Source organism: Cricetulus griseus, assembly GCF_003668045.3.
Source record: "Cricetulus griseus strain 17A/GY chromosome 1 unlocalized genomic scaffold, alternate assembly CriGri-PICRH-1.0 chr1_0, whole genome shotgun sequence".
NCBI classification, from domain to species: domain Eukaryota; kingdom Metazoa; phylum Chordata; class Mammalia; order Rodentia; family Cricetidae; genus Cricetulus; species Cricetulus griseus.
The window spans coordinates 53,275,862-53,420,040 of record NW_023276806.1 but is presented as its reverse complement, the minus strand read 5'-3'; the positions used below and the strand labels follow the sequence as shown (position 1 = coordinate 53,420,040).

The following is a 144,179-nucleotide window of genomic DNA, read 5'->3' as shown; positions in this document are numbered from 1 at the left end:
ATCCTCTTTCTTCCTAAGCCATTTGTCTGGACACACCCATCCCCCCCATACCTTTTAAGAGTTCTACAATCAGAGCCTTTCCCTTCTCATGCTTCAGGGAAGCTAACCAATCAAGACGCTGGAGAGAATGGGCCCTAACAAAAAGGAGGAGGAGCTTATGAAGAAGGACCAGAAGGGAAGGGTTCCAGGAGGCATCTCATCAGCTCGCCCTTGGCACAAGTAGAGAGAAGGCAGAGGGTGTGGGCCCTGCCTGTCCTGAGCAGTATGACCAAGTCCCCCTACCTGTCCCCACAGCGGATGCTCACTCTTCCCACTGCCTTTTCAGTTGGCCCTCATGTACCCTGCCTACCCCCTTGCTCTCTTCTGCTCCCCCTTTCCTTCTCTCTACCCATGTAGTCCTTCTGAACAGGTCTGTTTGGCTGCATCCTTCTTGGGAGATTAAGTCACAGACAGAGAAGCCATATTCTAAAGTCAGAATTGCCCAAACTATGATCTAGGGTCAGCAGTCCCTACAGTTGCTAATGTAACTGATGCGTTTGGACAGAGTTCTGTGGACAGATCATCGGTTATCAAATTCCACAGAGACTTCAAACTCAAAATTGGACATGCAACAACTGTCACCTCACCTTACCGTCCTAAGGTCCAATTGACTCTGAACTTGAGCCTCTACTCCACTGGCCCAATGGGAAGCCCAACCTCAACCTTCTCCCCATCCCACCCTCACCTCTCCTCACCTCTTCAGAGCTGTTGGCAGTATTCTGAGGTATGGCCCAGAGTGGGACCCTCAGGGCCCAAGACAGAGTAGCTTCAGCCATGAACCCTTGTCCCAGGCCTACCTGGCCATGTGAAGGTGAATGGTTCTACCCACCTTGTCAAGTTCAACTCTAGGCCAGCTATAGGGAACTTGGCTGGGCCTAGAACCTGAGTTCTGAGAGACTGGCTTCTTCATTTGTCTTGTTGATCCTAATGGTTTGCTAGGACCCTGTCTGGTGCCAGAGGCTCCCAGCCTCTGTCCCTTTTCATCTTGGGGGATTTTCAGCCCCTCTCTGCTTCTGTCCCATTCTACCAGGCGATGCACTAGACTTTTTCTTTCATGTTAGGATTTGACAAAATTTCTCATAGCCAAAGGCAGAAAGTGATAATTTGATCTTACAAAAGAAATCTCCTCTCTGCCAAGAGTTCACTAAAGGCTAAGTACTTTCTCCAGAAAAAAAAGGCAGTGGTGGGGGGAGGCTACAGTGAGAACAAATCAGAAAATAATGCTCAGTAAAGTCACTATCATTCAAGAAGAAAATAGACACCTCTTAGAGAACTTGGGTACTGTGGATTCCCAGGAGGTGGACGGAAAGTAGATCTCTGTGCACATCCACCCAGCATCCAAAGGATCCAGAAGTTCTGCATTAGAGCATGGCTGCTAATGGTCCCTGCTGTGGTCTTTGCCTCCGTGCATGGACGGGTCTGGGAAGCTACCTAGTCGGTGCATGAAAGGGCAGAGAGACCTGTAAAGTGACATCAAGGACACATATTGAGATGGGGCAGGGACACTTAGCACAACACAGCTGCTGCTGCTGTCCCCACCACTCTCTAAGCTGGCTAAGGAAGGAGCCTGGAAAGTGTGGTGGGCATGTTCTTGGTTTCTTTGTGGTATTAGATTAACAGCAGTAAGAAGAGGATCGTTTTCAACATGAAGTCCTCTTCCAGAGCACAGCTGGTGTTGTGCCCTGCCCCTGTGTTGCTTCAGGAGCAGAGTGATTCAACAGTAATGACACATTAACTATAAGCATGTGTACAGATACAATTTTCAATTTGGAACTGAGATACTTTGTACAGAATCGAGGCTACAATGGCTTTTCCCTCTTAATCTTCATTGACCTTTGCTGGGGGGCACCATGCAAGATTGCTTTCAACAGCCTGGTGACAGAGACAAGCTCTAGTGGACATAAGATGCTGCAAGACAAGAGTGAGGCCTCAGAATCATCAAATCATAGTCCCAGGGATCTAAGCCCAGAGCCTGTTTAAGGAATGGTACTGCAACCCCAAGAGGGACAGGAACTCAGGGAGGAATCTTTGGAGCCTGGAGGACCCAGACTGCAGACTACCACTGGAGTGTTTTCCTTACACGAGACACTCTCTCAGCACCAGCTGTGTCCTAGTCTGGCTCTCTGTAGTCAGGCTTTCCTTTGGGCTGCCAGTTCACAAATAATGACACAGAGACTTAATAATAATTATGAAAGACTGTCCTACATTGTCTTGGCAAAGTTTGACAGTTGCTTTCTTTTGTGTCCTCCTTGTCCAATTTGGACAGCAGACGGTCAGCAGTAGAGGCAAAAGCAATTTCTTGCCCAGTGGATAGCTTTGCCTCAATGAAAGCAAACTCCACATGGAGGTTCTTCGATGCCCATCATCTTTGTTTTTTTGAAGTAATTTGGTGCTGCAGGAGCAGACCTATCTCACCGTCATGAAAAGCCTTATGTTACTAAAACATTTTAAATGCCGTAATCTGTAGGTATGTCTCTGAAGTGCCTGAAGACTACCTATCTATCTAAAATATGTTTAACCTTGAAAACATACCTAACATAACTGCAAGTTTGATTGTTACATACGGCTAACCACTAATCTGAATTTCTTAATTATCCTAAACCATTTGTAATAATAGCTTTCAAGGACTAGAACTTCATATTATACTTTTAAATGAGCTTCATAGGTACAATACCTTAAACAAAAGTAGATATATATATATATATATATATATATATATATATAGTTACAACAAAAATAACCTTTTTTGTATCAATATACAAAAATACCTTAAACAAGAATAGAAACATATATACAGTATGCAGTATGTTATAACAAAAATAATCTTAAATTTGTATATACAAAAATCAAAGTTAATGTAAAATATTTGAGCTAGTAGTTGCTGTTTAGTCTAAAAGTAGATTCAGTTATCTACCTTTTAATCCTATCATTCCCATAGTCCCCCTATTTTCTTTTCAGAAAGAGAGTCCTGAATTTAACCTCCCTTGTTTAGTTTCCTCCCTTACCATGATCAATAACAACTTGCAATTAATGCCCTCAAACAATAACAAATATCCATAACCCACCAAATGACCCAAAACCACCTACCCCATCTCTTGGGAATATGGGCATCATGTTCTTAAAATTACTTCCTCTTGTCTGGGGTGGGCAATGGCATCTTTAGGGGACCCTGAAGAAATTGGGATGATTGTCAAGTCCTGGGAGAGTTAGCTGTATCATTTGTTGTCCAGTCTCTGTGTAATGGGAAAGTGCAGGGCTGGAGTAGTCTGTGAGGCTGGACCATCTCAGTTAGCAGTTTTGAAGTTGTCCTGGATGTAGATTTTTGAAGAAACTACAATGGAGGCATTCTGAGAGGCTAGATCACCTGGGCACTTGTCTTCATTAGTGTCTGGTTTTTTTTTTTTTTGATAGCATGCACACTTCTAAAGGTAGCATACATATCTGCATTAACACATGTATGAAATATGTGGTATGCACAAATCAGCTAAAGATGATTTTCTCTTCTATATTTGAGAAGGTAAAAGGTATTTGTCAACTTCACAAGTCTGTTTGGACTGCAAAACCCTTCACACAGTGTAAACAAATGTCTGCAACAGATCACTGAAATCTGTGCAGAAGGAGTTGCTAGAACCCAGAGTGCTTCTCCTGGGTTGGGCTACACTGAGTCTGTAAGAATCTAGGTTGTAGACCAGAAGGGGTCACAGTGAAACAACTTGCTGCTTTCACAGGGCAATGGACCTGCACAGGCACATTGTTTTAGTTTGTCTTTTATTTAAACTTCATGACCAAAAGTAACTTGAGGAGGAAAGGGTTTTTTTGTTTTGTTTTGTTTTTCTGGTTGGTTTTTTTTTTGTTTTTTTGTTTTTTTGTTTTGGCTGGCGTTAGCATCCTGGTCATTGTCCTTCATGAAGGGAAGTCAGGGCAGGAACTCAAGGCAAGAACCTAGAGGCAGGAACTGAGGCAGAAGCCATGGAACAACTCTGCTTATGGCTTGCTCCCCATGGCTTTCTCAGTTTGCTTTCTTATACACCCCAGGACCACCTTTCCAGGGATAGCAGCCCTCATAATGCATTGGTTCATTTCCATATCAGTCAGCCAATAAGAAAATGCTGACATATTTGCCCACAGGCTAATCTAATGGAGGCATTTTCTCAACTGTGGTTCCTCCTTCTCCGACAATTCTAGTTGGTCTCTTGTTGACAAAAATCAAACAAACAAAAAACAAAACTAACCCCTGTAACTTCCTCCCTCTTCAGCTACTCTGCCAACCCCTTTTCCCTGTGCCTTTCAGAGAGATCCTGCCTCCAATCATTCATTCGTAGAGCTGGAGTGTGTACTCATGATCATTTATTTAATACAAGACCCTAGGGAAACTGAAGCCCAGAGAGACCAGCCTAAGGGGCTGTATAGCTGGGGAGTTGCTGACCTGAAATTAGAACCCAGGACTCTTCCCCTTTCCTCCCTAGCTCACCATCTGATGGAGAACCAGCATACCCTATGCAGAGTTCCTTCTAGAGAAGTGGTTCCCAACCTTCCTAATGCTGTGGCCCTTTTAATACAGTACCTCATGTGGTGGTGACCCCCAACCATAAAATTACTTGCTTGTTACTTCATAGCTGTAATTTTGTCACTGTTATGAATCAATGTAAATATTTGATATGTACAGGATATGATATCTGATATTCAACCCCCATGAAAAGGTCATTTGACCACAAAGGGGTTGAGAACCACTGTCCCAGAGGGACCCATGAGCTTCAGTATCCCCTGAAAGACAGTTTGGAATTCAGGTATGGAGTCCCAGATGGTTTGTATCAGAATGGAGGATAGGAGGGTAGGGCACTCATAAAACCACTTCTTACACACCATTGCCTTTGGTAACCTGTGGGGCCCATGTCATCATCAGTTGTATGTGAGTATTGTATATAATTTGCTACTAATAATACAGTGCCCGATTGAAAAAATTATTTACTTCTTGAATAGAGCAGCTACAATAGCCTGGCTCATACATTTGCATAACAATCACCTACCTTAGGGTCTAGGCCCTGCTCCAAATGATATGACAGACTTCTAAGATCCCCCATGGAAGGCCTCGCCCTCCCTGGGGAGCAGAAAGGAGTTGGGATGGAGGGTGGGAGGGTTAGAGGAGGAGGGGAGGGAGAGGGAACTGAGATTGACATGTAAAGAAGCTTGTTTCTAATAAAATAAAAATTAAAACAAAAAACAAACAAACAAACAAGCAACAAAAAAACCCACCACCAACAAAAAAAAAAAAAAAAACAATCACCTCCTTTGATCAGCCCAGAAAGTCTTGGAGTTCCCACTAGCTCTTGGGAACAGCCTGAGCATGAGAGCTTGCAATCTTTTGCTTTTAGCACTGTGTTTGAGACAGGGCCCGTGTAGCTGAGGTAGCCTCGAACTCTTACTGCTGCTTCCTGAATTCTGGGGCTTGTTTACTTTTAAAACTTTATTTTTACTTCTATCCATGTGTGTATGTGTTTGCCACTGTATGTGTATGCCACATGTGTGTGGGTGCCTGTGGAGGCCAGAAGAGGGCACCAGATCCCAGTGGAGCTGGAGTGGCTGTGATGTGGGTGTTGGGAACCAAACTCAGGTGCTGTGGAAGAGCAGCAAACTTTCCTAACTGATGAGCCACCTCGCCTGCCTCCTGACATTTTTATCATGCTTTGTTTTTGATTCGTTCACAAAAGTGATTTAACAGTGACCTGACCAGAGCCTTTAAATGTGCCAGCCTGGGAGCCAGGCAAAGCTGGTTTGGGTTCATGCTGTACACAAGATTTACTCAGAGATTGGTTCCTCTCAGTTTTATTTTCCTCAGGTGTGAATTGGGAACACAAAGTCCTCCCCCTTCTGGTTGCTATGGAGACTAGATCACTCTGAAGAGTATATAAGAGTATTGATGGGGACAGGCAGTGCTCCCCACAGACTGACACAGGGGCATTTGGGCCTTGCTGCCTGACTCTTTATTGTGTCTGGCAAGGAAGGACAGCCTACCCATGGGTAAGGCTCAGAAAAGGAAATGTCAGAAGTGACATTATTCCCAGCCACAGTGGCCCTCTGCTACCTTTGGCTTCCCTCAGTGGTGACTTATGGCTGAGGCTAGGCCCATCTATTCCATGTCCCTCTTCCATCACCAAAGTTTCTACCTAGCTCTGAGTTGACTACAGTGAGAACACTGTCAGGGCAGGGCCTGGTATGAATGAAAGGAAGCCACAGCCTTAGCCCATGAGCCCCTTCTGCGGTGAGAAGACAGGGATGCTGAGCTTGGTCATTGGTGGGTCACTCCTTCACTGCAGTCCTACCTCCCCTCTCTACTGCATTGATTTCCTTTCTGGGCTAGAGAGCAGGAATCGAGCAACTGCAGCAACATGTTGGGCACCCAGTGGGCTGGCAAATTTGATTCTCACACAAATCTTCCCATCTCCTCTGTGCTCCCATCCTCCTCGACCTGCCTATCTAAGCTACTCAATAGGCGTTCTGCCATTTCAGTGTCCTGATAGGCAAATTCTCACTCGCAAGAAACCAATTTTCTTATTCACTGCACACTGGCCTCATTAAGTCCTGCAGTACATGTGACATCTCAGGAGGTGACACGCCCCAGGCTCAGGGACTTTCCTTGTGTGTCAATTTCTCATAAATAATTGTAGAAGCCCAATGGGAGCTACTGTCCTTGTTAATCCACTCCCTTACACCACTGCACAATAAGGAACCAGATCCCAAACAAGCCAAGAAACAGAAATAATGAGGGCTCCCAATATCAGATCGATATTCCTCAGGACACTGGAGCAGAGAGTTGACAATGGCCTTGTGGTAGACCAAGAGGCTGAAGAATGGCTTGGTCTGTGGGAGTCCCCAGCTTTGGCTTCTGATTGCAAATTACAGAGAGAAGTTTTTAAATGTGTTCCCTAGCTCTCTCTCTCTCTTGTGACATGGTGCTGTGGCTCTCACCCATCAGCAAAGGAGCTCATTAGCAGTTTGGAGGCTCACATCAAGGGCAGCTCTTGTTGTCATTTGTAGGAATCAGGTTGTCTCTAATGGTCCATTCCTCCTGGGGGTGAAGACACAGACAATTTTTAAAGTGTCAGTTTATCTGGAAATGAGTAGAAAGCCTGTGGGATGATTAAAACTACCTTGGTAGTAGGAGTAGCATGCAATAGATTTATAGAGTGTTGGGTTGTTCATCCGTCATAGCAAATCTATTGTTTAATCTCTTGCATATTCACAGAGCCATAAAGAGAGGCAACTCAGAAACACTTGGTAATGGACTCCAGCCTTGTAGCTGACTTGGGCCAAGACACAGAGGCCAACCTTCCTTTAGTGTAAAAAGGTTCTAGCTGAGGACGGCAATGAGGTACTATCTTCCCTCCCTTCCTTTCTTCTTTTCCTTCTGTGTGTGTGTGGGGGGGGGTAGGGGTCGTGTTCATGTGCAGGCTGGAGGACAGACTACAGCATCCTTCCTCAGGTGTCAATCATTCAACTTTTTCTTGGAAAAGGGTCTCTCGTTGACCTGAAACTCACCAAGTGGAATAGGTTGACTGGCCAAGGAACCCCAGGGATCTGCCTATCTCTGCCTTCCCAGTAGTAGAATTACAAGCATGTGCCACCATACATAGCTTTAAATAAATAGATAATATTTACATATGTTATATAATACTTTTATCAATTGTTTGAGGGTGTCATTGTATTTTGATCATGTACCTCACTACTTCCTGATCCATCCCCTACCTCCTCACTTCCAGTGGGTAAAGGCACTTGCCACCAAGTCTAAGGATCCGATTCTGTTCCCAGGACCCACATGGTGAAAGGAGAAAAATGACTATCATAAACTGTTCTTTGGCCTCCACACACATGCTCTGGAGTGTGCAGCCCCCATAAACAAACAAGTGTAATAAAATATACATTTCAAAGGCTTTAAGTAAATAAAACCTCCATGCCAAAGTCATGATGAAACCAGAATCTCTCCCCCAGGGTCCTTGGCACCTGTAACTTGTATCTACTCTTGAGGATGCCAGTACCAGGCCAGGACTAAGCAATACTGACCTGCCTAGACAAGTTATGCCTGCTTTCTAGGGATGCAGTAACAAATTATCACTCAGTTGCTAAACACCTCAGATTCATTCTCTTAACAGTTCTGGGCGTCAGAAGTTCAAATCCACCTCCCCAATTCAATCTCACTGAAATCAAGGTGTGAGCTGGGCTGGCAGCATCTGTCCTCTTTCTGCTTCCCTCTGGTGGTACAGGTTATTGATCCTGGTCCTCCCTCCAGCCTAATGAAGTCTTTTCCACTCGGCATCCCTGGAACATCCCTGACTTTTTTCTGATTTGCTAGGGCCCTGGTCATCACAACTCACTCTCTTCACTTTCCAGCTGAAGATCACTGATGGGCAATGGGGTCCAGCATTTGCAGGCATTCCAGGATTAGGCCTGGGATGGTTTGGGGGGGGTCATCATTTTGGCTTCCATGCAGACCACTGAAACAAGGCAAAGTAATGTAATTTGGTTCTGCCTTGCTGGAGAGCTGCCCAAATGACGGGCTTAGGGATTCTAGGCCAACCAAGGCTATGTATTGAAATATTGCTAAAAAATAAAAGCAAAAGCAAAAAAGACTTGACCTTGAAAAGACATGGGGAGGGTCAGGAAGAAAGGTGTCCTTGAGTACAGTGTGCTGTGCTGGAAGTGATGCTCATTGGCTTGAGAAGGTAGCTTAGCAAATTCCCAAGAGTGTTACTCAGGACAACATTGGTGAATTTAAATCAGCCCCTGGAGGAGTGTGGTGTGTGTGTGTGTGTGTGTGTGTGTGTGGTGTGTGTGTGTGTGTGTGTGGTGTGTGTGTGTGTGTGTGTGTGTGTGTGTGTGTGTGTGTGTGTGTGATATAACGTATAAATATGTGTATATGTAATACATAATTTGGAAATGTGATAGATCGGTTTGGTAGGTTTTGCTGTTTTGCTTTTAGATTTTCTAGACAGTGAAAGTTATCCACTTCCCAGCACACCACTGCCAAGATGCCCAGAGCTGAGTCTTGAAGAAGCAGGCAGGCACAGTGAAGTGGTGTGTTCACCTTTGAAGGCTGTCTGCTTTCACCAAATACAGTGTAGGTCCCTTCTGGGCATGTCTGGAAATCAGGCTTCTCAAATACTCCTGTTCACATAGTGAACATAGTTTGAATGTAATTGGTCCCCATAATCTCATAGGGGGTGGCACTATTGGGAGGTGTGGCCTTGTTGGAGGAAGTATGTCACTGTGGAGGTGGGCTTTGAGGTTTCTTATGCTCAGGATACTGCACAGTGTGACAATCAACTTCCTGTTGCCTGAGAGATGTAGGACTCTCAGCTCCTCCAGCACCATGCCTCCATGCTCCCTGCCACATTGATAATGGAGTGCTGTGTCTCTTAACAGCAATGGAAGCTGAACTACAGCACATAGTTACTCAATTCCAGGTGAGGAGCTAGGGGTGGGTTTCCGATTAGAACCCAGAGTTGATCCGGCATAGGGGCCGAGAGTCCACTTAGAAACACCCTTGGTGCTCTTCCAAGACCACACTCTGAGAAGCAAGACTCTAGAGCATCAATGTCTAAGATCATGAAATAACACATGTGGTCAATACATGAAGCAATTAGTTAGAGTCTGTCTTTACCAAATCTTGTTTAATCAAAGATTCCATTGATTGCTATCATTTTGTATACATAGGGAAGAATTTTTCATCATACACACACAAAAAAAAAAAAAAACTAGGTGAGATGTGTAGGGGACACTGTAACCACACCTGCTAGGGGCTGGCTACAGGTGTGCCTGACCACGTCTGCGAGGGCATGGTCAGGGTGATGTAGGGAAGGTTTAAGAGTGAGGAGCTCACATGTGGAAGCCCCTTCTTCGGTTTCATTTTTGGCTTATTGTACTTACTCCTGCCCTGCTGGCTGGCTAGGTCACTCTGTAAGTAATGCTTCCCCCTAATAAATACCCTTATATTTTTACCTAACTCTGTATTGGTAATTCCCACATTATCTGGTGTCAGAAGTGGGATCTGATATGTGATATATATATATATATATATATATCACATATCAGATATATATATATATATATATATATATATTTCTTCTGTTTCTGATTGTTTCCTGTAATTATATAACAGTGAAGTTAATTCTGTATTATCAAGAACGAATTCTGCAGTCTCAATGTGTAACAGGACTCTCTCTGCATATTGAGAATCAGTAACTATATTAAGAGGCTCTGTAAAATCCATGAGTACCATGATAATTACATATAATTTTGCCTTCTGTACAGATGTATATGGACTTTGAATTACTTTACTTACCTCTCCTGATTTATAACCTGCCTTACCTGATTTGTTGGCATCAGTGTAGAAGGTAAGAACTCCAGAAATGGGAGTTTGTCTTACAATATGTGGAAGAATCCAGACTGTCTTTTTTATGGATTTAATTGTCAGTTCTGGGATAATTGTTGCTAATCATTCCCAAAAAGTGAGTAAGAGCTATTTGCCAATATTCATTATCCTTCCACAAAGAGGAAATTTCCTCATTAGTTAAAGGTACTACAATTTCTGCTGGATCTTTCCCAGTCAGTTGACGGAGTCTTAATTTGCCCTTTAGAATCAAATCAGAAATCTTTTCTATATATGTCTTTAACTTTTTATTCTATTTATGTGGCAGAAATATCCACTCCAATATGGTGTCTTCCCTCTGCATCAGAATCCCAAAGGGTATTCTCTGGATGGCAAGATAACCAGAATACAGTCTAAATCAAGGTTTATCCGATCTACATGCACATTCAATAATCTGTTTTCTACCCATTGTAATTCTTTTTCTGCCTCAGCAGATAATATTCATGGACTGTTTAGGTCCTTATCACCTTTAAGGGCCATTTTTAAATGCTTTAAGTCATGTCCTTCTGCCCCAATAATCATTTGTAATTGAGAAATTTCCCCTAATAATTTCTGAAGAGAATTAAGAGTTTGATAATGATCTCTCCTAATCTGTACCTTCTGTGGCCTGATTCTTTGTAAGTCTATCTTGTAACCTAAATAGTTAATAGAATCTCTTCTTTGTATCTTTTCTGGTGCAATTAGCAACCCCCAATGAGGCAGAACTCCCTTCACCATTTCAAACATACGTTCCAGAGTTTCCTTATTAGTATCTGATAAAAGAAAGTCATCCATGTAATGATAAACAAGAGATTGTGAAAATTTCTTACGAATTATTTCCAAAGGTTGCTGTACAAAGTGCTGACACAAAGTAGGACTATTTAGCATTCCTTGTGGCAAAACCCTCCACTGATATCTCCTAACTGGTTGTGAATTATTAAGAGCTGATACAGTAAATTGCAAATTTTTCTCTATCATTTTCTTGTAATGGTATTGTGAAAAAACAGTCTTTCAGATCGATGACTATGATCAGCCATCCCTTAGGAATCAAGGAAGGCAGCGACATTCCAGGCTGCAGAGAGCCCATTGGTTGAATTACTTTATTTATGGCTCTCAGGTCTGTCAGTATTCTCCACTAACCTGACTTCTTTTTGATAACAAATACAGGAGAATTCCAGATGCACCTTAATTTCAGAGCTATTAGACTATGAAAATGGTTGTGTTTGATGTGGTAAAATACAGAATTTTCATTTTTTAATTTAAAATTACAGAAAGTTATATTTACCAATATTTATGACATGAACTGACAAGAGCTCATCAGAGCCCTTGGTATAGTGGTTTGAAAGAAAATGGTCTCTAAAGAGAGTGGCACTATTAGAAGGTATGGCCTTGTTGGAGGGAGTGTGTCACTATGGAGGTGGACTTTGAGGTTTCATATATGTTCAAACCACACCCAGTGAGAGAGACCAATTCTTGCTTCCTGCATATCAAGATGTCGGACTCTCAGCTCCAGCACCATGTCTGCCTTTATTCTGGACAATAATGGGCTAAATCTCTGAAAATGTAAGCCACCCCAACTATGTTTTTCCTTTATAAGAGTTGCCATGGTTGCCAGGTGGTGGGTGGCGCACGCCTTTAATCCCAGCACTAGGGAGGCAGAAGCAGGCAGATCTTCTGGTCTACCAAGCAAGTGCCAGGACTGTTACACAGAGAAACCCCATTTCAAAAACAAAACAACAACAACAAAAGATTGCCATGGTCATGGTGTCTCTTCACAGCACTAGAAACTCTAACTAAGACACTTGGTCTCTTGTTGGCTGGTTCTGAGGCCTGCGGGATCCAGGCAGATTCAACAGTAGGAGTCCAACACAAACAATGGTTGATTTGCTATCCTTTCTTATCAGTAGAGTATTTTTATATTCCTATAAGTTTTTACATTTCATTTTCAGAGATTAGATATTCTAACTCTAAATCAATATTCTCCTCATAAAATAGACAAATGGCTTTAAAGAGATCATCGTAGTTTGAAGTCAATCCTAATACTCAGAAGCCTGAAAGAGCATCCATAAAGAGAGAGAACTAATACTCCTACTTCTACTATAAGCACTGCATCTGCTGAGCTAGACAGTGAACCACACACTGATGTTCTAATCAGAGCTGACAAGAAACTTGCAAAAAGAAAAAAAGAATCAGAAACTTTTTGAAATGTGAGTTTATATTTACTTTTATTAAGGATGTTACCTTAAAAACTTTGTGGCATAGGAATTAATTGTGTAGCACATATTTGCAATAAATACATATCCAAACCTTAGGAGGAGTAGGTCTGCCCATTGAAGTAACCCAGGTGTCCATGTTGATGGAACTACAACTGCAATTATAAAGACCAGAGTTTGGATCTCAGCACCCATGTAATATGTGAGTGTCCAGCACACACACTAGCTTCAAGGGACCGGGGAGTCTCAGATACAGGAGGATCACTGGGACTTGCTGTCCCAGGCTAGCCAAGAAAACATGAAAATATCCCCAGGTTTAGGGAGACTCTGCCTCAAAGAAATAGGTAGAGAATAAGAGAGGAGGATACCCAGGTCCTTCTTTTGGCCTCCAAGAACACCCATGGGTGCATGCTCCCCCACTCCCCAACACACACACACACACACACACACACACACACACACACACACACACACACACAGAAGAACATACATACAACCACACACACAAATAAATATTTTTTTTTTAATTCCAGAGAAAATCATCAGCCTGAAGAGAATCCAGAGCTACAGGGAATATTTTCCACTTAAGTTTTAAAAAATATTTATTTTATTTTAAATTACATGTGTATGTGTGGGTATGTACACAGGAGTGCAGGTGCCCCCAGAGGCCAGACAAGGACATCAGATCCCATGGAGCTGGAGTTACAGGTAAACTCTGGTCCTCAGGAAGAGCAACAAGTGCTCTTAATGGCTGAGCCATCCCTCCAGGCCTAGGTATTCTCATTTTTTAAGAAAAACGGCAGTGCTGTAATAAGCACTGTGGGAGAAATGCCTTCCTGGCGACTTCATAGGATGTGTCCGAACTGAGTCTTGCATGAAGCAAACTTCATTCACATTTAACAGTGAATACACGAGTGGGAAACAAAAGGCCATGTTTAATTAGGATGTAATTATTCATCCATGGTGGGCTCCCAGCACTATGTCCTGTTTTCATTAGAGGAACATCATCTCATCATTAGCACCCCAAGCTGTGTCCTAATTTTGCCTGCCTGAGGGCTGGTAGTTTTTGCAAGGAGCAGCAGCTGCAAGAAACCATTGCCCAAGGAAGAGAGGCTGATGGGTGAAGAGAAGTGGGTTCATGAGTGTTTGCTGGGAAGCTATGGGGTGGAGGTCTGGAGCACAGAGAACAAGGGCGTCTGAAGTATTACATTGCACTGGGAATGTGGCCAGTTTGCCTATTAAATTAGTGTCAAAGCTGGAATTAAAAAAATACTTTTTTTTTCTAATCTAATACAAAACTTTTCCATTACTCAGCAGATTCCTCCTGAGGAGTCTTGTCAGAAGCCCCCAAGGCTGAGTAAGTACCTCAGCCCTGTGCATGTCATGTCCTCATTCCTGCCGCAATGCTGTTGTACGATAGCAAAATTATGTGAATGTAACTGCTTACCTGTTCTCTTCCCACCCAACCGTGACGTCCCTGAGAATGAGACTGTGGCTTACTCAGAGCAGTGGCCCTGGCCTATGAGGAACATGGCTCATATGTAGCTTGATTAGAAGGACTTGCTTCAGTTCCTCTACTGAAAACTCTGTGAAATGTCCAGCACAGCTTGGAGCCAGGCTAGAAAGCTTTTACTTAGAGCAGAGTTGGGATTTTTTGTTTTTGTTTTCTGTTTTTTTCCTTTTGTTTTTTGTTTGTTTGTTTTGAAACAAGGTTTCTCTGTAGCTTTGGTAGCTGCCCTGGAACTCAATCAATATACCAGGCTGGACTTAAACTCAGAGATACACCTGTCTCTGCCTCCCGAGTGCTGGGATTAGAGGCGTGTGTCACTACCCCCTGCTCCTTTTTTTTTTTATTTAAAAAGTTTCTTTTCATTTTACATACTAGCCCAAGTTCCCTTCTCTCCTCAACACCTCCTCCCATCCCCCACATCCACTCCTCAGAAGGAGTAAGGTCCCCACTGGGGGGTCAACAAAGTCTGGTATACCAAGTTGAGGCAGGAGCTAGCCTCTCCCCACTGCATCCCAGGCTGAGCAAGGCATCCCACCATAGGGAATGAGCTCCAAAAAGCAGTTCATGTACGCAGGACAAGTCCTGGTCCCATTGCCAGCACCACCACCCCCAACAGATCAAGCCACATAACTGTCACCCACATTCAGAGGGTCTAGTTTGGTTCCATGAAGGATCCCCAGCTGTCAGTCCAGAGTCCATGAGCTCCCACTAGCTTGGGTCAGCTGTCTCTGTGGTTTCCCCATCATGATCTTGACACCCCCCCCCCCCGCCCTTGTCCATATGATCCCTCCTCCCTCTCCTCAACTAAACTCCAGGAGTTCAGCCTAGTGCTTGGCTGTGGATCTCTGAATCAGAGCAGAGGTTTTAAAATGAAGTTGGTCACCCTTGTTGGGGAGGGTGCAGGCTTGATGTGGGATTCTTAATTAAACATATAAATCTGACAAGATCCACAACTTTGATCACTTTTATAGACTGACTCACAGGGCTGGCAAGATGGCTCAGTGGATTAAAGGCTTTTACTGCCAAGACTGATGAACTGAACTTGATTCTTAGGACATATTGTTGAAAAGAGAGAACCAACTCTCAAAGGTTGTCCTCTGACACATGCATGCACACACACTGGAGTACTCACAAATAAATAAACAAATAAACATAATTGAAATGTATATATTTTAAAATGATCCACAAAAGAACATACACACACACACACACACACACCTCCTGCATTGTGCAATGCCTGGCCTTTGTTCTTAAGAAGAAGGGATAGGAGCCAGCTCTGGCTTTGCTTTTTTTGCAGGGTATCAACAGTGTCTACCAGAGCTTTGTGGTGGATGGACAGCTGCTTTTCATCCCTCAGCCTCTATTGTGCCCACCCTGCTCAGTTTCCCAAGGACAATGGGATCAAAAGTATATCTGAATGTGAGTCCCAACGTGGGAGCCTAACTAACCATTTTGGATTAGGAAGGAAGTGGTAGGCAACAGAGACACCCTCCGGCAGCAATGCCACAGAAGAGCAGTTTGAGACATTGAACCCAAAGGAACCTGGCTTTGTGGTGCCACAAGAATTGTTCTGAGTGGGAGGCTGTGGAGGGGTGACCCAAGATCAATAGGTGAATGTTACCAAGGAAGAACCGTACCCATTATGCTGCAGAAGACAGAATGATTTGTTAGAGGGGCCAGGTTCCCTGTCATAGACAGCTCTAGTGAAGGCTGAGTGAGCAAACCCCCGGGAAGTAGCCAGGGGGATGATTCTAAGAACCCGAGTTTTCTTTTCAGCGTCTGATTCTCAAGTAGTTCGGTTCATTTTGAAAGGCATTTCATTTCCTTTGATTTGGCTCCTACAAGGCCCTGCTTTCACCAGCCTCACCCATACTTTCTGAGCTTTTGCCCTAGAGTTGAAGTCAAGAGCTTGTGCAAGCGAGCTCTAAACAAACTGATGAGATTCTGAGCAAAATCTCCCCGGATAATGCAGTGGAATATATTCTTCTAAAATATGAAACAGATAAGCAAAATAGCTTTTATTCCCTCTCTTGAACATCCCAGAAGCACCACTCTTGAAGACTGAGCTGTCAGAGTCAAAGGCTCTGAAATTAATGCAGCGCAATTTTCTGCCATTTGTGATAGATTTCTGGCCTTTTTATGCATATGAACGTCTCAGGCACGAGCAGAGGCGAAACTCAAGGGGGAGGGAGGTTATTTCCACAGATTTCCTCCAGCCATTCCCTATTGTCTTCATCTGATCACAGCTTTTTGTTTTGCACTGAATAACAATAAAATTAAAAAATGAGGACAAGTGGGAAAGAAAACCAATGATGCAATTTTAATGTTCCGCCAACAACGCAAACAGAATTAAAAATGTCCTTTGATTGTAGACAAAGGAAGAGGGATTTGGTTAAGGGCAAAAGAAAAAAAAAGATATATATATATATATATATATATATATATATATATATATATATATCGTTTTGTGTGTTGGGAGTGCTGTAACTTTTCTGGCCACACAAAAAGATCTTCTAGAACATTCTTTCCAGTGCCAATACATCCTTAGGATCGATGCACATTACAGTTCAGGTTCTTATTTCTTGGAGGTTTGCACAGTTTGTCCTTCTGACTTGGATGCCAGTCCTGTAAGTCTTTCTTGACACTGTTTTGTTTTAATTGTATTTCCTTCCTTCCTTCCTTCCATCCCTCCCTCCCTGGAGTGTGTGTGTGTGTTTGTGTGTGTGTCCAAGCATGTAAACACATGCATTGGCATGTAGCATGTATCAGAAGACAACTTACATGAGTCAGTTCTTTCTTTTCATGGTGTGGGAGATTAAAATTAGGTTGTTGGGCTTAGCAGCAAACACCTTTACCTGCTGCTAAGCCATTTCACCAGCCCTGGCCCCTGATTTTGAACTTGCCATTGTGATTCCTTTCCCCAAGACCATCTCATCCAGACTGCCTGACCTCCATAGCTAGACACTGAGGATAACATTCATTTTCCATGTTCTTTCTCATTATCCAATAGTGTCTTGTGCATTCTGTTGCTTCCTCAATTGGAATAACATCCATAAAATCAGATCTATATTTGCCTGGTTCCTAGATCATTCCCAGCACCAGGAATCACAACTCACACACCTGTCCTATTGGTACCTGGCTGCACTTTTTCACTTCCAGTTTTCACCTGCTCTATTGTAATTCCTGGACTCCTTCCCTTCGAGGCACAGGATCAGATTGTGCCAGCCAGTTCTTTGACTTTGTGACACTATCTCCTGTCCTCCTCAACATCCTTCCCCATTCATGTTACCCCATCACCTCCTACTTGTTATGATACTTAGTGATCTTTGTTGTCATAGCAACAGCTTGTTGACCTCACTGCTCCAATCCCTGTTCTGCCTCTTCCTCCTTCTTCTCCTTTGCCTTTTCCTCTTCCTCTAACCCTACCCCTCACTACCTGAGATGTCATTGCATACTTAATCAGGACTGCCACATTATCCAGCTACCACCCCTGCACCCTCCGTGCTCTGCCCTCCTTCCCTCCACACCCGGTTTAGACTCCCACATCCATCCCTATAATCGTTCTTTGCGTCATTATAATCAACTACTTTGCCCCCGCCTCACTCTTAATGTTTGCCTGGCAAAATTCTAGTCCTGATTAAATCCAACTCACTGTCTGCTCCTCACCTGCAATCATGACTGGGAAAAATACACACCCATATTGATGTCTTTCATTTAAATTCATGGTCATGAGCCTCGGGGGAGCCCTCCATGCTGTGGGAAGTGCTCCTTTGCTCGCCTAGTTAATTGGCTCTTCCTCTCTCCAGAACTGTGGCAGACCTTTTCCTCTCTCCTCAGCCTCCTTTTCTGTCATCCTCTCTCACTCTCAACTGATGACCTTGTGTATTCTTTCACTGAGTCAAGGGAGCTTTCCACCACGTCCATCAATCTGCCTGCCCACTGAGTCTGCACACTGCACTGCCCTCCTCTTGCAAGAAGTGAAGAGTCCACACCTCCACCAAAGGCCAAACTCTCTGCTTGAAGTACGTCTCTCCCTCCCCTACTCAAAGTCATTGCTCCTGCACTGATTTTCTTCTGCTGTGTCACTTTCCGAGCTTTGTGGGATCATGCTTATCAGTGTGGAAAACATGCTATAATATTTCCCATCTTAAAATAAGGTCACCCCTTGACCCCCCCACAATCCACTCCATCAGCTGACTTCTCTGTGCCCCCCACAACAAAGCTCCTTTGAAAGTGTAATTGCAGTTGCTATCTCTGCAGCCTCACCTACTGCTGCTCTCTCTTGCATACTCTTTAGTCCTGTGTTCCCTCCTCCATGGGTGGAACCATTGTCCCCTCTGCCAAATTCAGAGTCCAGATCTTAGGACTCCCATTCTGGACCTTTCACCTACCTTTGGCATGGGTCATCCTTCTTTAGTTATTGTCCCTCTCCTCTCTTAAGATGTCCCCATCTTCTATTCTGCCATTTTCCAACTACGCTTGTGGCTCCTCCTCTCCAGTGTAACTACAGACCCAGAGCCCAGTCTTGGGTCATCTCTCCATGCTCCCTCACTCTTTTCCTGTGAAAAACACCATTAACTGGTAGCCTATAAACAGCAGACCCCCACCTCATGGTTCTGAAACATGGGAAGTCCAAGATGGTGGTACCACAGGCTTAGTCTCTAGTAAGGATTAGGTTCTCATAGAATGTGCTTCCCAGCTGGGTTATCACATGGTAAAGGGACTGGCTGTTCTCCGGGGCCTCATTTATAAAAGCTTTGATTCCATTTTTGAGAGTGCAATCCTCATGAATTCATCATTTCTCCTGGATCCCTGCCTCTCCGCCAAGCCAGCACCTTGGAGTTTATGATTCCAGGATATATAGACTATAACACCTTGGATGGACTTATTTAGTCTCATAGCTTTAAAGATCATTTCCTAGGTCAGATGTGGTAGCAATACCTGTGTTCCCAACACTCAGGAATTTGAGGCAGGAAGATGGTGAGTTCAAGTCGAGCCAGGGCTACATAGCAGGACCCCATCTCATAAAATAAAAACAAAACAGTCTTCCCCCTGAAAAGATGATCTCTCAGATTGCTGTCACCAGCCTTGACCTCTATCCTGTACTCCAGATGTAAATACCCATCCCCTTCCTGAAATCTCTGCATGGATAATAGGAATCTCAAACATCACACATGCAAACTGAACACACAGAATCCACCAAAACCACTCTCTCCCAGGAACTATCGTTGGCATTTCAGCCTCCTTTACTCAGATCAAAAAGCTGTGAGTCATTATTGACCTCTCTCACCCACATCCAGTCCATTGGCAGCTTTTCCAATTCCACCTTTAAAATGCCGACAGGCCTCATTCAGCCCATGTTTAGGCAGTCATGTTGGTCAGACTTTATAGGTTAGACATGCCAAATAAGTGGGCCAAAGACCACAAGGCCTCAACCCTACAAAAATAGCTATAGACAACCATGGCATGACTAAAGCAGAAGAAATAGTCTTCCCCGGGCAGGGAGCACATCAATAGTCATCCCTGAAAACATACATATAAGTACCATTGTATTTAGGTGCATATCTGTATACATATGTGCTTGTACCAACTTAATGAAAAAAGAGGCTGTAAATGTGAAAGAGAACAAGAAGGGGTGTGTGGAAGGGTTTGCAGGGAGGAAAGGGAAGGTGAAATGGTGTAACTATGTTATAGTCTCAAAAACAAAAGAAGCAATAAAAAGTTACAGGCAGTCATGACTTAAGATGGCTTCACTGATGATTCCTCGGTGGTACAAAAGCATTATGCACCTTTAGTAAAAACTGTCCTTCAACTTTTGAATTTTGATCGTTTCTCAGAAAATAACACTGGACTGCAGTATCAAGCCACCTCTCTCAGTTAATAACCATGACATCATGCTGGGGAAACTGCCCATATTCTATTGCATGCTGTGTTGCACAGCTCTGTGTAGTAGACTATGTGTGTTTAAATCATGAAGCTTGGAGGCGGTGGCATGCACCTTTAATCCCGGCACTCAGCAGGCAGAGGCAGACAGGTCTCTGTGAGCTGGAGGCCAGTCTGATCTACAGAGTGAGATCCAGGACAGCCAAGGCTACACAGCACAGTTAAACCCTGTCTTGAAAATGAAAAACAAACCTAAAATTGTTTTTGAACTCATATTTTCAATTCACTGTGATGTCTTTGGATTACAGCCGCGCTGTAAGTCATTTTGTCATCTGCATAGTATTCTATTTTGTTGTTGCTATGACAGAATTCCTGAGAAAACAACTTAGAGGAGTGATGTATTTTGGCTCATGGTTTCAGAGATTTAGTTCCATGTTCAGCTGGCTCCATTGGCTTCTGTTAGGATATTGAGAGCACCTGTGGCTGTCACTACACAGGCCAACCTTTGTAGCCTTTGTAGAACTAACTCTTTAAGTCGTGCTTTATCCAGAGGACTGGTGCTCTGAGAAGCATTAAAACCTTAGTAAACATATTACTTAGCCCCTCTCATTTCCAGCCAAGATTATTTATATAGACAGAAGGGGTATGGAGATAAAGGCGATCTGTTACTTCAGGCTCCCCTTTGTCCCTCTGGCTAGGAGACTGGCCACTATTCTGAGATCTGAGATGTCTATGCTTCTCTCGTTATCCTCCTTTGCACTCTGATCTCATTCTGTGGGTGTTTGGGCTCAAACACTTCTCAAAACACTCCATCTGGTTAGTTTTGGCTGATAATGACCTTGTACTCCTCCAGGCATCCAGTCCAGAGAATGGGGTTAACTCAGATACAAAGCACTGTGTGGTAAGTGGGAAGGGTAGAAGTAAAATGTACACACAGATTCCTTTTTACAATGTAGAATACAAATGTGTCTTTATAATCATCTTAGTTACTTTTATATTGCTGTAATAAAACACCTTGACCAAAGAAACTTCTAGAAGAAAGAGGTTATTAAGGGCTTACAGTTTCAGATGGTCCATGACCATCATGGCAGGGAGCACGGCAGCAGGCAGGCAGCCATGGCACTGGAGCAGGAGCTGAGAGCTCACATCTTAATCCACAAGCATGAGGCAGAGAGGATGGGATGGCATGGGCTCTTGGAGTCTCAAAGCCCATCCCCAAGTGATATACTTCCTCCAACAAGGCAATAGTTTCTACTCTTTTCCAAACAGTCCCACCAAGTGTTCAAACGTATAAGTCTGTGGGGGCCATTCTCATGCAAATGACCACAATAATACAGAATATAAAATGGTTCCTCTCGGTTCCCTATCTTCCCCCCCACACTTCAGTAGTGACTCTTAACTCCAAGAGCTACAGGTTATGAAAGACATGCTCACCTGAAAGACTTGCTCATTGGCATAGATTCTTACAGTAGTGGATCTCTCCAGCACAAAGGCACATATCAGAATATTCCACATGCCACAGAAAGCAGTTATGACTTGGTGCCAGAATCAAAAGTAAGAGCCAAGATTAGAAGACACTCAGTGAGTCAGGTACCCATGGATAAAATCATTTCTTGCCAGGCTATGGTGGTGCATGCCTTTAATCCTAGTACTTGGGAGGCAGAGGCAGGCAGACCTCTGTGAGTTCGAGGCCAGCCTGATCTATAGAGCAAGTACCAGGACAGCCAGGACTGTTATATAGAGAAACCTTGTCTTGGAAAACAAAATAAAGCAAAACAAAACATCATTTCTCTATAGCTCCTCAGCTTTGGTTACTTTAAAAATGGTTGTAATAAATCAACTCCATTTTTGCTATTGGCTTTGAAACATGGTCTCCCTACGAAGCCCAGGCTGGCCTTGAACTCATAACCTCCCTGCTTCATTCTTGCAAGTGCCCAGCATGACTTTGTTTTATTCTGGCCTCACTGTTTCAAGCAGAGGACTATATTTTAGTCTTATATCCATGCACTGAACTTGGGCTAGGAATTTTAATAACCTTTAATCAGCATACTTGTATCATCTTTAATTTACCTCCTTTTCAAGCTTTGTGTGATTGCTTGGATGTTTTCCACCATGCATAAGCCTTCTGGGTTTGTCCACATCTTTCCTTTTGTGTTTTGGAATATTATAGTCATTTTATCTAAGGAGAAAACTTTATTTTACCATATAATAGCCTTCCTTATTAGAAAATTCCCTTTTCTATTCAACTTTCCTTACCAAAAACTGTATCCTCAGACAAGCCTTCTCTATGTATCTTTTTATTCCCATGTACCTCACCGTTTTCTCTGCACTGTATGTCTTTCCATAATATCATGAGAACAACATAAGAGACAAATTCACCTGCTTTTATTAAAAGAGAGTTGAATCCAAATTACATTTTTTTGAGATCGTACATCAAATTAACATAATCTGTCCACACATCATTAAACCATACTTTTCTTGTTTGTTGTAGACCCTAGGCAGACTTTACTTGAATTTTTAGACTCTTTTACATTTTCTTCTCTTATCTCACAAAAGTCTGAAAGTGAAAGAATACTATATTCCAGCAAGAACTGGCCAAGATGGCAGACTGGACAGAAAGCTACTTTGTGTAAGAAAACAGGCCAAACAGAGAGAAAATACACAGAAAATCTTCCTGTGTTAACTCTGTAATTACAGTTTGGGATACAAAAGACATTTGCTCCCCTGATGACTTGGGAGAAACACAAATGATGTGAGATAATGCTTGTGTACACTGCAAAGATAATGAATGCTCTAGTCACTCATATTGGTTTAATAAAATGCTGATTGACCAGTAGCCAGGCAGGAAGTATAGGCGGGGCTACCAGACTAGGAGAATTCTGGGAAGAAGTTTCCAGCTAGATGCAGAGGAAGCAAGATGAGAATGCCTTACTGAGAAAAGATACCAAGCCACATGGCTAAACAAAGATAAGAATTATGGATTAATTTATGTTGTAAGAGTTTGTTACTGAGCAATAAGCCTAACAGTTTATAATTAATATAAGCCTCTGTGTGTTTGTTTGGGACTGAACATCTGCAAGATGGGGCAGGAGAGAAATTTCCGTCTACATACAAACAGCTACTTTTTAAAAATAGAGGTATAAGCATAGTCGAACCAATTTATCAGGACATGCCCCCAAGAGTCTGTTTCCAGAAATGAAGCTGTGTCAGCCATTCTAAAAGTCAGAACTCTGAAGTAAGCCAGACAATATTGCAAAATGGAACGGAATGGACAGAACATGTCCCATGACCTGGGAATGTAAACAGTACAGAATATGCTTTGAAATCAAAGGCCAAACAAACCTTAACCCAGGCACTGAATCAGAAAGCTCATTGTCTCAGTTTGTGAAGTGAAACTGACATAGTCTGTGTGCCGGGGACCTGGGAAAGAGGAAGCTCCACAGTGGAGTCACTTGTGGCTACTTAAGAAGATTCCAGCCCAGAACTCTGGCGTCCCAAGTTCAGGCATCTATGGTGATGCCTCATTGACTCGGTGGCTTTTTGAGTGGTCTACAGTGTCTCTGGAGTTGCCTGAGTTTTCCAGAGCTTGTGCTGCCTGTGACCCTACTGGCCAGTGAGCAGTGCCAGGAGCTGAGTCTCTGATTGCACTTTATTCAGCAAGCTGGCCACCTAAGTAAGGCAGTGGGTTAATGTCTTAAACATACTGCCTACATCTCAGCTTCAGCCAGCAGATTATTTCAAGGTGGAGGGGTGGGGACCAGAAGCAGCTGACCCTTTCAGAGCTCAGTTCTGGCCCTCTGCTCAGGTGGTCAGCCTCATTTCTGAAGCTTGTGACATCAGTGCTTTTCTTGTTATCCTTGCCCTCTGCCTCACTCTGTGGATGTCTAGGCTCAGCTACTTCTTCCAATGACTAATCTAGATTGTGTCTGCTAGTATCCAACTTGTACTCTTCCAGGGGCAACTGGTTTGGCCAGCTGGTGGTGAGAGAGTTAAATCTGAACAACAGTTAGTGCATATGTGCTATGGTAGTAACAACATGCCTGAGCATATCCCTTTATAGCACACGGAGTAGATATAATACAGAATATAAAAGTGCCCAGCCATCTTTTCTGTCCCAAACCAATAAGGCAGAACAAGTTGGTATCAGAAGTTTGTGTAGAGGAAACTATTCACATCATGGCAGCCAGGATGAAGAGAGAGGGTATCCAGAAGGGAGAGAGGGAGGGGGGAAGAGAGAGAGAGAATGAGAGACCACCCTGTAACGAGATATACCACGCCCAAGGACATAGCTCCTAGTGACCTCCAAAAGTTTCTGTCACCTTCTAATAATGCCATCAGGTTATGAGTTCATCAATAGATGAATCCACTCATCAATGGGGTAAGGTTAAACCCATGAGCATAGCCATGCATATAAATAAAATATATAAATAAACTATAACCTACCACCTCTACCCCTCTAATCTGGGTTCAAGACACCACCATCTCTCTCTGGCACTATAATACCCTTCTCAGTGATGTCCCTACCGCCACCCTTGTCCTATACTGTATGCACCACACAAGCAGAAGGACATTTTGGGATGGATCAGAGATGAGACAGGGTGGCATGGAGCTGAGGTTGGCCTTGAACTCCTGATCTTTCCAATTCTACTTCTCAAGAGCTAGGATTAAAGACTTCTGCCACCTTGTTAAAAATGTAAAACAGCTCATGAACATCTTGTCTAAATCCAGATCCTTCCATCACTCAGACTCACCGAGGTCGGCAAAACTTCACGGTGGCTCTGTCCCCTAGAGCTTGCTGCTTTCTGCAGTGGTGGAAGTTTCTCCCTCTTTGCTGGCCAGTGTGCCACCACAGTCAGCTGCTAACACTTCTGAGAAGGCTACAGCAACCAAGGAACTAAATTTGAATTAAAACACATTTTTACACCTCCTTATTGTGGGTGTGAGCAAGAGTTCTCTCTCTCCTCCATGTAACTGACATTTCTCTCCTGACTGCCAGTTCCCAAATAACCACTCAGAGGTTTGATATTAGTTACAAACCATTTGGCCTATTAGCTTGGTCTTATTGTTAGCTAGCTCTTATAACTTAAATTAACCCATTTCTGTTCATCTGTGTATCATCATGAGGCCCGTGGCTTATTATCTCACATCTTACTTCCCCTGAGATTGCTGGCATCTCCCAGACTCTGCCTCCTTTTTCCCTGTATCTTTGTTTGGATTTCCCTCCTGGCTCTATTCTGCCTGACTATTGACCAAATCAGCTTCTTTATTAACCAATGGTAACAAAACATATTCACAGCATGTAGAAAGACATTCCATATCATTTCCCCCTTTCTGTCTAACCAAAAAGGAAGGTTTTAATGCTAACACAGTAAAATCACATATAAAAAAACAGTTATCAAGCAATAATTACAGTTACAATATTTAGTTTATTTGTATTTGGCAAAATTAAAGAAAATTCTCTATCATTTATCCTATCTTTGTGAGTCTAAAATTTCATATCTAATTTGTTTTTTATCATAATTAAGGATAACTATAATTTTAATTATCTAATCTTCGGCTTCATCAAGGACTCCAGAAGTATACAGTATTACCTGAGTAAACAGGAAGTTGATTGCAAGCAGCTTCTAAAACTCTAGAAATGACAGAGACATCTGGCTGCCTGAACAGTCATCCAAAGTTCTTTGTAGCATTGGGGCATCCATCTTCAGTCTATAGGCCTGGAGTATCTGGCAGACTTTTCAGTGAAGCAGCAAATTTGAAGGACTCTCATGCCTATACTGACACAGTTCCTCAGTCACTTTTATCTGTGTCCTGCAGAATATCTGGAAGTTTCTTTTATAAAACAGGAACCCTGAAGGACCATCCTGCCTTATTTTGGCAAAGTTTAGGGGTGACTTTTCTGTGGATCCTGTCTGCCCAGTTTATACAGCATATAGTCAAGAAGTCCAGGCAAGAGCAGTTTCTTGCTCAAATGGCTAGCCTTGCCACATTGAAGGCAAACTCCATAATGAATTTCTTCAATGCCCATCATCCTCTTGAAGTAATTGGTGTTGTCAGGAGCAGATGAATCCTGCTGTGGAGAAAAGTCTAAGTTCTTAAAAACATTTTTTAATTTAAATTAAAAGCAATCTTATTTTACATACAAACCAATCTCAGTTCCCTCTCCATTCTGTCCTCCCATGCCCCATCTTAAAACATTTTAAATGCCATATTCTGTAGGTCTTTGAAGTGTTTGAAGATGACCTACCCATCTGAAATATGTCTCTGTATATCCAGAAAATCTAACTAACATGATTATAAGTTTGACAATTATAGATGACTATTAATTTGCATTTCCTAACTATACATTACATTTTTAAATAAGCTGCATAAACATAATACCTTAAACAAGAGTAGAAATATACATATAGTATAACAAAACTGACCTTAAATTTGTATCAATATACAAAAAAATCCTTTAAACAAGAATAAAAACATATATACAGTATAACAAAATTAACTTTAAATTTGTATCACCATACCAAAATCCATGCCAATGCAAAATATTTGAGATTAATAGTTGTCTTTTTATCCTATACCTAAATATAACAACCAACCATAACCCACCAAATAACCAAAGACCACCCATACCCCCCAACTCTTGGGAATGTAGATGTCATTTCTCTAAACTGCTTCCTGCTGTCTGTGGATGGAATATCTTTAAGGTTCCTGATAAAATTTGAGTTAATGGCCAAGTCCTGGGATGACCAGCTAGAACCTTTGTTGATAGATATCACCTGTCAAGGTTCAGGAGGTCTCTCTTGATCAAAGCTGGTTCATCTTAACATGGAACAAATCCACAGCCTCTTGATTCCTGTGGAAACAAAAGCAAAAACACTTCTCCAAAGCAATGCGTCTTTTAAGTTCCATTTTACAAATACATTTTTTTTTGCTTCTATTTTAAAGTTAAGGTATTTTAAAAACATTTAAGTTGGTATATTTTGTTAGTCTCTCTTTCAATCCCATATCTTGTCAGGCACCAAAAATTCAAAATCAACACAAAACAAACAGGATCCAAAGTCTCTTTATATTTCCCACCTTGCATGACCTTTTTCTTTTATATTATTTTATTCACTCTTTAAAGACTTTATTTTATTTTTTAAAACTATTTCTTTCTATAACTGTCTATACCCATTTTTTCTTCTTTCTTAAACCGATGCACATTGTAAAACACACTAGATCTTGCTTTTTTTTTTTTTTTTTTTTTTTTGGTTTTCCGAGACAGGGTTTCTCTGGTAGCTTTGGAGCCTATCCTGGCACTCGCTCTGGAGACCAGGCTGGCCTCGAACTCACAGAGATCCGCCTGCTTCTGCCTCCCGAGTGCTGGGATTAAAGGCGTGTGCCACCAACGCCCTTTCCTGTCCCCAGGTTTGACAGGAAAGATACTGTGTATCTTTTAGCCTTTTTTGTCTGTATGAGCAAAAGCTAAATCTGCCACACAGCACGGGGCTGATTGGACTCTCTGTATTGAGGCCTGTGTGACACTACATAAGGCCACCACTCCTCTTAGCTCATGGCAGCTGGTGGCTGGCTCCATCTTGCAGGCAGCTGTTGGGAGATGTGTCTCTGAGCCTCTGCTGGCATGAGACTAGGAAGGGCAGTCTGGCTCTTTTTATGTGTGTTCAGAACCTTTTTTAAAATAAAACCTTTTCAGGCTCTATGGAAATTCGAGAGCCTCACATTGGTATGCCATTTGTAATTAGACATTTCTCATCTGCCCACCAGTTCCCAAATAACCACTGAGAGGCTTACTGTTAATTTCAGGCTGTTTGGCCTATTAGCTCAGGCTTATTATTAACTAGCTCTTATAACTTAAATTAACCCATTTCTATTCATCTGTGTATCACCATGAGGCCAGTGGCTTATTACCTCACATCTTGCTTCCCCTGTGGCTGCTGGCATCTCCCAGACTCTGCCTCCTTTTTCTCTGTATCATTTCTTGCATTTCCCTCCTGGCTCTATTCTGCCTAGCTATTGGCCAAATCAGCTTCTTTATTAACCAATGGTAATAAAACATATTCACAGTATACAGAAAGACATCACCTTCCACCACCTAGGTGCTGGGGGTTAAACTTAGGTCCCCAGGTTTGACAGGAACAACCTTTACCCACTGAGTCATTTCCCCACACTTTTTAAAAAGACCTTTAAACTTTATTTTATGTTTGTTTGTACCTGATGATATGTATGTTCACCACATATTTTCAGGTACCCAAGGAGACCAGAAGAGAGCATCAAGTCTCCTAGAAATGGAGTTACAGGTAGGGTGGTTGTAAGCCACACAATGTGGGTAGTGAGAATTGAACCCAGGTCCTCTGCAAGAACAGCCAGTGCTCTTAACTGCTGCGCCATCTCTCCAGCCTCTTGAATTTTAAAAAAGTATTACATTTCATTCCATTCTAATTAGTTTAAATTTAAATAGCAACATGCGTTTGTTTATACTGGACAGTTCAGACTACTTCCCTGGCTTTTCGTTAATCCATGCATGCACGGAGTCAGCTCCCTGGCCTCACTTTTCTTTCTTTCATTTGGCTCCAGGCACACTGACCTTCTTGATGTTCCTTGAACATTCAAGCACATTGTGCCCATTGTACTTGTTTTTTTCACTGTCTGGAATTTCTTGTCCTGGTTACCATATGTCTAACTCTCTCATTTTGTTCTGGTCAAATGTCATTTCTTCATAAATGGTTCCTGAGCATTCTTCCCACAAAGGCATCACCTGTGGCTCTCCATCTTTGCTCTGGAGCCTAATTTTTCATCCTGACATTTGTGATTGCCTGGCACTGGCTCGTCTTCCCTCTCATCTCTTAGCTTCTAAGCTTCTGAGGGCTGGGAGTCTGGATTTGCTCACTACAGTGTATCTTATGCTTAGTGTGGATTTGGTTGTTAACTGAATGTGTTCATTAGAGAACAGGCCTTTGCTGAGAGTAAGCACCTAAGCAGTGTTGTATTGAAAAGAGGCAGACAGCCATCAGAAGTTCACAAGCACTGACTTAGTATCAGTGTTGGGGTCATCTGTGATGTGAAGGGACTTGCACAAAGGCCTAAGGACCAGTGCCAGGGGTTTGGGCAGAGTGTGGGTGAGCTGAGTGTGGTGAGAGTCAGGGTGTGAGTGTGGCGAGAGCCATTCAGGGTGTGGCCTACAGAGGTCAATCAGGAGAGCAGGAAGTGAAGAACAAGAAGACTTCCAGAGAACAATCCATGTGGGGAATGATTTGGCTGAGAAGATTTGGGCACAACGCCCAGGCCAGGGCCTTGAGGGAGGACATGGAGACCACAGGCAGACAGGAAGCATCCTCTCCCATCAGCTGTAAGGACTCCTGAAGCTGAGTCACAGCTGCTCACAACAGACCATCTGGTCTAAGACAAACTTCTCAGGATCCTTCTCCAGGGCCCACTCTAGTACTGCTGGCCTGTTGACAGTGATGCTCTCCTAACTGGGTGGTGTTTGTCTAATGTTTCTTTCTCTTGTCCACATCCGCTCTGCACCCTGTCTCAATTAATTAAAATCTTTTGTGATGAGGATCAGGGAGACCCTTTGGGCTTTGCCTCTACGCTGTGCTCTCCTTTTCAGCTTCACCTGTAAAAATGCAGATATTTGATCTCTCTTTGGTCTCTTCATCGGTTTCTGCCTTAGAATCTGGAGATGTGACTCTCTTGGGGGGACCTTGACACTCTCTCTCTCTCTCTCTCTCTCTCTCTCTCTCTCTCTCTCACACACACACACACACACACACACACACACACACACACGAGAGAGAGAGAGAGAGAGAGAGAGAGAGAGAGAGAGAGAGAGAGAGAGATCTGTGCAGGTGTCCATGGGTATGCTTGTAGAGACCAGAACAAGATGTTCATGTCATCTCCCTCTGTTGTGCTTTACCTTATTATTTTTAGATAAGGCCTCTCAGTAAACCAGAAACTCATCATTTTAGTCTGGCTGCCCAAAGAACTCTAGGTATCCACGTGGCTCCAAACCCCCCCACCACCTTTACCACTACCCAATGCCGAGGTTACAGGCACACAGCCATGACTGGCTTCTTATGTGGGTACTATGAATTCAAACTTGGGTCCTTATGCTTGCAGAGTAATCACTGTTATTCATGAGGCCATCTCCACAATCTCAAAATGCCACCATTTCTAAAGCCTTCCTGGCTCCTGCAGACTTGAGCTCCTTTCTCTATCCTAGTCTTTGTATATGCTTGATAACAGGCTCAAGACACCAGACTGTCACAGTACCAGACAGCAAGTTCCTGTATCTTCTAGCCTCTTCCTTATCTGTCTCCTCACTTTCAGCTCAGAATAAGGATCCAAGAAGCCTACGAATGAAACAAATGGCTACGTCTTGTGAGACAGGGCAACATATACTCTTGGGCAGAGTCCTAAGTCAAGTTTTATAATGATCATAAGAGACATAGCTTAAAGGCTGTTATTCTTCATGTTCTTATCTTTACCCCTCCACTAATGAGTTGACTGGCCATATTCAGATGTCTAGATAATTCTACTGAGAACCATCAGCTTTGGATGAAAAAAGATAGGCACTCTACTTAAAACCCTTGCACTGGAGTAGAGATAATAGCTCAGTGGGTAAAAATACTTGTTCTGCAAGTGTGGGGGCCAGAGTTCAAATCCTCAACATCCATGTAAATAGGTGAGCATGACTATGGATGCCTGTTACCCCAACATTGTAGGACAAAGACAGGAGGATCTCAGGAGCTTTCTGGCCACCCAGCCTAGCCAAAATAGCCTAGCCATTTCAGTGAGAGGCCCTCTGTGAAGGCCATAGGGCAGAGAACAAGAGAGGAAGACATTAATGTTCTACTCTGGCTTTTATACACACATGTATATGGCACACTATGTGCTTTGGTTCAAAATATGTCAACTACTATAGACAACTGAATAATGATTATATATTATATATAAGAGAATTATTTTGTTAGTTTTGGGGAGATGATGACTGTACGTATTTGCAAAGTCATACATGTACACATACATGTATATATCAGAAGTGTACACAGACAAATTGACAGGTATGCTAATATAATGTCTGGAATTTGCCTGAAGACTTGAAAATAAAGAGATCAGGTGTAAGATGAACAAGGTTAGAATAACAATATGTTTTGAAGGTAGGTGATAGGCATGTGGGATTTTTGAGTGTCTGAAAACATTTATCAAGAATAACTCAATTACTTGTTCTCTACCCTCATGAAGCTGCGAGGGTCACCCTCCATCCCGTGCCCTGTGCTCTTTCTATGTACCAGCGCAGTAAGGACCCATAGGTCTGTTAGTGAGATGGCTTCATTAAGAACCCTCAGATTCCACCTAAAAAAAAAAAAAAAAGAGCCAATGTCAGTAAGCTTAAAAGGATGATTCTGTAAAGGTCAAAGGGATTAGGAGAGTCAAGAGGGGGTCTGCCCCTGGACTAGGGCATGACCTTCATCACAGTAAGAGGATTTCCTGGCCACAGACATAGCCATGTGAACCACAAGGATAAAAGCAGGAGCTTGGGGCTCTGGGTTTTGCTGGCTGTGAGCGGAATTTGCCCCCCTCCAGGGCCTCACACCAGAGCCCAGGCCACACAGCAGTGGGAGTAATTAAGCCAGGAAAGGTCATCGATCCATAATTCATGTCTAAAGGGCTCAATTTAATCATCAGCTGCCTCTCCACTTCTCTACTAATGTCCACCCCAGTGTGGAAGCAAAAGAACCACCTGAAGGCTGAATCCTCCCCTTAGAGCAGATATGGGCAGTTTCTGCTGTCAGTCTTTGCTATTCAAATGTGGGTAAGGTGTTCCCCCTAACAGAGGAATTTATCAAGGTCACACTCTTGAATTTGAGGTCATTCAATAGACCATAATCAAATCCAAGTGATAATCACTTTGCTGTCATTTATTGAGCACTTAATGTATGCCAGATCCTCTCCAGGAATTATCCCAATTCAGGTAATTGGTCATATACTCTTTATTTTACAGCTCAGGAAATGGAGGTTCAGATGGGTTATAGACACTGAATTAATCAAACAGACAGGATTTAGATCCGTCTCCAACCAGCTCCAAGGCCTATGCTCTTAAACTCTCGGGGTTTTGCCAACTAGACTTGTCTTGGACTTAATATGAGAGCCATCCAATGACAAGTGAGCTTCTTGTGGTCTTCTTTTAAGTTTTTATCAGAGAAGTCAGAGTGGCTTGCCCAACTCTTCTGAAAACTGGCAGAAGCTGGAAGCAAGTGAGGATTTCTGCCTCACCCAGAATCCTCTGCTGTCACTCATGTTGGGACCACATAGCACAGCATCACATCAGCACCCCCTGAAAGCAATTCTGAATTTTCACTGGTGTTTGTGGTAATTGCCTCCTGGGAACTGACTTGCTTTCTGTTGACCCAACACTACCTGTTCCTCAAGTCTGGGTCTGCAGCTGGGGCATTGGCTCTTGCCTCTGGTCCCCAGAAGCCGTTAGCATTTATCTTCCTTATGTAGCACAAGCCACTACTTGGCAGTTGCTGGAGAGCTTGTGGCAAACTCCAGGGTCCCTCTTCCTGTTGTTGAGTTGGAACTTTGAGGACTCAGCCTCAATGCCACCCTACAGGCTCATCCTCACTAGGGCCTGGGCCCAGGAAAGGTCTGTGTATGTGGTAGCTGGTATCTCTGGTCAGAAACATCCAGAAGTTATGGCTATGGTAGTGTTCTGGAACTTCTCTAACTTGCTGTGGCATGCTGAGAAAGGTCAAGGAAGTGAATTCTGGTCCGTCCATGCTTGAAAGGAGGGGTGAAGATTGAGGAAAGAAATAGAGAAGAAACAGAAGATAGATTACAATGAATTCTATGATCAGCCCCAAGTTTATTACTCAAAGTTCTTATATACTACTGTAAGACCTCCGGAAAGCTTCCAGGATCAGGCTTCCAGGATCTTAGCCCAGGACCGAGGCCACCCCAATCACCAGGCTGAGTTGAAAGCTTGATGCAAACTGCATGAGGCTTTATTGTTTAATGAGGTAACCCCATGTTAGCTCAGGTCTTTCATCCATCCACCATGGCGGATGGCTACAAAAGGCAGCTCGAAGCGTCTACATAGAGATCTTATTGGGCAGTGTAAGGCGAGTGTCTAGGGGTACGCACAGGCTCAGGATTGGTGTGCCTCCAGGCTTGGAGGACTTGCCCTGTGTTGATTGGTCAACTGGTGGTTATGGCCCATAGGCCCTCCCAGGGTGGTTGCTATGTTCTGCTCATCATTGCTGTGCGCTTGTCTGTAAAGCACACCCAGAGCCATAAAGCATACCACCACCAGCTAACTTCTGATTGGTTCCCTGCCACGAGGCAGGCACCTAACCTCTAGTGACCAAGGCAAGGTCAGTAAAGCATGTGTCTGGCTGTTATAGCTGCCGAAATGGGGAGCTGGTCCCTTCACTACAATCAAAAGGGGGGAAGGCAAAAGACTTCCTTACCATGATACAAGGAACAAACAAACATAATTACCTCCTCAATACCCAAAACATCATGTAACCACACCCTAAACCAAACATCCTGTAGCCACACCTTAGGCCAAATATCCTGTTGTCTAGGCAAGACAAACAGAAGTCACGTAGGCCAAACATAACTTGAAGGAGTAAGGATAGGTTTGAACTCTCTGACCTTAAGTCAAGATGAAACAGAGCCACTTCTGTGGGCCTCCACAGGAATGGAGGGTCTTGTAGAAATGTTTTCTTGGCTAAGGAACTGTCCTAAAAAGTTTGATGAAACCCAAGAAAAGCATTGCCCAAGCACCATTCACAACCCAAAGGCAGGGTGCTGGTATGTAAGAGCCTCCCAGGCCAGCCTTTTCCTCCCCAACTCAGTTACAATCACAGTGGCTTCCGGGGAAAACAGACACTTTTCTTTGTGGTACTTTTTGGCTCTAGCATTTTAGTCAGATGAATAATGAAAGGCCCCAGCCATTCTCCCTCACCGCCCCAGGTGAACACAGCTGTGAGGAAAATAATTGTTTTTTTGGCAATTTTTGTGCACAAGAATGATAAAGAATTAGATAGAGGCACACAGGCCATCCAATCCACCTCCTGCTGGGGTGGCAGGCTCTCAGACTCTCTGTGGTCTCCCCGGCTCTGGAGCTGTGGTTTGCAACCACCCCCATGCCTGCTGCTCTCTCTGCAAGGGTTCTTGGAATTCTGGCCCTAGTTCCAACCTTCTCTCCTGAGATCCCCTCATGGAGCCATTTCCTCCTTTCTGATCCTTCTACTGTTCCTATGGGGCTAAGGTGGGCTCCACCCACCACCTGACTTCCTGCTTACCAGAGCAGCACACCCTGAGGAAGCACCCTCAGAGACAGATTATCTCAGAGGTCTTTTGCTTGTTTGTTTGTTTTGGTTTTTCGAGACAGGGTTTCTCTGTGTAGTTTTGGAGCCTATCCTGGCACTCGCTCTGGAGACCAAGCTGGTCTCAAACTCAGAGATCTGCCTGCCTCTGCCTCCCGAGTGCTGGGATTAAAGGAGTGTGACACCAACACCTGGCTTTATCTCACAGTTTTTAACTTTGCCCCATTCCACTCTCCTGGGGATGCTAAAGTTTCCAAAAAGCTGTATAGCCACCCCTGAGGAGAACTTGAGAGTATCTTTCAGGTGTGTTCAAGAGTGTGACTGAAAAATATTGTGTATTTCTTAGGGCAAATAATGACTCAGAAAGAAACAAAATATATCCCCATCAAGCTTAGATGCTTTTCTTTTTTTTATCATTTTTTTATTTGAATTAGAAACAAGATTGATTTACATGACAATCCCAGTTCCCTTCTCCCTCCCTTCCTCCCCTACCACCCCCCCAACTAAAACCCTACCTATCACATACCCTTTCTTCTATTCTTCCCCTGACTCAACCTTTCTGCTCCATCATGACCTCTGCATCCTTCCTCTTCTTCCCTTCTCATTCTCGTAGCTCCCTCCCCCCTCTTCCCATGCTCTCAATTTGCTCAGGGGATCGTGACCCTTTCCCCTTCTCCAGGGGACAATGTTTGTCTCTTTTAGGGTCCTCCTTGTTTACTAGTTTCTCTGGCAGTGTAGATTGTAGGCTAGTTTTACTCTATGTCTAAAATCCACATATGAGTGAGTACATAAAAGGTTTTGTTTGTTGTTTGTTTGTTTCTTTCTTTTTTGGCTTTTTCAAGACAGGGTTTCTCTGTGGCTTTGGAGTCTGTCCTGAAACTATCTCTTGTAGACCAGGCTGGTCTCGAACTCACAGAGATCCGCCTGCCTCTGCCTCCCAAGTGCTGGGACGTGTGCTACCAATGCCCTGCTTTAGATGCTTTTCTTATAAACAAACACAGCATCACCTCCCACAGCACAGCTACCTGGCCTCGACTCTGTCTCCTCCACGCTGAGGCAGAGCTCCTGTTGCCCAGACACTCGCAGGATCTCTTGAGTGGTGGCTCATTACTGAGGCCCCTTAAAATACCGCCATGCTCATGCCCAAGGCTGCATGCTCTTCCTCCACACCTGCATCCTCTACCTCTCTCCCAGCCCCACAAGTGCTTTGTCAATTTGGGAACATTGAGTGTCAAACGTAGTTGGTAACAGCTCCCTCCTATGTGTGTCCCTCCAAGCTTCCTCTCACCACCTCACCCCCAGGTCTGGGAAGAAAGAGGCTGAGAAGAATGAATGTGAAGAGAGGCAGAAGTGGGGGATGAGGGTGGGAAGGAAATTTTGCATTCCTCATTAGCAGCGCTAATTGCACACTAATGACTTTGTGTTATTATCAGAAATTTATCCTGGCAAACAGTCAGCTGCCCCAGCAGACACGTACTTGCCTCACAGCGATGGCTTGACACTCAAGAGAATGAGCAATTTCATCTCTAAAAGAAATTTCTTGAGCCCTGAATTCTGATGTATGGTACAGAGAGGTTCAGAACAGGTGCCTCCAACTTCCTGTGGGGATATTACTCTGAGGCAGAAGGCCAGGTTGGGGCCTCCCCCACAGCTGAGTGTGCCTCAGCACCAAATATCTGAGGGCCTGGGGTTCCCTCTCTCACTTGGTCCTGGGAAGGAAGTCTGTTGCCTTCTCTTTCCCAGAGCTTTGGCTTGGAACCTTGAAGCCTAGAATGTTCTCCCGTTTCTTCTAGCTCAAGTCACCTGGCAAAACAAGTAAGATCAAACAACTGAAGAGAGCTCAAAATAATTCCCTTCCAAGAAGCCTGCCTGATTTGGCCTGGGAAGACCCTTTGGGAATACCCCCCACTCATGCCCTCACCCTGCAGTGTAGGATGTAGACCTGATATGAGCCACTAAGAGTTTGAAGACAGTGAGACAGGTAAATCTTGGTTTAAGATGCATAAAGGCTAGGAAGTGTCAATAGTACAACTTGTTAAATGCCATGCCAAAGGAACACCTGAGTCAGCTCCACAAGTCTGCTGTCTGTATGCCAACTCATGGGAACCTCTCAGTACTGATGAAAGGGGAGAGACCTCCATCATCTCCACTCCATTATTGAGAAAACAATGACACAGAGAGGTTTACCAACTGGCCCATAGTTGCACCAATATCATGTCATTCATTCATCACAAAGTTCCAGCACTTAGAGCAACTAAAGAAGCATAGAAGCAGGCAAGGTGAGTAGCAGGGTAGGGAGGGGGAGACACAGAATTGCTCCTTTGAGACCACAGCTCACGCAGCCTGTAGAGGACACCAGAGAATATGGAGAAGCAGATAGACAGAGGGACAGAGAGATGGAAGCCAGGTCTAGAGGGGCTTTGTCTGCCTTACTGGGGAGAGCCAAAGTTGTCATGAAGGGCCAAGAAAATTTGAGGAATTTTGAGAATGAGGGTGGCATAATCATAAGATATCTTATAGCATCTGCATTGATCCAGAGGAGAATGCTGAATGCCTGGTCTAGTAGTAGTGTGAAGGTAGTGAGGATGCTTTGGAGAATCAGAACAGGGCAAGGCTTCAAGGCATTTGGAGACTAAGAAAGCCCAGTGACTGACTGTGTGCACGTGGACAAGGGAGAGGGAGACTTCGGGTGGACTCAGTTAAGACTCCAGTTCAGTTATTGTCTTTCTTTAAGTTGGAAGAGCAGGTCTACAAAATAAAATATAATTACCAGCTTGGAAATGTTGGATGGGAGAGACCTAGGGACAAGTTGTTCAGACCTGGGAGTTTAAAATGCATACATAGAAACAAGAAGAGGGAGTCAGAGACACAGAATGAGAGGTCCTTGGGGTGTGAACTCTGGAGTGAGGTTGTCCGAGTTCCAGTTTTGTCACTTGGCACCTGGAAGCTTTGGCTAATTGGGCTGTGTGAGGATTAAGGAAGCAATATAGAGCCTAGAAAGTCTTAAGAGCTCAGTGACTGTGGAAGTTCAGTATGTATGTATGTGTGTGTGTATGTATGTATGTATGTATGTATGTATGTATGTATGTATGTGTGCATATGTGTGTGTCTGCATGTATATGTTACATTACATTTTACTCACTTTATGTACACATGCATGTGTATGTATTAGCTAAGTGTGCCACAGTGGTCACATAGAGGTCAGAGGACAACTTGCAGGAGTCAGTTAACTCCTTCTACCACATAGGTTTTGTGAATCAATCTCAGACTGTTAGGCTTCTCAGTAAGAATCTTGACCTGCTGAGCCATCTCACCAGCCTACAGTGCTACTATTGATAATAGTATCATTGCTGGGCACCGTATATGCCTGTAAGTTCAGCCCTTGGGAAATGGAGGCAGGAGGATCAGAAGTTCAAGATCATTCTCAGCTACATATCCTGTTGACGGCTAGCCTAGGCCAAACAAACAAAAAATAGTATTTGAACATTTAAAGTTGAAGAGGAGAGTAGGCCACTTGGAGAAAGTATACAGGGACACAGAAGGAGAGCTGAACCCTGGAGAAAATGGAAAGGTTCAGAGTAGAGAACTCAAAAGGAAGGAAATTTAGAGAGAACCATGCTACAGAAGTTTCCCAGTTAATATAGACAGGAGTATTTGTACAACATAGAGGTCAATGCCACTCTTTCTTAAATTAATGTCACTCTCTCCCCAGCAACCCAGGATAGCTGCCTGGAGCAGAGCTCAGAGATCTGCATATGGTGTGGTGTATTTGAAGGTTGCCATGTACAAGAATCTGAGCCATGTCTTCACCTTCTGCAACTGGGTCTCAGTGAAAACCTTGGTGAGTGCTGAGAGAGGGCACACATGAATGAAGACACAGGCTTGAGCTCCGGTTCTGCCTCTACTTTGGCTGTGAATCCAGGGTCTGTCTGTCTGTCTATCTGCCTGTCTGTCTGTCTCTGTCTCTGTCTCTGTCTCTGTCTGTCTGTCTCTCTCTCTCCCTCCCTCCCTCCTTCCTAAAGGGGGGGGTAGTGGTGGGGTGGGACTCACCAGTAAAATGAGATTAAGTAATATACCTTGCTTTTAGGGGTACCCACAGAAGCTAATACCTGAGACTGTTGTATCAAACGCCTCTCACTTTACAAATGAGGTGTTAGTATAGGAAAGAGGTGAAGCTCAGCCAGTCACTACACTCCAGCAAACAGCAGAAACATAGATGCCGCCTGGGCTCTTGGATAGGGAAAGAATTTTATCCTACAATATAGAGAGAAACTATAATTTGGTAAGCAGCTTTGTACTTTCCAGGGGCCCTGGCCCTTTCATTCCATGGGAGATTTCAAGCCCTTGATTTGCTGTCTGAATTCTATCAGAATCAAGGATTAAGACATCTTTTGGCAGACCTTTTCTAACATGTCACTTTAATTACTTTTGACATTTTATTTGGTTTTCTTTCATTAGTGGAACAGCCAGAGTCTTGAGATTACAAACTCTGGAGGCTCCTCAGGGAGAATTCCTAACACTGAGGTTGTGGCTAGGTCCTTTCCTGGAAGCTGGACTCTGAGCACAGGCCACATCCCAGGTGTAGCAGAGACTCTCCAAGCTGCCCTCTGGAGACTCCCCAGCTCTGCAAGTTTTGAGGAGCTGACTAGCCCAGGTTCTGACTCTGTGTTTTGTCAATGACATTGACTTTCCTCCAAGCCAGCAATTGGTTCCCAGAGGCAGTTGGAATGGCTAAGTTCAGAGAGCTGAGATCTTTACAAAGATACACAGGATTAAATCTTCCAGTCCTCTATAATTAATTTCTAAATACCTTTTATATATAAGAAAATCTATTTTAAGCTATCATAACCTTTTAAAGGAAAATATAAAAATTTCACAAGCCTACCAACCTTCTTTCAATATGAAGGAGGAAGAGGTACTACTCTGTGGATAGAGGGTCTGAGAGCCACTTTTCTGTTGCCAGGGCTGAATCAGATAAGTTCCCACTTGACTGTTTTCAGGAACTAGCCTAGCAAATGAGTACAGGTCAGCCTCTGAACACTATACCTCCTGGATGACCCTCTCTGATCTCTGAAAACACCTCAGAGAGCAGAGGATATGGGAGGTAGAGAGAACAGAGGGGACCCTCAAAGCTGGGTCAGAGAGCCCCTGTTGCTCCTGGGTACTTGACAAAGCAGTGAGCTCCTTTGTGTCTAGTTCCCTGTATCTGTCCCTGCATGTCAGACTACCCAGCTATGAGCATTAGATCAGATGCTGCCTTTGCATCTGCTGGGGACTGGAAGGGCTGGGGAGGGGAGGGAGGCTGGGGAGAGGGCTCCCTATTTAGAAATTGCACAGAGATGGAAGGATGATATGACACATCGGTTCATGTCAAAGGAGCTCACTCTTCCCGCCTACAGCATTAGCGATTTCTTACCAAGGTTCAAATTTAAAAAAAATGTGGTCCTCATTTATTTTGTTTGTAGCATAATTCAACAAGACACCACTGCTCTGCATAGGGTGGGTGGTCACTCCAAGGGCAGAGGATGGGGATGGGAGTGGGGAATGTGCACTTTGGCTATCTAGGGAGAGGATGACAAGGGCATGGGAGTGGGAGACCTTTGGTTTCTGTTTCAGATCTCTCATTCTGCCTCACATCCCCTTTCTAGCCCCATTCTGTACTTCTGAGCAGCCTGGTCTGGGGACCACAGATTCAGACAGTTCTGGCCAAAGCTATAAAAGAGCCACTGGGGCCGGGATGGGGGAGCTAAAGGTGAGCTGGGCACTTGGAAAGTGGTCCTCTGCTTCTAGCCTTGAAGAGCCCTGCTTCACAAGGACACTGAAATCCAGACAGTGGCTGTGACTGTTCCAGGCTTCCTACTACCCTGTCTGATGTCCCTGATTGGCACTTGGCCATATTTTCCAAGCTCCCCCCTCTCTTCCCCACGTTTAACCCTGCACGCAGCATAGTCTTTCTCTGCAGGGTTGAATGATCTACAATTCCACTTCATTCCACCTTTTCCTCCCTGGCATTTGGGTGACACCCTGGGAGTCTGGATTTGTTTCTTCGTGTGAGAATGTGTTTGGAGATTGGGGGAAGGGTTTGAGAGACACAGGGGGAAGTTTTCTTCTGTTTTGATACTGGCTATTCACCACAGTGGCATCAGAAGTCGATGGCGAGGCAGGAAGAGAACAGCTAGGGCGAAGCTTGTAGTAGTGTAAGAAAAAGTAATTTTAGTGCCACTTTGTAAATGTGTACCTTCATAGGTGTCTGAATAGGTTTCTCCATGTCTCTTACACCCACAGTCTCTGTGCCCATCTCCTTTATCAGTGTCTCTCGCTTTAGTGGAGTTATTCTGGCACTAGGAGCCTGGAGCACGGCCCTTTCCTGCAGTCCTGTCAGGGCAGAACCTCTTTTGCTCTGTTAGGTTGAGAAATGCCAGAGATGCAGAGCTGCCTGCCGAGTGTGGAGGCTGGATCCGGGAACAATGAGAAATTATCTGTTAATTCTCAGCTCCTGCCACCTGCTCTGCTCCGAATAGGCTCCTTTGCCTTTAGTTTAGAGGCAGATTCCTCCACTCAGTGTAAGCAAAATATTGATTTCCCTGAATTACAGACCTGGGCCCTTAGAAAGGTGGTCCTGTGTTTTTGTTTTTGTTTTAATTTTCTGCCAAGGCAAAACAAGGCTCTTTGTTCTGTGAATGCCCCCAGGAACTCGAAAGGGGGAGGGAGAAATTGCCGCGGAGTGAGAGTTGCCATAAACACAGGCAGAGAGCAGTTCTCCGATTGTGTTTTACATAAACACAAAACCCCCGCTTGGGAAGCTGCTAATGAGCCGGTAGCCTGGGGCCTCGGAACTCCGATCTCTCCTGGGGGCTGAGGTTTGCATTGGCTGTGGTGGGGAGGATGATGGGGAGTCTTGGGTTCCTCAGGTGAGTTGGAAGGCAAGTGGAGAGGCAGAAGCTTACCTGTTGTTGGAACAGCAACCCATCACCACCGGCTGGAAGGTGGTCCAGATTGCACAGGGTTCAAGGATCAAGCCTCCTCAGTTCCTCCTGCCTGAAATCCTCCATCTCTTTATGGCAGACTCCAGGGACCCGGGTGGAAGCTGAGAACCGGCTATAATTAATTGCCCCTCCCCGTTGTTCCCTAATACATTGCGCACAGGCTGGTTGTACCAATAGAACCTTCAGCACCACGGACAGGGCCTCAGCGTTTTCCTTGCTACACCCGGCCCTTCCTGACTGGGGTTTGCAATTGTAACGGACCTGTGATGAGGCTGGTGCAGAAGGTGCACGATGGGGATCGCCTGGAGTTGGCGCTCCGAATCTCCTCCCTCCGGAACCTGAGTCACAGCCTAAGCCACTTCCAATTAGCGTGTTAATTCGGAGGAAAGACCCTCCTCCCCGACCACTCTCCGTTGCACACTAGCCCCGTAGTTGAAGGTGCAGGAGGAGCTCCAGCTAAAGTTTCTTTCCAAGATGCCACCTCGGGAAGGTGACACATTGGTGATAGGTGAAGGACAGGAATCCACCGTGATAGAACCTTACCGGGCTCGGTCCCCTGGCAGTTAGCAATGGCTCGCAGATTTCCAGGGTTAAGTGAAGCATCCCAACCATCCTGATTCTGAGTCTCACTTCACGGTTCCCGAGGGGAGCTCCTTTTACAGTCTAGCCTTCTATTTAGTTTTCTGTCTTTCTGGCCCTTTTTATGTATGCTTCATAGACAAATATATTATTTCTGGTGGCTTTGGTCTGATGCGTGGAGGTGGGTCTGGTGGGAACCGAACCCCTTCCTGAAATGCTCCCCATTTCTATTCACCAGAAACTTTCTCCTCCCGTTGCCATGGAGAGAGACGGCCGCTGCCTCCGTCTCCATAGCAACGTGCCGGTGCCTCGGACCACAAGACTGTGGGGCTCAGAAAGTCTTTGCAGTTCCCCTCGCTCCGCAGTCTTGGGGTCTTTTATCTCCCAAGCTGAGACTTGGCAAGTCTGGCTAACTTCTCCTATCAACAACCTTGGCAGGGTTCTCCCGCCGTACAGTCTGGCCATCCCTTTTTATGTTGTGTTATTGCGATGCCCACTTGTGTGACATGTGGCAATTTCCCCAACGTTTTCACAAGTACTACCTTTATTCCCAGGGAACTCATGAAGTACCAGTAATCATTACACCTCTTTTACGAAAAGGAAAACTGAGTCCCGGAAAGGCCCAAGGTCACCTCCGCGGTGCTTGCTCGGCTGGCCTTGAATCCTGCACTGTGTGGGACAGCGGGGTTGGAACCTTCCCGGACTCGGGCAGGTCCCTGCGTGTGGAGGGGGCGGTCGAGAGGCGCCAGACTTGCCAGCTGCCGCGGGATGCCACGTGAGGGGCGGGGACCCTGCAGGGAAGTGATTAAAAGCAGAGCCGAACCGCAGGGGGCCGCTGCGGGGAGGGTCTTCTTGGGGCCGCCTTGCCCCGCCCCAGTCCGGCCGTGGTGTGGGGTGCGAGCCACTGCTCCTCAGACCTGAGTGTACGGGGCATGAGCGGGGTTTGGGGGGCCGGAGGGCCTCGGTGCCAGGCGGCGCTCGCGGTCCTGGCCTCTCTGTGCCGGGCCCGGCCGCCCCCTCTCGGGCTGGACGTGGAGACTTGTCGGAGCTTCGAGCTGCAGCCCCCGGAGCAGAGTCCGAGCGCGGCTGACTCAGGTACCAGGAGACCCAGAGCCCCCTCCATTCCTGGATTTTCACACCGGTGGCCTCCCCTTCCCAAGGCACCGGCCCAAGAGCCCCAGAACCTCAGAAGTCTAGCTTGGGGTACCGGCCTGGGCCAGTCCGATGGCTCGCCGCCCACAGCAAGAGATCCGAAGGGGACCCCGGAGAAGAACCCCTTCTCCCCATCACTAATGCGAGAGCTCCGAGATGCGGCACCCATGCGTCCTCAGTTTCCCTTGTGTCTCTAGGCTCATCCTAGGGCCGATCGGCCAGAGCCGTGGAGAGGGAGACATCCTGGGTGCGGAGGAAAGCCCGAGTCCTCCGGGGGTTCCAAAGTCCAGGGCCCCTCAGTGACTGGGTGAAGGCGGGTCGAGCCCCTAGGCTTGGGAAAAACTTGCGTCTGCAGCTGGCACGCGGTCTTTGTGTCCAGGTCTCTCAGCAGCGAGTGGCTGTCTGCGTCTCGCCGGGGGGCTGGGGCGGGGTGGCGTGGCGTACTCCCCACCCCCCGGCACCCCTATAACTCGCTCTCTCGGTCTCTGACTCACTTGGACTCCGGGCGGGTGCGCAACTGAGCCGGTGCCTCTCGCCGACTTTGCCAGGCGGGAACCTCCTGCCCGGGAGGTGCGGACCTTGCGCCGGACGCAGCCCCGGCAGCCGCCGAGTCTAGGCGGCAGCCTGAGCCAAGTCCAGCTCACCGGAGCTGGTGAGTCCCGAGCCCGAGCCCACTGGGGAGGGTCCCGCGTGCAGCCGCGACGTCTCGCGGGAGTCGCGACAACAGGGGTGGCGTGTCGCGCCCTGGCGGCGGGAGCCGCGGGAGTGTCCGCGGCGTGGCAGCCGACCGGCCCGGGTATGTACCTGCTGCACCAGTCTTTGCCGCCAAGCAGCTCTCCCGCTGCAGCGGGATCCTTTGTCCCGCAATTAGGAGGGTCCAGGACAGAGCGAGTATGGGTCGTGTACCTTCCGAGCAAAGGGCCCGGGGCAGCGCGAGGCCCGGAGTGAATGCGGCGTGGGGGTGGGGAAATCCTGCAGAGACTGAGGCGCTGGAGTTCCTTGGGGCTCCGCAGACTCACTGAACCTTGTTCTCGACCGAGACCCGGACTCGGACCCTAGTGGCTCTGGGCCTAGGCTTAAGTGGGAGGTCGCTTCGTGGTTCCATATGGCTGGCGCCGGAAAGAGGAGAGGGGAATGCTAGAGGCAAGAAGATGGTCTCCACTTGTCTCCAGGGACAAGTGGCCAGGGACCACAGGAGAGGTTCTGGGAGCAGGTGCAGGCTGGGTAAGCTCCCCAGTGACCTCAGACTCCAGACCCCTGTTTCCATTTGAGGTTAAAGGTCAAAGATAGATGTAGACTCTAGGTTAGGAATAGAGCCTTCAAGGGAGGGGTAGAGAGGCCGGGGAAGACTGTGTGTACCCTCTAGGAGGCTGCTTGAAATCCAGCCTTGTGTGAGTGGAGCCCACCTCACATCTGTGAGTCATTAGGGGTGCTGCTTTTCTCTCTGGCCTTCTCTGGCACTATTTAATCAATGAGTTGATGACTGCAGCAGAAAAGACCAAGACTTAAGGAACTTTTGCAAGTAGGACCGTGATTAAAGTTGGCTCTCCCTCTTTGGTATTCTCAGAACAGATTAGACTGTCATTGGACACCGTTTCTCTGGTGACATCTCCTTCTCCCCCCCACCCCCCAACTCCATACACTTCCAAGACAAAAATTTCCTCAAGTCAGTCTCTTCCTATCTCCCTCCTTTCCTTTAGCTCCCTCCCATCTTTTCCTCAAGCGCTCCATCTGCAGTGGAGTCTTCCCTCTGGGCTTGATACCTCAGAGAATGGAGGGCCAGAACACATCCACAGAGTTCTGCACTACTACTTGTCCACCGCAAAGATGCTGGGGGTGGGGGTTGTTGTGTGTACCTTTGGGGGAGACACTGGTATTGATGCTGGGGGCATTGGAGGTTGTTGTGTGTACATATTGGGAGAGACACTGATATTCTGATTCCCAAAAGATTCCTTGAATCTGAATTTCCAAGCTGAGATGAGTGAAGCCTGGGCAAGAGACAGGGTACCACATGAATCAGTACCCTGGCCTAATGTGAATTTGAGTTGTATAAACTGCCCTGACCCCAAGGAGCCTTAACTTGATTAATGTGTCTGTCACAAGCCCCAAGAAATCCTGAGGCCAAGTTAGGACAAGAGATGCAGGCAGACAGGGAGCTGGATCACACCACGAGAAAGTGGCTCAGCTGGCTCCAGGACCTTGGGGATTTAGGTGAGCAGTAGGTCTACAGAGATGCAGTGTTCAGGCCAGGGTGCCAGACCTTCCAGGTCCCAGCCTTCACTTTGTTCTCTATCTAGGATCTGATTCTCCAACCAAAGCAATGCTAGATTTTTCCCCAGTTTTATGGGGAAAAAAATGCAAGTGGGCAGAGTATGCTCGGCTTCCTTCCCCATCTTACCTTTTCCCCTGCCTTCTGCCAGTTCTGAAGTGTCTAACTCCCAGGATTCCCTGAGCTTCACCAGTTGAGACTCAGAGTCCACTGCCATTTGCACAGACCTTCCCATAGGCCAGGGTCTGGGCAAGGAATTGCATCAGAAATCTCGATGAATCAGACCCTGACTTGGAAAGATCTATACTGAAACTTCTCAACTAAAAGCAAACTCCCCACTTTCTCTAAAAACCCTAAGGATCACCAGTCTGCTTTCTTTCTTAATATACTCCTTATATGCCCCCTACACTCAAATAGTCACCAGCAGGCCTTTCCTTTGGTCATTTTCCTTAAAGAGGTGAATGAACTTTATACATAGCCCAGTTACAGAGGGAAAAGTGTGCAGCAGAAATCTAAGAGTGTTCTAGAATATGCAGGAACCTGAAAGCTGGCCTAAGCTGTCTGGTGCTGCAGGCTAGCAGCCAGGAGCGGTTGTTCCCAGCCTACCTATGGCCCTAGATGGATGTGATGTTTGTTAGCTTTACTAATGACTCTGGGGATGTTCTGTGATCCACCTACCTTTGAAGTTGGCTTTTGCAGCCCAGAGAATGTTTTTTCCTGTGTGTGCTGGCAAATGAAATGCACATTTCTCTAAAACAGAGTCCTGTTTCTTCATCTGAAGAACCAGGCACTCCCTGGCTCCTTCTAGATGCAAGAAAGAAATACTATATTTTACATTTGTGGAAGAAGCACACCACCCTAAACAACTGGTGGAATGGTTTTCCAATCCTAGTCTGCTTCATGCCTGAACTATTTTTCTCTCTTGATGTTTTGAGACAGGACCCTAACCTTAACCTTAACCCTAACCCTCTTAGGAAATTCGGTCAGAGCTGAGGCAGCCAGACATCTAGTCCAGATCCTGCAGGCTTAAATGACATCTTATCCCTCAACTCTCTGGGGCACTGAACTCCTCCTTCTCCATGACATCCACACAGATCTTTCCTCTCACTAGTTGCAAATATAAATTGGGGCAGAGAACAGAAAGGACAGACAGACTGTCTGACTGTTCCTCCCCTCCACCATACCAACTTCTAGTTCTCCATTCAAGGGGACCATGGATAGAAAGGTACTGTGACCATCTGGAATAATAATAATAACAATAATAACTGAATTAGTGCCAAAGCTCTCCTCACCATAGCATTCTACATTAGCCTCCAATTTATCTCTGAATCCTCTAATGACGGTGGAAGCAGGCACCCAGTCATAAAGCTTGGTGCGGTCATAATTAGCCCAGCATTGTCTCTCCTCATCACAGTTTTTTCAGGAGCATTAATTCCTTCTCTGTTTGGACTCTGCTAATTATCCCCATCGGTAGCTCAGCCCAGCTCTCTAAAGGAGAAAAGGAAGCAATGGCCCTCTGCTCCCACTCCCCTGACTCTGAATTTAATTACACTCACTTCTCCTAATAAATTCACAAGCCACGGCAGGGCTTATTATTAATGGACCATGTCTGTTAGCCCCAGTAAGGACCAGCCACTGTTTTCTCAATGCACACACACACACACACACACACACACACACACACACACACACACACACACATATTCCTTGGGGATATCACTGGATGAGACTTTTCAGGAGCCACTGGTTATTTGTCTGGTAGTTCATGGTAACTTGAGGACATGCTCTTCTCGGAGAAGAAGAAAAATCAGTGTGGAGGCTAGTTACAATCCAAGACTGCAGGGATCTGTCCAGATTTAGAAGATCAGACCAAAGAATAGAGAACACCCTCACCTTCTCCAGGTTCCAGGTAAGAAATGCCTCCCTGACTTGGCTGTGCAGCTTAGAGTCTGCAGTGCTTCAGCCCCTCTCCAGTCCCCGGGGATGCCTGGTTCAAGAGCCTGGGCTTTGCTATCAGAAAGCCCTACATTTAAATCCCTGCTCTTCTGCTTAACACACTGCATCCCTTGAGCAAATGACTAGTTATCATCTCTATACTTTGTTTATCTGTGAGAAGTGAATATGAATTTCTTCAGGAGGCTGTAAAGATTAAATGAGATGATATAAAACGCACAATGCCTGCTGCATAGAAATGAACAGCAAATAATATCATTAATATTAATATGAATGGTTCTGCCTGGAGTCTCTTCCCTCCATGGACTAGATGCTGTTCCTCCCATGTTATTGGACTTCTGTATCCCTTCTTCTCTGGTTTCTGACCTGTGGTTTACCTATGTCTCTATAAGGATGTGAAGAAAAGCACAGCTGGGCACCTGTATTTTTGAGGGGCCAGTAACAACTCCAGTCCCTGGGCCAGGCTTCTCTAGTCCTGGGGTGAGCTGGGAACCGGTCCTTTCTCTAGTTTGTCTTTTCAATTACAATCTGTTAGCAAGAAAGCCTGTGATGGTTGCAAAATGGACTTTCCTGACACAGAAACACATTAGAAAAAATGGGAACAATAGCAAGCGATAAGAGTGGCTGATGAATCCCAACACTACAGATGCAGGGAAGAGGAGGGGGCAGCTGGTCTGTCTTTAGAGAATGAAGTGTCACCAGGGAAGATAAGCAGGCCCTGAGATGCTAATTAATACCTTAGCATCTCTGGATGAGGAAGGAGCCCATGAGCCATTGCCTTACCAGATAATCTCACTTAAGGTGACCAAGCAGGTCCTACCCTAACAACCTTCAAGAGGATCTTAATTTCTCAGGAGGGAAGAGGGGCCTGAGGCTACTCTGCCACTTTGCCCCCTGATCTGGGGTCTCCATTCTCTGCCCCAGAGGCCTAGCTGTACGTAGCAAACAATTATACTTAACCACAAAAAAAAAAAAAAAAAAAAAAAGAAAGAAAGAAAGGAAGAAAGCCCAGTCCTGGGGGATAATAGCAGCTTATGTTTGGGGAACATTCTCTGCATATTAGGGCTGTGCTTATTAGATTTTCTTAATGATCCGGTGAGGCAGGAATAACCATAGAAAGCAATGTGGGCAGGTAGTCATGGCCGAATGGTTAAGGTGATGGACTTGAGAGCAGTGTGCATGGCAATGTACTTTTCAGTCATCGGCACCGGTGCTCCCCTCCCCCTCCTGAGATACCTGCCCTGTTTCTGAGTACCTTGTGAAGTCCAGGTCCCCAACTAGGGTTAAAGCCACATGCCTTTGTTCCAGACAATATTCTTGGGATTATGTCTCCAAAGCATAAATAGATCTACTCTGTTTTGCCCTCCCAGGGGGTGGCTAGATGCTCTCAGATGCCTGAAAGCAGGTGCCATAGCTTGCATTTGTAGTATCTGCCCCCAAACTACAAATCCGAGCATGTTTCCAAAAGTTGGCCTATTGTAAGGGGGTGGAACCTTCCAGAGATGAGGCCTAGTGGGAAGTCTTGTAGCAGACCCTCACAGGGATCTCAGGACCCCAGCCCCTCCCCCATTCTCTTCCTCTCTCTCGCTGCTTGGTCATGATATAAGAGATCTTGTTTTACCCATCCATCCACCATGATGCACATCGTGGGCCAAACAATGGGACTGGCCGATCATAGACTAAAGCCTCTAAAACTGTGAGCAAAAAATGATCCTTTTCTTGTCATAAGTTGGTTATCTCAGGTGTTTGTTATGACAGAGACTAACACACTAGGGGATGAAGGCTGGCTGAGTTCAAGACCACCCAGAGTTATTTTAAGTCCTCTCCAATTACCACCTCCTCTTGTCTGATTCTGCTTTCTTTCTTTCTTTCTTTCTTTCTTTCTTTCTTTCTTTCTTTCTTTCTTCCTTCCTTCCTTCCTTCCTTCCTCCTTTCTTTCTTTCCTCCCTCCCTCTCCCTCTCTCCCTCTCTCTCTTCCCCTCTCTCTCTCCCTCCCTCCCTCCCTCCCTCCCTCTTTCTCTCTTTGGTTTTTTGAGACAGGATTTCCCTGTGTATTCCTGGCTGTCCTGAAACTCAATATGTAGACAAGGCTGGCCTTGAACCCACAAAGTGCTGGTATCAAAGGCATGCGCCACCACCGCCTGGCCTGCTCTTGCTTTCTTACTTACCACTGCATGTCTCCTGTATGGATGAATTCTTTCAGTGTTCAGAACCTAGTTCTCCTTGTATTGCCTGCTTGTGAGATGCCAGCGTCCAGGCTCTTCTAGTCCTGGGAGAAAATTCTCCTGGCATGGGGTGGCTCTCTTGTTCTTTCATAATCAGTATTGAGTGCTAGGGACTGATTCCCAGTAATCCATATCCACTGTCTTCTCTAAGCATAGAGCCAAGGGAACAGCAGCTGGAGGTCACATGGAGGAGCAATTGAAATAGCAACTACAGAAGGAAAAAAAAAAAAAAAGAAGAAGAATCCCTTGGTCCCTCCCCCCCACCTTTATTTCATTTATGAATTCCATTTTTTTTGTCAAGCTGAATATTTAAATGCACTCTGTGCTCTCTGGATTCCCCCCTCACCTCCTCCCTTCTCATTAAAATTCTAATTATTACCAGAGCAAGTAAAATGTATGATCAAAGGAAAGCATGGCCCTAGAAATACCTTTTGTTTTAAAGTGAACACTACAGAAAATGGGCCCAGAGCAGCTGTAATAAAGAATAGATGTGAAGGGTACAGAGATGTCCAGATACTTACAATAAGACTTACATATCAATAGTAGCTTTCCAGACACACCCAGAAGAGCAGCCTCCCAGCCACTTAGATCATAAATGTACAACAGGAAAAGATTTAGGTACTTCCAATGTGTGTTTACCTGTCTCTAAATTATATTCATGCTCTACCAAAGTAATATTGCTTAGCCATGTGGAGACTAGGCCCACCTTACTGACTGTATGACCTGGGCAATCTGTTAATTCCCTGGGTGTTACTAGATGCAAAGGGAAGACAATCATTTTACCTGTTTCATAAGAGAGGATCACATGATTGGATATATAAAAACTGCTTTAGTATTAAACATAATGATGTTGAAGAAATTGACTAAATCCATACTGTCAATCCATATGTAACTTTTTGACTACTTATACAACATAATAAATATTATAATACTTTGGAATTTTTTTTCTTTTGGGGAACATGGATGTCTCATTGGAGACTTGGTAGTCTCTAGAGCAATGGCTCTCAACCTTCCTAATGCCACGACCCTTTAATAAAGTTCCTCATGTTGTGCTGACCCCCAACCATAAAATTATTTTTGTTGCTACTTAATAACTGCAATTTTGCAACTGTTGTGAATCATAGTGTAAATATCTGTGCTTTCTGATGGTCTTAGGCGACTCTGAGAAAGGGTTATTTGACTCCAAAGGGGTCATGACCCACTGGTTGAGAACTGCTGCTCTAGGGGACAGGCTAGTGGTAGCTCTTGGCCAGAGAAGGGCTCTGAAGTGCCCGTGCTGGGCTGAGTGGGGGCAGAGGTAGTGGTAAAAGTCAGATAATCTCCTCTTCACCCCATTTCATGGAGGCACTTGGCTGCTGATCCTGGCAAGGACTGGACAGGGAGCTAGAAGGAGTGGTGGCTCCTTGAGAACATAGCTAAAATTCTTGCCTTCTCAGGATGTAGGGTAGCTTTCCTTAAGGACTGGATACGGTAAAAGAACCTGGAGGGACCTAGGCATTTTGCCAAGCCTAGCTCAGCATCTGGCAGTCTGGCATAGTTGAACTTAAATGAGAAAGAATTGTAATTCATTCATGTATGCCTGAGTATATACTGGTTCATGAATGAAAACACACTATGCCGGAACCTATAGGAGGAGTCTAGAATTTAAGCTGGGACAAACAAGTCATAGAAATGGAAAGAATAGGATAGTGGACACCTGGGCCCTGGCAAAAGTTCTATGTCTGACTAACTTGTGGCCTCTTGTAAGCCCCTCCTGAGGGCTACTGTTGCCATCTTTAAAAGGACAGCCTCACCTTGGTACTTGTTGACTAATTGCAAACAGTAAGTCTTAAGATATGTAAGACAGTTAGCAACCAGTCCAGAGGTCTGCAGGGACTAGCCAGATGAAAGACAGCAGAGGGTTGAGCTGATGGGACTCATCCATGCATAGGGACATCCACCAGTGTCACCAATCTTCCCAGGGACAGTTAGCAAGCCATTGGCCTCTTCCAGAAAAAAAAAGTCAGACATCTGGGGGTAATGACAGTTATGGAATTTCATCACTTCTCACACAGTATTATCCAAACCAAGCTCCTCTACTGGCTCATCCACAAGTGATCACATGACAGCCCTGCCAGGCAAACCTCTGGCTCAGAGCTTTCTGACTTCTGCATGGGGCTCAAAGATTCATCTTCTCATCTTCATACTGACTTCGCATATGAGGAAGCATTCTGCACAGCTCTCTTGAGATGATTGGCACCACTAGGTCTGCACGGGAACAGGTTAGGGCTTTAAGTGCCTGCTTCCAACCCAGTTTGCCACACTTTTCACAAATACTAGCTTTACAACAAAGCTTCCAAAGAACCACAGAATGGAAGAAGACAGTGATGGGAGTTATTTGTATTTTGTACTTAACTTTGACCTATATAGACCCTGGTAATCAGATTCCAACTTAATACAAGTGCCCAGTTAGCCTACAGCATGCAGAAAACTCTAGGAAAAGAGAAGCTAACACACCTGCCCTTAGGGAAATGGGGCTGGGCTCCTCTCCCTGGGAGAGAGCTGGGTGTTTATTGAATTCCTTGTTCCAGGATCGAACAAGGATACAGCCTGGACAAAGAAGGTAGCATGAGGTAGTCAGTATCTGCCCCCTACCTCATAGACCGTGTATGGGTTGTGTGCAAAAATTTACCATTTGGGGCAGGAGATAAAGTTCAGTGAGAAATTACTTGCATAACAAGGGCAAGGCTCTGGGTTTCATCCCCAGTACCAAAATACAATGAGTGAAAAAGAAAAACAAGACACTTACAAGTCTGGCCACAGTAACTGCTCTAATAGAAATTCAAGCAGCGTACAAATATGAACGCTTCAGGAATTTGCACATTTGCTTAGATTCCCATTTAAATCACTGTCCCCACCCTGGGCACGAGCCAAGAGCAGTAGGGCAAGCAGCCAGTGCTCCCCAAGCTGGTAAAAGGTGGGGGCAGGGTGATACTGAAGCAATCAGACTGTGGCAAACAGCAGGCTGCAGCTAGTTGACAAAATGGACCATCAGTGGTCAACCCCCAAACCATCTCCTCTTCCCATGACTTGGCAGCTTTGCTCATAACCATTCTTCTCTCTTCTTCCGTCTTTGTCCCTTCTGTGTGTGCCTTCTTCCAATGCCTCACCTGCTTATCCCCACCTCTGTCTGTCTCTGTCCTACCCTGCCTGCCTCATGCTGAGGGCAGGCACCTCTGTCAGCCTCCTCGCCGTGGTAGTTATTGTGTGTGGCGTGGCCCTGGTGGCAGTTTTTCTCTTTCTCTTTTGGAAGCTGTGCTGGATGCCCAGGAGGAACAAGGAGGCCTCCAGCCCTTCTTCTGCTAACCCTGCTTCAGAGACCCTCCCAAGTCCCAGCTCCAGAGGCAACATGGCAGATAAGCTGAAGGACCCCAGTGCCCTGGGCTTCCTGGAGGCAGCTGTGAAGATCAGCCACACTTCTCCAGATATCCCAGCCGAGGTGCAGATGTCGGTCAAAGAGCACATCATGCGTCACACAAGGCTGCAGCGACAGACCACAGAACCTGCGTCATCCACCAGGTGAAGGGTTCACCCTCACTTCCTAACCCCCATGCACCCACACTTTCTGGTACAGTGCATCAAAGAGATTCTAAGAATCAGGGTCCAGAAATAGCAGCATGTTTCCTTTGAGGACCAGAGTAGATGGTGTGATCCATGGTGGCAATCAAGAGGGGAGGTGGCATCAGAGTAGGTATGGTGAAAGGGGACCCTTCCAGGTGGTTGTGCATGTGAGGACATGGAAGACTGGACTAGAGACTGGATTGAGAGTTTTGAGGAAAGGAAAGACTTCAGACAGGGGAGAGTATAGGCAAAGGTCGAGAGACATGCAAGTTCATGACACATTGAGGGCTAGGTCGGTGAAGCCCAGCAGTTTCAGACTGGCATGCGTTGGAGGTAAAGCAATAACTACAGACCGCATTGGAGGTAAAGCAAGAGAGTCCAGGATTTTTAAGAACAAGAATTTCTTTAAAATCCTTTTGAGTTCCCCACATGGCAGCAGTTGCATAACCTGGCATCATCTAATTCAAAAGCCTACCAGCAACAAACATGATGGCTGCCTCCTTACTCTAACTAAATCCAGAAACGTCTCTAAAAGATGTGGATAGGCACTGTGATTATTCAAAATTTGAGAATCGTTTTTATTCCTGGATCCCTGCAATGTTCCTTCAGGCTCAGAGACACTGATCAAAGGGAAAGAGACATGGTCTTCAGACCAGAAGCCAGGCATGAAGATGCTAAAGTCCCCCAGGCCAAATTTGCCATATGGCCTTGGGCATACAGCTCACTTTAAGCCTCATTTTCCTAAACTATAAAATAGGGCAAATTATTCTGCTAAGTTTGTAAGGAACCAAAGAAAGAAGCCATGTGATAATGCTGAGAGCTAACACATGTTGCTAATCACATGCCTGGCCCTGTTCTAAGCACTTTGCAGGCATCTGTTTTACTCTCACGCAACTCTACACAGTTGTTACTTTTGTTGTCTTTATTTTTGTAGTGCAGAGAATTTATTAACTTGCCCAAAGTAGCAGGACCAATATTAACCTGTAGCCTATCTCTAAAACCTGTGACTTTATCTATTTGGCTGTCTGCTGGATGCTAAATCTTAAATAAGTGGTCATGATGATGGCAACAGTGGTGATGATGACGATTATAAAGATGCAGGCAATGGGAAGGATAGTCCTCCTCGTACAGAGGTCCACGCTCTAATGGAGAAAGTAGCCATGCCTACCAGGAAAGAAACCTAGAAAGCAGATGTCAGAAAAGCAGGAACGATGATTAAAACAATGGCTAACATTTATTGAGCTTGCGGGCACCATTCCAACTACTTTACATATATTAAGACACACAATGCCTCCAACCGCTTTGTGCACAAAATGTATGAAGAGGAAACGTGGGGTCATGAAAGGGAAGGAAGGGGGTCCCACAAGAGGGAGGCTAAGCCACCAGGGTCCTTCCCAAGCCCTGACACACTTTTTTTTTGCGTCCTGTCCTCTACCAGGCACACGTCCTTCAAGCGCCACTTGCCACGGCAGATGCATGTCTCCAGCGTAGACTATGGCAATGAGCTGCCACCAGCGGCGGAGCAGCCCACCAGCATTGGCCGCATCAAGCCTGAGCTCTATAAGCAGAAGTCAGTGGATGGGGATGATGCCAAGACTGAGGCCGCCAAGAGCTGTGGGAAGATCAACTTCAGCCTCCGCTATGACTACGAGAGCGAGACCCTGATTGTGCGCATCCTGAAAGCCTTTGACCTGCCTGCCAAGGACTTTTGTGGAAGTTCTGACCCTTATGTCAAGATCTACCTCTTGCCTGACCGCAAGTGCAAGCTGCAGACCAGGGTCCACCGCAAGACCCTGAACCCCACCTTTGATGAGAACTTCCACTTCCCTGTGCCCTATGAGGAGCTGGCTGACCGCAAGCTGCATCTCAGTGTCTTTGACTTTGACCGCTTCTCCCGCCATGACATGATCGGGGAGGTCATCCTGGACAATCTCTTTGAGGCCTCTGACCTGTCCCGGGAGACCTCCATTTGGAAGGACATCCAGTACGCCACCAGTGTGAGTACAGCCCTGTTCCCTTGGCTGCCTGGCCATTAGCAGTTCTGAGTTGGGTGGGAAATGTCCCCAGATATTGGTCCCTCTAGAGATACACAGGAAACTATGGAAACTTCCTAGTGGCCCAATTCATTGTAGGGAAGTCCTTGAACTCTGCCTAGATGGGGGAAGGAAGGAAAGGAGGAAGCAAGGAAGGAAGGAAGGAAGGAAGGAAGGGGATTTATGTCTTTTGATTTTGATTATATGATATGGATGTTTCTCTCTATTTGCTAAACCTTAAATTTGTTATCTATAAAATCATGTTATATAATCTTTTAAACTGAAGGCAAATCCATACTGAACTAGTCACTAGGTGTAGTAATCATTGATGTATTTTGGAAGCTTGGAATCAGTGATCAAGCTAGGCTGTGCCAATCACTATGAACCAGGTCATGCTGAAGTAAGAAACAATCCTTGGAATTTGTGGCTTAAGACAACTAAAGTTTATTTCTTGTTTGTGCTGCATATGCTTCACAGCTTGCCTGTGGGTTCTACTGGACCTTGTTACCAAAGGGCCCAAGCCAATAGAGGTCCTGTGTCAATGTGTACTCCAACAGTTAGACATCAGGATGATGAGGCTATGGCAAAGCATGTAATATTCCTTAATGCTTCCAGGCAAAAATGACATATGTCACTTCCACTCATATTTTATTAGCCAAAACAAGACACGTGGCAGTTTTCAATGTGCAAGAGGCAAGAGCAAAGCAATCCTACTATGTCCAGAAGGAAGGCTGCCCCTGCTTAGGAATAGCAGGTACCACAGTCCCTCATCCTGGGCATGGTCCCCTCATTAGTCTGGGAGATGCAGAAAGCTAGCCTAAGAGAATGGACGAGCTCACACACAAGGTCTGATTCCTGGCCTGTGCACAATCACCTGAAAATGGCCAGGGAAGGTTTCAAAGAGCCAATGTTTAATTTTTTAATGTTTGTTTATTTATTTGCTTGTTTGTTTTTAGATTTAGAAATCGAACTGTGTGTGTGCATGTGTCTATGCAAAAGAATGTTTGTGCATGTTTAAGCCTACAGAGGCTTGAAGAAGGGCACCGTATCCCATGGAGCTGGAGTTCAAGGTAGTTGTGAGCTGCCCGATGCTGGTGCTGGGAACCTGTCTCAGGTCCTTTGCAAGAGCAGTGCACACTCAACCACTGCACTATCTTTTCTGCCCCCTCAGGTTGGGTTTTTAAGATAAGTGGAGGGTCAGCCTGGTACAGGGCCTAGTGAGGACGACCCAGAGCCTGTGTTAACACGGGCGGTATGAGATGGTGAGGTTGTTTGAAGCACCCTGAAGTTGTAGCTAGGCTCTACCCCTCTGCACCCACCTGTGTGGATGAAAGTCTGCAAGGGCATTTAACCAACCTCTAATTGACTTGCAGTGCTGGCTGCTGGAATGTCTCCCTGGATTTTTATTGAATCGTTCCTTAGCAGAGGTGACCATACATATATAAACCCTACCTTTAGACAGTCCGTACGTGACATCATTATGTAGAAGAGTTTTTGGGGAAACCAGCCCCACACTGGTTGATGAAGAATGTGATATGTTCAGAGAGAAAGTTGATGGACTCTACTTTTGCCTTAAGAAGGAACTCTGGGGTATTCCAGTCTCATTGTTGGATATAATAATGTCCCAGTGCTGTCCCCAGCTTTATTTTCTTGAAATGTTCCATTCCCAGGAACAGCATGAGCAGCCAGCCTGGCTAACTGACAAACTGGGGCTGGGGTGGGGGACAGCACACCAGAGCGGGCCCAGGAGCTTTACAGCATAAATCACTCTGAAGTTGACATCTGGCGCATTTCTTCCCTGTGCTCCCCTACAGCGGGGCTTCCTGCCCAGTTCTCTTAGTGAGGCTGTGGCCCAGGATGGGGAGCTCTGCTGGCCAGGGGCTGTGGCTTATTCTGTCCTCCGAGGTGCCTCCTTTATCCCTGAACAGAACTCCCATCTTCCTGTCTGGTACAGAAGAGCAAGCCTCATCCTGGAACAGGCGGTCTATGAAAGGCAAGCACATCCCTTGCCTGTATGTAACTTTCCATTTCCCCTGGAATGTAGCTGTTCCCCACCCTGGTCCCATTGCCACTTCCTCTGTTCAGGTTAAGAAGAAGGTGGGGCCTCCTTAGTCAGTGTGAGTAGAGCCTTCTCCATCTCTTTTTCCTAAGAGAACTATGAGGGGCCCAGGTGAATGTGGGGCTGGGGTAGAAGGCAACCCTTTTGACTTAAAATCTAACCAAAGAGATAGGTGATTTATACTCAGCAGCTGTAGGCCAGAAAATACTGTTTACTGATCACAATCTCCAAAGCCATGAGAGAGAAAGACAGCGGGGAAGATCTCCAAATGAAAGGAATTGAACTCCACGGGGGAGGATGGATACATAGAAATAATCCACCAGGCCCAAAACAGTGGGTATACTCTAGGTGAGGGGTAGAGGGGGGCCAGCCTGAGCATTTCCAGGTCTGCAGAGCTGGGCACCACACTCTTGAACTTGCCTGCAGTCTCTCTGAGCCGGGCTTCCTCTTCAGGTGAGTACCATGGAGACCCTGCAGCCCAAAGCCTCACCATCCGCCATGGGCCTGGAGAATGGGCTCAAACCCCACAGACAAGAACTCAGGCAAAGGCAGGAGAACTGCTACAAACAGGCTGGTGTTTTTTTTGTTTGTTTTGTTTTGTTTTGTTTTTTACCTGTGTCATGATGTTGGCTGTGAAAATTTAATTATTTGGGGACCAGGGAGACTCAAGTCACCATCACAGGGAATGACTGAGCACTCTGAGTATATAAAATCTAGTAGTCCCTGCAGTGTGTGTGTTGGGAGAGGATGCGGGGAGGGCAGATGAGTGCAGCCAACAACTTGTTTCTCCCCTGTGCTTGGTTTTGTCCTCAGAGCTGTACTTCACACCACAGAGCTTGGAATGACAGTTTTCCTGCTACAGCCTGATTGGTCCCTAAGTAAAGCCCAATAGCCCTGCCTTGGTTTACAGGAACTCTGTCTTACTTTGCTTTCTATTGCTGTGATAAAATACTGACCAAAAGCAACTCTGGGAAATAAGTGTTTATTTCAGCTTACAGTCCACAGTCAAGGGAAGCCGAGGCAGGAACTTGGAGGCAGGAACTGAAGCAGAGGCCATGGAGGAGTGCTGCTTACTGGCTTGTCTCTCATGGTTTGTTCAGTTTATACAACCCAGAACCACTTGCCCGGTGGTGGCACCACCCACAGTGGGCTGGGCCCTCCCACATCCACCATTAGTCAAGAAAATGCCCCACAGATACACCTCTAGGCCAATCTGATGGAGACAATTACTTAATTGAGGTTTCCTCATGACTAGTTTGTGTCAGATTGACAAGAACTAACCACCACAGACAGTTACACAGGTCTGTCTACTACCTCTCTGCCAGTCCAAACCACCTTCCAACACCTCCCTGGAGCTCTCCTCCATGTGATCTTCTAGTGTCACAGCAGCCACCCCTCCCATGTATTTCTGTGTCCCCAAGGTACATCTCTCATCATGTCTTTATTGGAAAGTCTCCCAATGGAGGATTCAGGAGCAGCTGTGTCTACAGTTGACTTTTTGCTTGTATAAATTAGGTTAACCTAGGAAAGTTTCTTGGAGGAGAAGTTCCAGTTATTTTTTTATAGTAGGCACCAAACTTGGGAAGGGACATCCTGTGCATTTGCTCAGAGTTCAAGTACACAGCTTGTTCTAGTGAGACTAACTAGCAAGGCAGTCTGAACTGGAACAGAGAGCAAGTGACTCACAAGTCGGGTGGAGAGAGAGGCACCGTGAGCATGGAGGATTAGAAGGATGCTCCGTGAGCTTGCTCTGCCATGGATGCTATTCCAGCAGCTCCTCGAACACATCAGTCTAGTCTTAGCACGTGGAACCAGGCTGGTCCACTGGCCCAGGGCTCAAGTTAGTTTGAAGTAATAAAACATGATGATTGTCTACACTGAGCTTGAGGCTAGTGAGAGGGAGGTTAACATCTGGATAGTCTAACTATGTTGATTGCAAACTGAAGTCCCAGGGCACCCTGGCTTCCAGCTATACATAGCACTGGACTGTGGGAGGGGGAGAAACAGGAAGATAGGATATTCTAGGGCAGTTGCAGCCCTCAAGTCTTCCAGTGGTTTACAGGCCTAGCCTTGGGAAAGAAAGCAAGGGAGTTCATGGCATCTATTCCAGTCAGAGGCATAGCTCTCTTTGCTGCAGCCCTCACTCCTACTGGCGTGAAGAAGGCCCCTGCCAGTCTCCTGGACAATCCTAGGGGGTTGCCTCTGTCTCTCCAACCAGAGCTCCATTGACTAAACTCATCCCCCTCCCCTCTCCTACCCTAGTCTCATTATTTCTATATAAAGCTGTAGATTTATCCTTATAATAGAGCCACTGTCACCGGGTTTGCTAACATCTCTGTAGTCTTGAAGTTATTGTTACAGAGGCCTCAAAGCCCAGTGCATGCAACTATCTGTGTCAGTCACTGTCCCTGCTGTAATTGGAGCCATAAATATGTTGTATTGAGTGGTCCTGACTTATTTGAACATCTTTCTGATTTCCTACATCTCTGCCAGATGTGTGTGTGTGTGTGTGTGTGTGTGTGTGTGTGTGTGTGTGTGTGTGTGTATGATTGGGGGAGGGAGAGAGAGAGGATTGTTTGGTGGGTGATGGTAATTCTGGGGAGCCTGCACTTTGTGTGCAGGCTGGAAAGCATGTCTTAGGTGGTAGAAAAGCTTCCAGCACAGTAAGGAGTGGGGGCATGCAGCAAGAGCTTCCTCCTTCCTGGTGCCAAATAAATTTGTGTTGCATTCTAGCTTCTGAGACCTTGGGCATATTTAGGCTATGACTCAATTTCACCATCAACAGACTGCAGGCAATTTGTCTTTTCTGTTCTGTAATGGTAGCATAATTCCTGAGCTACCTCGGGCAGCACTGGCCCAGAGCAGCCTGCTTGAACCCTGTTCTTACGTGCCTTTCCTACTGGCTCAGCCTGTGAGCCACTTTTCTCCCATTCCCAGGCCTTATTGTCCACTTCAGTGCAGGTCACCTGTCAGGCTGGTAGTTAAACATTATTAGAACACCCCCACACACACACACATTTATCCAAGACAAACATGTTCTAAGGCTTCCCTATGGATGTCCCTAGTACCAATCTCTCTATACATTGTGATAAAGTTAAATTTATGAATTATACACAGTAACATATTGATAATAGATAATTATAAAACAGAACAATAATAACAATATACCACAATAAAATAGTAACACTATTTTTTGTGTATTAGGCCATTATTATGTAAAATTAGGGTTGCTTAGTAGACTCAAGCCCCATTATACTACGCTGATCTAGTCCATAACCAAGACAGTTACTAAGACCAATTACTAATGGGTAAGTGATGTATACAATGCAGATACACTAGACAAAGGGATAAGCAAGGCAGAGATAGATATTGTAGTGTTTTGTAGTGCTACTTAGAAAGGCATTCAATTTAAAACATGAATTGTTTATTTCTGGAATTTCCTATTTAATATTTTAGGTTTGTGGTTGACTGTGAGTAACTGAAACCACAGAAAGGGACATCACAGATAAGCAAGGAGTATTGTATCCTTGTTATTTCTTGGCTCAACCATATGTTTTTGTGTGACCTTAAAAAGGTGACTTGGCCAGGCGGTGGTGACACACACCTTTAATCTAAGCACTCTGAAGGCAGAGGCAGGCAGATCTCTGTGAGTTCGAGACCAGCCTGGTCTACAAGAGCTAGTTCCAGGACAGCCTCCAAAGCCACAGAGAAACCCTGTCTTGAAAACCACCTCCCCCCAAAAAATAAAGTAAAAAAGTGACTTGCTCTCTGAGCACAGTTCAAGAAAGTTTGCCAAAATTCAGAGATTTTTTTTTTCAGCTTTTCAGTCTCTCCCATAGAAAGATTCCTGGCTTTCATGGACATAGACCTGTGTGTACCTGCATGGTCTCCACAGAAGAAACCTAGAACCTGTGGTAATCGGATACTGGGCCCACTTTCCAGACATCCCTCCTTCTCCTTTAATTTTCCCTATGTCCTCCCCCAGAGCCTGGGCACTAACTAGCCTGGCTTTCTTCCTCCTTCTTTCTCTCAAGAGGCACAGGCTTCCACTGCCCTTGCTCAGCTCCCTTCCACTTGCACTCAGCAGATTCCCCCAGTCCTGAGGAAAAGAAGCTTACACTCACTGCCTTTGCTCCTGAGGTGCCAAGAGCACACTCTTACTCATCATCACCCAATGATGGCCCTCTAAATGTGAATACAGAAATGAAGGTTCAGTGTTAAGTGAGCCAGCTAATTTCACCCAGAAACAAAATTGTAAAACTTAGATTTGGATCTAGGTCTTCAGTCTTCAGTGTTTTAGATCACTTCTTGGTGCAGAAACCAGACACTGAAATTGTGGGCTCATCAAGGGATTTGGATGTTGTGTTTGGATATTTCCCTATGGTCTGGTTAGATTGCTTCATTTGTCTCAAAATCAGATTATTTGAGGGACAGTTTTTGTGCATTTGCATTCTTTCTTTTACCTTTTTTCCAGTATCCTTCCCATAGACACTAGCTTTGGTAATCATTCCTCTCTCACTTAAATATTTACTGAGTGCTAACTATATGATAGTCAGCTGCTTCTTTGAGTGCTTCTTGGCTACTATGAGAAAGATTGCAAAGAAAGACGCTCATCTCAGTGCCCAGGTGTAAAGGAACAGTAGAGCATGCCTTGTGTGACCGCATATACCCATACACAGAGTGCATGCTTGGCTAGAGACTAATTCACAGTACTTGACAACACAGCTATGCAAAGCTGTGCCCTACTGCAGACAGTACAGAGATGAGGAACAATCACTCAAGATCAGTCTAGAAAACTTTCTAGAAAAGGAAGTTTGAGGCCACTATGATGGCTGTGAAGACCAGGACCCAGACTAGATAAATGAGGTGGTCAGAAATAGGGAGGATGTTTCTCTGACTTCTTTGGATTGGAAGAAAGATCTAGTGAGAACATCTCTACATACATTTTGGTTCCCATTCCCCGTGTAATAACCACTTGCAGTGTGATTACCAGGCACCAGGCACAGGATAGGAGGCCTTCAGCTCCAGTCCTTTCCTTACATCAGGCCCCATGGTCTCATGGAAGGGACAAGAAGACCCTTCTGTAGTCTTGGGGACACATAGATCCTTCTTGGCTCAGCACATCAAGGGAGACTGGCCTCCAGGAATGAAAGCCCTCCACTTGCATCCTCAATGCATGCCCATGTTCTAAAGTCAAGAGAGACCCAAGAGTATCCCAAAGGGTTTCTCAAGTACAGAACAAGAATCTGATCATTGATCTGCTGTGACTCATCAAATCACCCTGAGATGAAGCCTCCCAAAGGCTGGCTGGCCAGCAGCTGACTGTCTCATTCAGAATGTCTATCTTGGACCCCAGGTTCCCAGGTTCAACATGACTGGAGTCATAAGAGAGAAGCCCCAGGAGTCTGTTTCCAGCAGCAGGTTTTCCTGCTCCTTCCTGAAGCAGACCTGGGTCCTACAACACCTGGGCACCAAAGGGACAGGCATAGCCCTTGCTCTCAGAGCTGGCACTCAAACAGAAATTGCAGGAAAAGCAAAATGTGACCAAAGGAGCACAGTGACTTAAATTAAAAGGAAAAGGGAAAAGAGGTGATAGGTGAGGCTAGCAGAAAGGGATGAGAATCTAGAACAAGAACAGAGCTTTAGAGAATACCACAGGAACTAGGTCATGGTAGGGATGGAAGATGTGGCTAGTTTCTGGACAATTTTGTTGCTATGTATCTGGTTGGTTTTGTTCTTTGAAATAGGCTCATATTCTGGAGCCATTACTGACCTGGAACTCCCTGTGTAACATAGGCTAGCCTTGAATTTGTGGGCCATCCTACAGGCATGTTCCATCATGTCTGACATCTGGGCATATGTTGAAAGGAGAAGCAATAATATCTTCTGGCAGATTGGATGTTAGAGCCTAAGATGTAGGAGAAAGAGAAGAATTGAGGTTTTCAGCCTAAACAATCCAGGATGGACCTCACCGTTCACTAAGTGGAGAAATCATAGGATAGGAAGGGTGATCAGAGCTCAGGCTTAGACACACTGTAGTTGAGATACTTTTTGGACATCTATGTGGAGATGTTAGTAGGAAATTGGGTAGAGTCTAGCATTCTGGAGTAAGGTCATGGTTGAAGAAATAAATATAGGTGTCAGTGTGTCCACAGAACTAAAGTCTTGAGGCTGCTTGAGATCCCAGTAGAGATAGGTCCAGATGGAGAAGAGGACCCAAGACTGGGCCCTGGGAATGATGTGGGAACCATGGAGAGACACCAGCCAAGAGGCTAGGAAGCTAGCAGTAGAGCCATGGGAGCAGGGCTGGAGAGGTCCAGTGTCTTAGAAAACCAGGAAGTCCTTCCAGAAGAAAAGAGAGGCTCCACTGTGTCAGCTGCTGTGACTGATGGAAGGGAAGGCAGAGTGAGGCTTGATCATGTTGCCCAGCATCAAGGAGGTCAACACAAGCCAGGACAAAGACCATCTTGGTGGAGCCTGATTGGGGAAGGTCATTCGTGGGAGATAGGGCAAGGTATGCTATTGTAGGAGAGCTTCCTAAAGGGCATGACCTTTGATGTGAGATATAAAGACCTGAGAAGGTTGGTTTTGCAGTGTGCCCACAAGGCCATCCCACATATGAGAAAAGCATGGGTGTAGGCAAGTCTAGGACCAAAGCATCCTTGAGTCTTCAGCACCTCTCAAGCCAAGGAAATCTATTCCCCAGGATTCTGCAGCAAGGCCTTGGTGTCTCTAGACTCTGTCTTAAACCCCCAAGTGTCTGAATTCTTTCATGCAGGACTGAAGGAGAAAAGGAGAGCTTGCCAGAGGGGGCCTTCAGGTCAAGTCATGGGCACATTGAAACTCCAGAGGGTACAAAAGGAACAGAGTGGCCCTGCATGATCCATGAAGACCTCTCCCTAAGGCAAATCCCACACCCAGAACATCCTGAATAATTCACAAGGCTGGTCAGCCCTGCTCTGCCCGAATTTTGAGCAGTCCCCAGTGAGTCTTATCTGCAACCTCCCTAACAGTTACCTGAGTCAAAAGCCACAGGGCCACCAGGGGCTACAAGACTGCCTTGTTTATTGGCAGCCCAGTGAGAGCTGCTGGCTGTCTGATTGCCTTTGGTGGATGCTCATTTACCCCAGTTCTCCCTCTGGGTTACCCCATTATCCTCATTAGTCACTGGATGCACTGTTCTCTTCAGTCACCCTCTCAGGGTACCCTCTCCCTGGGGCCAGTGGGCGGAGGTGTCCACCCTCATTGGATTCTTTCCATCCTGGCCAGCCAGACCCTCCCATATTGGGAGTATTACATATCTCACAGTTGGCCAGGCCTTGTCTTTCCTGAGACTGCCTTAGGGACCAAGATTCCTTAAGTAAAGGACTAGTGACAATGTGCCAAAGGCCCAGAAAGGGGGAGAGAGAGAGGTGTTGACAAGGACTGCATCCCATACTCAGTCTCCCCTAGGATCCTGATTGTGAGAGCAGCGGGTGAGTCACATAAGCTTTCCCTTCTGCAGTGGTAATGTGTGTGCCCAACTATTCCACACCCTTCACCTGGGCCGCTTGGGACCAGGAGCCTTTCTTGGGTACCTGGGGTTAGAGGTTTCCTATGTGGTGCTATAAAACAAAGCTAATTGATCCAGACAGGGCAGTGACCTTGGCCTTAAGTGTAGTTGCTAAATAGCCACTCTACTGGCCGTAGGTGTTCTTATTTCTAAACTTGTCCTTTTGCAATAGGCCCTCTTATAGCTTTAGAGGAAATAGCCTTATAACTGCCCGAGGCTCAGAACAGCAGAGACAGTTCTGCTCTTCCTGTGACAAGTCCCTTAGCATCCACAAGCCCTGCTGCCTGCTGGAGCTTGCCTGCTGCAGAGCCCAGCTCCCACCGACCACAGCACAATCCAGGTTTACCCACCCCGCTGCTCTCGAATCTTGCTACAGCATAGAGCTGACTGGGTAAGCCCATGCTGCCCTGTACCCAGCCCTATGTGCCCCTCATTAGTATGCTGTGTCTCTCAATGGTATAAATAGCTAATTTTTGCCTTACACAAGAATGAATGGGAAATCATTAGGCAACTAGCTCCTGCAACAAGCCTAAATTCTGCTCCTCCAACACAGGCAGTCTTTCTCCACCAATCTTCTACCTTGTTGAAAGAACATATATGCACTTGTCTGCTTCTTCTGTCACCTGATAACACACAGTGACATTTTCCCTGGAGGGCTATTGTTAGGCCCCCTGGACACTGTCACAGCATTGAACTCCAGGATTTATTTGTGGGGAAGGGACTGTCTTGTGTCCCCTAGATCAGCAGAGAGAACACTCTTGAGGCAAAAGAGTGACCAGAATAGCAACAGACTTGAAGCATTGGGGCCATTCAGAGGCAGACTTCTTACTTTCTCATGGACCACAGTGTTCTGACTCCATGTTCTCATTCTTGGTCTTAAAAAATGTCAAGGCTGGAACAGTTCTCAACGATGATCTAGCCCAACTTGTGCCTGCCACAGACAAGGAAGTTAAGACCTTGATAGTCACACAACCTGCCCGGGTGACTAATGGTCATAAGCTAATAGTCAGGAGACATCCCCAATCTGTGTCATTTCTACCACCTGCCCTGACTCTAGCTCCTCAGAGTGAATTCTCATCCCCTACATGTTTTTCTAACACTCCACTTTTGTCTCGAGGCCTCCATCCTCTCACTGCCTATACAGTGAGCTCCCAAAGGGCATAGAACAAGGCAATATCAGCAGGTAAAGCAAGAGGGGAAGAGAAGCCATTCATCGATGTACCTTGATCCTGAGCCATCACCTCCCCCACTCAAAACATCCCCTTGTGCATAATAAATATTCATACCTTGAAGGAGAAGATGGCACATGAGCCGCAGGGTCTAGGTCAGGCTGACCCAGTTACTTGCATATTTTTACGGTGTTTGAGTGTCAGCAACAATATGGAAAAATGTGCTATATACAACCGCCAGCCCCCATGCAACTGCTAAGTCCCCCAAACGTCATGCCTGCCTACCCTCATTCATTTTCCTCTCATGTCTGAGTTAACATCTACTTTGTTAATGAATTGTTTATGAATATTTCATTTCTTCCTTTCTAGACAAAGGAAGGTCTTGAGGGTCTCTCCAGGGATACACCAACATAGGATGGAGAGATTTCCATGGAGTTCACTTGGGATGAGGGTCAGTTGTTGGGACTAGAGGACTAGACACAATGTTAAGGCCTTCAGCCTTCTCTGGCCAACACAGACTAGCTTTTCCCTTAGTTTTCATGGCCTGAGAGATACTAGCTTTCCTCAGAGGACTTTAGTATCTGTCATTTTAGAGTTCTGTCCCACTGATATTCTGAACTTGAAATAGCCTGGACATTACCAGTAGGTGACTTTGGGAGTGGTTTCTAAGAGTTATTGTATATTATCAACTCAAAGCATTTGGGTGGTAGGTGTAGAGTGAGCTTGTGGAAAGCAAGAGGACAAAATCAGATGACCAACAATGTGTAGAAACATGATTGCTGGTTTATCAATGACCACTGGGGCTCCTCAGCCTTCTGTGTGTGAGATGCTAAATGTCAGGGATTACATTACGTATAATCCCCAACACCTGCAGAGTAGACACCAGTATTATCCCCCAGTTTCCATGTATGGGGACTTGGGCAGCACCCTCAGGGTTATAGGGTGACCTTACTTTGATCTGCCTCTCTGCAGCTGGCTGGGAGAGGCTTCTGCCTGGGATGGTAGCCTATATGTTCACAGTTCCTCTGGTTCCCATTGCCTGACTCTTCTGGAATGTCAACATTTTCTCCTCTCTGAAGACTCTCCCTTCAGTGACCCAATAAGGGTATACAAGCCCAACTCCACATACCCATGCCACACAAGATAAGAGGCAGCATCGCCTGGAGAGGTACAGTGATAGGGACAGTGACTGCCTGCCATGCCTCCTGTCCAGGATCTTCTCATAGAGTGACCACTCCCACCACCATATTCTCCCCCGCTTCCCCAGTTCCAGGCCTCAAGATCAAGTACAGAAACACACAAGACCGCTCTTTAAACTACCCAGAGTAACCGAGTTTTCTCTGACTCTGCCCAGGCTTGGTTCACGCCTTACCTTCCCATATCCATCCAAAACCCAGGGGCATGACATGAGCCTTACTACCTACTGCCTTACCCCTGCTCTCTCCATCCTCCCCAGGAGACCTCTGTGCTTTCAAATAACATTTATTTTCTCTCCTTACCTAACATTGCTGTAGCTTGGGGAGGGGGCATTTGCCTGCACGTGGCAGGAGGGGCTCCTGTTGGGAAGATGTGTTCAACTGTACCAGAGACTGGAGGTGGGGGTAGCCACTCCCCACCTCAGCCCATCCAGTGCTACTGGTGGCTGGCTGGGAGTCAGCTAGTGAGCCTGAGCGGGTTAGGAAGAGACCTAATGAGGTCTTTTCTGGGAAGTAGATTGGCTATGAGGACATTGCAGATGAATGTGGAGGAAAGAGAGGGTGCCGATCCCCAGAAATAGGCAGAGAGTTACCAGGGAGAAGCCAGGGAAGGACCTTTCTTTGGCATCCATGGCCTGGGGACTGTCGAGCCTTGTCAGTTGATATCCTGTGCTTACTTTCTTTTGGTCACTCTAGCACTCAGAGCTCCGTTTTAGACCACCAGGGCACTGGAGAAACCCAAGGAAGTGCTGGGGTCTACACCTAGGCAGTTGAAAACCAGAACATGTATTGGTAGCCAGAATCAAAGCGAAACCTGAAAGGAGACCCTGGGGTGGACAAGGATCGCTGCTCTAGCCGCTAGCACTCTGGCAGGCCTCCTCTTCGAGCCCTCTCTGTACTTTGGAAGGTCCTGTGTCTTCCTGGAACAACGGAGGCTGCCTGTGTGGAGAGAAGTTGGCTTTGCCCCACCTGCAGCAGACTGGCCCAGGCCCCCATCCTCCTGGAGCCTTTGGTTGACTCATCTTAGTGACACACTGGGCTCTTACAGCTTCAGAGGAAAGAAACAGCTCTGTGGTGTGTCATGGCAATGTGAGGCACAGTTCTCTTTTGGAGAAGCTGGGGACAGGGCTGGCTTTGTGACTAGAGGCACCGGATTGGAAATGCTGCCCCGCACCAGCAGCAGTGGTCTCCAGCTGAGTCACTCCCCAGGGGCCCTCTGAGGAGAGCCGTATTAGAAAGCACCCTAGCCCAGTCCAGCCTGGATCAACACATCCAGTCAGCTGCTGAGAGGTGACTGGCAATCAGAAAGGTGTAGGGAAGGATGCAGAGCAGCCAGCATGGTGCCCAGAGGCCACTGTGGATTGGAGCATTTTGCAGCCAGCAAGCTGAGGTGGGACAGGCTGGGTGGGCATCCTGTAGGTGGAGGTTAGGGTTCTGGGTGGCTTTTAAGGAGAAATTGTGAAGGCAAAACTTTCTTCAAGTTTGTGGTGCTTTGGAGGTAGGGAGAGTTACACATGCGTACACACACACACACACACACACACACACACACACACACACCACCTCACATCTGCATCACACTGGGGAAGCAATGAAAGAGTCTTACTCCCAGTCTAGCCCATTTCATTCTCTCCTCCCAGGGGACCCCAGCCACCCTGGAGAGGGGTGCTTTGGTTCTTGTAATGAAGTACATTTGGGAGAAGAGAATTTCTCGGGGACCTTATGTGCTGGGAAGTGGGCATCTTCTTTTTTGGGGGAGGGGCATCTTCTTAATAGGTTATAAGCATCACGCTACATCCACTTTCAAGTTGTGTATCACAGGTGCTGTCAAAGGAAGATAAAGATTACCCTTCCCCATCTCAGCTCCTCCCCTGGGATGCTGATGAGGGAAGCCAAAGTTAGTCTGGATTCTTGAGGTCTGGGAAGGATTTTGGTGAGAGAGTAGAGTCAGTGGCAGACACCCAAGAACCTTTGGTGAGTGTGATTTGGAGCCTGCTGTGGTGGGATCAAGCTGCCCTTGCTTGTGTGGCCTCCAGCGAATAACATTGTCTATTCCCTCAGTAGTCAGATGTGGAAAAGTGGCCACTGCCACCAGCCTGAAATCAGGGCAGGAGAAAACCCAGTGAAGGAGAGGGGTTTCTCAGGTTATGACCACTGCTTATCGCTCCTGAATCTAACAATATCTAATATGTTTATAACATACCTAATATGTTTATAAAGAACTTCCCAAATGCATTACCTCATTTCACCTTCTCAGTACAGGAAGAAATCCATTTTATAGATGAGAAGAACTGGGGAAGTCCCTGGAGCCACATAGCTATAAAGCGATGGAGCAGAGAATCGAAATTGAGGTCACTTTCTCATTTATGCATTTATTCATTCATAAAGTCTTCCTCAATAGCCCACTATATAACTCAGATTGACACGAAACTTGCAATGATCCTCCTGCCTCGGCCCCTCAAGTGCTATGACTGTGGGTACAAGCCACCATACCTGGCTGAATCAGTTTAGGTTCTCTAATCTGTTTGTGTCTTCCTTAGGCTCAAGTGAATGGTTACATACTTATTTTAGATATTTTGGAAAGAACAACAGAAAGAAGAAAAGGAAAGAAGGAAAGAGAGAGGAAAAGAAGCAGGGAGGAAGGAGAAGGTAGACAATGTTTTCACAAACTCCCCTGTTGCTAAACAGTTGTGAGTGCAATAGAGTCGGGAAGATGTTCCAGCATGCTCTGGACCTGTGAGGCTGATGTATCTGCTAGGTGAGGCCTAGAAGTGTCTAGAGTTAGGTAATCCTCAAAAAATGCTGGAAAGGGGAGAGGGCTAGAAAGATGTCTCTGCAGCTAAGGGCATTTACTGCCCCTCCAGAGAACTGGAGTTTGGTTCCCAGCACCCGTAACAGACAGCCCACAGCTGCCTGTAACTACACTCCTGGGCTCCATCAGCACCTGCTACACATGGTACACACACACACACACACACACACACGCACGCACGCACGCACGCTAGCGTAATTAAAAAATTCTGGAGGGAAGGGCCGGTGTGAAGACTCAGACGTGGGGCAGTGAGGTCAGGCTGGTAGCCACCATAGGCCATGGCTACTGCTGCCTGTAATTGGAGTCTTGAGTTGTTAGGCCATCTGCCTCCTCTTACCAGGTGATAGGGCTGAAGCCCTCCCAAATTCTATCTGGAGGGCCTCCTACAACCTGAAAAGGAACTATCTCCAGCCAGCTAGCTTCCTGGTGGGCGGAGCTTCAGCTGAACCCTACCTGGGGATGGGTAGTTTGAGTCTTGCACCTTGCAACTCTGTATCTTCTCAGTGACACAGCCCTGGGATCCAAACAGCCAGCGCTGTCCCTCTTTCCCAGGCTGTGATGCAGACAATCCAGGAACAGGAACTACATCTTGCTATCAGTAGCAACAAGCTAATAATAGGACAACCTTATGTTTCTAGCACACTGCTGAATTTACAACGCTTTTTTACCTTATTGTTTCATTCAGTCCTTAGCAAATTTCTGTACAAGGCATTATCCCAGTTCTGCAGATAGAGACAATTAAGCTGAGAGAGACTGAGTTGTCTGAGCTCACAGGGCAATAAGAACTTATATTTATTTTGTTGTCACCTTGTAGCTGGCACCGGAGACAATAGCAAGATTAAAAATGTGCTTAAAAACCTCGTACAACAGTAGCAAAAGGATAAGTGAAAGAATGTCAGATGGAATCCTGCAGGGCCTCAGACAACAGGCACACCCTTCCTCTAAACACTGCTGAGCTGGAGGCCTCACATTTGACGTGGAGCATCTGGCAGCAAATGTGGAGAGGAAAACACAGGCACAGAATTCAGCATCCATTAAGTAAAATAAACCAGATGCTAGGAAAAGTAGTCCTAGAACCAGAGGCAATCAGAAAAACAACACATCAGCATGGGGTCAGTTCAGAGCTTAGGTTTTGAACTCTGAAACTTTATTCATCTAGTTAAGATGCAGTTTCTTCATCTGTAAAGTGGGAGTAATAATAGCCCCAAACTGAAATTAACAAAGTTCCAGTCCAGCTAGAAAGCCACACAGTGAAACTCTCTCAGTAGACCAAAAAGAAACAAAAACAAGAGTTTAATTTGCTAAGCGTGTGGTAGCACACATCTGTAATCTGAGGGATAGCGAGGCTAAGGCAAAAGCATGGCAAAGCCAAGGCTAGCCTTATCTATGCAGTAGTTCCATACTAGCCAGAACTGCACAGAGAGACCCAGCTCAAAAAACAAAACAGACAAACAAAACAAAACAAAACAAAAAACATTTATTTGTCACAACAAATTTATGAGCTGGGTTTGAAAAAAATTTCAAATTTATTATCATCATCATTATTAATTACTACTATTATTTATGTATATATGGTGTATGTGTGTGTGTGGACGTACATGTGTCGTGCACATGTGTGGAGGCCAGAGGGACAACTTTGTAGGGTTGGTCTATACTTCTGAAAGCTTGATGCGTTTCTGGAGCTCACACCTAGGTTGTCAGGCTTGTGTGGCAAGGACTTTACCCACTCAGCCAGCTCATCAGCCCAAAACCAGCTCACTTGTGCTGGTTTTGAAAGTTGGTATAGACCAAGCCGGCCTTGATCTTGATCCCCCATCCTCAGCATCCTCTATGCCAAGATTAAAGGGTCCCTGGACACCATGTACCCCAAAAATGAGATTATTGTAAAGAGAAAAAAATTTAAAATAAGTCCATGGAGTTGGTAGAAATTTCAGAAGCAATGGGCCTTGGATGCTACCTGTAATGAATGTGATCCTCGGGGAAAACCTTACAGAGAACCAGGCTGGTTTGGCATAAGGAACTTGGGTCAGGCTGCTGGACTGGAGCTGTGGGTTAAGCAGGCTAGTTGAGTTAGCATCTGTTTGCCTTTATGGAAGCTGTGGTAGGAAGATTCTTCGTAAAGTCATGCTGGGAGTTGCAGGAGAGAACCCAACCAGGCTCTTTACGACCCGCACAGAGCAAACTTCAGGTAAACGCTGCCTACAAGCAAATGTCTTCTGTGTCTGAGGCAGACAGGCTATGGAATCCAAGCCACTCAACTTCCCCCTGCCATACCCATCAGGCTCATTTCTTTCTTTCTTTCTTTCTTTCTTTTTTTTTTTTTTTTGGTTTTTCAAGATAGTTTCTCTGTGTAGCTTTGGAGCCTATCCTGGCACTCACTCTGGAGACCAGGCTGGCCTCGAACTCAGAAAGATACACCTGCCTCTGCCTCCCAAGTGCTAGGATTAAAGGCATGCGCCACCAACACCTGGCCAGGCTCATTTCTTTTAATGTTCTCTGAAGCCCTGAACTCTGGCCTTGCATTGACATATGTGAGATGGAACTAGAAAATAAGCAAGGAGATTTCAGCATGGGAATTCCATCCAGCATCAGATCAGCTGGGCTGTCCGACCCTTCAAAGCTTTCTCCTGATGTATAATCTGGGAAGGAAACTAATCTCCAGGAACCTGGCATGCCACAGACAAGTCTTTACTCCAAATCTACAATCTTGGAAGAACCAGGCTTGCAATGCAGTCTTTAGAGGGGCCAGCGAGACAGATCCAGTTTGTCACCCTCTTCTTAGGGACAAAGAAGGCTGAAATAGAGCAAATTCAGGGGCATGGGGATGGCAGTGGTCATGGATTTATAGGATCCACCCCAGGTCTGGGAACATGTGATTCTCCGTTGCTGGGCTTCAAAGAAAGGGACTTGGGTCTGGTTGGAACCAATTAATTCCACCTCTGGTTGGGCCCTTGCATCCTAGAGGAAGAGTTGCCTCAGCTGAGGCTGACACTGACAGGAGATGGCTGGGTGGGGTGTGAGAGGAGAGGCAGATGTGGGTGGGGGAGGCAGGAAGAGGTGAGAGAGGAAATGCTGGCTGTGTGGGAGGCCAGGAAATGCTGGGCCTGACTTAGGAGAGGAGCTGGAGAGAAAACCAGGATGAGAGCCCCAGGAATAGCCGGCTGGAGGGCCAGGGCTGTGATCTGCAGAATGGTCTGCCTTGATGCCAGATGGGTATTCCATGCTTCTTCAGGGCGGAGGAACTTCTTCTGAGAGGCCGAAGATGTGAAATCTGCAGAGGAACTCAGGCACCCCCAGCTATAGCTCTGAGGCCTCCCCTGCCACAGCTCTCAGGTATCTCCACCTGTAACTCTGGTGCTAGGAAAGTCTGAGCCTTGCAAAGTCTCCATGGCTGCTTCTCTCCCCACCCCCAGAGGCATTTTCCTCCTAGCTTGAGCCTCAGCCCTCACCACTCTGCCACTGCATTCAGTGCCTGGAAAGGAGGAAATAACCATTAGTGTCGCCTGCTCACCAGTGGGTGCCATTAACTGGCTCTGGCAGAACATGCGGCCTATAATTTTTGGAGGCGTTACAATAATGGAGCTAATTTGGCATTTCATCATGTCCTCCCGGGCAGGCTCACAGAAGGGGGAAGGGAGGCCTGGGGCCTGCTTCAGAACAAGCTCAGTGGAGAGCCTTGTCCTTCCTCTGGTATTTTCAGGGTCCGGGGGCCTTTCCCTCCGTATCTGTCCTCCTCTGCTGCTACCCTGCTTGCCTTCTGATGATGGGCTGTCAGAAAACAGCTTAGAGGCTTCGGGAGCCAGGCTTAGCCAACAGTTTCACATCAGGTCAAAGTGGTTGAGGTCTAAATCTTGATAGAATGTCTGAAGAGTCACATACAACATACCATGTTGAAGGTCTCAAAAGCACCCATCCCATGGGAGTCGAGGTCAAATGGCCCAGTGTTGTTTTACAGCTGAAAGCAAAAACTCAGGGAGGATTGGTGACTTGCCATGCATCATTTTTTCTGGCTAGCACTGAGCTATGATTTGAACCCAGCACCCCTACCCCTCATCCCCGGTCTCTCAGTTTAATGTTTCCCTTAAGTTCATCCATTGCTGGGGCACTGGAGCTAGAAGCCTGCCCTACAAGTCTCATATGGTCTGATGGGTGAAGCCTGAAAAACACACACACACACACACACACACACACACACACACACACACACACACACACAGCATCCCTGGGGCTCTAAAGCTAGCTATAGCCTTAGGAACCTAGGCCAAAAGATGGCCCCCTTCCCATATTCCACCTGGGAACTACCCAAAGCAGCTGCTCCTTCCTCTCCCATGTGCAGACTCAGACTTGTATAAGCGCATACCTGAGACCTTAGCCCATGGGGCAAGCAGATGGGACAGCCACCAGAAGTGACAGCCACCACCTGAACCAACACACCAGGAGAGTAGGAAGTTTACAAACCACACTTGCTGCAAAGGAAAGGTGGTTTGTCTACGAGCAGCTGGTCAGGCCCTCCCTGTGGCTCTCCCATGCCTCAGCATCAGGGCCCTGAACACCTGCCCACCTGTCATACCTCAAGTTTGACAACACCGCCCATGGCCCCAGGTCAGAGAGTCCAGAGGAGTGACTTTTAAGTTATACTACTGGGAAGCAGAACCCCAAACCTCTATCAGGTTGTTTGTAATAGCTCCTAGGTAGTGGACTCTCCATCCCTCCCCTTTGATTAAATAAAAGGCCAAGACACCAGCCCCTCACCAAACCCCGTCATGAGCTCATTGTTTATATTTATTATGAGTGTGGGTGAAAGTCGATCAAGTGCTGGAAAATTTAAAAACCAAGCAAACAGGATTTTGGAGAAAAGTAGATGGAATAAAGATTGATACAGGACCCCAGAGTGGTGGTGCATGCCTATAATCCCAGCCCTTGGGAAGTGGAGCAAGAGGATCAGGAATTTAAGGTCATCCTCTGCTACCTTGTGAATTCAAGGCAGCTGAGCTACAAGAGACGCTGTCTCAGAAACAAAAGGGCAAGAAATGGACACGGGCTTTAAAACGCAATGGCATAATTAGGATGAAACAATAGATGGTAACTAGGAGAAAGGGCATAAGCAGCTCCAGAACCACTGGTGGGGTCATCAAGGTGATGACCTCCTGAACTCCATGGTATCAAACTTCTGGAAAAGGTGGGAACCGGTCTTTCCAGCTGAGACTGGAGGAGTTGGCTGATTACCTGCCCCTTGCTGCCTAGTGACATGTGACTAGTGTCGTCTTGTTGTGGGCTATAGAGATCACACTGTAAGGGGATGAACTGTAAGAGTTTGACATCTTCAGCTCTCCCAAGAAGCCTGAAGGGATGGCAGACCAGGTCCTTTTCTCTCCTCAAGACCTAAGAAAGACAACCAGAAAGCAAAGTCCAGCTTTGTGAGAGATGAAGAGGCTACACTTGACTGCTCAGAACTTCTTCACTGATGGTATCTTTGCCAACAACCCAGCTGGAAAGGTCTGTGTAGACTGTTCCAGGTCCTTCCATACAGCTACTACATGCAGGTAGGAACTCTGACTCAGGGGTTCTGCCTGCTACTAGAAGCTTACTTCTGCCTTCCTTGAAAATGAGACATTGACCACAGGAACAGTTTAGCATCTAAGAAAATAAAGGCATCCCAGATGTTTTTCATGGGAAATGACAGGCTGCATGCCACACTAGCTGTTCAAGTGACTAGGAGGTAAGTAAGTCCTCTTACAGTCTGTGACACAGGGTGACACTGTGCATTGTCTTCTTGTAAAGAAGAAGCAGGAGGAGGACAAATGTTCTAAAAAAAAAAAAAAAAACAAATCTAGTGCTTCTTGCTTCCAGAACAACAAAACAACAACAACAACAACAAAAAAAAATCACCTCCCTGGTCTTTAGCATCCCTTGGTCTTCAGTGACCAGGGACAGAAGGTGGGCTGGAACCTGGGCAATCCTAAAGGAGGCTGGCAGGGGTAAAGAGCCAGGCCTTCAGAGTTAACATCTGAGACCAAATCAAAATGGACCACTCAGGCCTTAGCAAGGTATTTAACTCCTCTGAGTTCCAAGACAAGGTGCCCGTGAGAGTGGGCTCCTCTGAGTGAAATGAACTGAATACATATTAATTTCTCAGCATGGTCCCTAGTTGATGCTCCACAGCTATGAATTCTCTTTCTTGACTTTGACTTTTATCATTAGAAAAAAACTGGTGAAAAAGAAACAGAAAAGACTTCCAAATGCTGTCTAGAATGTCCTTACTTGAGTTGGTTTCTCCAACTCAGTGGTTCTCAACCTGTGCGCTGAGACCCCTCTGTGAATGAGTGACCCTTTCACAGGGTTTACCTAAGACCATTGGGAAACACAGATACTTACAATATGATTTATAACACTAGCAAAATTACAGTTATGAAGTGGCAATGGAAATAATTTTGTGGTTGTGGGTCACCACACACAAGGAATTGTATTAAAGAATCACAGTGTTAGGAAGGTTAAGAACCACTGCTCCACCTAGAACAGACTTCTGGGACCTGCCCACTGGTCAGAGGTGACTCTGATAAGCTCCAAGTGCTGCTGCTGTTGTCCATCAAAGAAATGCACCTGGGGATTATCTTAATAATTAAACCATGATTAAACATCATTACTGTTAAACCCCTTGAATTTGGGCAAGCCATTTTCTTGCTAAAAGTGAACTCTGCAGCGTACCTCATGGTGTACAGGCAGAGGCCCAGGCTAATGTAGAACAAGCTGCCCCCCATGGACTGGGGCCATTGAGGCTTCCATCATCAGAACCCTGTAAGCCCAACAAAGGAGAGGTCACTTCGGATCATCAGTTCTGCTCTGCCTTGCTATCTCGTGACTTTGGTTACATTGGACCATGTTCTGTGCTACAGTGATCCCAACAGGGTCTTCCAAGGGCAGCTTCAGAAGCCTGTCCCTCCCTTTCTCTATAAACTGAGGCAATGTTCATCAATAATTTGAGCACATAGACCCTACTTTCAGAGATTCTGATTCAGAGATCTTAGAACCCACTCAGGAAATAATCCCCCACCTCTTAAAAAGACTGTTTTATTTAGTGTGTGTGTGTGTGTGTGTGTGTGTGTGAGAGAGAGAGAGAGAGAGAGAGAGAGAGAGAGAGAGAGAGAGAGAGAGACATGGGCATGTCATAGAGTGTGTATGGAGACCAGAGGACAACTTTCTGGATTTGCACCTCTTTCCTTCTACCTTTACTTGGGTCCCAGGGATCAAACTCAGGTTATCAGGCTTATACAGCAAGCTCCTTTACCTACTGAACCACTTTGCCAGCCCTAAGGTCCCACCTCTTGAAGTGACCTTCATAGAGAAGTCATGCCCCTGCTGAGAAACACCTACAAGGCTCTTCCCTGAGGCTTTCTGTTATCAGCACTGCTGGGGAGACAAGGGCCAAGGTGAAACAAATGGCTGTTCCAGTCACCACTCTATTTATTTTACTTTATAATGCTTGGAGAGTGAATCCGGGGTTTGCATACTTAGGCAAGCACTCTACCACTGAGCCACATCCCAGCCCCCTTATTAACTGTTCTTTCTGTCACTTTCTCAGCAAGGCAGGAGACCCTCCCATGTAGAATTGACATTAGTGCAGCACGTGTAATATACCAGGCAGCATGCTCAGTACTGGGAATGCAGTAGTGAATAAAATTAAGGGTGGGTACTAGGGTAAGGCAAATGAAGTAGCTGGGGGAAGACATCTAAAGGGCAGCCATGTCTTGTTTGCTTTTGTATGTAAACACCTCCTTTACTTCTCTCTTACCCGGGTAAGTCCTAGTCCTTCAGGAGCATACACGAGAAGGAACGGTGTGCAAAGTCCTGAAGCAGGAAGCCCCTGAGACTGGGAAAAGCCAGGAGATAGTCTGAGGCTGAAGTTAGCACCATGCAGGCAGGTTCTGCAGGGCTTGGCAAGAGTGGGCAGCGTTTCTCCTAATGCAATGTGTGTTTGTTATTTTCATGGTTGTGACAAAATGTCTGATAAGAACAAGAAAAGAAGAATTTATTTGGGCTTATGCTTTGAGGGGATCCTATCCATCATGGCAGGGAAAGTGAGGCGATAGGTGGAGGGGGCAGCATACAGCAGAGAGCTGAGCTTGTCCTTTAGTAATGCACTTCCTTTAGCCCCCCTCCTCCTAAATGTCCCACAGATTACCTAGAGAGCACCATCATCTGGGGATCAAGTACTCAGATACACAGGTCTATGGGGTTATTTCACACTGACAGCACAGCAGGAAGGGAGCATGGGAGGGCTGGCAGGGGCGGCGTGGGGGCAGGGCGGGGCAGTCCTCTCCACATTTTGCAGAGAGTAGTCTGGCACCCAGGTGGGAATAAAGGGAAGCAAAAAGGTCGGGCAGGCAGGCATGGTAGATGTGCCTTGGCTTCCTGTGGCATGGGAGATGGAGAGAGGTGAGGGACTTGAGATCTGGAACAGTTTGCTCGGCTTGGTAAAGAACTCCGAGTAGAGAAGAGAGCAACTGAGGTTCATGATGGTTTCTCATTTCTGGCTTGAACACTGTGGCAGATGGAAGAGCCATTTACCAATGAGGGGAAACACAGGGAAAATGTAAACGATGGATGGAAAGCTCAACTTTGAGTACCTGTGAATTCTAAGGTTTCTCCGAGACAGCCATGCGGAGAATACCATGCTAGATTTGCCAGTCTAGAACAATGGTTCTCAACCTTCCTAAGGCTGTGAACTGTTAATACGGTTCCTCATGTTGTGGTGACCCCCAACCATAACATTTTTTTTGTTGCTACTTCATAACTGTAATCTTGCTACTGTTATGAATCATAATATAAATACCTGATATGCAGATGGTCTTAGGCTACTCCTGTGAAATGTCGTTCAGCTGCCAAAGGGGTCGAGATCCACAGGTTGAGAATTACTGGTCTCGAGCCTAGGAGTGGTGTCTGGAGGACCCATAAACCCAGGAATCGTGACTATGGTGATGGGTATTAGCATCATGGATGCCTGAGGGGAGAAGACGTCTCAGGCCTGGGCCATGATGAAAATCCAGTAGGCAGAAGAAGCAGGGTCTCTAGGAAGAGCCACAGAGGAGCTGGGCCCATAAAATAGGAAGGGAACCAGAGGAGGTTCAGCCAGGCCAAGAGGTTCTGGAGTGAGAATAGCAGGAGGTTGGTAAAGACCTAAATCTTCAGGGTGTCCAGCTCCAAATCTCCAGAGACCCTGGAATCAGAGATGCTGTTAGTAATGCTCCCTTGCTTAGAGAAGAACTCTGTCTGCCTGCCACCTCCAGGGCAACTGTTTGCAGAAACATTCCCCAGGCAACCTAGGGGACTATCTACTTGGACCAGAGCATCCTTCAGAGAGATCTTGTCACCACAGCCCAGTGAGGGACAAAGAGCTGAGATCACTCACTGCTGAGATGCCACCTTCTTCCCTGGGAAAACTGACAGTTGTCTGACAGCCACCTGGTAGGACAACTTGCAGGCAAGAAATAAAGACAGATTCTCATCATTAGCATCACTAATTTGCCATTTACTCCTTCCTACCACCCCCATATGTCATTAATGAAAAAACAGGAGCAGCAGCAGATCTGAGGGGAGGCCCCCTGCCTTGGCCCCTCTTGGAAAAAGGGTCTTCTGCTACAGACTCTGGTTTTAGCAGGCACTGCCTCCATCCCTTCCAGAACCTCCCCAAACTGTGCTCTCCTCAAGCTCTCTTCTTCCCATGCTCAATATGCCCTCTCCCATCTCCACCCCCTTCCTGAAGTCATTAGGAAGAAAGCTATCTTCCCAGTGTGATCCTGACTGACATAGGTGTCTAAGAGAAAGAGCATGTGTGGAACTCTGAACCTCTTGCCAATGGCAGCTTCAAAGGAGAGGCTGAGGAGGTTTCCTAGGTGTCTCTCAAGAAGTCCAGATATTCATATATTTCCCCCACACACACTGATGTGTTTTGGTCTCTCAGTGGATCTCCTGAGATCAAGCACAGCTTGGGTGCCTCGCTCTTGTTCCTTGCAACTCTGTTCCCCATGAGTCTCCAGCTCTTCCACAACCACCCCAAGCTCTTGGCAGCCACACTGAAGTAGAAGCTAGAGAATATGGAGTTCTTTAAGACACCTGTGTTCTAACTGATCATTTATTCATAATCCAGAAAGGGCTTTGGGCAGAAAAGCACTCGTGAGAAAAGCAGTCAGGGAACTCTGAACAAGTAGAACCTGCCCCAACATCCAGCAAGAAGTACCAAGCAACTAGAATCAGCAACCCAACAGATCCAGCCCATCTTTCTACCTCTGCCACCCTCAGCTTTCTCATCGATGCCTTGGAAGCCCAGGCTTGAGGGACACAGGGAATCAACCCATCCCCTGGGCCTGGTGCTCACAGTAGGTGTCCCGAATTGGCACCCTGGAACACATTCCCGCCTCCATGGCTCGCTTTCTCAGTAGGAAGCCAAGCTAGCTTGCGGGTGTGGGGCGTTCTAGGTGTCATTCACTTCCCTCTACACCAGCACTGTCATCCAGGGGGCCACCAGATCCTATTGCTTTTATCTTAGATATATCCTGCCTCTTCACAATGGCATGTGTCACACTTGTCCCTAGGATCATGGGAACATACCCTCAAAACAGGCCAGGAAGTCAGAGGAGGTGACCCAAGAGGTGGTAACAGCACAGCTGGCCTGGAAGGACAAGTGTTATCCAGGACAGCAACCAAACGCAGTGAGGCTGCATTTTGGGTGGTGGGAAGAACAAGGTGATAGATAGCACCAAGGTGCAGAAGATTTGGGGAAAATTTGAGGAGGGGGGACATTGAGGCAGCACAGCACAGTGCTGAAAATGTGGGCTCTTGAGCCTGAGTTCACATCCTTGCTCTGTCATTGAGAACTATGTGTCCTGGGGCTGCTTGATTCACCTTTATACCTCAGTGTACCCATGTAGAAAGGGGGCAATGGCTAGTGCTAGTTACAAACGTCACAGGATCTGGAATCACCAGGAGACAAGGCACAAAGCACACCTGTGAAGGATTATTTAGCCTCTGGAAATACCTGGGAGGGACTGTCTTGATTGAGTTCATTGATAGAATGTGGGAAGACACAGATCTTCACTGTGAATGGGACAGTTTCCTGGACATGGCTCCTGGATTGCATACAATGAAGAAAGGGATCTGAGCACTCATATGCCTACATTGGGCTCTACTTTTTTTTTTTTTTTTTTTTTTTTACTGTGGTTGCCTGAGTGTGATCAGCTGCCTCAAGATCCTCATGCTGTGACTTCCCAGCCATGATGGATCATAACCTTGAACTCTGAGCCAAAACAGCCATTTCTTCTTTAAGTTGCTCCAGGACAAGTACCTAAGATGAGGGGCAGGTACCAACAGGACCCATCTCTCAGGGCTTTTGTGAGGCCAGGAGCTTGGTGGACATAGGTACTTAGGACAGGATGGCATATAGTAAATACTCTATAAATGTTCTGTTTTTTGTGGTTGGGGTAGGGCAACTGGGGAAGACTGGTGGAAGGTGAGTGAGGAAGGAAGCGAGGGCCAGCTCAGTAAGTACTGAGCTTGATGATCCTGTGGACAAGTGACCTTCAAGGAGGTAGCTGGAGGCAGAAGTGGAAGAGCCCTGTGTCAGAGCCAGTGCTCATCTGTTGTATATATTTGGGCTCCTGAATGACATTTCACTTGGAGGAGAGCTTGTCCATCTATACAAAACAGATGTGAAATGGGGAGTCACTGAGAAATTTTGAAGAAAAGAGCAACCTTCTGGTTGCAGGAAGGACAGATCTGATGGGTGGGCAGAGGGCGTGGGAAGGTAGCAGAAGCCAGGGAGACAGTGTGGGTCAGAACTAACGCAGTGCCATTTCAGGGTCTGGGGAAAGTCAACGCAGCTTCTGTGAGACCGTGTGGGAACCTAAAGTCACACTCTCCCTTCCTTTTGTGCCATCCGTTCTTTACATACCTGCTGCCGATTTCCACCTACTCCTGTTCCTCCAGGGACTCTCTTTCCATCAAAGCTTCCCTCCACCTCTCCACAGTCTCCTCTCAGCCTGGTCCTTTTCCTCACTGTGCCCAGGACTAAGCCACAACCCTTCTCTGGGCACCAGGCCAGTAGGTTCCTGGCCTGCTGCCTTTCTACTGAGTGCTCTCCTTCCACTCCTGGCTACCGTCTTCATCATCTCCTTAGCTTTCAAAGCTATTCTTTCTGTTGTAGCCTTTCACCCCACTCACTGTCCTGGCTCCTTGGATGCATCTGGCTTCATCTATCTTTGTTTCCATTCCCTACAATATAATCACCCAGTGGGATTTAATCTCTCTCTCTCTCTCTCTCTCTCTCTCTCTCTCTCTCTCTCTCTCTCTCTCTCTCTCTCTCTCTCCCTCCCGCTCTCTCTCTCACACACACACATTTAATAATCGTAAGATGAATAAGAGACCACACAGGAATGGTCTTCGGTGTGGGTGTCTGGGAGAAGGTGACGGTGAGTTAGAAGGAACAGATGTAGTCTCTCTTCACCTGAAGGATCAAGGCAAAGGCTCATTATGAGCCATGGGGCACCCAGGGATGGGCCCTGCTCCTGTTCCTGCCTCATCTAGGCCACTATCTATCCCCATCCCTTCCCCTGCCACACCCTATGGCTATATGGAACCTCTGTGTCCCCGTGCACTGCACATCTATATGCCTGGAGGGGTCTTGCTTGCTTCCATCTGCTAACAAATACCTTTTATTCACCATTCTAGGTTCTGTCAAATGTCACCCGTCTGGGAAGTCTGCCCTGATACTTCTGCACGAGTTTATTGCTTTCTGTACTCTCCCTAGTCACACAGTTCTGTTATTGTGGCCATATTATTACACAAACCAGCCCTGATTGCCTTCCTCTGTCTCCACCCTGAGACCATGAAGTTTCTATAATAGTAATAATTAGAACAGTGAATCCATACTGAGCACTTACTCTGTGCCAAACACTAAGCCAAGCACTTTGCATGAATCACCTTATTTAATCTTTTCAATAACCCTAGGAGGTAGGTTGGATATTAGCCCCAAGTCTATGAAGGATTGCATAAGCAGTATTACTCATAAATCAGAGCTAGAACTTGGTCCCAGGTTTGCCTGATCCCAAATCCATATTCTCATCTACTATCTGTCAGGCCCTGGGCAAGACATGAAAGGTGAAATGATAAGTGAAGCCAGGTCCCATCCCTACTCTCAAAGGGCCACAAGCACCCATCATAACATCCCCAAATTAATGTTCAAGTTCTGTGCTCTGAAGAGAAAGGCACTGATGCCAGGGGAGTCAGTCGGGCTCCGAGGGTCCAGTCTCTATATCCAATTCATCTGTGTGCCTCAGCCCTAAACCTCAGGTCTACACAGAGGGGTTAATCACTGCATGCCTCTTTACCCATCAGAGCCATTCTGGCTTCCCTGTTATCTTCCTTCCAGGTCCACTTGGCCCAAAGTAACTTCACAGCACTTCCTGGCCAGTGTTTCCAAAAGCCTTTTTAGGTCTCCCGTGGCTCTCCTGAAAGTGTAGCGATGCTTCTCTGCTGATGATGAGAGATTCAGACAAGCTACTTAATGATTAAGAGACTAGAAGTGTTCTCTAAAAGATAGGGAAGCATCATTCTTGCTTTGCTCAGCCTGGATTCCCCAGGCAGAGTCAGGGCACTGACGCCACTCCTTGCCTGTTTAGGAAGTAGTGATTGGCCTGGAGAACAGCAGAGCATCTGGGGCCTGTGAGAGCTGAAGGATTGAAAGTGTTTGGACTGTCAAACAATATTGCTAAGTTCATTGAGATGGACAACAAACACTAGTTCAGCATCCCTGGACCATCTCAACAGGTGATGGTTCATACATTAGATCCTCTGGTGTAAATTCTTAGGTCTTGTGGCTTGCAGGATAGATATTGAAAACCACCCATTCATTTCACAGGTGAGAGTTCAGAGATGTAAAATGACTTGGTCAAGGTCTCACAGCTAATAAACAGCAGAGGGACTAAAAGCCTGGGCCCCTTGGATTGTGGTTCATTATTCTTTCCTGGTTAGCATACTATAATATTTGTCATCACCACCACCACCACCACCACCATCATCAGTGACTATGTCTAGGGTTATGTTAAGTGCATCAAGGAGAAAGAAATGCTTTAAGGGTCTGTGGCAGACAGCTGCTGTGGAGCCTATGAAAGCAGTGTCACAATGGATGTGCCCTCAGAATCTTGCTGCTCAGGCATCCTGGACCCTGAAGCCAAGGGGCATGCTGCTATTATGGGCAGAAACCTTGGTGGGTGGAAGACACGTTGCACTTAGGAGAAACCAATTTTCTGCTTCTCATCACTTGGCATCAGGCCTGCCTCCTCCCAGCTTCAGCCAAGCTGCTAGTGAGTTCAGATCAGCCCCTATCAGCCCCTAGGTTAGTGGCGGGGGGAGCTGGCTTCTGCTACTTTGTGGACATCAGTGACCTCTCCCACATTGGGAGCACATACTAGTCTGCCCTGAGGCAGCCTCTGATGTCAGGTGGAGATGAAAGCAATGAGGCACCAGTTGGTCTCCAGCCCTGTCACCCCTGGTTTTTATTAAAGGCCAAAGTCTCAAACATTCCTAATGAGGATAAAAGGCTGGCAAGGTGTGTAGAACTGGGTTGAACCCTGAGACAGAGGCCAGCGCAGAGAGAGAGAGAGAGAGAGAGAGAGAGAGAGAGAGAGAGAGAGTTGAGCTGTGACCCAGCTGGAGCCTCATTCCCACCGGGTAGAGTGGTGGCTATCTGCTCAGGCTGACTGGCTGCTGTTTGTTTACCTCCCACCTCTCGATTTACTCAGAATTCACCTACTTCTCTTGAACAAATACTCCAGTCCTGTGTTACTGCCTGTGAGGTGGAACAACATTCCTTAGTCCACCAAATTTCAGTAGCCAGCTTGACAGCAGGCCCAGGCTCCTACAGCAGAAGCCCCTGGGACTGGGCTTCGACCCCCAGACTCATTTCCTCTCTGAATCATGATGGCATTCTGGGCCAGCTCCTGTTCCTGTCTGGGCCATTGGTGGAGAATGAGTCATTAGGTACAGGGCCTAGGAACTCCACACTGGACCACACATCCAGCACCCACATGTCTCCACAGTCTCGTGGGAAAGGACAGTCCTGCAAACAGAGGGGGTCCCCTGAGCCAGTGCTCCCCTGAGAGAGCCATCCTTGAGAGCTGTTCACAGAGCTCCATTCACCCTGATGGAGCCCATATATCCAAAGCCAATCTCCCAAGTTCATAAACAAACCAGCTCACACTCCCTAAAAGAGATAGCATATGAAAGTGCCACCCTGCTACTATAGCATGGCAATAATGGGGACATGGTGACAGCAAGCCTTTGTTTATTCCCTGTTAGAGGAGCCACAGGGGCTTCCAGGAGTCTTCCCAAGGCCCTACCTTGATCCTAATGTGGATACAGAGAATCCCTCTTGCCAGCATTCTTTCAGCTGTAACACAGTCATCCTTTGGTGCCGGCATCTGCAGCCCCTCGTGTGCGCTGTTTGCTGCCTCCAAAGAGTATGTGGTTAGGCAAGGGTCCTACACCAAAAGGGCCTTTTGTTAACTCCTACATGGTAGGGGAGGGCATGACTAAGGAAGAGAGTGACTTGGTGACTCCCATGAGCTATTCATCAGGTATGGAGTTGTCTAAGCAAAGGGGAGAGGGAGAAAGATTTTTGGCAAAAGTAACTAAAGACAGATAAGTTATGTGGAGCAGAAGTTGGCCTACAGAAGAGAATAAGATGAGGAAGTAAGAAAGAACTCAACCATTGAAGCCCCCAAATTAAGTAGAGTCTTGATTCAGAAGCAGGGAGAGAACTGAAGGTTTCTAAGCAGGGACATTGGCATATGGATGTCTGGCACTAAAGTACTTGCTAGTCATGTGACCCAGGGCAAATTCTTACCTTCAGGAACATTCATTTCCTTCAGTGTGAGGCAGGCATAATGGGAGCACCCACTTTGCGGTGCTATGCTAAGGCTCACTGAAAGAAAGCATCTAAGGACTTAGTAGATGCATGAACAGCGCTGTGTTGGCTCCTGTTACTGAACTTAGTGAGTCTGAATCAGTTTCTGGAACTTTGGGCAGGATCAGACCTAGTGCGCTGTGAAGGGAAATAAGGAGAGATGGATTTCTGCTTGCATCTCACTGGTTCAGTCAGATATATGGTGTATTATCCAGATGTGCCACTGGTCACAGAGATGGAACCCCGGCATGGAAGGGGACAGTGGTGTTCCCACAGTTCCAGGGCATAGGGCATCTTCTGTGCCTCCCCGCCTTGATGAAGGGTCTAGGAAGACAAGGGGCACACCTGAGAAAGATGGGAATCCAGGCCATTAGGTGACCTGGTTGACTGTATGGATGTGGGGACTGTATCTATTCAACCCTGCAGCGCGTTTCCAGTAAGCATACAGAAAATAAGAACAGGCCAGCCCAGGCTGGAGAGATGGCTCAGAGCTTAAGAGCACTTGTCCGTGCACCTGAGTGATTCCCAGCACCCACATGGTGGCTCACAACCATCTGTAACTTCAGTTCCTGGGGGTCTGCACCCTCTTCTGACCTTCATAGGCACTAGGCACACACAGCTGCACATGGACAAAACACACTCATAAAATTGAATAAATAAATCTGGGAGAAGAAGAAGAACCAATCAATGAACAGATGGGTGGAGTCAGGGAACACCTGACTTAACTGTCTAAAAATTCTGCTAGTATCACCCCACACACAATAATTTATTAACCTCCTTCTCTGCCTGACTTTTTCCCCTTAATACTTCTGATGAACTTGTTTGCATTTATATATGCAATATATATATATATATATATATATATATATATATATATTATCCCTAATAATATGTAAGTAGTATGTAAGCTCTGTGAAGGTGAAGATTTTTCTCTCTTGGTTCTCTTCTATAAATCAACACCTAGCACATGGCAGGTGTTTGATAAATATTTTTGACTGAATAAATGGGCAGATGAATGAACAGGTAGAAGGCCCCATCTGGAATCAGAACTTCCTCCAACTCTGACCTCCTCTTCTTCCTCCACCTCCTCCCTTTAACTTACCTCTGGGAGACAGTTCCATGTCTTTGAATTCTAAGCCTCTGTACCCCCTTTCAATAAGTAGGAAGCAGGCACAGAGAGCAATCTGTTGAGGTGCTATCTCTTACAACAGATGGGCATGCTTGCTGTCTCTCTAGAAAGATTCTCTGACTTTCTAGGAAGGGACACTCTCTGCTCTCTCGGAATCTTCCAGGGATCCCTAGGCGAGATGATTCTGGGGTGGGAGAGGCAGCAGAGCATCTGTGTATTTCTGAAGGATCATCACATTTGAGGGAAGAGGACAAACCGGATGAGGCGGGTCATAAAGCATGGGATGGCAAGTGTACATCTGGCTGGTTGGCAGAATGGCCTCAGCAGGGTATCAATTCCTTGCACGTCTTCTTCTAGACAGGAGGATAGAGCCTGAGGCCAAGGCAGCCGGGTGATGAAAGACAAATAAGCTGAGAAACAGAGCAGAAAGAGTTGCAGATGTCCTGGGAGAAGAACGATCCAGGGGCTGGAGAATGTGTCTGACCACATGACTGGATAGACTGACATCAGAGTCTCAGTAACAGGGCAAGAGCATATAAACACCAAAGGTCTGAAGCCATGGCATGCATAGAGCTAGTGTCCAAAGCAGGATACAAAGATGCATCCAGAATCTGATCAGATGCGAGAAGGATGGGCTGCAGTGCAGTTCATTGACAGAGTGCTTGCCTAGCAACTCAGCAACCAGTTACAATGATGCAAGTTTGTAAGCCCAGCCACCACTCAGGGCAGAAGTGGGAGAGTTAGAAGTTCAATATCATCCTTACCTGCAGAGCAAGTCTGAGGTCAGCCTCAAACTAGTCTCAAAATTATGAGAGAGAGAGAGAGAGAGAGAGAGAGAGAGAGAGAGAGAGAGAGAGAGAGAGAGAGAGAGAGAGAGAACACTGAAGAGGTGAGTATTTGAAGGGGCATCTTTGTAATCACTGCCCTTTGTTCCTGGTTACCCCAGATGAGACCAGTCCCTTGGGTCTTAAACACACTGACTACTGCAGTTCCAAACACTTTGGGCTCCAGAGTTCCCCACAACCATTACCTGCAAAGCAAGTACCCCTCACCTGCTCTCTCATCTGCTTCTTTTGCAGGAAAGTGTGGACCTGGGAGAGATCATGTTCTCCCTCTGCTACCTGCCAACAGCAGGCAGGCTCACCCTCACAGTGATCAAGTGTCGAAATCTCAAGGCAATGGACATCACAGGCTACTCAGGTACATCTCTTATTCCTGGCTTATCATTTGGCCTCCCTAAAGTCCAAACCATAGGGTTTAGAAATGTATTCAGGGCAAGAATTGCCACTATTGTTAAGGGGCAAACTGCCTGCATCTGACTCCCACCTCTGCCGCCTCCTCCCTACGCAAAGATATGGACTCTGTGTTAGTGTTCTGCTTCTGTGTGGGCAGACATCTGCCAAACTGACTCGAAGGAGGAAGAGATTGTGTGGCTCACGGGGTCGTCAGAGGTTTCAGCCCATAGTCATCTGACCCTCTCGATTTGAGCCTGTGGTAACAGAGTACATCATCATGACCAGGACACCTGTTCCCCTCATGATAGCTAGGAAACAAGGAGATGAGTGAGTCAAGGTCCTAATATCCCTTTCAAGGGCATGTCCCCAGGAACCTAGAGTTTATACCATGTCTAGTACCACAGGCTGGGGATCAGGGCTTCAATATCTTGGAGGGACATTCAAGATCTGAATTGTAGCAGTTTTTTAATCTGCAAATTGGGAGTGTTAATCCTGTGCACTGGTCAAATTCAGAATATGCTTGGCAATCTACGCACTTGTAGGCACTCAGAAGATACTATTAGTATCATTCTTTGGGAAGGCCAGTCTTCCCAGGACCTACAAAAGTTATATGGAGTTGGAATGTAAATGTTAGCAGGTTCACCTAGACCTGAGGCAACAGTCTGCAAACTGCATTTACCAGAGGGGTGGACGCATTGGATGGAGAGCAAGGTGCATTTGAATTGGAGAATTTGTGGTTTCCCTGCAAAGCTCCTGATTGGTCTTAGCACCACAGTCGCTGAGTTGAATGGAAATCTAGTGCCATTCCAGCCAGACACTTGTGTGAAGGCAGCTGCAGAAACTTCCAGGCTTGACGTGGTACAAGAGGTTCAATCCTTCCTGCAGGTTGTCATAGGGCAGCAGTTCTAAAACCCCTTTGGGGTTGCATTATAATATCCTGCATATCAGATGTTTATATTACGATTCATAACAGTAGCAAAATTACAGTTATGAGGCAGTAACAAAAATAATTTATGATTGGGGGCCCCACAATATGAGGTACTGTATTAAAGGGTTGCAGCATTAGGAAGGTTGAAAACCACTGTCATAGGGGAACTTATCTGTATTTTGGGTTAACAAAGCAGTAGCTTGAGGCCTAGAAACAACCTTTCCTACTGTCAGTTCAAACTATTCTGAGATATGTACAAATGAAGACAAATGAAGCCTTCCATAGAATTTCCCAGTGAACGTGGGGCTGTATCTGGATGCTGAATGTGGGGAAAAGGCTTGGTTTGTTTCCCAGGATCTCCATACAAGAGGCTCTTCAAATGATTCTGATTATCAGTATAAAACCATATGGGAGGCACCTCTGAACTCTAATGAAAATACAGTAAAGAATTTCCCAAGTGTTTCCTTTGTGCTTACTGTTTATTTTCCTGGAAATATGATTACAAGTGCCAGGAAAAGGTGATGATGGTGGAACCAAAAATAATGACACGCATCTGAAATCCCAGCATCTGGGAGGCTACAGCAAGAAGACTGCAAGTTTGAGGTCAGTCTAGGCAAATAGCAAGTTCAAGGCCAGCCTGAGCTACGTAGTGAGATCCTGTTCCAAAAACTCAAGAGCCAGGTACGTGGCACAGTGCTAGAGAGAATACTTGCTTAGCATGAACAAAACCGTGGATTCAGTACCCACTATAGCAGAGGAGAGAGAGAGAGAGAGAGAGAGAGAGAGAGAGAGAGAGAGAGAGAGAGGCTGATGGTTCAGCTGAAAACACCTGGCTCAGGTGCACCTTATGAAGATGGAGAAAGACCTCTTGGTCTGGGGCTTGGAAGCTGAGTTTTCTTTCACTCAAGTCCAAAGCCCTCACTGAGGGCTCCCAAGCTCACTGCAGCACCCACCTGAGTCCAAAGCCCTCGCCGAGGGCCCCCAAGCTCTTCCCCAAAGCAGCTGACTCACATCAGCATTCAGCAGAGAGCGTCATGAACCTCTGCTGACATGGGAAAAAGCTCTCAGGCAACAGCAAGCCAGCTTCCCCCAATACAGCCAATGTAGATTTCATTTTAATACCAAAATAAGTGCACACGAGGACAGAAATTCACAGAGGACTCGCAAGGCGGCTGAGGGAAATAGAATTTTGCTGCCCTGGTCTCCAACCCTGTCTTCTCTGTTGTAATCAAATTGATGTGCCAAAGAGTGATCTCGAAGTGAAGCCATAGGTAATAATAATAAGGGCTGCTGTAAATCAGAGGGTTTAGGGTGAAAGGATTGTTTTTAATGTTAAATTCTAACCTCTCCCTCACAGCTTCCCCTCTTCCCTACCTGGGTCTAGAAGCCCATGTTAAATCTCAGCTGGGTTCTGTAAATGCTAGGGCCTTCTTTGCACCAGAGATGCCTGTTTTGTTCATTGAGATGTGTAAGTTTCTGGAGCAATGAATGAAACACCATAAGCATTCATTAAATGTGGACTAATGACCGAGCAAGTGAACAGTGAATAAATGAACTTATATCAAGCATATGTACCCGGTCCAAAGTGATGAAGTGGATACCTGCATGCCCAGGGTACCTCATGGTACATCGTCTGTTTGTGAGCTTGAGGCTGTGGTTGCCTTCAGCCCAGACAGGTCTGACATTGGACTAATGTGGAAAGAAAACAGAGCTCCTTAATTTCTATTCTAGACATAAAGGTCTGCCACTGACCTCTAAAAGCAAAGATCTTCCCTTCTCTTTGATCTGAACTAATCCAGAACCCAGAAATAGGTCTAAGCCTATTTCCTAGAACCATGACAATAAAAGTAGCACAAAATAAAAGAGCAGTATGCTACAAAAATGTGGAATAACCCCTTTGTCTCCGCTGTCTTTTGTTTATACTGCTTTATATCTAGAGGTCAAAAGTGACTTTGAGGTCAGGCCTGGAATCAACTCCTAGGCAAGTCATTTAATCTCTCTAAGCCTCCATTTTCTGCCTATGAAATGGAGATACCAATGATAAATGTTTTGCAGGGTAGATTGGAAGTAAACCTGATGATAGACATCTCTTATCACAAGAACGAGTTCCAAATGCTGAATTCTGATGACTCCCACACAATGAAGCAGGAATACAGGCTGGGTTTTAGGCCCCTGGTGCTCAGGGCATCAAAGAGAAGAACAGACCTCAAGGATCATCTGGGGCCACCATTCCACTAAATGCAACAAACATTTCCCAGAAGCACCCTGGGGAGCAGTCATCTCTGCTCTCTGATTAGCCTCTCAGATGCTGGTGAGAGCGCCATCCCTGCAGAAATTTGCTCATCGATGCTATAAACCAGATATTCTTTGCACGGATGGACAGAGCTTGGGAAGAAGGCAGTGGCCCAGTGGCTCAGGGGACAAGTGGCTATGCCTGTATTTTCCTTATGTGAAATGTGTTTTGAATGGAATGTCTGGAACCAGGAATAAAAGAGGAACAAGGTGGTGCAAACCGAGAGGCAACGTATTGCTGGAAAAACTTGGATATTAAACATGGGTCTTGGCTCTTTTCACATGACCTGTCCAATGTCCTAGGGAATAACCATAGGGAAAGGAGCCCGTGGAAACCAGACAGCCATGGCAAACAAGCTTTCAACACTTCTTCCTCTTTACCGAATGCTCCCTAGAGTCGGGGGGCCCTGAAAGTGTATGGCCAGGATAGGAGGTTGATTAAATTCCTCATGATTTCCCCAGTTCCTCCATAAACCCAAGTGTCCCCATGGCTAAGGCACAGCTGCCACTGTCATACTGGTTAGTCAGCAGCCCACTTGGGCGTCTATGAGAATGCTTTCAAGGCTTGGAGCTTGGTTGGGTTCATCTCCACAGGTATCTAGTTTTTATTCTAAGTGTAGCCTTCATCTGCCCTTTTCCCAACATGATGCCAAACAGTATAAAGCCCAGTTGTGCTCAGGGGTCAGGAGGCACAACTATTTATCTCAGAACTACAAGGCCAGGAGAGGGACTACTTTGGCTCATGCCTCCTAACAGTCTTTTATGAGCCCTGGCTTCTAGACAAGAAGATGTCTGAGCATGTCAGGGTCTCAAAGCTATTATTACCTGCGAGTTGTCCTCATTCTTGAGCTGTGCAGCATAAATACTAATTATGATGGTGACTGAGACACCTGTGCTATGAGATATAATAGGTGTCCCTTCATTTGGATGAGTAGAAAATTTCAGGGTAGAGAGATGACCATGAAATACCCATTCAGAAAGCTAAAGGGGAGAGAAGATTAGGAGGATCATGGGAGTTTAATAAAATGACATCTCTTTGCAGCATGGAGCGAATCCAAGATCCCACTGAGAAATAAAATGTCAACCAGCTGCCCTGAGTCTTGGGGGACTGGCTCACTCACTCTCCTGGCCACAGTCCCTCTTTGCTTCACTGCTCAGAAGTAGCCAGGAAATAGCTTCCAGGGAAGCAGCGAGCAGGGCCACTTCCCTGCTTCTTGATTCCAAATGGAAATGAGATTACTGGGACAGTGCGACTGAAAATCATGTCTTCGAGTGGGGAGGACAAGAGTAGCATTTTGACTGTTGCTTCGTTCTAACATGTGGCTGTCCCTCAGGCAGCACTGAGTCCTATTTTTACCCCTTTTATCTTTTGGTTAAAAAGCTGGCAAAACTCCAGAGGAAATGATTCTGTATAGGTAAAAGAAACAGTGCTTTTGTTAGCTTCAATTTTTTTTTAGCTCTCCAGCCATGGTGCTGCTGAGATTTAGGGCTGGGAACTACATAACCATTGACAAGTGTCTTGTCTAAATCGGGGCTAGTTTTCCTATTAGTGGCACACCATTAGGCACTCTCCCAAGAATACAAAGGTAGCTAAAGACTGTGTTTATTAAGTGTGGAGCATCCTCAGAGACAGGTGTGCTTACATAAATACAAGGTGACTTAATTATCTTAACCCACCGATCCCATCTGATGAGCAGCAGTGGGTCCGGCGATTCGGTCCCTCTGAGCAAATGCTGATCAACATCTGTCTAATGATGGCTCACACCTGTCACCTCGGCACTTGGAAAGCTGAGGCAGGTGGACGGTTGTGAGTTTGAGGTCAGTCTGGGCTGCAGAGTAGAACCTGTGTCAAAAAGAAACAACAATAATCTGTTTAACACACCATGTCTTGCACTGCCCTCGTTGGCACAGATCCCTATGTCAAAGTATCCCTGCTGTGTGACGGGCGGAGACTGAAAAAGAAGAAAACAACTATCAAGAAGAACACCCTCAACCCTGTCTACAATGAGGCCATCATCTTTGACATCCCCCCAGAAAACATGGATCAAGTGAGCCTGCTCATCTCCGTTATGGACTATGATAGGTAGGTGCCTGCCCAAAGGAGTATGGTTACTTTCCCCCAGTGCAGCATAGGGGCCCTTGACCTTAGCCCTATGGTTTAGGGCCCATTGGTTTCAAATATGGCTCCACTTAAGAAAGACATAGACATTTGAGGAAGAGCATGGACTTCCCCTTACTAAAATCTCCAGCTTCCCTTCCCAGCCTGCTCCCATCACGGATAATTACCTACCAGCTTCCCTGAGTTCATCCCTAACTGCTTCTTTTCTTCTACTTGCCACCAAGTCCCATTTTCTGCCCTTTCAAATGCCTCTCTAGCATCTCCTCTCCCACAGGATGGCTGTGCGTTCCCCCATCGCTCTCTGCCCTAAGTCAGCCACCAAACTCAGGACACATCTGCTTGGACATTTTTCTCCTGGTTATGCCCTCCTGAAGGACCACCACTGGCTCCCAAATTGCCATCCCACCAACTGCCCTCCCTTTTCTTCTCTTTTTTTGATTCTTCTGCCTAAGGCTGGCTCAGGTACATTTCCAACCACTCCATCTCCCATGACTCTTCTCCAAGCATCATTTTAGCCGAAGGATACAGAAATCACACAATAACGACTCAACCCTACATTTTTATCTCAAGTTCTCAGACATAGTAGGTGCTTGACTAACATACTTGAGGGATGATTTATGTTCTTGCTGAGTGAATAAATCACAGCCTACCCACTAGTGGTATGGAGAAATGATGCTCAGGGTATAGTGGTTTATTTCCAAGTGCTGGGATCTCCAGAGAGGTTGTAATGTGCTTCCCAAGTCAAATAAGGGAAGAGACAGGCTCCTAATACCCAGCCAGGCCTTCTGCCACTGTTTCATGAGATTCCAAATAGGTTTGTGGCCCTTACCATAAGAGGTTGGCAAAGCCTCAGGGCCGCTGGCAGCTAAAGACCCTGCTATGCATTGATTGTTAGAGCTCATGGTTCTGAGTTAGATGTACTAGACCTAGTCCCTCCCCGAAAGGATGTCCCTTCCTCTAGCATTTTGAATGACCCATACTAAGACCTTTGTTTCTCCTTCAGAGTTGGCCACAATGAGATCATAGGAGTCTGTAGAGTGGGGATCAATGCTGAAGGCCTTGGCAGAGACCACTGGAATGAGATGCTGGCATACCCACGGAAGCCCATTGCACACTGGCACTCCTTGGTGGAGGTAAAGAAATCCTTCAAAGAGGTGGGTGAGGTTGCCTGGCCACTGGCATGCTTACTGCATGATGTCGTGGGCTGGAGAATGACAGACGGCTGCTGTGAGTCCTCCGCCTTTTATGGGAAAGGGGAACATCCAGTGCATAGCAGACAAATGAGAAAGAAGATGGAGACTGCCTGGCAAAATGTCCCTGATTGTGAGCATTTCAAAATTAACAGTGATGGGGCTAGGGACATAGTTGAGTTGGTAGACTCTTGACATAGCATGCATGAAGCCTTGCGTTCGCTCTCCAGCACTGCCTAAAGCCAGGCGTGGTGGCACACACCGATAACCCCAGTGTCTGCCAGGATTCATAGCTTAGGGCCATCCTCAGCTTTATAGGTTTGAAGCCAATGTGGACTACACAGGACCTCGCCTTAAAAATAGCAAAAGTTCAGCGGCAACACCGAGTCCTTAATGGAAAGTAAGAACTCTGAAGAAGTTCCCGGAAGTCCACTGTGCCAGGCCTGAAAAGCTTTCTCAAAGCTCCTGGGCCAATTTAGTCCTGTAGGAGTAAGCCCCAAGGGGGTGAGGTCAGAATTGGCAAGGAATTCCACCCCCATCAGAACAGTAAGTTCCCTGAGGCTCCAGACGGCTACAGCTTAGCAGTTTATCTCATTAGATGAGATAGCCAAAGAACATGTTCTCTCTTCAGCACACAGTTTCTTACCACAGCTAGGAGAGAGTATGGTATGTGGTGTCACACCATCTGATTAAAGCTGGAGGCCTGAGTTCTAACAAGGCTGGGCCTCCAGGCTTGGCCTCCTCTGAGGCCATTACTCCTCTCTTAATGGCAGCTTTGAGGAATATTTACTGTCTGTTCGCCCTCCACCAAACCCTGCAGATGAACACTCCTACTCTTTCCAGACTCAGGATACATCTGCCTGAACACTTTTCTCCTGGTCCTGCCCTTTCGAAGGACCACTGGCTCCCACTGCCCAGACCTCCCATAATCTGGACCCTAAATTACCAGCCTTCTAAGTCCCCTCCCTTCACTTTTCTTGGTGGTTCCCAGGCCTACTTTTCCTCAAGTGTGCTGGGATGCTGGGGTGGTCAGTCAGGCTTCCAGTTTCATTTCTAGTATCTCATACCCAGCCCATCCTGGGAAACCTGGTGATAATTCTCCCATTTTGGTAGGTACTCACTACGTCTAGAGAACTGTTAAAAAAAAACAACAACAAAAAAAAAAACAGAAAAACCCTTAATTCCAAACTAGAGAGTTCTCCCTTCCCCCACATGGCCTTTAAGAATACCCCTTCCCCCACTCTGATCAGAAAAGGCATGGTACACCTGAGGACCTGAAGACCTCCTTCCCTTCTCAGAGTAGGTACAGCAATCCCAACCATGGTTCAAGATGTCCCCAGAAAGAGCAGAAGCTAAGGGGATTAGACATGTTGAAATCTGTTGGAGAATGAGACTTTCAGGGAGCCAGGCTAGTCGGCTCACCTCCCCAGACCCTGAAGCAATATCAAGGAGCCAGGAATAGGCAAAAATCCTGCCAACTCAGGCCTTTCCATGCATCCAGTCTTGTGGCTTCTGTGGTGTTTTTTTTTTGTTTTTTTTTTTTCCATATCTGTGGCTCTTCAGTAAGAGAGACCAGTCCCTTGGGCTCCTTCTGCCTTTGTGGAGCCCTGCCCTCAACCAGAAGGCTCTCTTCATGGTATGAGTGAGGTTCCTACTCCCAGTCACAAGTAGGCACTACTGGGCAGAGCTCCAGCCAACCTGAAACCCTCCTAACACCTCACCAAAGTCCATGTGGATTCAATCCAGGAACAGGATGTAATGCCTTAATCCCGCCCCTTCCGTTATAATACTGTGGAAACATTTAAGAATAGGATAAATATATTAACCAGTCTCGGGTAGTTTGGGGGCCTGGAATGGAATGTAAGCGAAGAGGACTTTGGTAGGCTGTGACACTTCAAGAAGTTGACTGCCCTCCTCTGGTCTTTGGTTTTCTGGTTAACAAATGAGAAGAAAAGATGCCCCCATGTCAACTTTTCTGATACATGCTAACACAGGCAAATGGGCTCAGGAACCCCCGTGTTGAGCCATAGCTGCTTCTCCTATCTTGAATCTGTAATAGAGGGTCATTGTTGCAGGCCCCTCCCGCCTGCCCCTGACAAAGAAAGAAATGAGCAGAGCAGTGGCTGAAGCGAAGGGCAAAGTATCCCAGAAAAGCTGGGCCTCGATCCTGGAATCATGTTGAATACTGTCTAATTAAGCCAAATAATTGATTCCAAGTCCTTTTTCTTTGAGAAACTCCAACTGTCTAGTCCAGATGACAAAGGCAAGAAAGATAAAGTGGAGAGAAGCCCTTGAAAATGAATATTTAATGAGACAGTGAAGGGAAAGTAACTGTATATGGAAAACGAAAAAAGAGATTAAATTGATTCATATCCTTTGGGTTTACTTTTTTTTTTTTTCTTGACCTGGCACACCGGGCAGCATGGCGAGTGCCCCTCCCCCACCTGCTCTCCTCACATTTTCTCCTCAGAGGACAGCTTCTCCTGAAAAGGACATTTGTCTTGGCAACTTAGGATTTGGGTAGTATGCATCGGTTTGGTTTTCACTGCTCCTCTTAACACCCACAGTTTAAGTACCTTTTTAAAAAATGTGTCTACAACCTTGCCTGGTTAATATGACCTAGTCACTCTGTTCCTGGGGTTCTTTTCACCTGTGTTCTCCCAGTCATCCCATGGGCTCCCATCTTGCCTTCTTTGGGGCTGTTTAGCTAGAAACTCAGATCTTGCATTTATGTAACCTATAAAGAAATCTTCCCAGCTTTCGAGATGATAAATGGCCTAATCTCCGAGAAGCCCTCCATGTTTCTCTCACACCTCTCTCAGCAGAGTTTCCCACGCTGTGATCATTTCTTTTTTTATTAATGAGAACGGAGAGCACCATGTGTGCTTGCCTGTTTGGAGTTTAAAATTAAGGTTGAGGGAAACAAATTAACTGGAAAGGTATTTCTTCCCTGCTTGGATCTCTCATGACTAAAAATCCATTAAGCCATAGCCAGTGCCCTTCTCTCCTAGTGCTGCCTGTCATTGTTGCTCCCCACACACAGAGCTGGTTTGACCAGTGACCTTATTCAAGGTGCTTGATTAACAAAAGACCATGCTCAGGTCATCTGACATAGATTTTGAGATCTCGGTTGGAACATTACCCATTTCAATGCAGCAAAGGACCTGAGTAGGACACAGCTGCCCCAGAACAATAAGCTCCCTGTGTGCTGGGGACAGGCTTTCTGCTATTTCGGAGCCACCATGATAAGTCTGCTGTAATCACTCACCTTTGCATTGTCCATGAAGCCATCTCTTCCCTTTGTTTATCTGCATAGGAAAAAGCAGGGGCTAGGAGGAGAGCCAGTGTCCCCTCATTTGTGCCATATAAACATTCACACTCTGTGTGACCGCTCTCTGGGCTGTTGTAGAAAGGAAAAAGGCCCATTGTCTAGTCATTTCATGTTTTCTGCCCTGACCTGGCCTGTGGGTGAGGTTGTTTAAGTGACACCCTTACCCAAGGGAGAAGCCCGTAATTGCTGTGTACCTTGCACTGACTAGAGGTGGGAAGGGAGAAATTTGAAGTTTTGCTGAATGGAAGCACAAGGAAGTCATCTCATGTCGCCTTCTGGTTAAGAAACACTGGAGTCAGAAATCTCAGGGGGCTCAAGAAGCAGGCATTTATGTATCTAAAATATTTCACCAGGGAACCCCTCGGGTGTGATTTCACTCACGTGGATGCTGCAAGCGGAGAGACAGCCACTGGAGTTAGGAGTAAGTACCTGGTGTGGACCTGAAGAGGTTAGGCTTCGGATTACACTGTGTGTCTTTTTCCTCCCCTAGTGGGTGGTCACACGCCAGCACAGTGGCAGGATGAACTAGAAAGGACAATGTGTTGGGGTCGTGGAGACCCAACTGGGTCCTGGATCTGCCCCTAATTGTCTGGATCTTGACTTCTCTTTGTCTCTGTTTGCTTGCTTGTCAGAATACAAGGGTTTCACTGGGTGATGTCCCAAGTTCACCCCTAGTGAGATAGTTCAGATCAGGGGCATGCTGTGACTGTCATCCATGCCAACAGCCCTTTAGCTAGTTGTAGAAACCTTCAGCATGACTATACAGGGAGATCCAAGGAGAAAGAAACCCAGAGAAGGACCATTATCTCTCTTTGGCCCTATAGGTGTCCCCTTTACTGCAGTGGTAGTACTGAAAGTCAAATAGTCTACTTCCCAGAGAGCTCAGCTCTGTCTGGAAATTGTTGAGGAAGGGCAACTTTGTCCTGGATTCCTCCTGCAGCATCTGAACACATGCTCCCTCAACTCCATCTCTCCAGGAAAGAGATCCCTATGGCTTGTGAGAAGCAGAAAGGGGCTGCATTTGTGGTTCAGAAAACCATCTAGACCACTTAGTGCTTGGGTGCTTTCTCTCTCCCTCCCTCCCTCCCTCCCTCCCTCCTCCCTCCCTCCCTCCCTCCCTCCCTCTTTCCTCCCTCCCTTTCTCCCACCCTCTCTCCTTCCCTCTCTGTCTCTCTGTCCCCCTTCCTTCTGGAGCCTGCCCTGCAAGCAATGAGAAAGTACTGGTTCTCCCAGCCACAAAAGAGTGAGTGAACAGTGGACACTGACTCACTTTGAAGTTAAAGCCCTGACAGATAGGTCAGGAATATTCATAGGGTCAGATCTCTGCCCAGAGAACATCGCTTTGCTATGACTGCTTTTTCATCTGAAGAAGGGTCTGATGGCTCCAGGCACAGGCCCATCCATCCTTCCTCTGCCTGCTCTTTCACTCCATTACGCCTCATTGCATCACCCACTCCAATGGGGCTTGGAGGGGCACTGGGAGGAGGAGTGTAGAGGAATAGGCAGGGCTATGTCTCCTCACCTCCTGCCCCTTCACAAGCCTGTGCAAATACTCATAAGATGCCTTAAGACTGAAGAAGAGGGCCCAACCAAAGCAGCATCAGGGTTGCTTTTTCCTGTGTTAACAGCTCCCAGACAAATCACTAATAATTCATGATCAGAGGCTCTTGGCAGTAAGGGCACACGCTGCTTCTCTTTGCTGCTAACATAATCTGATTTTCGGTGTGTGAAAAATGGCTGAAGCACTCAGAAATGGTTCAGTCATAGCACCTCGTTAAAATAGACACACACACACACACACACACACACACACACACACACACACACACCATATTGTAAAGGAAGCTGAAATTATATCTGCAGTAGATCTTTTCTGAAAACAAAGTATTCCAAACAGGAAGCTCTGAGCTTGTATCTTTGTTTTTGCATGGCTGACAGCAAAGGTCTAGAAAGCTAACTGAGGCTGGGAGAGGTGGATACAATGCATGGGCCAGTGACTCTGAGAAGTCAATTCCCCCAGCAATCAATAACCAGGTTTTCTTCTCCCCTCAGTGGCAGGGCCGAGCTGCCAGCTTCGACAGTGAGAGCTCATGCCCATCTCCAAAACCACCTCCGACACCATGAGCCGCACAGCCAAGCCACACAAACGGGACTCAGCAACGTTCTTTTCGCACTTGTCAGTCGTCTAAACGCAGTGTTTGTGCAGTCACAGTGACGGCTGCTGCAGCAGCCACTGCCTGCCAGCCCATGGTCTTCACTGCTCCTGTGCAGGGCAAGGCCGAGACACTTGTTGTTTGTGATCAGACCTGTCTGTCTTAGTCTTTTCTGTCTCCCAAGGTGATGTTTTTGTGGTTTTTTGCTTTGTTTGGGTCTGCTGTCAAGAAAGAAAGAAAAACACAATGATTAGAGATACAAAACAGAGTGGAGAGCCCAGAAGTTGGTTCTGGGAAATACAGTGTAAAATAAGCAGTCTTTTGGGAAAGGCAGAGTAAATCTGAAATTGTGTGCCTCCACCAAGCACTCACCCCTGGAGAGGGCAGGGGTAGGATGGAGCCGGGGCCATATTTTCAGTGCCCAGGTAGAATGGGACCTACCAATCTAGGAGCCTTTCTGAGGTGAGCTGTTCTTGGAGGCTCTTCACTGCTGTGACACAAGCCTCTTAAGACATGGTCCTCTTGTCCCATGTTGAAACCATGAGACCTCTGCCATGTTTGTGACTCTGTAGGGAGATCCCTGCTTCCTGCTTTGTTGGCTTTCCCCAACTGGAAGCATTTTGATTCCTCATGGGAACTTAGTCTCTTTCACTAGGAGCGATCCCGCTGAAACTAACCACGCCGTATGTTTTCCAACACGCCACAGTTAATGATCACATTTGTTTGAAAACATGATCTTACTTCTCAAAAATAACCTTCATTGTAAAGAAAGGGGGCGCATATGTTCCAGAAGGATTTCTGTGTTATACATAGCTTTATAATTCCACAAAGTACCAAGCAGCTGTTTAAAATGCCTAAACAGAGCAAAGAAAAATCTAGATAACGTATTCTTTTCTGAATGGGATGTTTTGCAATCCAAACCACATTTTTTAGTCTGCCTGTTGATGAAGAACCTCCTCTTAGTTGAAACCGAGTCAGCCAGAGACTAGTTCTGCTCCCACAGACTCTGGGTCAATGACTCTCCTTAAACTTTAGTTCTATAAACTAATAAGTATTCTGTGTTGTTTGTTTCAGTCTCAGTGAGAGGCTTTTAGCTTGTTTGTTTCTCTATTAGATACCTACCTTAGGCCAAATTCAGTTTAGAAAGGAAAAATGAATGACTGTACTTATAATAGCACATTCCTACTGAGTGACTAGTGGCCTTTCCACCATGCCCTGTGAGTAGGGTGATCTGCTCAGTCTAAAGTCTGAACCTGTGGGAAGCACGTGAAAGTGAATTTCCACTCCAACTTGTGGCTTCACAGTACCGATTTTCAGTGCTGTAAGACTTGCAAGGAAGCAAGTCCGCTTGGAAAAATCCCTTCTTTCAACGACAGAAGGTCAAGAATGCAAGAGCTATCCTCATACCTCGTGTCTTACTCTTTACATATGTCCCATGCTATAGCAGTAGTGATTTAATAAAGTAACCCCCATTTTAAGTCAAGCCACCATGTTTCTCTGCTGATCTAACTTTATATCTGCTAGCCAGAAGAATGGTCAGATTGGACATGACTCAACAGGGTATTGTGGCAACAGAAGCAGTCTACTTTTCTAGTAACTGTAGATGAATCTAGACTCCACTGAGTATCAGTCTTGGGCTAGGGGCTGGTGTATAAAGATTTCTTCCCCAAATATCTTACAATTGATAAGCCTTTCCAGTCAGGCAGTCCCCTATTCAGAAGTACTCTTGAGAGGGAAAAAACCCACAAGGTCATAACAAGAGTCCCAGCAAGCAACCAACTTCATTGTGTTTCTTGACAACGATGGCCACACTAAGGTGACCATTGCAGCCACACAGCAGGAAGGGGACAGTTGAGTTTTCTGGGTCATAAGGAGCATCCCATTCTCCCAGAAGTGGGTTCTAAAAGCATGCCCAGCTGCCACCCCAAACCCTCAGGCAGGGTTTAGAGAGGAGGGTGTAGTCTGCATGAATTATGGATTAGCGCTGCCTGTCTGAGAGACCCTTCTATGTCACAGCTACTCTTTCCCAACAGTTTCAGAAAACTGTGCCCTGGTTATGGCCAGACCTCTTACCACCCCAGTCAATAGCTTTAGTTCCATCAGCCTCGGGATACATTAGGCATGGAAGCCCACTCCAGGAAGGCTTTTAGCTCCTGGGTTCCCTCCCCCCAAGTCCCTACCAAGGGTGACCAGATCAGTCCTCCTCATCCTGAAGCATGAATGATATGAACAGGCTTCTCCTTTCATTAGCCCAGGAGTCCTCCCTCATGGATGAGAATTCATGGAAAGCTGATGTAGAATAAACTGAAATTTAACATGCACTGGCTCACTGAGTTCCCCTAGTGCAAGAAACCCCTGGGGGGTGGGGGGTGAGCTTTGCTGAAGTTGTGATAACCGGGGCCATTTGCACATAGATGTTTGCAAAAGACACCAGAGTCTCCTCTCCTTTATTTCAGTGTTTCTTGGCTGAGAGATGCTCCCCTCCCCCTTTGCACTTACCCAGGATGTTAATTAATTGTATCATCATTTAAAAAAATTATGTTGTTAATTACTGCTTTGTGTCTTCCCACCCCTGTCACAGCCTGGAGTTTTTATTCAATTAAATCTCTGTCTCTTGCCCATTTCTCTTGTCATTTTATGTTGCTGGGATTCAGCAGGCAGCACACACACAGGGCACAGCATAGCTTTTGTTTTTCTCTTCATTTCAGGCATGTAGATATCCACTTTTCTAGTCAGAGACAGGCAAAAGGGCCATTGGGTTTTCACTCTGCTCTAAGGACACCTGGGTACCACAACAGGCTGGGTCCTGCCTGCCTTCTGTCAAGCTGATGCTCAGAACATTTGGTATGTGAGACCTGGCTGTCCTCAGCCACTCAGCATCACAGGCAGCCCCTACAGATGCAGAAGTCTTTGTGAGGAAATGGGTCACTCTCCTAACTGGAAAGTACAATGCTTTTGTATTTCCAGGAGAGAAATACTGCTAATTCTCATAAAAGCACAACTTGGCAAAGTCTTAGGGAAAAAAAAAACTATTAAAAAAAGAAGTATCGTAGACTTGAAAGTATCATAGACTCGAAATTTTGAAAAGAACACCAGCTTAACAGAATGTCCTCTCTGCTCACCCCAAGCTTCTAATTAATTTAGAAGGTGGCCTTTAGAGAGGCAAGTGGACGTTTCATCCATTTCTGCACAACTGCATCTAAATTACTGGTGCTCTACAGGGAACCAAACTGCTGAGAGAAGTGCTCTGGTGCCTAAGCAGGCCACTGTGCCTTCTACCACCTTCCTATCAGGTCGAGCAAGCAGAATCCACTGAGGCACAGGTTCTTACTAGAGCTTTAAAAACTAGCAGGGTCCGTATTTGTCAACACAGGTTGGGTTATGCTGCGCTAATAACCTTCAGCTCTTAGAGGCTGAAGGCAGTGAAGGTGTGTCTCTCATTCTTTCTACATGCCCATCACATCAACAACGGGAACCCTGCTCAGTATATTTATCCAGAGGCACAAGATGACAAAGCAGCCAACATCTCAGACATCGCTAGTTACCATGCCCAAGGGAAAAGAACACTGGTATTATACTGGCCTGTGTGCTCTTGGGAAGTGACTCATGTCACATTCCTTCACAACTCATTGCTAGAATTACCCATATGACCTCCCAGAACACTTGAGGTTCAAGAGTTCAGGGGAAGAAGACAGGCAATATTTACTGAGTAGCCTTAGGGAGGACCACAGCAAACGTAACCAGCCTGTGGAGGGTGGTAGCTGCTGAATGGTTGATTTGAAAAAAGAAGGGAGCTGAGTACAAATAGTGGATGGGGAAACCAGGATGCCTGTGTAGTATGTGGTCACAGAGTGGGCAAGCAACAATGCTGACAGTTGAGCTGAGCTGGGAGCAAGATGGGGGAAGGGATTCCTAGTGTTTGTCTCCTACACCTGAGATCCAATGATCTGTGTCTTTCACTACAGCCAGGGACAGCAGAGCAAGGAAAAACAGAGTCCAGTTTGGGCCAAACAATTGGAGATACTGGAGCAGAGTCTAGCAGACAGCTGCAGTTCCAGATGCAGCCTGGCAGAGAGGTCAGGCATGAGATGTTAATTGCTGAAAGCTTGCATACCCAGAATGAGATGCTAAGACAGAAAGCTGACACTGCTAAGTGGGTACCAGTAGGCAGGGACGGCCTCAAAGATTCTTCATGAACCATCGGCCTTCAGAGACCAAGGGAAAAGGAAGCAACATGGGCAGTGATAGAGAGTTGGCTACCAAGTGCCCATCAAGGACAACACTGATGAACAAAAACAGATCAGTTAAGGACTCCAGAGGATGGATCTTCATAACAAGCTCACCTGAGGTGCTTATAATGCTGTTCACAAAAGTTCACTTCACTCGTGTTCACAGCTTTTACTTCCCCTTCTTGCCTCTGTTCTGCCCTTGCCTTTTAAAAACTGTGCTAAAATATACATAACAAAAACCATGCCATTTAGATAGTTTTTAGGCACGAGTTCAGTTCCACTGTGCCCACTGGCCTACAGCTGTCATCACTATCATCTACCCACAGAACTTGTTTCATCTTGCAAAACCAAAACTTGGTGTCTTTCACTCACCACCCCCCGGCACCTAGCAACTACAGCTTTACTTTGTGTCTTTATAAATTTGACAAGTCCAGGTCCTTCACATGAGTGGAATCAGAGTTTGCCATTTTATGGCTGATTTATTTCACTTAGCATATCTTCAAGATTCATTATGTTGCAGTATGTGTTAGAACTTGCTTCCTTTTTAAGGCTAATGTTTCATTATGTGTAGACATGACATTTTTCTTATGCATTCATCTGTCAGTGGGAACTTGGTTACTTCCACCTCTGGGCTATTGCGAATAACACTTCTCTCAAAACTGGTGAACAAAAGTATTCCAATTCCTACTTTCAACTCTTATTTATATATACCTAAAGTAGAATTAATTGCAGCATTATAAAATCTATGACTATTTTTTTGAACCACCATTCTTATTTCCATAGCAGCAGTACCACTTAATATCCTCATCCAGGGTACATAAGACGTCTGATTTCTCCACATCTTTGCCAGGGTGCTTTTGTTGTTGTTGTTTATGGTGGCTGTACTGTCAGGGGTGAAGTGGTATCTTACTCTGGTAATTAATTAATTGAGACAAGGTCTCATGTAACCCAACTATACAGTTAAAGATGACCTCACACCCCTCTTCCTCCACTGTGGGTACTAAATTTCCAGGCATTCACCACAGTGCCTTGTTTTCTATGGTGCTGGCACTCAAACTGAGGGCTTTGTGTGTGCTAGGCTAGCACTCTACCAACTGAGCCCCAGCCCCAGCCTTATTATGGTTTTGATTTGCATTTCCCAGTAATTACTGCACTGAACATCAATGTGCTAATTGGCCATTTAGCATCTTTGGAAAAATATCTATTCAAATTCCTTGCCTATTCTGAATTGGCCTGTTTGCTGTTGAGCTGTAGGGGTTCTCTACATATTCTGGATACTAATCTTCTGTCAGGTATGTGTTTTACAAAATGGAGTCCCATTGTTGGTGTTGCTTTTGTGGGGGTGGTAGGTGGCACTTGCACCTGCAAGCACCCAGAGGCCAGAAGAGGGTACCAGATCACTCAGAGCCAAGTCACAGGCATTTCAGGTAGGACCCCTGACTTGTTATGTTGGTACTAGGATCCAAACTTCCAGCAAGGGCTGTTAACCAGTTAGCCATTTCTGAAGCCCTGCTCTTTAATGCTACTGACCATGTCTTTAATACCCCAAAGTTAACTTTGATGAAGTTTCCTTTTCTGTTGCTTGTGCCCTTAATATCTAAGAAATCATTGTCAAACCCAGTGTTTTCCCTCTAAGCATTTTTTGCATGCAGATTATGACCCATTTGAGTTATGTTTTGTGTATGCTATAAGGTAGGAATCCACTCCATGAGAATACCCACATTTCCCTAACATCATTTGTAGAAAAGACTGACCCTCTTCCATTGAATTGTCTTGATTGAAAATCATTTGACCACATGTGCAGCGATTTATTTCAGAGCCCTCTAGTCTATTTCATTGTCCCACATATCCATCTTATGTCAGTAACATGCTATTTTGATTGTCATAGTTTGTATTAAGTTTTGAAATCAGAAAGTATTATTCCTCCAACTTCATTCTTTACCAAACTTATAGCTGTGTGGTAAAACACTTGTCTAGCATGCATGAGGCTCTGATTTGATCTTCAGTCCCATAAATACATACATACTGCTTGGGTGAGTTTTCCCATTTCTTTAAGAAAACATCACTTACATTCTGATAGGGATTATCATGTATCCGTGGATTGCTTTGAGTAATGCTGACAGAGATCCCACTCTTGAGGACACTGTAATGACTCTCCCAGGATACCATATGCCCACATTCTGTCCATCAAAGTCACCTCACCTCACTGGGGATCCTACAGGTTGTGATGCTTAAGTTCAGGGTCAAGCAGAGTTCTAGAGGTCAAGTTCAGCTCTCCAGACTTTGTACACAAACATCCTTCTACTCATTCCTATGGAAATCATCTCCCACAAAATGCCAATAAATGCAACTCTACAGCCCAGCTTCTCTTTCCTGCCGTACCTCAGACCCAAAATGTTCAACCACTTCATCTGCCTTAACACCCATTTCTGTAGGTCAACATCTTCTGCATGCACATAGGTATTTACTCATTCAACAACTCAGTAAACATGCTGAGGAGCTACTGGGCATCAGACTTCATGTGAAGGCCGAGGATATAGCAATCAATAACAATAACAGCTAACATACACTAAGAACTGACCATATGCCAGACTACATTTAAAGTGCTGCACAGGCATTAGCTCATTCAATTCTCCCTTCAATCCTATAAAATTAAAGAGCTTACCGAAGGTCACATAATCCAAACAATTAAAACTCAGAGTCACATGCTCAACCATGATGTTAAACTGCCTTCTAATGAAGCACAGCTCTCAAGGAGCTCACAGTCCAGAGGAGAGAGCCACATAAATAGAAGTCAATTTCTCTATAACACAGTAAGGGCAATTCTAGGGATACACCAGGGATGTGAGGCCTCCCAGAGAAGGACCGCCTAATCCAGACATCTATCATTGGGTATCTCTAAAACTAACTTAGAAACCTCAATCTCATCTTTTCCATGATAGTGCCCTGCAATGGCCTCTTGGTCCCCAACATCAGTTAAAGGAGCTACTAAAATGTCATGGGATCTGCTCATCACATGCCACCCTAGTGAATCAACCCATATATGCTCTCTGGTGGATGATGCTAGGAAGGCAAAGCCTTGGTGTACCATGGCAGCTGTACTGGAATGGAGCATTGGAACTCAACAAAGGCAAGCATGCTCACTCCTGTAGAATACGTAGCTCCGGATAAGACCTGTGCCATTAGACTCAAAGAATAGACAGTTGGATGGTAAGCCACCATAGGTCAGAAAGGACATGGTTTGGGGGACCTGGGGGAGTCCTTCAAGATGAGGGACTCCCCCAGGTCCACTCAGTCCCCAGCCATCATGCATCTCTTTCCCCACAGTACCAGAATGTGATTCTCCTACTGTAGGGCTGTCAACTGAAGCCAACCAGCTCCAAAAGTGAGTGCTGTGGAGAGACGCTGTTCCCTCAAGTGGCTTTTTTCTACTCCTGTAGATTGTGGAAGTTTGGTGACACATGAGGGACTATCCAGACACACAGAGAGCATCCACGTAGGCAGGTGCCTCAGGCTTTCCTGAGACATGTAACATTTCTCCTCTCTGCGGCTTCTTCCTGGAATCTCTGCCAGAGCCAGGTTTGTGAGGACTCCTTGAGGCTGGGGCAATGAGGAATGAAAACTTGTGGCTAGAAATTCTAAGAGTTTCTGGAAATTCGAGTCCCTGAGATGACAAGAGATTTGCTAATCACCTAGAAAAGGAACAGAGCCATTTTGTACCCTGGCCTTACATCTCCCTGGAGAAATTACTGACAGTGACACACAGCAGTTGAAATGGATTGTGAAATCAAAGAGCCATACAAGCTTCAGATACTGTCTTCCTTAAGTTACCAATAATGTTCTCTTTCACATAGTCCCAATATGTCCAACTCCCTTTGCAGAGATGCCATATGCCTGCAGCTGTCCTTATGCCCTCTGAGCACTCACCCTCCTACCAATGAAGCAAGGGTACAATTGAATTCTCCAGCTTATTGAATCCCAATGGCCACCTGTCGTGCAATGTTGTTTCCTGCCAGAGCTTCTTGGTAGGGATGGGTTCTTCTCTTTGATACCAATGTGTTTAGTAAACTCAGGAGCCAAGGGTCAGAAGATCTGGGTTAATTCCTGACTTGTTGGATTTCTTTGATCTTGCTATGGTTTGAATGTCCCCTCCAAATTTTTTTTGGGGGGGTGAGGGAGAGTGTTGTTGTTGTTGGGTATTGGAGTCCCAGCCTTATGCAAGCCATACCACTGAGCTGCATTACCAGACTCCCCTGTGGAATTTACCTGCCCCTCTTAATGCTATTAAAAGCTGAGACCTGAAGGAAATGATTAGATCTGTGAGAGTTGTGCCCTCATGAACAGATCAGTGCTGTTACCATGGGTGTGGGTTGGTTATATTGGAAATGCATTTCTAATAAAAGTGACATGACATGAGTGGACCCCTTAGCCTCTCTGCACCTCATTTCTATCCCCTGTAAGGTGAGTTTCTGACAGCAGCTATGCCTTGCTCAGCTGAACTCCTGGGCCCACAGGTGCTCTGATGACACTGCCCCTCAGCACCTGCATAGCCTCCCAGGACTTTGAAGGCCTGCCTCCATTCACCTTTCACTACTGGGTAACTTGAAAACAAAGGGAAGAAGGCACTGTGTGTGCTCTCTGAAGCAGAGAAAGGGTGGGAGGGATAGCAAGAGGGATGTATGCAAGGAATAAATCAAGTAGCTCCGTAATTAATTTAGAATAACTTAAGCGCTGAGCATTAAAGAGAAACAAAAGTGGTGACATTTAATGAATTGTCAGTCGATATCTCACTCATTCCAGCAGTATTTTAAAATGTCAGCTACCTCACAAGTCCTTTTCCTTGCAGCTGAAAGGGGTGTGTGTGTGTGTGTGTGTGTGTGTGTGTGTGTGTGTGTGTGTGTGTGTGTGTACAATAACCACCAGACCTGGCTTCTGCACAGTGGGTTAGTTTAGACACAATTTCAGAAGCAGGGGGTCTTGCCAGCTGCAGGGAAAAGAGACAATGCCCAGCACACCCAGAGAGCTCTGTGAGCAGCTGTTCATTGTTCCCAACTGATTCATTCTCAGGGCCTTCACCGACTTTTCTGCCATCAACTATAAAAAATATACAAGGTGTTTTTTTGTTTGTGTTTTTTGTATGTTCATCAAGAAAGACAAGGTTGTGCTGGAGAGTTAGTTTTGTGACTAAGAACACTTGGAACTATGAGGGCCTGAGTTCGGGCCCTGAAACCAAAGTAATAAGCCAAGGGTGGTCTCACCTGAGCCTGAAACCCCAGTGTTAACAGGAGGTGGAGACAGGAGGATTGCTGGGGCTTAACTGAAAAACTCAAGTTCCAGGTTTAGGGAGAGATTCTGTCTCAAAGTAATAGAAAGCAGCGGTAGATGAAGATACTCAGCATCCTTCTCTGGCCTCTATATACGTAAGCATGGCGCATTTGTGCTAGCACACACATACACAGCTCTGTATACACAAGCATGGCACGTTTGTGCCAGCACACACATACACAGCTCTGTATACACAAGCATGGCACGTTTGTACCAGCACACACATACACAGCTCTGTATACACAAGCATGGCGTGTTTGTGCCAGCACACACATAAATATCTCTGTGTCTGTCGGGTCTCCCCCCACACACTTCAAACTTCAGAGTTCTCCTTCAAACAGTGCTTTTTATTTTCCAGAGAAAACCTTAGCTGAACTCCTGTGTGAGGAAGCCAGGCAATGATTGCTCCAGAGAACTCTGGGCTCAGGAATTCCCTCCCACTGGAAGCTGACGGGCCCTTGGTTCAGTCCAGATTCTGCTTTGGAGACCAAGTGGGGAACATACCAGCTGGATTTTCACTCTAGGAGTAAATATGAAGACATGTAGTACCAAACTGTCCTCATCCGGATATACAATCTCTACCCCTCTGTCCTCACTTTGGGCCCCAGCTGAGAGCCAGTCTCTCTGGCCTCACAGGTTGCTTGAGATAAGAGGGAAGGAACAGCTGAGGCCAAACAGAAAGCTGGCAGGTGTTTTGCCAACCTGCAGTGGGGAGTGGCCTGGGCAGATGTAGAAGCTCCAGCATCCCCAGCTCATGTGTAGCTTCTCTGATTAGAGAAGCAAAGGGCTGTGATATTCTGGGTCACTTAACAGCTCAGCCTTGGCCAAGCACAGCTGCAGGGAGTACACAGTGACTTGTAGAGAAGCAGCCACACCCTGCCATGAATCGGCTTGAATCCAGGTGTGCAGGGAGCCCATGCTAGCCCTGCAGACAAAGCCAAATACACTGGAGCTCTACTTCTAAGGAACTCGCTAGGGAGTTTGGCCAAACCACATGAGTGTTCACCCAGTTGCCCTCACTCCAGCCTGCAGAACCAGTGGATTATTACTAAAGACAGCAGCCCCAACCTGTTTCCCTGGAGTTCTTCCCTCAAGGGACTCTGATCCCCATCATGGGATCCATCTTTGCTGTCACCCCAGTTCACAGGCACACTTTTACAAGTGAGAACCAATGGTCCTCGGATCCTTTCACGATACCGACCACCCTGTGGAGGACTGACCCACATCCCTGCCGAGTGGCCAAGTCCCCTTAAGCAAGGCCCTAAGATATCCTGTGCAGCCTGACCCCAGCAAAGCCAGCATGCCTCCCTCCTGTGGACTCCTGCAGCATTATCCCCTTGGTTTAACTCTTGACTCACCTCTCTCAATCTCCATGTGCCATGTTTATTTAGTCTTTCTGGTTGTCCCCTCTCATTCTTTCTCACAAACCCAATCTGTCTCCAGGTCTCGTGAAATCCCTTCTGGATTACTCCTACAATCTCTCCTACTTGGAATTTCAACTGCTCACCCTCTTTTATGCTAATGCAGAAGTTGCAAACTCCAGTACCTTCAGGGGATGAGCAGGTGGCATAGATGTGTAAGGCCACAAAACAAAGAGAGAGTCACAGGCTGTGGGAACTAGACAGTGAAGACTCTACCCAAAGATAGCCATTTTTTTTTAAAGCATCACTGAGCAAACTAGTCCCCGTGGATAATGACTGTGCACCCAGGCCCTCCCTGTGCTTATCTGATACCTCAGCCACCATAAGACTTTGGCATACACCTGTCCATTAACCAGGAAACTGTACTGACTCTCCTTTTGCCCACAGGAAAGAATGGAATAATTAATGTTTGCAGAGAGCTTTAAAAATTAGCAAGGACTTTGCCGTTTGTGAAAATGGCATGCATTCATCTTCCATTCAAAGCATGTCACAGGTCCCATGCCTGATTCTCAAGCCTGTGACCCCTCTATAATTGAGCTTGTCCTCCTCTACCCAAGAAACCCAATCCTACTCAGAGTTTGGGTCCTAATCCAGCCTCTGTGGGCAGCCCAGAGGGGACTTGCTTCTCTCTCTATAGCTGAAGCCGGCACTGAATCCACACACATATTCTGTTTCTTCATCACTAAACCTGTCCTCCACCAGGGATCCAATCAGAGCCTTCTCATCATCTGACTCCTTCCTGCTGCTGCCCTGCACACCTGGGTCATGTAGGGTTCTTCTAGAAAGAAGAACCTATCACTGGAAGGGGGCAGATAGTCTAGGACCAAGCTTAAAAGAAACTGAGGGCTTGCTCTGAGAGCAGTGCTTACACTTTATGTGCACCTAGCTTGGTAGAAACGAGAGCCGGTGCCTGCCAAGATTCCAGTGCAGCAAGCAGTTCTGTGCTGGAGCCGAGCAATTTGTATCCCGATTCCTGACTGCTGGCTCTGATGCAGGCTGAAGGTACATTTGGTCTCAGAATTAGAGGCTGGACTTGAGTGTGAATGGTCATTCCTGGAAAGACCTCTACCCAGCCCTGGCTCCTAAGATGATATGCTCCAAATTCCTCGCAGCAGGGTAGTCACAGGAGATGGGGGGGTCTCGGGTCTACCCCAGGCTTAGGGCGTGGTTACTTCCCCCACCCTGGCATCTGTCTGGCAGCCCTTATTCTCAGCACAAACAGAAGAAGGTCTTCATGGCAGAGGTGCCCACACTAGAAGCTCTGACCAGGGCCCTGAAGGTCATCTCCAGCTCTCATCAGTGCTGTACACCTCAGCCTCCATGACAGCAGGGTGAGCCATCTACTTCCCACAACCACATCCCTCCTGTGTCTTCCAGATTGAAAAAAAGAGGCAGACAGTTGGTCATGACTGAGAACATCTGTTTATCCCCCAGGCTGGGGACAAACAGGAACGTGAGGAAGTCGGAGAGTGCGGCTCTGGCCTGGCAGCTGTTTCGGCTACTCTTCAATCTCTTTTCTGTTTGCCCATCTCTTTCAATCAATCCTTACCTTCCCACAGCCAACAAGCATTACACAGGCTCCAAGGTGCAAATCCTGGAGGATTTGAAGCAGATGCTAGACAATGAGGAACTGATGGGTTCAGAAGGTAAAAGCAAAAGCAAGGGCCTGGGAGAACACTAGTTTTAGCTACTGAGTTCAAGAAAGGGAGTTTAGCTGAGCCTCTACCTCTTGGCACATGCAACCTCTCTTCAGGCTCCAGCTCCCTGCTGGAAACTCCACACAGACCCTGCACAAAGTTTACACATATTACTACCCTAATGACTACCAGTCTCTTTGGGTCTCCTCTCGTGGTTAGGGCACCATTAACAGTCTTAGCGACAGGCCCAGAGCCTCTGATTCCACTTCACCCTCTCCTCACCCCAATTACTCATCAAATCCTAACCATCTCATCCAAAAAGTTTTCAAGGCTTGTCACCTGGACACCACAACATGCCCTAGTTCAGGCCTTTTCCTTTTGGCCCTGGACAGTGAGTGCAAGGGATTTGTTAAGGGGCCCACAGATCTTGCTATTCTGCTGCCTACTCCCTTGGCTCCCAACTTAGCATCCACCATACCTAGGAATTCATCAATGTGTTGAAAGAACTGTTAGAAACAATCCATTTATCTGTGATTAGTAACAAATGCAATCGTTTAGATCAGTGATTCTCAACCTTCCACCTGCTGCAACCCTTTAATACAGTTCCTTGTGTTATGGTGACCCCAACCATATAATTATTTTCATTGCTACATCATAACTGTAATTTTGCTACTGTTACATATTATAATATAAAAACCTGTGTTTTCCAGTGGTCTTAGGTGACTCCTGTGAAAGGGTCACTGGACCCCTGTCCGAAGGGGTCAAGATCCACAGGTTGAGAACCTCTGTGTTAAGTGTTTGAAAGTAAGCTGTCAGATCTATAGGGAAAAATTAATAACAGGGTTTTCTTGGCAGTAGAATGTTGGGACTCATTGTCTAGCTATGTTTGCTCATACAGACCTAGCTGGTGATTTCTCTGGAAGAACCATCTAGCATTATCTTTCTTAACCCTTCCCTTCATGCTCCTCCCTGTGGCATTTACACACAGCACCCTTGAGCCTTGTGTGCTTGCTCCCTCTTTTCTCTCAGGCTGTATTCTCCAAATACTTGTGCATTTCCTCTTTCCCAGGAGTTCAGTAAAACTATTCCCTCATTCTAGAATGTTCTTCATTCCTCCTTTGCCCATCAACACTTCCCATCTTCTGCATTTGCTATGGTTTGAACTTGGTATGTCCTCTTTGGTATTCATGCCTAGTGATGTTTGGTGGCCACTGAGGTAGTGTGGCTAAGTGGGTCCCTTGAGAGAGGCAGTCTTAGAGGGATTGTCTTTCTCACAGGAGTGAGTTCATTCTCATGACAGTGGACTCATGGAGCAAGGGCAGGCTTTTACAAAATGGAGTCATCTGTTTTGCCTCCTCTTTGAATACCCCTTGCCCTGCTTTTCTGCCATGTTATGTCACAACAGAAAGCCCTCCCAAGCCACAGTTGCCCAATCATAAGACATTAAGCCTCCAGAACCATGAGCCTGAATAAATTTACTTTCATAATAAATTATTAAGTTTTGAATATTTGGTATCACAATGGGAAAATGAACTAAGAGAATGTTCTTTTCTTGCTCAAACATTCTTCCCATGTCTGCTCAGAGTTCTGTAATTTTCAGATCAAAATTAAAAGTTCCTTGTTGTTCCCCTCTAAGTCTGATGTTTGTATCTTCCTTCTAGAGTATAATCTAGTTAGGGTCTCTCGCATCAGAGAGCTGCTTAAGAACTGAGGTCTCCAAACTGCCACGCATAGGTGCCTGACTTGGAATAGGTGCTTAACAAATATTTGTTCACTAAAGAGAACCAGGAAAGAATGAGTAGGCAATGTCTCCCACAGGCTGAAACCAGCAGCATCACAATAAACACAAATTGCCCTGCCCTGTGCACAGGCACAGGGTTACTTTCAATTCTCTAAGTATTGCTATTATGGTCTCCAGAAGCCACTTAGAGCCAGGAGGGCTACTAATCAGACCAGCTGCCATCTGTTGAGTGATTATGATGTGCCAGGCACCATGCCCAGCCCTTTCCATACATTACTATTCTGCCATCACCCGTGAGATATCTCCTGTGGTATCATCATACCACATATATGAGGTCACAAGGGAAATTTCCAGGCCATGAGAAGCTAGGATTCCAACACAGAAAAGTCTGGTCCTACCCACTCTGGCCTGCTTCCACAAGCCTGGCTCCTTCTCTGCACACCCATCAGTCCTGAGCCAGTAGCACAGATGGCAGGTTCATCTCTTGCCAGGGACACCAGAAGTCTCACAAGAGAGATTGGGCCCCTGCAGAAAGAACAGGTCACTGACCAGGCTTTCCCTGCCCTGGTCAAACCACAAGTTCCCTCCCAGACTCCCTAACCCTTCCCTGAAAGCCCAGCTCAGGGCACCGAGTGTCGCCATACTAAAAGCACCTCTTCTGGACTTTGCAGTCCTTCCTCCCTGTGCAGGTGGTACCTAGGATATGGTGCCTCTGATGAAGGATGCTTTCAATATTCAAGGATGCCAGTCCTACTAAGAAGGCTTGGATACAAACTGGGCCAGCGGAAAAGGGTAATTAGGCAGAGTTTTCCTGATGAGGTGGGAGGATCAGCAGGTGTAAGCTCAGGGACCTTGGTCCTGGTGTTCATTTAATTAAGTATCGCCATTCGGTTCACACATTGGCTGCCAAGGCTTGGGGGAAAAAATCCCAGCCAACCTCTTTCCTCATAACCCCTGGTGGGAACAGAGTGTGTGCTGCCTGTCCACCCCCAGCCCCTAAATCAACAAGACAAAAACAGAGCAGCCAGAAGCCAAGCCTCTTCTTCATGCTCAGCCTTTGATTACTAAAAAGAACAACCAAAAAAGAACAGAGAGAACCCTGGGGAGACAGGCTCTAGACTACTAGGCAAACAAAAGGATTGGAGGAATGGAAAGACATGCCTGAAAATCAGTTAGGCAATAGCTTCCAGTCATCCCATTTAAATCCTAACAAGGCCGCTGCTCTGAGATAACAAAGGCCACTGTGTTTAATGAAGGGTATAAATGGTAGAAATATGAGACAGGAGCTTTTGCAAGCTGTTAATGAGGTGGATAGGAAACCTCTAAAAATAAACCAGGGCAAGTTGAAAGGGTAATTAGGGGTGCAAAAATAAACAGAGGGTGTCAAGTTGAAAGAAGTTCAAGGCAAAGGCTCCTCCAACATGTCCTCAGTAGGTAGGGCAGGAGAGAGGTAGGGCAAAGAGCATGGAGTCAGACATAGTCTCTCAAACGACCTTAGACTTTTAAGAATGATAGGAGCTCCGACCACCTACAGCAACAAGCTGCAGCCACCACGAGGCAGGCTCTGTCTTATCTATCAAAGTGTCCCCAAAGAGACCTGAGCAAATATTAGGTGATGGGAAACCTCAAATGCCAAATAATAAAAACCAGCCTCCTCGTTCGTACCTTTGAACTGATTGCCAGCAATTGTGCTTATGTATGTGGGTGCGCGGCTGTACAAACACACAGTTGCTTGTACCACACATTCAACCCACACAAACAAATCCCCACCTACCTGTTGAGATTTCCAGCCAAGGTCAGTTGCCCATGAATAGAGAGTGGGTGGTTGCAGATCCTTGAGGAGGATTTGAGATGTTCCTGTATGCCTCCCACCTCCACAATGTCTTTCTGCCCTTCCCTATTACTGTTTAAAATACTGCCACATTAGAAAGCTGTTCCATGGTCAAGTACATTTGAGACATTCTTGGCATGCCCTAGTCTAGGAGATGTGTATTAATGCATTAAGAACAAACGTCTTCTTTTGTTTAATTCAGCATTTCCCAAATGTTTTTGGCTATGTAAAATTTTCCCACAAAATACCATTTACTAATGTCCTTGTCCACTACCCATTTCAGTTAGTAAAATTGGGGCATTACCCTAAGAATGGTGAGGGGATAGGACTGAAGAAGGACAACTGTTTCATGAGTGGGCAGACAAGTTAGCAGGTCTCAGCCAGGGAGGCTGTAGAGCAGTGAGGCTAGTGATGATGGGGAGAGTGGGGGAAGCGAAACTCACCCCCAAGGGAAATGAGAAACTCTATGGATAAGCATCCCCTCATTCACAGGACATTCACTCTCTTCCAACATGTCTGCAGTTGTCAAACAATGCCAGCTCTGGTGACTGCAAAGTGGTACTCACTTTAGGAGAAGAATTGCTCCCCCGCATTCTGGTCCAGGGCATGTAGCTCTGCCCTGTGAATTTTGAGTCCTTTCTGTTGCTAAGAAACTAGAAGATGGACTCATCCTAGGCTTTTACAGTTACTCCTGTAGGCTGTGTGACCCAGGCAAAGTAACGTCACCCTTTTCCACCACTTTGCTCATTTCTAAAATGAGAGTGGCAGCAGTAGCTTCCTCATGAAGCTGCTTAGAAGGCTCGATGGAATAATAAAGGCAAGTTTTACTTTCTTGTATGTACTACGCCGTACAAGGCATTTATAATGACTGGAATAAGAAAGGGTTTCTTTCGTCTACACTTTTATTGTGTGATTGCATACACTTTCACGGTATTAGGTACATAGAGATGTGAATGGATCTGAAAAGTGTATGTTTGCATAGATCTTGCTCTTGAACCTGTAGTTTATGCTTATTATACTTCACTTGAGTATAAGAAAGAAGAAGGCAATGAACCTCAAGGACCTCAGAAGACCCGGAGCACAGAGAAACCGGCTACACACGAGGCTCGCTTCCTCTCAGGAGTCACCAGCTCCAAAGACTTGCTCTGTTCTCATACCACACTCCACTTCCTTCCTCAGCTCACTCGCCAACTTACCAGGGTTTAGAACCCAACTCTGGAGCCCCCTCTAGACTCCATGTCTCTTTACTCAGATCTTGAGAGTGTTTGGGTGAGCCTATTTGTTCATAGGTCTGGCTCCCCAGCATAAGATACCCATCCCAAATCCCGTAGCCATGGCATTACAGAGGGAGATGTCTAAGTGATACGCAGAGCTGTCCCTTCCAACATCACTGGACAGGACAAATAACCTGAGTCTGTCCATTTTGTTCTTCTGCTCACCTGCCTGACACATGGAACCTTTTCTCTGATTCAGTATTTTCAGGGATGCTTTTGTCTGACTTGATCACATTTATAACTTCAAGCCATGCCTCTTCTCCCCAGAGAAGACAACTTGAAGATATAGTCTGCTCTTCGTTCAGCAGCAGTAAGTGTCAAGAAGTCATCACAATATTCAAATTAGGTCTATTCCTCTTTTATTCTGTGAGGTTCTGCAACTTCTTGTCTTCAGTTTGTGAAGTAAGTGGTGAATTTAACCTTGGCCATACCCCCAGCATCCAGCACAGTTGCAAAAGCGGGGAGGCAGAATTTAAAATAGTTATCTGCATAGGAAAAAAAAACACACAAAACAAAAGAGAAAAGAAGAGCGCTTCAGGAACAAACAACAGCATGGTGTCTTTATTCAAGTATACATTAAATACCAGCAATACAAAGAGCCTTGGTTGGCTCCTCAAGAACAATGCCCTTGGGATAGTGCCTGTTTTAATAGTGAAATAAATTTTGAGGACCATGCCCATAAATTTCCTGCTGTTTAGAATGCAGGATTAGCTTCCTCAACCTGACATTCCCCCTCTCAAACAGTGATGCTGTATCATATGAAGAGATGCAGCTGGCAGGCATGGGGTACATCCTTTCCAGTCTCCTCTCATCCTTAGCTACTTAGTGGAAAGGGGTCTTTTTGTTTTGTGGGGAAGGTAGCATAAGAACATCTTGGAGGAGCTTTTGAGGGTATTGTGCAACTTCTCCTCCCAAACAGCCCTTTCCCAATGGCCCCAATATCTATCTTTGTCAATCAGGGATTTAGCATTGGCACTAGAAACTCAATGAGACAGAAAATTAGGACTAGACCACAGTTTAGCAAGGACCATTAGTTTCTGAACTTGGTTCTGAGTAATCAGAGAGCTCCAGCTACAAGCAAAATGGGCTCTTCACACCAAAATTATATAATCGCCCTGCCCTTATTTTCTGATAGATAGGCCTTCCAAACAAAACCCTGTCTGTCTGCTGCTAGACTTTTGATAATGTCATAAGCAACAAATAGTCTTCTGCATTCTCTGTTAATTCGGTCATCAAGCCTCCAATACATGTGACCTGGGTTTCCAAGGCTTATATGTGTCTATTATTTATTTCTTCACCCAAAAATCACAGGCTGAAAACCTCCTGTCCTGTAGTGTATTTTTATTACATATCATTCCAGTGATACCATAGCTTATTGTAGATGTTAAGGCTTTATCACTTGAAGCCCCACTTCTGGTACCAACTTCTGTTCTAATGGGAGCTCTGGTTACATACCCAAAAGCACTAAAATGAAAAAAATTAAGTATTCATATTATGCAGGGTTCTTTAAGTAATGTAACTGATAGTATGAAATATTGGGATTTATTAGAGTGGCTTACAGGCTGTGGTCCAGCTAGTCCAACAATGCCCGACTACCAACGGAAATCTCAAGAATCCAGTAGTTGTTCAGTCCATGAGCCTGGATGTCTCAGCTTATCTTCAGTATATGCCAGAATCCTGAAGAAGTAGACTCTAATGCCAATGAAGGAATGAACTTACCAGCAAGAGTGAGAGCAGACAGGCAAAGAGCAAGTGCTTCCTTCTTCCGAGTCCTTAATACAGGCTGCCAACAAAAGGTATGGCCAGATTAAAGGTGGGTCTTCCCACTTCAAAAGATCTGGGTTAAAAGAGGCTCTTCCCACTTCAAATGATTTAACTAAGAAAAATCCCTCATAGGTATATCCAGCCTCTTTGGTTTTAGTTAATTCCAGATGTAGTTGAGTTGACAACCAAGAACAGCCATCACAGTATTCAATATGTAGGATATGTGAGAAAGCGTATTGTGTGCATTCTTAGTCATGTTCAAGGAATCAGGAACTGAAAGTCAGAACAAAACAAGGTGTCTCCTCTTTCCCCGTCTCTCGGTGAGTCTCTCTTTTAGAGACTCAAGGATGGTGATTTGGTTCTTTCTAAGTTCTTTATCAGTCTGTATTTGTCCCAGCTTCCTCTCTCTTCAAGTCTTTTAGGAAGACAATAGGGGGCAGGAGCTTGCTGTCTTCTCAGTAATTTACACAGTGATCTGACAGCCCAAGCCTGAAAGACAGTCTCATGCCATTGTCTATTTGTGGCTGGAAGTCCTGGGTAGACTGCTTGTTGAGACTCTCGAGAGACAGAATCTGATTGACATTTGTTTGAACCTGACCACACAAATTACTGGTTAGCCACCATATTGGTTGCTGTTGTTTCTGACAGTTAGTTGTTCCATGTCTGGTCAGCACTGGCAGTCATGTGAGAACCATGCAGTCTGTAATTCTGTCCTTTTTCTGGAATTATGAGCATCTAAAAATTCATCATAAAATATAAATAGCAGAATGTCTCCATATGTACATTTATTTCATCTCATGGAATCCAAAGTCTCACATATCATGTTACATCCCAAACTGAAATTATGATCTCTCCACACCCCAGCCCTCCTTCTGTGTCCATGACTGTGATCTCAGTGGGTGGCACCATCAACCCTGTGGTTATCCAAATATAATGAGTGTTTTGCCCTTCAGTCTTTCATCTACTCCATCCCTTATATCTAAATAAACATCAAGTCTTATTGATTTTACCTCCCAAATATCTCTTGAGTCCATCCCACTCTATGTAAGCCTCCAATACTATCTTGGATCAGGCAATTATATTCTTGACCAGTTTGCCTTATCAGCCTTCTAACTGAACTCCTCATCTTTCTCCTTCCTGATACTTCCCATAGAGCATCGAGACAAATCTGATTATGTGACCCCCTGCTTAAAACCTTTCAGTAGCAGTCCAGTGTTCCAACCCCTCTGTGATGTGACTTCTGCCTACTTCTCCAGCCTCCCTGTTTGACTTCACTCTTAAATAGGTCCTTTCTAGATAGTTTTTCAGCTCCCAGAATTTCAATTTCTTTAGATGCACCGTACCCAACACCTCTCCAGGAGTCCCTCCTTGACCTGTCTTCAAATGAATTAGTATGCTTTCTGTGTGTTCCTATAAGGAACTTACCATTATTATAGTTCCTATCATTCTGTATTGCAAGTGCCTATTCCCTTGCCTGTCTGTGTCTTTTTAAGGTGGATGTGGTGGTAAATGGCTATAATCCCAGTACACAGGAATTCCAGAAACCAAAACAAAAAAACAAAAAAAAAAAAAAAAAGAAAAAAGAAAGATACAAATTGTATGTCCTTGGGTCATTACTAAATGTTAAGAAAAAAAAAAGTAAAGAAGAAACGACACTCTTATTTACTTATAAGGACACGTGCCTAAAATATAGTAAGTGTCTTATCTGTTGGCTAGTGGCTGTGGTTGGTTCCTGTTAGGAAAACCCCATGGTTGGAAAGTAGGTCCCCATCTCTGGTAGCAGAGAAAGGACAAGAAGTATCGTGCTCTAGAGAAAGATGTGCCTCCAGTGGTGAAATCGGAGAACTTAGAAGATACTGACATTGTTAGGAAAACAGTTAAGAGCCTGTTCCAGGAGCCTGTAACTGCCACTTGGACACAAGGGAGGGGGTGACTTTTTGTTCCAACCATTAATGTAGGTATTATGGCCCTTAAGTGGTGATTTATAATGTTCCTAATGGCAGTGCACATAGCTGGGGCCGAGTGAAGATTAGATACAACACAGTGAGCTCAGTAAGCAGCTACAAAAACATCATTGGCCAGGGAAAAGTTAGGTACAGGATGACCTGATTTTCTAGAGAACAGCATGGCAAGGTAGGCCAAGCAGAGAGAGAAAATCAGGGGCTAGGATGGATGACAGAATAAATACAGAATGGATTAAGTGGCGACTGCCTGTGAAGAGTGAAGTCCGTCCATCTTACAGCACTATTCTAGCTATCTGTATTTCCGGCACCACTCAGAGTCTCCCTACCTAATCAATAAGACCACCACTGGTGTTGTTGTTTTATTATTATTATTTTAGTGCCAGGAAATCAGAGCATATTAGCAACAAAAGTGCTTCACAGACAGGGAGTAGATAGCTTCAGGAAAAAAAAGACATTAATTAAACTAGGTTATATCCAGAAAACCCAAGCCACCAGCAGGTGCATGGTGACAGATGCATCCTGCCACTTGTATTATCAGTTTTCTAGAAAGGAAAAGAAAAGTGACACCAAAAACAAATGGCTTACCAATGACAGCCTTGCCTACAGGTAGATCTCAAACAGGCTGAAGTTCCTTTGCTGGGTCCAAGACTTTAGGGCTGAATTAAAAGCTCCCTAAATGCTGAGAGAACAGTTCTACAGATAAACATGTGTTCACATAATTGATCTAACAGTGAGGAAATTTAAGACCTATGTTTCTCAGCGTTTTGCCCAAAACCACTCCATATCAATCCTGCCAGGACTGACACTGCATTCCCTCACATCCAATCTGCCAGCTCTGTCTGTCCCTGTTGCTGTCTCCAGCCCACCCCTACCAGTCTTCTCCATCCCATCTACTCTTCAGATTACTGCAAAGAAAGTCTCCAACAGCCTGTAATGTGGTGCTCATTTTGGAAGGGCCCTGCCCTGAGCCCTGGAGGAAGGAATGCTGCATAGTGAAGCCAAGGAGATTCTGAACACACATCCCTGCCAGGTTCCTAACTGTGTTTGTTAGCATTAGCTCCTACTCTCTGTGTCCAATCACCTTCCCACACTGGCATCAATATTTCAGTCCTATTTATCCAAAGAAATCTTTACAAAACCTCCAAAGGATCGGGCTGGGAGAACTCATCGGCAGAACACATGGAGGCTTACAAGATGCACAAGAGTTCATTTAGGTGATGAGACAGCAGCCCACCCCAGCTCCAGGGTGAGATCTCATGCTCAGGATGCTTCTTAACTTTATCCCATGTGTCTCTTCATCTGGCTGCTTATTTGTATCCTTTAAAATATTCTTACAGCCGGGCATTGGTGGCGCACGCCTTTAATCCCAGCACTCAGGAGGCAGAGGCAGGCGGATCTCTGTGAGTTCGAGGCCAGCTTGGTCTCTAGAGCGAGTGCTAGGATAGGCTCCAAAGCTACACAGAGAAACCCTGTCTCCAAAAAACCAAAAAATAAAATAAAATAAAATATTCTTACAATAAAGCAGCAAATGTCTTTCCCTGGGTTTCCTGAGTTCTTTGAGCCCCTCTAGCAAATTAATCAACACAAAGAAGGGGTCATGAGAATGCCTTTCTGATCTGTAGCCAGTTGATCAGAAGTTCCAAAGGCCCAAGCTTGCAGCTGGTACCTCATCTGGGTACAGTCTTGGGGCATGAGCCCAGAGTCGAGGAGATCTGCTGCTATGGCCGGACTGACAGCACTGGAACAGAACTGACTTAGAGGGTCTCCCTCTAGCATCTGCTCCAGGAGTGATTGCTGCTGGCCAGTGGAGGCAAAACCAGCACATTCATAGAAGGATCTGTGTTGTGACATGCCATAGGTGAAACTGAGTTTAAGGTTTGCTTTCTTCTACAATATCAGACCCCTACAATTCATTCTCCCCACACAACAGATTCCTGTATTTGTAACTCATTCAGAACTATGTTTTGGGGGAAGGGCTCTGTAGAGATGGCTCAACTGTTAAGAGCATGCACTGCTCTTAATAGAGGACTTGAGTTCAACTTCCAGCACCAACATCTGGCATCTCACAATTACCTGTTACTACAGCTTTATTCTGGACTCCACTGCACTGCTTTCATGGGCACACATCACCCCTATGCACACAACACACACACACACACACACACACACACACACACACACACACACACACACGATTAAAAAGAAAAGAACATGTAAACAAGAAAAAGGCCTTCAAATATGTATTAGGGAGACTCTGAAACCACAATTACCCATGTTTTCTTTTTGAAGAATATGTCAAAGAAATCTCAGACATCATAATATATCCCTCATTTTGTATCTCCAACTTCTACAGGCTTTAACCTAAAAAAAAAATCATGGTATCATTGCACCTAACAAAATAAATACTAATATTATTGAGTTCCTGGGTTTGTTCCAAAGATGTTTTGAAAGGATGTAAATGAGATGGGACACAGTGCTTGCTCTCCTCCCTCAGGCTCTTTTATTCTGTAACAGCCCTCCTCCTGTGTGTTCGTGTCATTGTTCTCTTTGAAATATAAACTGAGATCCTTCTTGGGATTCATAAATGTGATGATTGAGTTTTCGTGTCACCATGAGGGATAGGCTTCTCTCAGACTGTGTTACAACATCAGGACATTACTTGTCTGACATGTTAAAAAGGAAAGAAATAAAATACAATGGGATCCAGTCAGTCTAGGCTTAACTACTGGCTCCCAACAGACTCTTATTCTTGCAGATAGCTTAAAAACCCAAACCCTCACCACACCCTAGGCCCCTCCTGATGGCTGCCTGGCCACTTCTCAAAGGCTTTCCAGCACAGTCCATTCCAAAGCTGTTTTTACCCAGGATTCTGTACTTACTTTCCAGCTGCCCAGAAAGCTTTATCCTCTTCACAGCTTGTGGAAGTGGTGTCACGCCCAGGTGCCTGGTAGGAGATAGATGACTTCCTTGATGCCCTGTTATAAATGAGCTCTTCTTCCTCAGGGCTGCCCTCCACCACACCATCTTGTTCCCATTTCTTCGTGGAGTTTATTACTGTCTGAAATTACATTCTCCTTAATGCATTTGCTGCCCTGTGGAATGGGATGTTAGAATACAAGTTTCTTGGCCAAACACTGAAGAAATAAATGTGAACTATCAAGGCTAGGTAACCATCTATAAAAATCTAAAAAAAAAAAAAAAAAAGAAACGGTCATGAATCCTTCCCTGATTATTGGTGCCTTCAGCTAGATCAAAAACTGCAGGAAAACAAAAGGAAGATTTTTTGGAAGATTTTTGGAAGATTTCCCTGGAAGGAGCTGTTGCTGTTCTGCGAGGCAGGTGGGTATTGAAGAGGCAGGGCCATTCAGAGACCTTACAATCTGCTTTCCATGGCTAGTGAGATGAGAGATACACATCAGACATGAGACTGTATTTGAGTCTTGCCTAAGAAGACTAAAGTTGGTATCCTGGGAAAACAGGAGAGCTCAGTCTGCAGCTACAAAGCCTGCTGTGCTCAGAGATGTTCAAGTATTTACTATAGATCCATGCAGACCGTCTCAGTCTATTTTTGGGCCATTAGATCTGAATACTTGAGACTAAGAAGTCAATAAAGAATAGAACTCTTGGTCTCAATGTGGTGGAAGCTGGGAAGCTAAAAATCAAAGTGCTGGCAGGTTTGGGTATGTCATGATTATCCATTCCCTATTATTCACATGACAGCTTGAGTACAGCACACTTTGGAGGGAGGAGAGGGAGAAAGGCCATTTTCCACATGGCAGAAGAACAAACTAGAGGCCTGTTCCCACAAGTCCATCTCATAGCAGCATTAATCTTGTTACAGGCAGAGCTAAAGTCCCTGAAGTCCACCTCTCATGTCTGTAGAACTGAGAATAAAATTTCCAGCACATAAAGTTGAGATACACACAAAGTATACCCCGAGCCATGCAAGAATTATCAAGACAGGATTGCTGGGTTCTGGGTTCCTAGAGGTGCAACGACCCCAGCTAAGGCCTGTTCTTTCCTACAAGCTGAGGAAGAGCAAGCATCACTGACCAGAAGCATACAGAGAGACTCAGCTTGAAGCCCCAGACACAAAGAACAGCACACATCCTCACCACCCCCCCACACACACATATAAACTCCACCTTCTATAGGAAGTAAAGTACTAGCCAGGGAGAGGGGCAGATAAGAAGGATGTAAATAAGAGGAAGCAGAATCTGGCTATATCCATGTTCCAAGAGTCCGAAGGTGTTCTATGAGAGACCGTAATTCAAAGGTGCTGATTCAACTTCTGGTTGAAGAATTGAAGGATCTTTTTAAAATATATAATCCTTTTCAGAGTTCCAGCAGTGCAATCAGTGTGTGTGTGTGTGTGTGTGTGTGTGTGTAATACCTTTCTCTTTATTTTATTTTATTTTATGCTTTAGATTTTTTAGACAGGGTCCCAGGTTATTCTAGGCTGGTCTCTAACTCACTGTATAGCCAGAGATGACAATGAATTGCTGATTCTCCTGTCTTCATTTCCCAAGTGCTGGGGTTACAAGTGTGCATCAGGATGCTTGGTTGGTATGCAGGGCTGGAGATTTAATCCAGGGCTTTATGAATGCTAGGCATGCACTCTACCAACTAGGCTACACCCCCAGCCCCAAACTGAAGCATCAGATTAATGCCTCTCTCTGGTCATTTGGTTTTTCAATCTTTTTTTAATCACGTGTGCACGTGTGTGTGTGTGTGTGTGTGTGTGTGTGTGTGTGTGTGTGTGTGTGTGTGTGTAAGTGCCAGTGGAGGCCAGGGGAGAGCAACAGATCCCTGGGAGCTGGTGCTATAGGGGCTATTGTGAGTAAACTGGAGAGTGCTAGCACCCAAGCTCTGGTCTTCTGGAAGAGCAGTAAGCAGTAACCACTGAGTCGTCTCTCCAGCCCCTCACTTCAGTTTTTAAACTGAAGCTCTTTCACCAATTTAAAGTGACCAAAGAATTGTCACTTTATGTTACTTTGTCACTTTGATGTTGTACAGTAAGTACAGTAAGACAGCTTGTCTCTGGCTACTAGATTATGAGCCTCCCAAGACTGGACTCTGTCACCTCAAAATTTTATCACCAAAGCTAAAATGAAGGTCTCACATCCCATAAAGATTTTATGGCATCAGGGTGCTGGAGAGATGGCTTGGTGGTTCAGAGCACTGGCTGCTCTTCCAGAAGACAAGGTTCAATTCCTAGTACCCACGTGGTAGCTCCCAATTGCCTGTAACTCCAGTTTCAGGGGATCTGACACCCTCACACAGACATACATGCAGGCCAAATACCAGTGTACATTTTTTAAATGGTTAAAAAAAGAAAACATCACAAAAAGAATTTAAGCTATCATCCTGATTGATCAGGAGACTCATTGTTAGATTCCCAGCCATGATCTTCCAATAGCAGAGCTTCTGCTTTGAGGTTCATTGAAAGTTACTAGGATAGTTGCCTCAGATAAGTTGTCATGACAACACCCCATAATTTGATTGGGTTAACAGAAAAGTATATTTCTTGCTCATAAAAGATCCAAAAGTAACATTCCCAAGCTGTTCTCCTCCAGCAGTGGCTCAGGGGTCCAGGTTCCTCCTATCAGTGTTGTTATTGGTATCATGTGGTTTCCAAGGTTCCTGGAGAGGAAGGCATGGCCGAAATTCATCTCCAGCTCAGAAACGACATAGCCCCCACTTCTGCTTACATTGTTTTAGTCAGGCCTAGTCTTTTGAACCCAACTGGAGAGAACTTGGAGTATTTTGGTGTTTGGCTAGACAGCTCCAATCTCACAGTACTTCTAAGGGTGGAACCAGAGCTTGTAACCTTGAGGGTCAATAGCACCCTGCATGGAAAGACTGTGGAGGTGGGTCAGTGGCTAAGTGCTCTTGCAGAGGACCTGAGCTGGATTCCTAACACCCATATCAGGTGGATCACAACTGCCTGTAACTCCAATTCCAGGTGATCCAATGTCATCTTCTGGCCTCTGCAGGCACTGTACTCATGCATGCAAACCCATACTCAGACAAAGACGTATACATACAATTTAAAAATAAAAATAAAACATTTACAAAAACTAAAAATAAGTTCTCCAGTAGAACTGAACCCAGACCATGGATTTCTGCTGACCTTAGACCCATCTCTGTGGTGCCAGCTATCACTTAGTGTACCTCCCACAAAGAGTCTACTATCTATAAAATCCCTGGTATTTCACCAGAGGTCTTAGGACCAAAAACCCACCTGCTACATCAGTAAGGACATCCATGCTCACCCTGTAAAGGAAAAAAGATCATATCCCCTGGCATAGCTGGTCTAGCAGCCAAGTGAGGACTCTACTTGGTAGCTTTGCTTTTACCCCTGTACCCCTTCTCCCCCAGCCTCCAGGAGTCCTGGTTCCTCCATCACTGTTTAGAGAAAGAATTGGATTCCAGTGCTGGCTGATGACTTGTCCACGGTCAGGTGCAGAGGTGGAGCCACAGCCCACTCTCTTGTCAGCCTTTGCATCACACATGCTCAAATTTTCCACAAACTGGTTGCTAGCCCTGCCATTCCATCCCCATCCACCTGCTGTTCTACTCAAATCTAGTTTCCATGTTTGCTTCCTCTGGCTCCTGCTTGTGCTTCATAGTTCCCACTCATCAATCAGATTTAGGGAAGAGGAGAGGGTTCTGGGAATGCCTGGCTGCCCAGGTGTGTACCATGGGAGGGTTTTGTTCACCATTCCTCCCAGCTTTGTCAATTCAATATTTACCAGTTCAAAACCAAGTAAGAGATCTCCCTCGGGAATAGCTCACGTTAGCCAGAGGATGCTGGTGTGTTTGGCTACCACAGAAAATCTGTTAGTTAGGCTCACCTACCCAGGGTAAGAAACTTGAGTGATTATATATGGCCAGAAAAGTTCCTCAGTGATCAGAGACCCCTAGCAGTTGTAGAGGCTTATTAACATCTTAATATATCTCTCTGATGCATAGTTTGGGGACCTCTTATCAGAAGCAGCCTAGCTGAGGATATCTCAATGGTGAGTGACTTGGTTCCTTCTTCAAAACTGGAAGCTGGGGTGTGGCTCAGAGGTAGAGTGCTTATCTAGCATGTGTAAGGTCTTATGTTCAAACCCTGTAATAAAGAAAGAAAAAAATCAGTATTTAGTTGGGCATCATAAGTGTTTTCTCCTGTCACGTTCCAATTTTTATGTTTTTGTATAATTCTTTTGTTTTTACTGTTACCATTATTATAACAAGAGCAATATTTGGAAAGATGATTAATGTGCTTTTCTTTCTTGCCTTTCAGTGGATCTGACCTTTTTCCCATGCTTGGTCCCAAGTATCCATCTGTCTGGGGAAAGATTAAATTGTTACAGAATGATGCAAAAAGAAATAAGAAGTTAATATTCTGCTATTGACATTTAAAGTGAGATTTCTCCGAAAGGCACTGATCTTTAAATCCAGGCTATTACCCTGAGATGGGGAGAATTGAGATTGGCTAAAATGACAGACTGAGAGGTGCAGTATCTGGGCCTGATCCGGAGTCTGCCACTTGCCAGTGTGTGACTTTCGTTTCTCTAAGACTCCTCATCTGTAAAGTGGGAGAAGTAAAAGTACCTAGCCCAAAGGGTGGTTAGAAAACAGCTAACCCACATGAAGTGTGCATTCAACAGACACGTCACTTTCTTCTAGATGCCAGTATTGTGATGTTTAGAAAGAGTGTTGAGAACATGGCAAACATTCCATCAACACAGACTACCCTTTCCAGATTCCTGTTCCTTGACCCTCAGTGTATCAAGCAGCAGCTCTTCAAGCACCAGTGCAGTGAGGAAGCTAAGTCTACAGCAGACGCTATAACGGATGAGCATCAAGTTGATGAGATCTAGAATCTTGATGAGGTCACTGAAGCTAGAAGACCCCTCAGTTGTGCATGTGGGTCAGCTGAAGCCGGAAAGCCATCAGCTGTGCGTGTGGCACTGCTTCCTGAAGTGGGGAGAGGTGAGCTGAGCACAGGCATCCACTGTTCTCTAGTGCAGTGTGACCAGCTACCAGGGCTCCTCACCATGCTGGACTGACTGGACCTTGAAATGTGAACCAGAAGGAACCCCTTCTCCCTTAAGTTGCTCTTGTCAGGTGTTTTATCAGAGCAGCCGGAACGTGACTAATACAAAGGAGGATGTGAGGAAAGCCTTTCCTTTCAGACCCCAGGGACTGTAGGAAAATTAAGTGAGAAAAAGAGGGGCGGAAAAACACCACCCTCATATCATACAAATCACACACACAAAACATATACCCCATGATACACCATATACACACACACAATCATACACAGATACCACACACACCATGTTTATAGCATAGATAAAATGCAGCCCATATACTGCAACATACCATATATACATACATCCATATACACATACCATATACATCACTCATCGTGCACATATCACATGTACTATATACCACATATACCATATACATACCACACACCACACATGTACATACTATACCAAACAAACATATATTCCATGCACACATACCAGCATAACACATACACATACAACACATACCACATGCTACACATACCACATATATACAGGCATGTACTAGATACCAAACTACATATCACACACACACACACACACACACACACACAGAGAGAGAGAGAGAGAGAGAGAGAGAGAGAGAGAGAGAGTCCCATCCCACATACTGTTTCGACTAAGCTTCTGAAATAACCAGAAAACAGAAAGTACTGAGGACATTGACAAAGCCTGGACATGAGGGCCACACAGCCTGCCAAGCAGGAGGGTCTGGTCAGCTTTCTTGCATTTCTCTCATTCCAGACCCTTCCTGAGCTGCAGCAAAGAAGAAGGTCACAAGCAGAGCCAGGACATCGGAACCAATAGAAAATTCACAAGCTCCCCCACCCAGCCAGAGACACTCTGAAGCCTGCCAGGAGATAATGTAAGGCTGAGAGAGACAAGATCACAAGTCCCTCTAGCTGTCCACTTCAAGAGTGCATGCAATGGCCAGGACTAGTGACACAAGATGAAGCCCAGAGGGCTGGGGAAGCAAGCATTTCTACCCAGGAAGGTTGGCTGTATCCTACAGGTGTTGCTTAGATTGTTGCCTTGTGAAATGATCTAGATTTTACTGCCAGCTACCCTGAGGCTAGAGAAAAACTAGTTTCTAATTCTCTGTGGATTTCCAAGGTATGAGTTGTATGGCCTTGACACAGTGTATACTGTTATTTTATTGTTATTATATACAATCCCTCAATTTCCAGGAATTGCCTGCCCTTCCCACCCACAGAGCCATCTGACAAATAGAGACCACCCCCCACCCCCCACCCTCCTACCCTCCACTTCCTACACCCCCCCCACTGTAGCCCAAGGATGATTGCCCAGAGTGGACATGTGGCTAAAGCTGAAGCCAAGAGAACATCTGAGAACTTGAGTCAAAAAAAAAAAAAAAAAAAGATAAGCTGCCTGGCTGTCTGTTTTTAACACACATTTTTGAGCTTTTTCTAGAGCAGAGATTCCCACACTGGGGCAGCAGCTCCCTGCAGAGTCTCCTACCTCCCTAAATGCAAGTGCATATGTGAACATTCTATATGCAAATGACCATTATATCTATGTCATATGCTATTTTCACCTAACTGGCTAAATCATCACTAGGGTTACTAAAAGTTAGAATACTCAAAGGAAAATGATCATTGTAAGAGTCTCCTAAGAACTCTAATTTGGTATTCTGCTAAGGCCACAGCTGGTGATGAGATGGCTCTCCCCCTGTGTGCACTCACATATAGCTGGAACTCCTACAGTTTGGGGTAATGGCACATTATTGTCAGTGCTTTAAACAGCGTTGCTTTGAATTGACTGTAGGCTTTGATAGGTTAATGACACTGGCCTTTAATTAAAATTTACATTTACTATATATCACTACAAATTTGGCTTCATGATTATTTACCTTCGTAATTTTCAGTTTTATTTGTTATGCTTGTGCATTCTGATCCTTTTGGCCTATAATTTGTTAATAACCAGACTTTGAAACTATTACGTTTCAAATAAGGATCAGCCTGCCTCATTAACGAATATGTGTATACACCCCTCCCTGCAATTGGATTAACACAGTGACAATTCGTGTAACATGGAAGTTTTTTTTTTAACCTCTGAAATTTGGAGTGATTGAAGGTTTTAAGGTTTATGCTATTCTTCAGTGGGTCACAATCAAAAACTTAAGGCCTCTATTCTAGAGGGAGGACCCACATACCAGGAAGATATGCCCCAACTGACTTTCCCTTTTGTAGACACCTCATTAGTCAGCTAATAATGATGCTATAGTCAATGAGAAATATATACATGATGATGGGTCCATTAGGTCATAGTGGAGCTGAAAAATTCTTATTGCATAGAGCGATGGTCGATCTCCATTGCCAACTTGATTGGATCTGGAAGCAACTTGGAGGCATGGGTACGTATCCCACTCCTGACACCAGTTATTACATAACCCGTATTAGTAATTGCCAACCAGCAGGCAAGCAGAGCAAGCCAAAGCAGTAGGGAAAAAGAAGGCTACCATGTGTGCTCCCTAACCCTTTAAACCTCTCAGATGTCACCCTGACATCACCTTGCCCACACCCTGTGGTCAGGCACACCTGTAGCCATCCCTTAGGAGGCGTGGTTATGGTGTCTCCCTACAACAGGCTTTGAGGCAAGAGATTTTCCTAGTCAGGTTATTTCAAGTGGGAAGACCCATTGTAAATGTGGCAGCTTGAATAGCAGGAAGCCCAAGGAAAAACAATGCTTTTGCTTGCTTGCTTTGTGTCTTTTTGTTGTTGTTTTGGTTTTTGTCTTTTGAGACAGGATTTCTATGTGGAGCCTGTCCTGGAACTCACTCTGTAGACCAGGCTGGCCTCTAACTCACAGAGATCCCCCTGCCTCTGCCTTTTCAGTGCTGGGATTAAAGGCATGCACCACCACAGCCTGGCTTGCCTTTGAGTCTGGCTGCCAGTTTATTTACTCGGGTGCTGCTGCTGCATTCCTTTGCTTACAACAGTACCCACTTTGGGATTCCAACATGGACTGAAGACCAGTGACTCTCCAGGAATCCTCCAGGCCTTCAGCAACAGGTTGGGACTGCTGAAGTGTCAGCCTCATTGCCCAAGCAGCTATCAGGTTCTCAGCCTACCTGGTGTGAAGATAGCCAGTATTGAACTATTCAGAGCACATCGTGCAAGCCGATCAATAAATCCTCCTTATTATGAATTCATTCAATATCAGTGGATCCTCTTTCAAAATGCATTCATTCCACCTTTTCCTCTAGAAAACCTTGACTAATACACATTAAATGTTAGAATTGCCCAGTCCCAAACACCTGCAGTCCTGCCTTCCCACAGACATGGACAGGCACCTACTAAGGGGTGCCTGTGAATCTCCAGGTTTCTGGATTTCTCATCTGGAAAGTAAGTTTGCATCAAAAGAAGTAATAGTAGCCATAGGATCTACTCCCCACCCCCTTCCCTGCCTCCTGTTTGGGAATCAAAAAGTCTGACTGCAAGCTCCTGCTGTGAAACATATCCTCCCCCACCCTCATGCCCCCCCCAAAAAAAGCTGTGAGAAGAGGCTCTACTCCTGCCACATGGGCTCTGTCCACACCCTGAATCCTCTCTTGAGTCCCCAGCATATTATCTTTCTGTGGTGCTGGGGCCTGAATTCTCCTCAAAGCCCCTGCCATGCTGTTTTCTGTCAGTCTGTCTATAGTGTTGGTAACTCTTTTCACAAATTCCTTACCCCAAACTATCTATCTAGATGTCCCTCTTGAACCAGCACCTAAGACCTTTCATGCATAGTGACTTTGTGATGTCACAGTTCAACTCAATACTCATGCATTTGTGGTGTAAACTCGCCTGCTGTGCCATTTGTCCTACACAAGTATGGTGTAGGCAGTTATGTACAGTACAGTGCACTTGACAATGATAATAAATGACGGTGCTTGTTATGTCAACGATACATGATACAGGAGTGAGGAAGGAGCGAGGGGTGGGAGGGCTCTGCAAAGTGAGTAGGGAGCAAGTGGCAAGAGGGGAGCTGGAGGCATTTAGCAGAAACTACAAGAGTGGCCGGCTACACTCAGTGTCAGCCAGGGCCCCACCATTTCCTGAGGCTCCTCCATTTTGGCTGAACTGTAACAATTTCTGAAACTGCAGCAATTTTGTTTTTAGAACTAAAGGAACTTACTTTTCCAGTCTCTTGCTTGCCCATCCTAATATCTGATTCAGAGATACCTGACTGCAAGCGCGCACGCTGTAAATGCCCCCAGCACAGAACTATGCTCTGTGGACTGCTTGTTAATGCCCCAGCATGGTGCCTCTTCCCTTCCTCTACAAAGGGACCTCCACTCTGCCACAGGGGCCTAAACTCTCCTCAGAGCCTCCATAGTGCTGCTGTCAGCCTGTCTGTCTATGGAGTTAATAACTTCTAATAAGTCTCTTACCCCAGAGGACAATCTGCCTCAGTGTCTCCTTGAACCCCAAACTTGAAACCTTTTATCTAGGCTGAACCTGAGCAATCCTCTTCATGTTCACAGATTTTCCCTGAAATAGCGGCATTGGTGCAAACCTAACCACTAGGTTATACACTCAATTACAGTCACATTTCCATCCTACTTTGATGACATTTGGGGGTGTTCCCAAATTTATGAACATTGTATTCCAGAAACTCTCCTATCATTCCCAATCACATTCTTTGAAAATTTTGTTGTTGTTTGTTTTAAAGGCAGGGCCTTATATATCCCATGCTGGATTTGACTTTTGAAACTTGCTATGTAGCTGAAAATGATCTTGAATTCCTAATCTTTCTGCCTCTGCCTCCAGAGTGTTGGGGTTGTGCTGTGCATCACCACGTCTGATTTATGCAATACTGGGGAGTAAAACCAGAGCTTCCTACATGCTAGACAGGCACTTGGCCACCTAAACCACACCCCAGCCCCAGCTGAAAGTTGCTTTTATTAGTTTATTTCCCCATCAGCCTCAATTCTAATCTTCCCAAAAGTTCTCACTCTTGTTAAGCTCATAATAGACACATATTTTTTTTTCCTGACTTTCAAATCTAACTGGATGACCTGTGAGCCCAACTGTCACCCTGGTCTTCTTTCTCCACTTTCATGCCACCTCCCTCAATTTCTGCTAGCTGCCAGGTTGTCCATTTTATCAGTCTAGTCAAATAGATAATCCAGCCATATAAACAGCACCATAAAGAGAAGATCTGTTGGTCTGATTGATCCTATGATGGTGACTATTTGTTATCTCCTCTCTGAGGCAGAATACCTAACAGAAGCAATTCCAGGGAGTGGGAGCTATTCTGACTCATTATTCAGGAGTTACAGTCCACTGGGACAGACAAGACATGGCAGCAGAGTGGCTCATGGCTATGGCAGCAACAGAAGCAGCCAGTTATATCCTGTAAGCAGTCAGAAAGCAGAGCTTGGGCTGGAATTGTCATACTATTACCCTTTATCCCCACCCTTAAAAGCCCTATGTCTAAAAGATTCCACAGCCTCCCAAAATAGTACCATCTAGTGACCAAGTTCAAATACATAAGCTTAGGGGGATGATTTGGAATCTGAGAGATGGTTGAGCCTGTAAAGTGCTTGCTGTCAAGCCTAAGGAGGTGAGTTCCATCCCTGAACCCACAAGACAGAAAGAGAAAGCTGACTCTAGCAAGTTGTCCTCTCCCTCTCCCTCTCCTTCTCCCCCCCTTTTCCACTCTCTCACACATCCACCATAGATTCTAGGGCCCAATTCAAACTTAGCAAATATAGATTTTCCTGAGTGACCCAGTCATTCAAGGGGGAAATACCATTCTTGGTGTGTTGGTTAATTTTCATCAACTTGACACAAACTAGAGTCATTTAAGAAGGAACCACAATTAAGGAATTGCCTCAATCAGATTGAGGTGCAGGCAAGTCTGTGGGGGAATTTTCTTGATTAATGATTGATATGGGAGGGCCCAGCCTACTATGGGAGGTGCCACCCCCTAGGCAAGTGGTCTTGGATTCTTTAAGAAAGCAAGCCAAGTAAGTCACAGAGAACAAGGCAGTAAGCAACATTCCTCTGTGGTCTCTGTTTCTATTCCTGCCTTAAGCTCCTGCCCTGGATTCCCTCCATGATGGAAAGTGATCTGTAAACCAAATTAACCCTTTCCTTCCCCAACTTGCTTTTGGTCAATGTTTTATCACAGGAACAGAAAGGCTAACTTAAGGGTGGGTTCTCTTGCTCTTAAAACACTGCTGACATGTGGGTTATTCTTTCTGAATGATTCAGCTTCTCACTGAGACAAAAGACAAGTAGATGAGCTATGTCCGAAACTCACTGGGTCACCAAGAGCAGCCCACTGCTGTTTATCCAAATGTGTCCCAATCTAATAGGGACACTAAAGACAATGGAAGGAAAATTTCCCTTCACTCAACAGAAAGCAAGGGTGAAAGAAGGAAGAGACCTATTGGGACAACACAGGCATAGCCCAGATAAGAGCCTCTAGTGGCTTCACTGGTGTGGTGGCCCAGATAGGGAATAGGAAGCAGAGCTGAGGCACAATCTCTCAGACTTGGTAATGGAATGGAGACTGAGGGTGAGAGAGAAGGGACCAAGGACAGTTTCCAAGTTTCTGCAGCTTGTGTCATTCACCGAGAGAGAACACACTGGAAAAGAAGCAGTGGGGGGTTATGGAATGAAAATTGAGTTTCCCTCTGGGCCTGTGAAGTCTGAGTGTCTGTGAGACATCCAATAGAGTAGAGATGTCAATTAAAGGCTGCATATGCCAGGTGGGAGTTCAGAAGAGAAGTTGGGGCTGGAGACAGAAATGTGTGAGTCACCAAGCATTCGGGTGTTATTTAAAGCCCCCGGTGGCTTAGAACCACCTACAGAGAGAAGGTAGATTCCTGCCCCACCAGGCTCTCCACACTGCCCTCTGCCCCTCTGGTCATCTAAAATGCATGTGTAATCATGGCATTCTAATACAAATTATGCAATAGCACTTAAAGGATTTTTTTTTCTTCCTCCTTGGGAGATGAAATTTTACTAAAATTTTGTTTAAACTACAAAAGGAAAACTGTGTTAACACATTGTACATTGACCTAGTTTCTCAGAAAAAATTATATAGCGCTGATTAAAAGCCAGTACAATATTTGAAAAGTTAAGGAGAAACAGAGAACGCAAAGAAAAAATAATGAAGGCAAGCGGATAATTAAATTATTGCAAATGTGTTGCTTTTAACATTACTTTCTCAGAGTGACTAAGAGAATTCATATACTTAGCTGAAAATTTTAATTGCTTAAAAGGCCACTGGCCACTGTGTGACCTTGTAAGCGGTGTTGACCGCCTCTGTCTCCTCTTGCTTTCCCTGTGAGATGAGGATAATGGTGTTTGCACTGGCTCTCTGCAAAGGTTGCTAAGAGGGCCAAAGGAGATAACGGAAATACAAATACCAGAACCGCTTGCCAGAGAGGGGAGGCTATAAGCTCCTTATGTTGGAGGACTGTGACCTACTATGCTTATGTCCTCTCTGCCCAGAAAAGTGCATAGAGTTTATCGTGGGATATTATCAGAAAAAGGAAAAGTGCTGCAGGCGTCCTTTATTGCCTTCCGAATAAATCTCAGTTGGGTTCCCCTAAGAACAGTGTAGGATTAGGACTCTAATGCAACACTGTTTGTGAGAATGGAGGAGTGAGGAGGCAGGAAGAGACAAGGAGAGGTGACAATGCAATGGGGACACCACTGATTGGAGACAACTGAGGGATGGATTCCACCAGAAGCTTGTGAGTCACTTTCTCAAACTGCCTACCCTTTAGATGGCAGGCTGCGGAATGTCTATCCACCCATTTCAATCTCTCCCCTGCGGGAGGTTGTCCTGGAGTACATTAACCAACCTCCCCTCCACCAAATGAACATTTCCTGTGGCTGCGTTGATACTCAGAGTCAGCATGCAGGGTGATCTAGGTGTGGAATTTCTTGGCTACTGAGCTTGAGCATGGTCATAACCTTCCAACACAGCAGCAACAGGCGTCAGAGGAGATGTGATGTGGTCACCCAAAGCTGTCTGTCTACTACAAAACCCCAGACCTTCAAACTGCCGTTTGCTGTCCACTACAGTTTGAACATTTCCCCCAAAGTCCATATGTTGGAAAGTTAATTTCTAATATACAACAGTGTCCTATTGTTATAAGAGGTGACCAGCTCTTGGTGGCACATGAATAGACTAATGCCATTGTCACAGGAGTAAGTTAGTTATCCCAGGAGTGGATCCAATAACTCAATGAGCTCAGTTCTCTCTCTCTCTCTCTCTCTCTCTCTCTCTCTCTCTCTCTCTCTCTCTCTCACACACACACACACACACACACACACACACATCACTTGTTTCTTTCTTCTATGTTATGACACAACAAAACCAACATAAAGGTCTTCATCATATATAGCCCAGTCTTGGACTTTAAAGTCTCCAAAAGCATGGTCCAAATAGACTTCTATTGTTTATAAATTACCTTGGCTATGTAAAGCTGAATGAAATGTGGAGCCAGATCTAGATGGATAACAGGTAGTTTATTAGGAAATAGTACTCATGCAAGTCCACTTCGCCAGGCAGCAGGGAGCGAGAGAAGGGGCCCGAGTGCGCACCCCTAACTACTTAAACCTTTCCCACATCTCTGTGACCACACCCAAGCAGGCGTGGTCAGTGACACCTGTGTCCAGCCCCAAGCAGGCATGGTCAGCATTACCTCTAAACAGGATTCCCCTACAGCTATGCTACTCTGGCAGAGCAGCACAAAGTGAACTAAGATATCTTCCCCTAGATCCTCAGAGAAGTTGCCCTGCCATTGGCAGGCCAAACTCCATGGAGCTTTGGATCAAGGCTATCCCAAGGGCAACCAAAATTTTGGTTGCTCGTTAGGGTCTCTGCAACCACCACAGCCAGCAGAGAAACTATCTGAGAAAGGCAAGAGGGTTCTTCAGTTCAATAGGACTCAATAGCTGGTGTTGGTTCAAACTTTGAAGAGTCCAACTCTGTGTAATTTATTTTAGGCATACTTAAGCACAGCACAGTTTAGTGAAAACTTTCCTGGTGATAATTAACTCAATTCCACATGCACAATACAAGTTAAGACATGACTACATCGAAACTCTGTAAAATACATGTGACATCTTCCATAAAGATATGTTCTACAGATCGACAAGCTCAAAATAAGGGTCTAGAGGAGGATCCAGTGTGGTCTTGGACACTCAGATACTGCAAATGTCACCAGGCTATTAACCACACCCAGCCTTCCAAGTGGATAACAAATTATGTATCCTTTCCTTTGGAGGAACAAGTAAGTATGTGTGGTCAATGTTCCTGGTTCCCTTGGTGCCTATTTGTGAGCATAAGGCCTCTGTGTCCCCCAACAGTTGCTGGCTGATAACTCATAGTTAGTTAAAGATCAGTTCTCTGAGAGAACTGTGAGATCAGGTTTTCTCTCTGGGAAATGTAAACCCAGAATGCCCAAGAGTCAGTCCATCAGTATCAGGCATCAAACCCAACAAGATGAAAAGGAAGAATGGAACCGGGGTAAAGTGGGCCAGCAGGCAGGTTGATTAAGGACCTGTATCATAAAAGAAATGATTCTTCCACTGAGTATTAAGGGGTGACTATGGATTAACCAATCAAAGAAAGTGAACTGGGGGGGGGATGAGTGAAGCAAGATGATAAGAAGAAAAGGCAAGCTGGGGAAAAATGAATGGGAGTGCCACTGCAGGCAGGTGGAGTGAGACCAACACCTAATGGCAGAATGCATTCCCTTAAAGAAGGCCAGAACCACCATGACAAGTTGTTCTGGGGCTCCTGAGGCCAGGTCACAAGGCTGTCCTACATGTGTCCCTCTCAGCAGTCCTATCCCCTCCAAATAAAAGAGTCTAAGTTAGGGTTTCAGATACCCAGGGCTTTGTCACTCTGTATATGCCACATGTTCTCATGACAGCCTACCTCAACTTCCTATGCAACTGTCTATCCTGTAAAAGCTGGTTCAAATCTTGGTGTTGTGGCATATGCCTATAATCCTAGCACTTAGGAGGCTGTGATAAAAGGCTTTCCATGAGTTTGAAGTCAGTCTGGACTACATAGGGAGATGCTGTTTGAAATTTTAAAACATCCTCAGCTCAGACAACAGACCTTTTCTGACTCCACCATCCTAAATAACATGGTCCTCTATGGTACTTCTCTCTACTATAGCATTCCTTGAATTGCTGATATTCTCATTAATGGCCTGACTTTAAGAATTTCTTGAAAGGAACAATTAATTATTTGTCTATTTAACAGTTACATATTGTGTTCTGATTGTGTGCTAGGTGTTGGAGACATACAAACTAATAAGGAAAATCAGGTGTAGAGTGATGTGCCTGTGGTTCCAGAATTAAACAGACAGAGACAGGAGCCAGTTTCAGCTGCAGGGCAAAAACCTTGTCTCAAAAAAAAACTGAAAAGAAGCTGGGCTCATGCCTTTAATCCCAGCACTTGGAAGGCAGAGGCAGGCAGATCTCTGTGAGTTTGAGGCCAGCCTGGTCTTCAGAGATAGTGCCAGGATAGGCTCCAAAGCTACAGAGAAACCCTGTCTCGAAAAACCAAAAAAAAAAAAAAAAAAAACAAACAAACAAACAAACAAAAAAAAACAAAAAAAAAAACCAAAAAAAAAAAAACCCTAAAAAACAAAAACAAAAAACTTAAAAGAAAAAAGAGGAGAAGGGGTGGGCTGCAGAGTTCTTGCTCCCACAGAACTTATATAGAACTTGTTGAATGGATGGATGGATGGATGGATGGAATGATGGATGGATGAGTTAATGGGTAGATGGATAGGTGAATGGATGGGTAGATGGATGGATGGGTGTGTGGGTTGATGGGTAGATGGATAGGTGGGTGGATGGATGATTGGATGGATGGATGGATGGATGGATGGATGGATGGATGGATGGATATGTGGGTTGATGTACAAATGGATAGGTGGGTAGATGGCTGGATAAATGAGTAAGTGACTGAAGCTCTTAAGTGAGAAGGTATATTCCCTCTATATTCCCTTATAGAGTTTTAAGGGAATTAAAGGTCCTCACTTCAAGTTTTAGTTAACTCAGTCTTAAGCCAGATACAACTCCGTCTCTGATTAGTTCTGTTTCTTTGTGGAAGAAATTACCTGATGACTGACAAACTTAAGACAATTTCCCTATGTCATAACTTTAGACAAAGCCCAACAGGAATGGTGTATTTCTACTCTCCAGTGTCTGGATTCTCAGCTAACAAACTTGAAAGCCAGGACCTGGCTGCCCCTGAAGGCTTGACCAGAGATAGACACTGCTTCCTCCCATGCATGTGACAAGTGGTTACTGCTTGCATGTATCTCTCCACAGAGCTAGCTGAGCAAATGGCAGTTGGTTTCCCCTGAACAAACCATCTGAGGGGAGTGGGTAAGAAATGTCATTCGTGACCTCTTCTCAGAGCTTACACATTGTCAGTTTCACAGTAGTCTAGGTCACTAGAAAACTGTTGTTCAAACTAGTTTATATTTGAGAGGATACATCACCTCTTGAAAGTAGTTTAAAAGAGGTTGTAAACCAGGTATAGCAGTGCATGTCTTTAATGAAGGTGAGGTGGGTCTCTGTGAGTTCAAAGCCAACCAGGTCTACATAGTGAGTTCTAGGCCAGCTGACCAAGTTATGGAAAACCCTTTTGTACACTGAAGATTTATCACTATGATTGGTTTAATAAACAAGCTGACTGCCCAATAGTTGAATAGGATAAAGTTAGGCGGGAAAGCTAAACTAAGAATGATGGGATGAAGGGCAGAGTCACCAGCAGACACAGAGGGAACAAGAGATAAACATGCCTTACTAATAAAGGTACCACTACATGGCAAAGCATAAACAAGGAATATGGGTTAAATTGTAAGAGATAATTAGTAATAAGTCTAAGCTATTGGCAAATCATTTACAATTAATATAAGCCTCTGTGTGGTGGTGGCTGCTAAACAGGAAAACTCTGCCTTCAAGACACTGCCTAAAAAAAGATAGTAGTGAACATATTGATTCATTATTTTCTCCAGAGAAACTACTGTCCCACCCATCTTCCATAAACTTTCTCCTATCAAGTAAGACATGAATACACCCCCAAACCTCCCATACCAACCTCATTGAAACAAACAATTGCCATTTGCATTTTTTAAAAGTCATATTGCCAATTCCCACAGAAAATAGAGAGAAATAGGTGTTAAAATGACAGATCTAAAGAAATTATAAAAATCACCAGAACTGACAAAGCAGCAGAGATAGGGATTCATGAAATCACCATGTCCTGGTTCTGTATCCCTGACCTCACTTCAAAGGCCTGGCCGTATTCTCACACTGGACTTATCTGCACGTCCTGCATGGTAGATATGCTGCTGAGCTTCTGAGGTCTTAGCCCAAGGATATCTACTTGACTCTTCTACATCTGGTAGAATTTCTGGTCTCTTCTAGAACCACCTCCAGCTATGAACTGCCTGGTTTTTGTTAAATTACTGTTCTGATTTTTAAGGCAGGATTTCTCTATGTAACCCAGACTGGCTTTGAACTCCCAATCTTCCTGCCTCAGCCTCCCAAGTGCTGGGATTACAGTGTGAGGTACCACATCCTGCTGACCTATTTCACTTTAGACTCCTGGCCACACTGGCGCTTCTAGGTTGTACCCTGATCCATGCGTAGTGGCAAAGGAAGTCCTGGCCCCAAACAGCACCTAACATTTTCCTCCTGGGCTTTCGATGTCCTACCCTGAGGGCTGAGCAGTGTAACTTCTTTCTTAGAAAACTTCAATAGTTCTGTAACTGGTTTACTTCCTAGCAGCCTTCCACATCTCAGCCAGAGTAGATTAAGTCCATACCCTATCTTGCTGTTCCTGTCCTTGAGGCCGTCAGTGGCTCCACCTTGCCCCAAAGTCCATATGGCTTTCCTTGACACAGCCTGGCACAGGCTTTCAGCCAATGGGGAGAACTAGGCCTACCATGTTTGCTCTTTTGTGGGTCTTCACACATGCTGCTTCCTCTACCTGGAAAGCTCACCTCTCTGGCTGCCCACCCCTCACCAGGCCTCATGTCTATTGATTTTCAGGGGTCAGCATGGATAGTACCTTTTCCAGGAGTTCTATCTGGCTTCCCCTGCCCTAAATTAGCCCACAGGACTTGCCCTCACTTTTCACACACGGCTGTATGTCTCTGGTCTATCTATACTGTTAAAACATTGAAGGTCTAACCTAGGCCCTCATTCTTGTTGTATTTGGCTCACAGTACTTGCAGAGCGAACATTTTCTGATTGGTGAGTTACTGACTGAATGAATGAACAAACAGAGGTCCTTCACATCTGTCTCCCAGATGTCGATGGTAGTTCTCTGGAAGGCCTATCTCAGTCCTATTGTCCTGTAACACAAAATTGCCTAAAGAACTCTGGCTTAGGGGACATGTGAGTGCCAAGAAAGTGACCTTAGCTGTCCTGGGCCACCTTCAGAGATGAGTCTAGTTAGCTCTGAAACATGGCACCCCAACACCACAGTCATCAGTAACTACTGTGACCCATGTGACATGTTCCCAAAGAATACAGGGTTGATGGCCATTTTTATCATCCTCTCTGTCAAAGCTGTCATACAGGTCTGCAGGATGACTGCTGATTTTGGCCACTGCCCTTTCCTAACAGTTTAACTGTCCTTTATAAGACTCTATCGTCCCGCCTCTAATAGCAGGTGAAACAGTCCTTCACCAGAGAAATCCAAAGCTAGAAAGATGCGGGGGCCCTGAAGGTTGTGACTACTGTTGACCTAAAATAAGAGCTCGGGGGCTAAGGGTGTATCTCAGTGGTACAGTATTTGCCTAGCATACAAAAAGCCCTGTGCTCAATCCCCAATACTCTAATAAAGATCCTACTCTAGAACAAATAAGGAAAATTTTATTCTAAGCCTTGAGGGATGATGGTCCAGGTACACACATAGAAGTTAGTCTGAGTCACTGTAGAAAAGGTTATGTTAACTTTTAACAAATACAAAACAAGAAAAAGTCATAAATCAGTGGGAATGTTTACTAGTTGCAGGCAGTTCAGCTAGGCTAGTGGCAGCAAACTGGAGGAGTCTCTTTGCTTTACCTTTGTGTCACTGTGACAAAACACTGGCATAAGCAACTTGATTGGAGGTAAAGCTCAGATACAGATATTTCAGGCCATGTATGGCTGGCTGGCTTTGGGCCTAAGGGGCAGAAGACCACCATGGTGGCAGCAGGCCTTAGTCAAGCAGAGCTGTTCACCTCACAGCATTCTGAAAACAAAGACATCTTTCCAGGGCATCTCCCAGTGATCTACTTCCTGCGACCAGCCCCTGCCTCGTTCTTTCTCTGACCTCCTAATAATACTGACCGATTATTAATCTGCAAGGAATTTAGCCACTGACTAGGTCAGAGCCCTTAAGATCCAATTACTTCCCCCAAACCCATCAGCTGGCAGCTAAGCCCTCAATGCATGAGTCTTTGGGGCAGGGAGATGGTGAAGATACTTCATATCTAAACTGATAGCATAGATAGAAACTGCTTTTGCTATAAAACATTGACTCCACACTCGGGCTGACAAGTCTGAAAGGTTCTGGGTTTGGATTTCAAGGGGGACACTGAGGCAGGCTGTCCC

General features: G+C 45.7%; 1 protein-coding gene and 1 non-coding gene across 4 annotated transcripts; both read left to right on the top strand.

Annotated features, from left to right (window-relative positions):
* Positions 1 to 42,880: 42,880 nt before the first annotated feature.
* Positions 42,881 to 100,271, top strand: Syt6 (synaptotagmin 6). Of its 3 annotated transcripts, none has more exons than XM_035451795.1 (7): positions 42,881 to 43,043; positions 52,757 to 53,105; positions 54,586 to 55,144; positions 88,132 to 88,252; positions 93,419 to 93,590; positions 94,630 to 94,780; positions 100,200 to 100,271. In XM_035451795.1, the coding sequence occupies exons 1-7, from the start codon at positions 42,881 to 42,883 to the stop codon at positions 100,269 to 100,271; spliced, it is 1,587 nt and encodes a 528-aa protein (XP_035307686.1). The 3 variants fall into 3 exon arrangements, with proteins under 3 accessions (XP_035307686.1, XP_035307687.1, XP_035307688.1); XM_035451796.1 differs by lacking the exon at positions 100,200 to 100,271 and adding an exon at positions 98,501 to 98,518; XM_035451797.1 differs by lacking the exon at positions 42,881 to 43,043 and having other exon boundaries at positions 52,768 to 53,105; positions 94,630 to 94,759.
* A 23,779-nt stretch (positions 100,272 to 124,050) lies between these two features.
* Positions 124,051 to 124,155, top strand: LOC113833234. The gene has a single exon (XR_003480801.1). It is a non-coding gene; the product is annotated as a small nucleolar RNA U13 (small nucleolar RNA).
* Positions 124,156 to 144,179: the final 20,024 nt, after the last annotated feature.

Excerpts from the sequence above, each read along its gene's own strand:
- Syt6 (XM_035451795.1), top strand. The coding sequence starts at position 42,881 with ATGAGCGGGGTTTGGGGGGCCGGAGGGCCTCGGTGCCAGGCGGCGCTC. Across the intron at positions 88,253-93,418 it reads GGACATCACAGGCTACTCAG|ATCCCTATGTCAAAGTATCC; the intron begins GTACATCTCTTA and ends TCGTTGGCACAG. Across the intron at positions 93,591-94,629 it reads TCCGTTATGGACTATGATAG|AGTTGGCCACAATGAGATCA; the intron begins GTAGGTGCCTGC and ends TTTCTCCTTCAG.